This window comes from Odontesthes bonariensis, chromosome 14, assembly GCF_027942865.1.
Source record: "Odontesthes bonariensis isolate fOdoBon6 chromosome 14, fOdoBon6.hap1, whole genome shotgun sequence".
Classification (NCBI taxonomy): Eukaryota; Metazoa; Chordata; class Actinopteri; order Atheriniformes; family Atherinopsidae; genus Odontesthes; species Odontesthes bonariensis.
In genome coordinates, this window is record NC_134519.1 from 6,475,172 (window position 1) to 6,593,841 (window position 118,670).

Below are 118,670 nucleotides of genomic sequence, written 5' to 3' on the forward strand. Positions count from 1 at the left end.
ATTTCAGCAGAAACTCAACATCTAACTTGAGGAAACATGTAGCGCTAAGTTTCCTAAACTCGTTTTTCCCCCATGGATAGGTGAATGTTTGTTTTTTAGGTTACATATGGGTTACATATGTTTTAAACATTTCCTAAGTCTCTCTTATTTTTTATTAAAGTTCTTGAATTTACCTGGATTATTTTAATTTAAGCTAATTTGTAATTAATTCATTCATTTTTATTTATTTTATCAATTGGATGAACTCTAATTTGCCTAAAGATGATTATTTAGTAAGTTTGTCTGTCTGATTGAATGCTTGTGTTAACAAATAAATCAGACGTTACTCAACAGTTACTCAGTACTTGAGTAGTTTTTTCACCGAGCACTTTTTTACTCAAGTAATTATTTGGATGACTTTTATTATTCTAAAGTAACAGTACTTTTACTTGAGTACTATTTTTGGCTGCTCTACCCAGCTCTGCTGAGCTGGTTCAGACTCGTACAAAGACGGGAGCAGGTTACAGGCAGAGGAGTGTGAAGAGAAGGCGAACAGCAGTCAGCCAGGACGAGCAGATCATAACGAGCCCCACACTGACATCATGGTCCCAGAGTGATAATAAAGACGAGTGAAATGACTTGTTAAATATCACTAATGAAGCATTTCCCCGCATATCGCAGCCAACTCTAATAACAAATTGGGCCTCGTGGGGATTCATTCAAACTCCAGCAGCGGTGCCGCTGTGTCCCAGACACAAAAGCTTCAGTTCAATCAGTGCAGACACGTGTCAGAGCAGGAGGTTTTACATTAATAATGAGTGAGCAAGAGACCACCACTCATCAGTTTCTAGGTCAAAGTGATCCTTAAAAATGTAACTCTGGAGAAGAAGCGTCACATTTCAGCAGGATAAAAAGGTTTCGCCACTGAAAGGTCCAACATTGGTGTTTCACCTCAGCTGGAAGAGGTTTGATCATCCTGAGCTTCTGTTAACACGTCCGAAACCCCCAAAAAACGACAGACAAGGTAAATCTAAGCTGTTTCTGTCTTTGAACATCAGTGATATAACCTGAGGAGACAAAGCCCAGCAGCAAACTTTCCACAACTGAGCGTCTTCCAGCATGTGGTTAGCCTCATGAATACTGGTTTTGATGGGATGCTGTAATGAAAAGCTGCTTACTTCTGATGAACTAACACTTTAGTAGTTTGGGAATAAGAGCGCTGCAGCCTGTTGCTGACAGATGATTATAACTGTACAGCTACAACGCTGGAAAAGCCTCCTAAAATATCCACACCCTGTGAGGTGTGTGTTCAGCTGAAAGGAAAAGGACAACATTACATCACTATGTTTGTGGTATTGCGTTACTCGCTGACTGAAGTCTGCAGTGCATCTGCCTCAGGAAGCACGGCGCAGCAGGAAGGTTTCAGCTTTGTTTCAGTTGGAAAAGGGTGGATTATCGCTGCCTCAAGAAGAAGAATTTAAGAATCTCTGGATGAGGGGAGAAGGGAGCAGGAGACTCACAGCGCATATTTAGTTTATTTCCCAGGTTCCCAGAGTTTCTAAAAGTAGAATGGGAGGCAGAGCCTTCAGTTATCAGGCCCCTCTCTGTGGAACCAGCTGCCAGTTTGGGAGGCAGAGCCTTCAGTTATCAGGCCCCTCTCTGTGGAACCAGCTGCCAGTTTGGGAGGCAGAGCCTTCAGTTGTCAGGCCCCACTCTGAGGAACCAGCTGCCAGTTTGGGAGGCAGAGCCTTCAGTTATCAGGCCCCTCTCTGTGGAACAAGCTGCCAGTTTGGGAGGCAGAGCCTTCAGTTATCAGGCCCCACTCTGTGGAACCAGCTGCCAGTTTGGGAGGCAGAGCCTTCAGTTATCAGGCCCCTCTCTGTGGAACCAGCTGCCAGTTTGGGAGGCACAGCATTCAGTTATCAGGCCCCTCTCTGTGGAACCAGCTGCCAGTTTGGGAGGCAGAGCCTTCAGTTATAAGGCCCCTCTCTGTGGAACCAGCTGCCAGTTTGGGAGGCAGAGCCTTCAGTTATCAGGCCCCTCTCTGTGGAACCAGCTGCCAGTTTGGGAGGCAGAGCCTTCAGTTATCAGGCCCCTCTCTGTGGAACCAGCTGCCAGTTTGGGAGGCAGAGCCTTCAGTTGTCAGGCCCCACTCTGAGGAACCAGCTGCCAGTTTGGGAGGCAGAGCCTTCAGTTATCAGGCCCCTCTCTGTGGAACCAGCTGCCAGTTTGGGAGGCAGAGCCTTCAGTTATCAGGCCCCTCTCTGTGGAACCAGCTGCCAGTTTGGGAGGCAGAGCCTTCAGTTATCAGGCCCCTCTCTGTGGAACCAGCTGCCAGTTTGGGAGGCAGAGCCTTCAGTTGTCAGGCCCCACTCTGAGGAACCAGCTGCCAGTTTGGGAGGCAGAGCCTTCAGTTATCAGGCCCCTCTCTGTGGAACAAGCTGCCAGTTTGGGAGGCAGAGCCTTCAGTTATCAGGCCCCACTCTGTGGAACAAGCTGCCAGTTTGGGAGGCAGAGCCTTCAGTTATCAGGCCCCTCTCTGTGGAACCAGCTGCCAGTTTGGGAGGCACAGCATTCAGTTATCAGGCCCCTCTCTGTGGAACCAGCTGCCAGTTTGGGAGGCAGAGCCTTCAGTTACCAGGCCCCTCTCTGTGGAACCAGCTGCCAGTTTGGGAGGCAGAGCCTTCAGTTATCAGGCCCCTCTCTGTGGAACCAGCTGCCAGTTTGGGAGGCAGAGCCTTCAGTTATCAGGCCCCTCTCTGTGGAACCAGCTGCCAGTTTGGGAGGCAGAGCCTTCAGTTATCAGGCCCCTCTCTGTGGAACCAGCTGCCAGTTTGGGAGGCAGAGCCTTCAGTTATCAGGCCCCTCTCTGTGGAACCAGCTGCCAGTTTGGGAGGCAGAGCCTTCAGTTATCAGGCCCCTCTCTGTGGAACCAGCTGCCAGTTTGGGAGGCAGAGTCTTCAGTTATCAGGCCCCTCTCTGTGGAATAAGCTGCCAGTAAATGTTCAGGAAGCAGACACCCTTTCCACTTTTAAGACCAGGCTTAAAACTTTCCTTTCTGATAAAGCTTATAGTTAGGGATGGCTCCGGTGATCCTGAAACATCCCATAGTTAAGCTGCTATAGGCCCAGCCTGCTGGGGGGCCTCATCTGTCACACCTTTCCTCACTTTACTCTCTTTTCCCCGTTTAATTTCTCAAATGATGTTATATACATGTGACATTATTGTGGTCATTAACTCGTGTTTCCCTGTTCCAACAGGTATCCTTTGAATGGTGTTACAGGGTTTTTACCCTCTTTTCTGTCCTCTCAAACCCCAGCTGGTGGAGGTGGATGGCCACCCTTCCTGGTTCTGGTTCTGCCAGAGGTTTCTTCCTGTTCAAAGGGAGTCGTTCCTCTCCACAGTCGCCTCAGGCACGCTCAGGACGGGAGATTGGACTGAAGACGAGTTTCAGTGCAATCTTTTGGTTTCCTTAGCTGGGAAATTGTTTTTGAATTGGCTCTATTTGAATGAATTGGATTATTTTATAAACAATTATGATTACAATGAATTGAATTCCAATTGGCTTGAATTGGACTTTATTATTTAAGTGCCTTGAGATGACATTTGCTGTATTTGGTGCTATATAAATAAAAATGAATTGAATTTAACTGAATATGTTTTACATGTATTAGAACATCAGTAAATCCTCATATTCATACCTCAATTTAAAGATGGTTCATTTCAGGACAAGCTGAGTTTTTATGCAGCGTGCTGTAGAACCACAAACATCCAAATCTGCTGGATGGTGCAGGCCACACAGTACAAATATAGAAGGATGGATGATAAAAGAAGAGCGAGGCTGTCGGGTCCTGATGGAAACCTCAAGGCGCTGCCGCTGTAAGAGCTGCAGGGAGGAAGAGGAGGAGGAGGAGGAGTCCTGACCTCCGAGCTTTCTGAGGTGACAACAGAGAGGGAAGCGGAGGCCCAGGAGACCCGAGTGGAGATTCAAGGAGAGATGAATACACTTCAAAGTGTGTGTGGACCGATGTCCTCTGGGCACAAACAGGAGCCTCTGCGATCAAAGTCTGGCAGAGTTTCTGATTCTGAGCAAAAGAAAACAGAAAACACAAAAGTGCAACAGCAGCCAAAACAAAGCAGCAGGCCACGGGGCGAAACTCAGTCGACTGATTTTCTTTCCTTCAGCAGCCACAGTTTACAGGGGAAAAAAAGAAAAGAGGACCAACGGCAGAAGCTTTCTGTAAGATAATCAGTGTCTGTTCACCAGCAGCTGCATCACTTTCAGGTGTGTTCATGCAAATAAGCTCCGAGCCGCTGTGTGAACGCAGAAATGTTCAACTTTTTAAAGGCTTCTCGTTGGTAAAAGTGATTCGTGCTGAGTTTAGAAAAAGAGTTTCAACGATAATGTTTGTGTTAAAAGACTGGAATGATGGAAAAAAGGATAAATATGGGGGAAAAAAAGTAATATATTAGAAAATAAACATATGAATCGATCAATCTGGAAACAAAAAGAGAAAAAACAAGTAAAAGAGACAATCGATTTTTCATTGAATTTCACATTTATATGTTAATTTATTTATGAATGTTTTTGTTTTTATTAATTATCTATTTGTCTGTTTCTGTATTTGTGTCGTTTACCTTCAGTGTTTGTTCTGAACCAATCAGGTTTGAGTCACAGTCTAGTTCCGCCCCCTAGTTCTCTGGACCAATCAGGTTTGAGTCACAGTCTGGTTCCGCCCCCTAGTTCTCTGAACCAATCAGGTTTGAGTCACAGTCTAGTTCCGCCCCCTAGTTCTCTGGACCAATCAGGTTTGAGTCACAGTCTGGTTCCGCTCCTTAGTTCTCTGAACCAATCAGGTTTGAGTCACAGCCTGGTTCCGCTCCTTAGTTCTCTGAACCAATCAGGTTTGAGTCACAGCCTGGTTCCGCTCCTTAGTTCTCTGAACCAATCAGGTTTGAGTCACAGCCTGGTTCCGCTCCTTAGTTCTCTGAACCAATCAGGTTTGAGTCACAGTCTGGTTCCGCCCCCCCCCCCCCCCTTGTTCTCTGAACCAATCAGGTTTGAGTCACAGTCTAGTTCCGCCCCCTAGTTCTCTGGACCAATCAGGTTTGAGTCACAGTCTGGTTCCGCTCCTTAGTTCTCTGAACCAATCAGGTTTGAGTCACAGCCTGGTTCCGCTCCTTAGTTCTCTGGACCAATCAGGTTTGAGTCACAGTCTAGTTCCGCCCCCTAGTTCTCTGGACCAACCAGGTTTGAGTCACAGTCTAGTTCTGCCCCCTAGTTCTCTGAACCAATCAGGTTTGAGTCACAGTCTGGTTCCGCCCCCTAGTTCTATGAACCAATCAGGTTTGAGTCACAGTCTGGTTCCGCTCCTTAGTTCTATGAACCAATCAGGTTTGAGTCACAGTCTGGTTCCGCTCCTTAGTTCTATGAACCAATCAGGTTTGAGTCACAGTCTGGTTCCGCTCCTTAGTTCTATGAACCAATCAGGTTTGAGTCACAGTCTGGTTCCGCTCCTTAGTTCTATGAACCAATCAGGTTTGAGTCACAGTCTGGTTCCACCCCCTAGTTCTATGAACCAATCAGGTTTGAGTCACAGTCTGGTTCCGCTCCTTAGTTCTATGAACCAATCAGGTTTGAGTCACAGTCTGGTTCCGCCCCCTAGTTCTCTGAACCAATCAGGTTTGAGTCACAGTCTGGTTCCGCCCCCCTTGTTCTCTGAACCAATCAGGTTTGAGTCACAGCCTGGGTCTGCTCCTTAGTGCTCTGGACCAATCAGGTTTGAGTCACAGTCTGGTTCCGCCCCCCCTTGTTCTCTGAACCAATCAGGTTTGAGTCACAGCCTAGTTCCGCCCCCCTTGTTCTCTGAACCAATCAGGTTTGAGTCACAGCCTGGGTCCGCTCCTTAGTGCTCTGGACCAATCAGGTTTAAGTCGCATGTCCTTATATTTATCCAGATGAGTGGGTTAATGTGAGTGGATGAAAATAATCAGGCACTGTACTTCCTGTGTAATATAAAATCTGGTGACGCAGCAGATTTTGCGACCCAAACAGGAATTAAACCGTGTCTTCTCCAGAAAAATGCCAAACTTTTCCATTTTCAGAAATGGTCGTCATCAATTAATTCAAACGCAGAACCTTACCTTTAGTGTCAGGACTTTGGGAGCTTTTGTTGCTCTTGTTTTATTCTTTCATGTGAAACAACACTGGAAACAAACACATAAATTCAGCTGGACGTCAGGATTTTACACTGAAACTAAAAACGGCTCCACTGTTGCTTAAAGTTTGCTGTACTTTCGGAGTTGAAAATATTTTTTTTTCTCAAGGAACGTATCAGTCGGGAAATTCGAAGACATCTAAACTTCCAAGTAATAGTGAAAGCTTTGTTATGCTAAGGAAGTTGATGGAGTTCTCATTATCTCCATAGCTTCAAACGTGTTCCTGTTTCCTGAGGGTCGGATCGTAGATGTTTCTATCCGAACCTTTAACACTTATTGGTGTCTCCTCAAACTGAAGGACGGCTCAGGTTTCTTATATGAGTGGGGGCACCTCAGGGTCGTCCACAAACCCCTCAGAGAGCCGATCCGTGGCAGCAGGTGGACCCACTCTGGGTGTTTCCAGTGGTCCCTCTCTGGTGCCGTCCCGTGGCACGATGTTGGCGATGTCGATGGATCTGCGTTTGCTGGGATCGACTTCCAGCCTCTCAGGAACATCATTTTTCCTGTTGAGTGAAAAGATGGGCGAGGGTCAGATTAAACATCTTTACGCTGCAGCCTTTTTAACTCTTGTTGTCAAAATGTAAACATTTCTTAAAATCCAGGTGCTCTGTCATCCTGTGATTGAGCTGCTTTATATCATAAAACTGCACAGATATGAGCTTAATTACAGCTGCTAGATGCTGACGGGAGTTTAAAAAACACAAGCCTATAAATGCATAAATAGTAGGGCTGAGCAATTTTATCGATACTGCGATATATATCGATATTTCGTTACCTGATAAAGCATTGATTTATCAGCCGCGAGTATGGATTTTTTTATTTATTTATTTTAAATTTAATTGTTGTTTTTTTTAAGCAAACTTTATTGAAAAGTCAGATGTTACAATTCGTGAAAACACAGATCATTAAGGTAATACAATACAATGCCAGGTCACATTATCCAAAACAGTGATAAATTAGTTCATAAAAATGTTGTATAAAGTGCACAGCTCTCACGTTTGTGACGTGTTCGTTTGTTGCTGTTTGTCTGGCAGTGTTTTCCTTCCAGTTCAAAGGTTGGACCACCAGTCCAATCAGCGACGATTCATGTCAAATTACACTGTCCCTTTTTTAACCCCCAGAAAATTATGTAAGTGTATCGAATCGTATCGAACTGTATCGTTGGCTGAATATCGTGTATTGAATCATATCGAAACGTATCGAAACGTATCATTGGCTGAATATCGTGTATCGAATTGTATCGAAACGTATCGACTCGTATCGAATCATATCGAATCGTATCGAAACGTATCGACTCGTATCGAATCATATCGAATCGTATCGAATCATATCGACTCGTATCGAATCATATCGAATCATGTCGAATCATATCAAATCGTATCGAATCGAATCGTATCGAATCATATCGAATCGTATTGTTAGCTGAATATCGTGTATTGAATCGTATCGAAACGTATCGAATCATATCAAATCGTATCATTAGCTGAATATCGTGTATTGAATCGTGTCTAAACGTATCGACTCGTATCGAATTATATCGACTCGTATCGAATCATATCGAATCATATCGAATCGTATCGAATCATATCGAATCGTATTGTTGGCTGAATATTGTGTATCATATCGTATCATGAGATTAGTGTATCGCTACAGCCCTAATAAATAGGCAGTTTAATCTGTAACAATAAATACTTTCAAGTCAAATCTCCATTTCTAAGTAACTAGTAGTAAAATGCATTACTTAACTTGTATATTAGAAATGTCATGATGAAAATGTGAACTGTGCTGTAATTCACTACAGCAATAGCACAAGTATATCACAAGCTGTCTGCCAATTAAGCCTCCTTCTGTAACTGTTGTACGCTATCTGTTAATAAAGTGGGAACTGCAGGCGAGAGAAAATGGATGAAATGTGCTGATTTTCCACGAAGAGTGCGGATATTATAATGTAATCTCCGCCCAGCAGCTGACAATAAACAGCAGCAGGACACAGGAGGAAAAGTCCTTCATTACTCTGCATTCTGCACTTGGTTATTGAGAAGGGAATAAAGCAGCCAGAGGACATGCTGTACAGAGTTGCTGCATGAAAATTACCAGCGCTCCAAGCGGGGAAGTAATTTGGATAATTTTCCTCCTGATAGAAAAGAAGGCTGGCGTCTATTTTTGGAATAAAAGTTTCATAAATGTAACAGGATTATCAAACCGCAGTTTAAGTGATTCTGCATCTTCTATTAACCCTGTTAACGTTCTGATGTCTCGCTGCTGTGACTCGATAAAACTCAGCCCCCCTTTCTATGTACCTACACGTAATGCACTGATGGAAAGCTACAGCAGATGTACGGGAATTCAGAATACAATCATCACTGCAGACACGGTAAACACTCCAACTCCTACAGCTCCAATAAAAAGAGTTCTGTTACATCAGCAAAGGTCCAGTGAACTCGTTAGTCCACAACAAGTCTTACATCCATAAATACACGTCGTCCGCTGCTGAAAACTTTGAACGCCAGACCGTGCCGTCAGACCGTGCCTCGAATTCAAATCATTCAAGCTTTAAATTTACTTTGGGTATGCCGTTTTAGGCGTCTTTAGGTGGTTTTTAGCCGAAATGAGCTGTTCTTGAAGCATTATGTGTCTTTATGGACCACTTTACATCATTCATATCTAGGGCTGGGCAACGATTAAAATGTTTAATCTAATTACACACATGATTTCCCGGATTAATCGCATTTGTATGCAAAATCCAAAAATGAATTCAAAAGTAGTGTATAGCTTTTAGCATTTAGCTTTATTTTAAATGTGCTGCCATATGAATGAAAGTGCCATAACATTTGTTGTGCAAACACACTTTTAACATCAGCATCTTTCTGTAGTTTTTATGTAGAAGCCTCGCTCCACTGTCTGTTTCCTTGAATGACTTGCTGCTATCAGTTGTGTGTTTTGCCTTTAAGTGATATTTTAGACTGGAACTACTACGCTGAGAAGACAATTCAACTTGGCAGTGTTTACAGATGACTTTGGTTCTGTCGACTCCGCCGTCTGGAAGAACTTTAAAATGAAAATGGCCGAGTAAAAGTTCCGTACCCTTCTCCATGTTTGGTGGATCCGCCGATTACTTTCTTTTCCTGTTCCACAGCAGAGAGCAACAGACTTTTACAAAATAAAAGCCTGTGAGCAACAGACTTTTACAAAATAAAAGCCTGTGAGCAACAGACTTTTACAATAATAAAATAAATAATAAAACCTGCGTTAATGCACGATAAAATATCTATCGGCGTTAAATAATTAACGAGTTAAGGCGATAATAACGAGTTAACTCGCCCAGCCCTATTCAAATCTCAAGAACTTTAGCTTTCCAACGGTATATAACATGTGTAGGTCAATAGAAAAGGGATTTGGCGTGAAATATGACCATTAATGGGTTGAAGCAACAAGTGACGATAACTCCTTCAGCTAAGGACTGCGGTCAAGGTCCTGGAAAAACTGAGGTCATTGACACCAACTGGTCTGAACAGAAGCTTCAGTTTCAACCTGATTAACTGAGCCATCTTTGACATAAATTTACAGGTTTTCTCTTTTAAGGAACCCTATTTTACAATTAGAGCGAATAACATTAGCTAATTTATCAAGCACTTACTGGTCAGAATGGATCTTCAAATGAGGAACAAAGTTGGAAGTTATGCTAGATGCTTAACACTCAAGTCATTCAAGTCATCGTGTCTCAAGTCAAGTGCCGAGTCTTTAAATTCCAAGTCCGAGTCGAGTCTCAAGTGTTTTGTTTTTTGTCAAGTCGAGTCACAAGTCATCAAAACAGCGACTCGAGTCGACTTGAGTCCAAGTCACAGTGACTCGAGTCCCCATCTCTACAACAAAGTCAATTCAGTTTGGTTGAACAACTAAAGTCTCGGTTTGTGGAAGTAACCAAAAAAAAAACAAGCTTTGGAGGTGTAGTTGATCCGTTACATTCAGTTCTGTTTCTTAAAGTTAAAATGATTTCTTACGCTTCAGTTGTAATTAGCACCAGAGCTTTAACTGTAAATCCCCTGATATTCCACAATAAAACTATTTGTCAAATGTAAACTCCAGGTTACAAACATCCCATGAATCCCAGCACAAGCTGTGCACTGAACACGTATGAAACTCTTGGGAATATCGGCAGAAGTCCAACTATGACTAAGCTTTTAGCAGGATTGAGCCCCTGCAGGGTTATCACTCTCACTTCGGTAATGGGGCCGTAATCGAGTTGCCTCGACAACATCAGCAGGTTCTGTTCTGTGTCCGCGGGTTTGTGAGGTGATGTCACAGGTCTGATCTTAATCCCATCAGCTCATGCTCAGATAAGAACCAGACAGAACGAGTCACGTGGAGGCGGTTGATGTCATGTTCTGCTTGTCTGGATGGAGAGTCTGATGTTGAGATACCGAGTTCCTTCCTGATGAGGACTTTTATATTTTTGTCGAAAGCAAAGATAAAAAAAAAATATGATTTAAAGATCCGCGTGCCTCAAGAAGCTCTAATGGGCGACTTCCAAACGTAAATGGAGAAATTACAGATAATCGCTTTAACACTCGGAATAGAAACACTATTTATACACATGATTTCAGAATAGACTGTAGACACAGGTGATTGTAATCACCATTTAGCCTAAAAGCAGTATCCTACAGAGCAAAGATGTTCAGAGGATCTCCATTTTGTCCACAAATGTGTGAGAAAATCATTGAACTGCTTAAAAACAATGTTCTTTAAAGGAAACATTGGAAGGGATCTGCATATTTCTCCCTCTACAGAGCAGAATATCATTAAAGCTTTCAGGGAATCTGGAGGAGTTTCAGTATTTAAAGGACAAGGGAGCGAGCCTAAGCTGGACCCCCGTGACCTCTGACCCCTCAGACGGCGCTGCATCAAGAACCCTCATTCATCAGCAGCTGATGGAAGCACACGGACAAGGGATTACTGTGGGAAACCTTTGTCCAGCACTATACTGAAAAAAATCCAAGTCTTACCAAATACATTTGTCTCATTTCTAATCCAAATATCTCATTACACTTAATATAAGACACAACTGCCTAACAAGCACCATTTCAGCCAGATATAGGGACTTGTTGGAAGACAATACATCTGGAATATCTTGTTAATTGAAAAAGTCTTGAAAACAAATTGTTTTGAGTCGGATTTCATTTGAAACAAGCTTTTTTTTTTTTTTTTTTACATTTGAAGAGGTTTTTAAGTTAATTTCAAGATCACTTTTATCTCAAAAGTCCTAAATATCACATCTTATTTCAAGAAATCCATTGGCAGATTTTTTTTTTTGCTTATTTCAAGCAAAAACGTCTTGTATTTGTTGTTTTTCTTACTTATTTTTGGAGGGGCATTTTTTCCAGTGTACGATCCAGAGTTCCATTCACAGACTTTACTGTGCAGAGAAGAAGCCTGATGTTAGCCTGATGTTAGCCTGGTCCAGAGGCGGCGTCCACTTCTCTGGGCTCGGAGGCGTCTGGGATGGAGCGTCACACGGTGGAAACGTGCGCTGTGGTCAGAGCGTTCAGTGTTCCAGATCTTTGTTGGACGAAATGGCGCAAAGAGCCAAAGGAGCATCCAGCCTGCTGTCAGCAGCCAGTCCCTGCAGCCAGGCTCTGGGATGGGATGGGGTTGGATCAGGGCCCGAATCAGCAAAGCTCATTTCCACTTCTGTGATGGTAGCATTGATGCAGAAAAGCTCACTGAGATTTTACAGCAACATGTGCTGCCTTCAGGACCACATCTGTTCCAGGGACGTCTGTGCATTGTTCAAGCAGATCACGGAAAAGCACATTCTTCACTCGTTCCAAAGGCCGAGGAAGAGGAGGGTACAGGTGCTGGACCAACAGGGAATGATGGAGAACGTTGAAATGAAAAATTTGATGTTGGAAAAATCGGGACAAAATAACACCTGAAACTCTTCATCATTTAAAGTCCTTAACACCCGAAAGTTTTAAAGGGATAGTTCGCCTCTTTTGACATGAAGCTGTATGACATCCCATATCAGCAACATCATTTCTGAACATCTTCTTACCCCCTGCTGCGTCCTGTGAGCAGAGTTCCAGCCTCGTTTTGGCGTTGGCAAAGATAGTCCGGCTAGTTGGCTGGGGTTTAAAAAATAAAGTGTTTTGCTTCTCAAAACAACATGCGTTCAACAGAGTAATACATTTGCATCACAAAATCGTTCATCCAGAAAAAAGTCAGACTTCACAATCTCTTGGCCCTATTTTCTCTCCTTTCGTATCACTGCCGCCTGCCGACAGCCGCGCCTGTTACGGTGTTTGCTGCTCGGTCTGCACAGCAGGCAGTGATACGAAGGGAGAGAAAATAAGGCCAAGGGATTGTGAGGTCTGACTTTTTCTGGAGAACGATTTTGTGATGCAAATGTATTACTCTGTTGAACGCATATTATTTTGAGAAGCAAAACGCTTTATTTTTTAAACCCCAGCCAACTAGCCGGACTACCTTCATCAGCACCAAAACTCGGCTGGAACTCTGCTCACAGGACACAGCAGGGTGTAAGAAGATGTTCATAAATGATGTTGTTGATATGGGATGTCATACAGCTTCATCTCAAAAGAGGCGAACTATCCCTTTAAGTGTTTTGAGAAGGAATGTTACCATTACAAAGTGATGAAAGCTTTACTGACCCAACCTTTTTGGAACGTGTTGCCGGCCTGACATGTAAAGATTGATGTATTTTACCAGGTAAAAGAAAGTTAACGAGATAAAAACTTGAGAAGTCTCGAGCTCACGAGTTCAAGTAAAAGCTGGAATCACTACAACAATGACAAATGTGAAGGAATGTTCATAACATCCCTTAAACTGACACGGTATCGGATCTAAATTCAGTTAAAGGTTATTAATGATGTGGACTGGATGGGAGTCGGCAGGTCTAAGTTTAGCTCCAGGTAAACCTAATGGTCAGCACTTCCCTATAAGAGATGGATGGAGTCATTAGTGCCGGGCTCCTCAGCTAATGCCCTTTCTGGTTCAGGGGTCCAAAACGGCCCCCTGTAACATGTGACCCGAGGCAAAGACCCACCTGGTCGTTACATTTCCCAGGTAATGAGGAGCGTTCGACACCTTATTATCAGACTGAGCAATAATGAGCGCCTCAGAGGGATAACGGCGCATGTTGCCATGTTCATGAAGTCTTTTATTGGGAAAGAGGAGGGGTCAAAGGTTAGAGGACTCACACAGGTATTCTTTTGTGAACAAAGATAAACAACAACGTCCTCAGGGACATGATCACCGAGCAGTGATGCCGGTAACGCGTTAATTAGTAACGTGTTACTGTGGTCGGACTACTTTTTTCAGTAACGAGTAGTCTAACGCAACTACTATTTCAAAACTAGTAGTCAGATTGAAGTTACTTATCTAAAACATTGTGCGTTACTATTTCTGCATTTCAGGGGAACATATATTTGGCTTTTGTCAACATATATTCACGATTATTACAACCATACATTTGTATTGAAATAATTTGGGATAATTTCGTTTTCTTATGAGTTATATCAGTGTCAGCGACGGGAGCGGGGTTCGCCTGAAGTCACTCGTTATTTTACATCTACCTACCCAGTAAAAGTGATCTGTCCCACTAAAATGTTAAACACCAGCGATATCATTTGTTACATTTTACTCACTTTCCCTAATCATTTTAAATAAATACACCAATCTAAACCATCATCAGTGCCTGTCACAGACGATAGTTGATAGGTTTAGCTATTCGTGATAACTTTATAACATATACGTTTCAGGCAGTGCTATGGAGAGGGCTAGCTAGCTGTTTATCTTACCTGGTCGCAATTGATGACTCAAAGATGACTTGTTAACGTCTTTGTACTGTATTACATCCTCTATGATATCTGAATGAGTGTACGGGTGTTTATCTATGTATACTTCGTCAGGTGTAGCTTTGGGTAATCCAGTAACAGCTGCAGTTGTAGGCGACTAGCATACAAACATTTCTGCAAAGCGACGGGTCTGACGATCAATCAGGTTTGTTTAAACTTTAATTGGTCAACGGGTGGATAAATGTGACATTTTTCGGTCAAAAACTTGACTGTCATACTGGCTTGGGCCCATAATTATCAGCAGGTTACGTGTTATGACCGTCCGTTTGTCTGCATCGCTGCAAGTGAATGACTGATGTTTTGTAAAACCACTCCTTGCTGCTCTAATGCGGGACAACTACATGTTCAATATAACTTAAGTGTTACCGTAATTCATAGATAGATGCAATCAGAGTTAAATGCATGGAGTCAAGAATGTCTATTTTATTTTATTTTTTAAAGAAGTGTTTATGTTAAATTGAGTCAAGAAACGCTACTTTATTTTTTATAAGAAGTATTTAAGTTAGATTTAATGAAGTCAAAAAAGCATTTAATTTGTAATAAGTATTTCAGTTAAATGAAGTGAAGAAAGAGTATTTTGATTTTTTTATACTGTTTTTGTTTCATAAAACCACTTCTTGCTGCTCTAATGTTAGACAATTACAGGTTCAAGGGATGTTCAATATAGATATTATGTATTACTTTTTTACGTAAGAGGTTTTTTTTATATTTTAAGTAAAATCAAGAAAGACTGTCTTATTTTTTTTTATTTAAAAAACATGTAAGCCTATTTCAAGAAAAAGTTTGCAAATGCCAGTGTCATTTTTGATGTTCCGGTTAAAATACATGTCAATAAAGTGAGAATTGGCAGAACTGGTAGTCATTTTCATGTTATAGGGGCGGGGGATCAGCCTCTGCTGAAAGTAACTAAAAGTAATCTAACTTAGTTACTTTTGAAAGCAAGTAGTCAGTAACTTAACTAAGTTACTTTTTAAAGAAGTAATCAGTAGTTGGATTACTGTTTCAAAGTAACTATGGCAACACTGTCACCGAGTCTGTTTGTTAGACTCAACTTTCTGTTGGCCTTAAGAGGCATCACCCTTAAAGATGCCCAATGTGCAGTTTCTAATGTGAAAAATGTCTGAAACCCAACAAAAACCCAAACACTTCTGATATCAGGTGAACTGTTTCGAGTCAAAGTGCTGATTCTCACGTTTTGAATGTAGGAATATGAAGCTTTTCTGCGTATCGCGTGTCCGTGGGGTGAAACTGTGGGCAGTTTGATCGTTTGCTTAGTCATCCGAAGAGCTCAGTTCAGCCTCTGGGAGACACTGTCCAACATTTTTCTCTTTCCCAACATTTAATCAATAAAAAAATCTGCAGATGATTTCAGCCCTGAGACTGACGAGGCAGATAGAGCCTTCACTGCTGTCACAACTCACCAAAAATAACAGAAACATTTCAGGATGGAAACATAATGATGATAAAACTCTCAGTTTGTGCTCTGTGAACAGATCAGGGTGTACGGTCTTTAAGCTTGTTTGGGGTCTCTGATACCTTCACTATGTACAGCCTCATAGCTAAAAATCTTTTATATGTTATACCATCATATTTAAATCGATAAAACTCATTATATCTGTTCAGATAGACAGAAAACATGCTTTTCTGTGAAATTCAGCGTGAATTTTAAAATTTTGTATTTCAATGAGAGGTAAAACATTCGGTAAAAGTTGCGAATGGGTGTATTTTACAGTGAGAGATGATATTTCACCTGCCAAAAACAAGTAGTCCTCAAAGGGGAAGTTCTTGTTTTGTTTTTTTTAAACCGGGACCTTATTTCTGGCATAAAATACGTTCATCTACTCACCGATAACAGTATGGTGAAAGTCGGCGTCCTTCGGAAGATATTTAGATCACTGGAGATCGGCGTATATCCGTATGACGGGAGAGAACAGGGCAGAGACAATACAGCCTCTGAATAAGGCATTATCTGTCTTTATTTCACAGATACTTTAAGACCAATGAATGAATGAAGGCGTACTGTTGCACTGTTAGCTCAGAGCTGCCGTGTTGTTGTTATGCAAGACTGGATGAGGCCATGTAGCCTCTTAACAAAGACTCATTTTATCCTGTTAGAAACACTCGTCGCAGTGAAGCTAAACTTCTACGTGCAGTTACTTTCATGTCAGTTGGCACGAAGCATGAAGAAAAAAGTCCAAACGATTATATTGTCTTCATAACCTGTTGTCAGACTGTTGCTTGTTTTCAGAAATGTTGGATCAGCTTGGTATGAACCAAGTAATTTAACCCTTTCAGTGTTCTACTCTACCAATATTTCAGTGAGTGTTCTTTAGCTAACAGAACATTTATGGAAGCTCATCTATCCAAGCTTATCCAAAGCAATCTCTCACACACAGTTTAGGCATTTAATGCTCAAGAAATTATACTTTTGCCATAAAGTGTCACTCCAACCATTTGTTCCATTTCTGGGAAAAGCACAGATTCTGATCTGTATTGCTCAAAGAAAACAAAACCAAACAAACAACCCCGCTCTCTTTTTTTCCTCTGTGCAGACATTAGGGAGTTAATCATGTCACAATGGACTTAAAATGTATGTATGTAATTGATTTACTGGTTAATAATTCATGGAAAATGATTAGTTTGGAGCTACTCCGTGTGTTTGGATAAGAATGCACAGCTTCTTATATAACAGATTTCACTTTGCACTTGACTTTGACCCTTCTGAATCCAGCTGGGACGTACTCCCTGTAGGTTTTAGATAACGTGAGATATTTCATCATCTCACAGATCAATTCACACTCCCCTCTGCTTTGTCTCATAAGAAAAAAAATCCATTTTGAACCCGACTGTGACCTTCAGATCTCTTTCCATCCATGTTCGACTCAGGACACGGAGTCTTTGGGAAAGCTTGGGGGTCAGAGGCGGCTCCTAATCATGTCCAAGCGCTGTAATAACTCAGCATCCAGGCAGCACCTTGGCGTGGCGTGGGAGCAGCTTAGCATTTTTATCCGGCCTTTAATTTCAGGGTGCAGGATTGAGCTGCGGATCTTTATTGTTCCTGATGGGGGCAGCTGAAGGACAGGAAGCGACTCTCAGTCATAAAATGATGATGATGATGATGATGATAGTGTGGTGATGAGAGCAGCTCCAGGCTTCAGCAGGGTGGAGGTAAAGCTGCTGATCTCAGAGCCAACAAAGCTACACCTCAGTGAGAGCCACAGACTGATGTAGCCGCCATGATGACGATTGTTGGTCGTGCACATTTTGAGGTTGTACGTAAAGGCCTTGGAACAATAAATTGGATTTTGGGAATGCCACTTCACCGAGAATTTGATTGTTGAAGCGCAACACTTGCTGGTTGGGTTTTGGGAGGAAATTCAAGGTTAGAAATAAAAACCCAGACATCCTTCTCCTTGGGGACACCATCCAGCTCCTCCTGGGGGATCCAGAGGCGTTCCCAGGCCAGAAGGGACATATAATCCCATATAATCCCTCCTGGACATACCAGAAAAGCCTCCAAAGCGAGGTGATCGGGATCTCTAAGGCTGAGCCTAGCCACCTTCTGAAGGAGGATTGGACCCACAACCTCGTTCTTTGGGTCAACACCCAGATCTGTGACCGTAGGTGAGGGTTGGAACAACCATGGAGCAGCAAACTGAAAGCTTCTCTTTCCGGTTAAGCTCCCTCATTACTGCTGACGGAGCCCCAATCCGTGTGTCCATCTCGGTATGCTTCTCCGTCGCTATCCGTCAATCCGACTCCGTGGTCACTAAACCTTTCGAAGTTCTCCGTCAGGATGTCGGATATGCAATGCAGTTCACCTCCCGATCAGTAGGCGGCGCTACGTTAGACGACCCAACCTGGCGACGTCTATGGTGAAAGTGGTTGACTGATTGTTCACCTTCCGGCTCCGTTCCACTCCTCACAGTGAACGATGGCGACCGACAGAGAAAGACTGTTGTTGGAGTTGGAGCTTGTTGATGTTGAAATGCAAATAATTTTGACCAAATGTTGACCGGCACACAGTAAACTCTTTCAGAAATGGCGGCGTTGTTGTTCTGAGAGGAAGGAGCTAAACCGGGAAAGTGATTCAGGAAATTATGTTGTTAGCCGACCAATCACAACCCTCGTGGTCTCCGCGAGTCTCCGTCGCCTCGACGGATAGATAGATGGGAATGTTGGCCGACGAACGCACCGGAGAACGTCTCCGGGAGGGTCTCCGTCGATGTAGAACAACATTTCCAGTGATTTCAGAGTTGTAGGTGTGTTGGCCACACCTGCAGCCACTCAGTCGGTGACCCCCACACACCAACACTTTTTCACTCTGAGTTTCCTTATACACACTTACTGCAGCACGAATATATGGGTTGTTTATTTTCATTTGACAATACTGAAATCCATTAGATCTAATTGTAGCGCGCACATTTAGTTAGCTTTTGTATATTTGATTTAGTCAAATACTTAATTTGTTGTGCTTTCTTTTGCTGGTGCTGTGGGGGGAGTACCTTGGACGCTGGCTGGCTGACTGATTGGGTGATACCATCTGGAGTTCCATGGGGGAAGACTATGGAGTCTTCATTCTAATTTTTGCATCAGTTCTCTTTGCTTTTGCGATTTGCTTATTTTGTTAACTTTGTTTAGTTATTAGTCATTTAAGTTCATTCTTAAGCTAACTGTGTTTAGTTCCTTTTTTTAGTTCAATTTGTGTAGATGTTTCTCTTCCCTCTTCCTCAGTGTGTCCACATGGTCTGATCAGCCAGTATTTAAGTCCCCTTTGTTTGTTGTGTGTCGGGTCAGTTTTGTTTGTTTTGAGCAGTTAGTTTGATGTTGTGTTATGTTAAAACCTTGATTTTTGGCCTTGAGTTTAGTTTCTTCATTTGACCTCTTTTAAGGGCCCTGCAACGATTGTTTGAAGTTTGTTATTTTTTGGAGAATAAACCCATTTTTCTTGAAAATTATTCCTGTGTCCTCATGCTTGACCGGCTGGTGTTACGACAAATTGGCGTCCAAACAGCGGCATCAGGAGGAAGTTCGCAGCTCAGGTTTCTGATCTCAGCAGCATGACTCCGTGCACTTATCATGCACAACAGGAGCAGTAAATAAGCTGTGTGGCACTGTTTTTATCTAAAAAACATTCTCACTCTATTTTACTGGAAACAATCTTTCTGCTGTTGATATCAGTGGGTCATATTTAGCCATAAAAAAAAATCTCCCATGAGCAGCTGTTTGGTGGTTTGAGTGTTTTCCTGAAGCTGAGATCCGTTTTACTGCCGTGAGAGCAGCTTCCTTTAAGTGTGACACTGCAGCTGCGGTCAAGGTCATCAGCGTCATTAGCAGAGAGCGGCTTCATCCACACGGCCGATAGCGTGAACCGTGCACGGGGTTTAATACACAACAAGCATCTGTAATTAAGACTACAGGGACTTGATAAGTGGAGGCATTTAAAGATGTGTGTGCTCAGCTCGAGGCCAAACACAGACCTGATCAGCTCATCCAAACACAGAGAGAAGTCAGCTCTTTAAGGCTCATTAATGTCACAAACATCTTAATCCACTGCTCAAACAGCAAATATATAACACTGTTATATAAATCCACTACATATCCTTTAGTGGATTTACGGGTTTAGGTCAGATCTGCGTGGACACAAACTAAATCCACTGACAAGCAAGTTAATGGGTTTCAATCACCAATAATCTTTAAAAGACCCACATGGATCTGATGCTGCTTTTCTATGACATGGTAAGGTTTGGTTTGGTCCGGTTGGATATTCACACACACACACACACACACACACACACACACACACACATATGAATATTAGGGCTGGGCAACGATTAAAATGTTTAATCTAATTAATGACATGATTTCCCTGATTAATCACGATTAATCGCATTTGTACGCAGAATCCAAAAATCCAAAAGTAGTGTATAGCTTTTAGCATTTAGTTTTATTTTAAATGTGCTGCCATATGAATGAAAGTGCCATAACATTTGTTGTGCAAACACACTTTTAACATCAGCATCTTTCTGTAGTTTTTATGTAGAAGCCTCGCTCCACTGTCTGTTTCCTTGAATGACTTGCTGCTATCAGTTGTGTGTTTTGCCTTTAAGTGATATTTTAGACTGGAACTACTACGCTGAGAAGACAATTCAACTTGGCAGTGTTTACAGATGACTTTGGTTCTGTCGACTCCGCCGTCTGGAAGAACTTTAAAATGAAAATGGCCGAGTAAAAGTTCCGTACCCTTCTCCATGTTTGGTGGATCCGCCGATTACTTTCTTTCCCGGTTCCACAGCAGACAGCAGCAGACTTTTACAAAATAAAATAAATAATAAAACCTGCGTTAATGCGCGATAAAATATTTATCAGCGTTAAATAATTAACGAGTTAACGCCATAATAACGAGTTGACTCGCCCAGCCCTAATAAATATATATAAATATTTATTTTCCTTTGTCAGGATTTGTGATTTTTCTGTTTTATTTTGTGACTTTGGGTCAGATTTCCTCGTCTTGTTTTTTTCTGTTTTGTTTGACTCGGTTTTTAGTTTTTTTTATAATTATTTCTTTGAATTGAGATTTATTCTCTGTTTGTATTCGTCTGTCCTTCGTGTGCCTCTTTGTTTCTTCTCTGTTTGACTTGCCTTAGTTGTTGTGCTTTTGTTTTACGTTAATCTGATGTAGTCTCAGTCTTTAAGTTTCAGTCCTGGTCCCAGTTTAGTTTCTCGTCTTCACCAGCAGCTGTAACCAGTTCCTTTGGTTTGGTTTCCTCAGCTCTCCTTCACACCTGTCTTTAGCTAGCTGGGATTAGCTGCTGTCCCTTCTGTATATAAACCCCACAGTTTATCTCAGTCTTTGTCTCATCCTCATGTTTCTGGTCTCATCGGGACTCAGTGTTTCTCTTGATTCCCCTTCCTGTCTGCACATCACGGCCACCTCTGTATCGTCAGCTCTGCAGCTGCTGCTCAGAAATCTCTACCTGTTAATGACCTCCGGCGCGCTGCTGCGCCCGCTTTGATGCGCTTTGCGTGGACGTGTGGCGGCTTTTGTCGCTTTGATTTCACCTTCAGCCTAAAAGAGAACAGAGGAGGAGAATCAGTTTAGGAGTGTTATCTGCAAACTGCTTCCACTCTTTGATTCCTGAGCTGTTTATTGACGGGTGATGGATAGCAGCGTCTCTTTATAGAAGCTATAAAGAGTTCCTTCAGTAAACCTCAGACAACTTTGGGTTTTTCATCATGTATTCTATTCATTCTGATGTTTCCACCTGCAGGAGACAGAAGTGGTGATACACCCTACATCTGTTCATGTTTTTGCTTCTTGTTGTTAAGCTGTGCTTAATGTTCCAGTTAATACCCAGGTCCGTTTGCTGGACCTTAACAGGGAACATTGTGGAAAAACCCACAGAAAACATGGATCATCACAGATCGTTACAAGAGGAGCTATTATAACTAGGGCTGGGCAACGATTAAAGTGTTTAAAGAGAGAAATCAACCCGGCGCTCAGGTGTATCACGAACAGTCCAAAGTGGTGCTCTTGGGGTAGGGAAATCCACGATATGAAAAGAAATAAGTCCCAGGCACTCAAAAGTAGAAAAGGAAGAAGGTATAAATAAAAAGCCTTTAATGACTTTGGCTAATCATAATAAAATACCAACATGTTTCAACCACCACCGTGGTCTTCATCAGGGCAAAGCAGAAGTCACAGACTGAACAACGGTAAAGACAATTAAACCCCACACCTGGATCAGGTGTATAATTAGTGTGCCACCAATAACAATTGGAAGAGTAAGGCGCACCTGTCATAGAGGAGGGAGGGAGGGGGAGGGGGAGGGGGGGCATAGATCACAATACAATAATTGTTGTATAAGTACCAGCATGACAAAAACAATAAACTCTTTAGATATACAAAATAGCAAATGGGCAGATAATAACATCAGAAAAACCTACAGACAAAATATCATAAAAAACATTTAAACTCGATATCTTCATTAAGGCCTGGATACCTAAGCGCATCTAACTGGTGGATCCAAAACGTCTCACGTTGGTTGAGCCTGCGGATCCGGTCGCCGCCTCTATCTAAGGGCCTGATGTGCTCCAAAGCCTCAATTTTTAGCAAGGAGTCGTTCTTATTGTGCGCTTGTAGGAAATGTTGGGCCATCTGGTAGTCAGCATTAATAGTGCGTATCGCATATTTATGCTCAGCAAGTCGATCACGTAGGCGTCTTTTGGTGCGTCCTACATAGAACACACCTGGGCACGGACAGGACAGACGATAAATAACAAACGTGGTGTTACAATTTATAAAATCTTTTATTCTCTATTCCTTATTGGTTTTAAAATCAGTAAATGCTTTTGAAGGAATAAGATGAGCACAATGAGGGCAATTATAACAACGGTAGACTCCCAACGGTCTCTTGAGCCAACTCTCCTTTTTAACAGGAGGAAGATGGGTGTGTACGAGTCTGTCGCGCAGTGTCGGAGCTCTTTTGTAAGAGACTAACGGGGGTTCAGGAAAGATCTGTTGCAGATCAGGGTCCGAGTTAATAATGGCCCAATTATTCCTGATGATCCGTGTAACCTGTTTGGCCTCTGAGCTGTATTGTGTAACAAAAAAGGGTCGAGATAGTTTATTTCTATTAAGGCCCTTTTTAATCAGAGTGTCTGAGCGCTTCAGAGCCTGCGCTCTTAACCGGGCTTGCGCCACCGTATCAGGCTTGTAGGCTCTCTTCCTAAAGCGGTCAGTCATGTCATTGGCCTGTCTTTCAAACTCCGCCTCATCATTGCAGATGCGGCGTAAACGCTGGAACTGACCAAAAGGGATGTTATCAATAAGGTGCTGTGGGTGAAAGGAATCGGCTCTAAGAATGGTGTTGCGAGATGTCTTTTTCCTAAAGATGGTGGTGTGCAGATTACCTTCTTGGTCAATAGAAATAGTGAGGTCTAAAAAATCAATTTTGTTTTGCGAGTACTCAAGGGACAGTTTAATATTAGGATTAATAGAATTAAGATATTGGTGAAATCCCTTAACTTGAGTCTCGGTGCCATTAAACACAAATAAAAGGTCATCAATAAAGCGACCATACCATGTTAAGCAATGATAGAAAGGATTGGTAGAGTTAAAGACATGAAGTTTTTCCCACAGTCCCAAATATAAACACGCGTAGTTGGGTGAAAAGCAACAACCCATGGGAACACCTATTTTTTGTTTGTATAGCTCATCAGTAAACACAAAAACATTATTGTAAATAATAAACTCAGTAAGGTCCACAATAAAGTCTGAAGGTAGTCTAATGTCCTTTCTTTCAGCCAAAAAATGTTTTAATGCATGTAAACCCTCTTCATGGTCGATATTAGTATAAAGGGACTCAACATCCATAGTGATGAGATATTGAGACCTCACATTCCCAAGCCTAGATAGGATGTTCAACACATCCACAGTGTCCTCAATAAATGACAGTAAAGTCCTGACAAAAGGTGTAATCATAAAGTCCACAAACTTAGATGCCAGTTCAGTAAGGGTACCATTGCCCGAAATAATAGGTCGCCCCGGAGGGTTGTCAAAAGGAGGCTTATGCACCTTGGGAAGTAAATAAAATGTAGCTAAAGAAGGGAATTCAATAGTCATATATTTACGTTCGTTTTGAGTTATCCATCCTTCGTTCTCAGCATGGGACAACATATTATGAAAGGTCACAGTCAATGTAGGCAAGGGATTAGTATGTAGTCTTTCATAATGTCTTGTTTGCAATTGGCGTGTTGCCTCAACAATATACATCTCTTTAGATAAAACCACCACCGCCCCACCCTTGTCAGCAGGGCGTATGATGATATCGTCCATGTTAGAGAGCTCTGTGAGAGCGTTGCGTTCATTCGAAGTCAAATTAAGTTTTTGGGTAGGTCTTGACTGTGTACCAAATACATGTTGTATCTCATAATCCACTTTTCTACAAAATGCAACGAGAGAGGGATTCGACACCACTGGAGTAAAGTAGGATTTGGGTTTGAACAAAGTGTCAGTCCTAGGAATGTTAGAAGGAGTAGAATAATCAGGTGTGCTGCTAATGTCACCATTTATAGTAGCAGGGAGACATGTATGTCCAGATTTGTGATAGAATACTTTAAGGTGTAAATTACGATAAAAGCGGAATAAATCCACTTTCGTGTTGAACAAGTTGGAGTTATAGGTGGGTGCAAACGACAAACCTTTGGACAATACAGTCAGTTGGTCATTGGAAAGGGGTACACCTGAGAGGTTGATCACAGAGGAAATCTCTTCCTCGGCTGCTGTCTCAGTGTTGGTGGCCGAGTGCGCTCCTCTCCCCCTACGGCCCCGGCGCGTTTTCTTTGATCCTTCCGATTGGTCTAAAGTCGCGGCCACTCCTCCTCCACAAAATGGTCGGATTCAGAGCCCAAGGAGCGGCCCTCATCGTCACTAGAAGTTAAGTTGAAGGATACCTTAGGTTGGCGGGGGCGTGGTTGACGCTCCGAATAATGATGCGTCTGTCGGTGGAATCTGGATGTACGCTGTTGGTTCCAACGATACACATTTTTAGACTCTTGATAGTAGTCTCGAGTTTACTCATCTCCTCTTCTAAGGTTTTCTGAAAGGGAATCTGATGTTCAGATGGTGCGGGTAGTGCAGATTCGATTTCATTGATACGGGACTGTATAAGATCCCTGTTTTTCTTGCCATCCTGAATCAGTAGCAACATCAAATCCCTTGAGCATTTATTGAGCACCGCCTCCCATTGTGATTTGAATTCAGCGTCTTCAATGTGGGTAGAGGGAAATTTATGTAGGCGAAGTCCACGAGGAATGAGTCCTTCTCTCCAATAATCCGAAAGTGACACTACATGTAGCATGTAGCATGATAAAGCTCTCCTTGCTGCAGTGTTTCCATCAGAAAACACTCTCCATCTGATTTTTACATGAAATCAGCTCATAAAATGGGAGAAAATGTCACTTTCACTGTCACATGTTTTATGCTTTCAGGTAGTTGGACTTAAAAATGTTCACGGTCTTTATAAGCGTCTTACAGAAAGCTGACACGTACCTCTGAAAAGGAAGTCCGAGGAAATATTAAGCTTAAGCGATTAAGATCTATCCTGTGGATGTCTTCAGCTCATTTAATGGAAATAAAACTAATAAAACTAAAGATATTTAACATCAATTAACCTCAAATCCAGCTTCTGCGTCACCCGTCGGCCTCTTAAAGTTTCCCCGTACCTGGCTCAGGTGTGAGCAGAGTGTGAGTGTGCGTACCCGGGGCATCGTCAGGACCAGATGTCCGGTGGTTTGGGACCTCAGGGCCGCCGAGCTGTCGGGCTTCACTTCAGCCGGCAGGACGAGCTGAAATATCTGCAGAGTGAATAATTCAAAACTTTAATTAACAAGATTAATGCGCTGATCTGGTCCCGATGCCGTCCCAGTGTGTCAAATGACTTTAATCATTAAGCGGGTCTTTTTATAGATACACTTTCCAGAAAGGACCTGGGAGAGGGACCAGAATAGCTCCGAATGAGAGCAGCAGCAATCAATCATCAGAGCGAAATCCTGTGAAAACTAAAAGGAACCATGCGGAGGACAAATTGGGCATAAAATTAGACTTGTTCTCATTTTTCAATTTACTTTTATTTCCAACTGAATGGGGGGATTTAATAGAAGCGACGCAGGGAGGAGGGAAAACTCTGATGTGGCCGGAGTGATCTACACTCGTCCCCTGAATGAGCTCATATTAAAAAGGGATTTTTAAAGCCTTTAGTTGATCTATCGCTGCATAAATCAGCCCAATTGTGCAATTGGCCAGAGCTGCAGGCATCAAACAACCATCCATAAATACTGTAAGTGGAGCCGTGGCATTCAGAACTCAGCAAAAAGTCCCAAAACTGCAGGGCTCAGTGTTGATAAAGTTTACTGGAGGTGTTGTATAAAAACTATCCAGGTCAGGACTTCTTCTTCTAAAACAGAGCTCCTTCTAAGTGTTTGTCGGAGTTAGTTGGAGCCAAAAAAAGAGGCTGGAGAGAGTCAAAAATCCAATGCAGTCGAGTTTATTCAGGAAAAAGGGAACAAACCTGAGCAAACACACTTTTAACATCAGCATCTTTCTGTAGTTTTTATGTAGAAGCCTCGCTCCACTGTCTGTTTCCTTGAATGACTTGCTGCTATCAGTTGTGTGTTTTGCCTTTAAGGGATATTTTAGACTGGAACTACTACGCTGAGAAGACAATTCAACTTGGCTGTAAATGCAGGAGTTTAAAAAAAAAAATGTATTTTGAAATACGTGCTTTTATTTTGAAACCAGTACAACAGGAAGTAGCGCCGTTAGCTCCGTGAGCTTCACACAGAGACCGAGGAGCACCTGTAACAGTGATGTTACCTGCTAGTTTATTTTTATTTTATTACTCCATGCTTCGTATTGTTTGCTGTAATTGTGTGAATCTGCCAATTACTTTTTTATTTTTTTATTTATTTTAGTATTATTATTGTTTTAGATTATATACCTGTTCTATGTATTTTAATTTATTCTCGTATTTTATTCTTTTAATTTTTTGTTTTTATTTTTCTGTACAGCATTTTGGTCAACTGAGGTTGTTGTAAAGTGCTTTATAAATAAAATTGGATTGGATACTTTCTTTTCCGGTTCCGCAGCAGACAGTAACAGACTTTTACAAAATAAAAGCCTGTGAGCAACAGACTTTTACAATAATAAAACTTGCGTTAATGCGCAATAAAATATTTATCTGCGTTAAATAATCAACAACTTAACGCGATAATAATGAGTTAACTCGCCCAGCCCTAGTTCTTGTGCATTAGAGTATGTTTTATAACCAGCTTAATGTAGTGCATCTTCACAATACATGCAAGTTATTTCAATTTACTTCATAATAACAACTAAATGAATGGCTTACAGCAGAATGTTGTGGACTGCACGGTACCTACTTACTTCAGCATAATATAGAGTACACATTATAATGAGATATTTTGTAAGGAGGAAGGAAACAATATATTACAGCTCTTCTACAATTATACAGCTGCTAAATCCGGCTTAAAGGTCGGCTGTGGTGTGTTTGTGGGAGATTAAAATGCTCCCCACATTATGATAACACATACCAGTCTATTCTGCAGCAGGCATCGTGCACGTCGCATATAAACACCTGACGCCAGATAAATACATGCTCATTATTTGCTGACACCGTATTTACCAGCCGATTGTGTCGGCATCCCCCCCGACAGCTGCCGTTCCCGATGAGAGACGACCTCCCAGCAGATGTGATAAACTGCCATAACAACGTCAGAAAACTGCGGTGATGATTCTGCAGATTCTGACGGCCTTTATATGCTCTAAATCTAATGCGCTCCTCAACTCAGCAACAAGCTGCATCCTCGTGAACTCCCAGCAGCCACTCGTCATACGAATCAATCCATACGGTTCACAAATCATCACAGGAGGAGGCGGGGAGCAAAAACATGGAGGTGCAAACACAACAACAACAATTGTCTTTGGTTTCTAAATTGTCTTCCCATTTGTCTCGGTACCTAACTTACCGCACTTACTCTAGCACTAGTTATGCTCTTAGCTGTTTGGTTTTGGAAGGAAATGCACTTCTGATTTCTTGTGTCCTGAAGTTCTTTGGCCTACCGATGTGGAACACACTTATTGTAAGTCGCTTTGGATAAAAACGTCTGAGAAATGACCGTAATGTAATGTAATGTAATGAAAAAAATGAAAGCCTGATGAACAGATTGTGGCAGTTTTTCACAGACTGAGCTCATCTCCTTCGTCTCCATCAGAGAAAGCCTTTATTCACACACTTGTAACACATTTTCCTGACCAACGGTCTCCTGTGGTCGTATAAATGTCGTCCGTCACCCTCTGAAGGATGGTGGGAGTCATGTGACGTTTCTCTGGAGAGACGTTTGACAGTCGGGCTCGCAAAGCATGCAACGCTGTCATCTGCTTTTCACATCCTGTCACCTTCCAACAGCCACAGAGTTCCCGAAGTTCAGGAAAACACAGACAAACATCTGTCGGTGTCATTCTGTAACAAGGATTGTTGAATATTTCTTTATTAAGCAGGGAGGGTGATGGTGCTTTGACATCGTGTGACGTTAAGTAGGAGCTGCTTCTGAGGCAGCCTGGAGAAAGATCTTCGACTTCAGCTGCATCGACGCGTCACAGTGGGAAAACAGAGCTGCCCTGTACAGGCTTTTCTGCACGGTCAGTGTTTCTGCTTCAGGCATCAGAGGCCAGCAAATCCCTGCAGTAAGCACAAGTGTCACACAGACTCCCCTATTTGAATTAAATATGATACTTAGTCATTCGTGTTTTTGGGGTTTGAAGCCAAAGGTCTGAGGGCGACACATCAAACACAGCTGGAACAAATCACAATCTTTAAAATAGTGCCAGGATTCATAGCTGTAGCTTGGGAGGGGCGATCCAAATGAAGGACGACTGAAGGAGGCAGCAAAGACGGGCGGTGGAGAATAACTCCGGCTTTCTTCCAAAATTTAAGGCAGAAATGCCCAAATACAAACCAAACTAAATGACGACGTAGATCCACAGACAGCAACGATCTGGCACATGCCCGAGGTGACCGGAGAGCTATAAATACCGGGAGGGTTGATGAGTCGAGTGACAACAGGTGAGAATGAGACCAGAGGCAAGGCCAAGACCACTGAGGACATCTAGGGGTGAGGAAAAGAAACAAGGCTACAACAGAATATATGGCGGCTATTTTAGGGAGTTAGTCTATGTGGACCTACCCGAACCAGGGTTTGAATCCCATTCCTACTTATCTTTACCTCTTCTATTTCTACCCCTAACCGAACCAGGGTTAGTATCCCCACCCCGCTATGACTGGTGTGCAGTTGATGAGAGGCTGGGGTAGCTTGTAGCATTAAGGGAGTGACTCTGGGACACCAGTGATCATTGTCTAGCCTCCTGGAGGTGTCGTGGGCCCAACTAGAGGAAACACTGATGAAAGGTTCCCACCTGATGACCCCAATGACATGTTGGTCAGCACTGCTCACTGGTCTATATCAGGGAGTATAGGGTCTGGTCCATTTTTTCTTTAGCACAAGTTTCTTGTGTTTACCTTGAAACTTGTTGTCGTTCACCGTGACCCTGAGTGAAGCCGGTAACGCATGGCAGAATCCATTTGAGTGGTTTGCCGTTAAAGTCTTAGAATAAAAATATTTTACATCCTTTAAAGAGATTCCCTTTTTTGCGTCGGGTAGCCTCCATAACCTGCCAGCCGGAGACGTTGGAAATCTGACAATCAAAGCCCGGGGTAGCCTCGATGTGGCAGGACCAGGCATGCGGTGAGCACGCTCCAGCTCTACACATCCCGATTTTGTTTATACATCCAGAATCTGAGGGATCCACCTCTCTATAAACTTTAACACATCACCACCCTCTGCCTTTTCACATGTGCCCGGGATCCTGAGACTTTCTCGCTGTCTTCGGTTTTCATAATCCTGTAACGCTCAGTCAGCTCGTTGACCGTGTCAGTTAGCCCGATGGTTTTTCTGTCTCGGACGGGATCTTCTCCACCGCCATTATCCTTCCATCGGCCTCTACAACCCGGCCCCGATTTCCTCAACACTTGTGCCCTCCTCACATTTACTATCCTCTGGACATCTTCATGGCAAAAATATACAAACACAAAACCAAGCAGTCTTGGGGTCTGCTGGTAGTCGGCTCAATAATATAACTGGCAAAAATACAAGAATTTAATGCAACGGCCTTCAATGGGAAAACGGTTATTCTGGTGGAATATGGTAAAAATGTCAAATATCACTACTTTTCTTTCTACTGTAATGGCCCTGTTATTACAAAATTAGGTTTTATTGGAAGCCAATGCTGCATTTTTGACCACGAAGATGACCACAGGGAGTATCTGGCACTACAGTCCCTAATCTTCCACATATCCAAGACTCCAAACACCACCAACGACTCATCCAAAAGAGATCGTCTTAGTTTGGCATTTCAGAGAGGAGCTGCTGCAAAAGTGTTCCAAAGACATTCCCCAGAGTTAATACTCAGTAATACCTTAATTAAGTGGTCAAGAATAATGTCATGCAGTTATAAAGCAGTAGGATGTGCCGGAGCTGCAGCAGAGCATGGCCGTTCAGCTGCTCGCATCACCGAAAGTCCCAATACAACAGGAGTACAGCTAAAAACACCAAAACCCAAACAAAGGCACCAGGAAATAACTAAACCACAGCAAAGACTAAGAAAGCAAAAGATAGAAAACAAAGAAACACTAAAAAAATGTGCAGTGGGTCAGAACCCTCCTTTCGGGCTCTGGGGATGACCCACAAATGCATCAATCACATCAAAACAGCTATAAAATAAAGAAATCAATACATAAATGAATACAGAAATTTAATTAGAGTAAATAATACTGTTGTTCTGGCCATCCCCACCCTGGTTGGTCCCTGTGTGGCCTTCCTGATTCTGGGTCTGATCCAGTGCTCTGGTGTCTCGGGCCGGACTCTTTTATTCCCATTTAAATTCTCTTTTTCATTCTTTATTATTTTATACTTTTGTTGGGTTTTTTTTTCTGTCGGTTGTGGTAAAAGTAGTGAAGGTTGCTACTTTTTCCTTTATTATTATCATTATTAGTTTTATTTACATTATTATTATTATTTCTAATCTAATTATTATGATTTATTATTGTTGTTCATTTATTCAGGGTATTTTATTCTGATAAACAGACAAAGATTGACGGAGTGAGTCTAAGTTTGTGCTGCTGCCCTTTAAGAAGCAAAAAAAATACATTATTAATGCATTTGTTGTAAAGTTCAAAGCGTGTAGCCAAAACCGTGGTGACGAACGTCACATTATGTGTTACTTCATCCAAAAAGTCATCAACTGATCCGAGTGTGAGAAGCTCTGAGGCGTACCTTTCCTTTGACGCTGACTCTGGTGTACGTCGGCTGGACGTCTACGTCTATCAGGGAGGTGTCCATGTGTCTGTGAGGAGAGGCAGCGGAGTTTCACAGAGTGTTCCCAACTTGAGTTTTTACCAGCATTTCCATCAGGTAGATTTGATGCTGCGTCGGTAGCCGAATCGATTTGATTTGTTGTAAACAATCACAACACAAGAAGGTCAGCTTTGGAGGCACTGAGCATTGTTGTTATGAAGTGCTTCAAGCGGCTGGTCTTAGTACACATCAAGAAAAACATTCCTCCCTCCCTGGACCAACACCAGTTTGCCTACGGGTCAACTGAGGACGACATTTTCCTGGCGCTTCACACCGCCCTGCCTTACCTGGAGTGGTGAAAAAGCTGCAAGCCATTAAAATGAACAACCTTGGTGTAGCTGCCATCAGTGGCAGTTGTGCATTTTCTTTATTTTTTAGTCAATTTCATAGTTTGAAATGGATAAGTTAAAGCAAGGTCAAATAATTCAGGTTTATTAACATCTAAGTGTAATATATATTGTTGTTTTGAAATGCATATTTCAGGGTTGCGTGAGTGTTCATGGTGGAACCAATGTTTAAGTTGTTGTTGGGTTTGGATTGATTTTTCAGTTGCACACCACACTCAGTAGAGGGCAGCATGTGTTTCGTGCCCTAAGGTGTAAAGAAGACGTACTCTGTGAGGCGTTTGTTGACCCCTTCGGGTTGGTGTGTTATGTATTCATGTGTAAGTAGAATGTTTGTGGTGAAAGACGTTGAGTTTCTGTAAGTGAAGCGTCTTAAAGGTGATACAGAATGTGTTTGATATTTTTTGCTAATGACACCACTGATGGTGAATGTTCATTGTTAAGTGATATTCTTTTATTCTCTGTGAGAATGATTTTTGTGTGAAATGTATTATTTTGTGTTTTTTGTATAGTTCTCACGGCATCGTTGGTGAGAAGCATCTGATTAAATGCCAGTAAATATCAAGAACGCCTTGTGTCCGTTTATCCCCTTGGAGGGAGTCACACTTGGACTGAACACACACCTGTGCAACTGGGTCTCGGACTTTCTTACCAGCAGACCACAGACGGTGCGCACTGGTAACCACACCTCCATCACCCTTATCACTGGAGCTCCTTAGGGCTGTGTGCTTGGCCTCTCCCTGATTCTAATATCATCATTAGGTTTGCAGAAGACCCAATCGTGTTAGGTCTGATCAAAGAGGATGAGAAACTGGAGCCGGGACAGAACGTTTGGATAAGCCAGACCCGATTGATGCTGTATGACCTTTGAATGGTCAACATTGTGATTTATGGCACCAGTAGATTTGCCGAAAACATATGACATGCCAATATGGTGCCAGTATGTTTCCTTATAGAAACCATGTGGTGAAAATGAATAGAATCTTTGTTCGATGTCTTACATCTGATGCATGCGAGCTGTACTGTTTTGAAGAATATTCTCCACTAAAGACTCTTGCTTCCAGTCTCGTTGATTTCAGCCTCACCTATTTGGACTTTTAGTCATGTTGGCATCAGGATGGCTGCCCAGAAAACCCTCCTAACAAACCAAGAACACAACAAAAGACAAAGAAGCTGATCCTGGATTCAGGAGACGGAAGCACGGGAGCCCCCATCCCATCAACATCGGTAGTGAGAGGGTGGGGGGTGGTCCGGAGCTTCTGATTTCTTAGGGTCTACATCAGCTAAAGACGTGCCATAAACTATTAACACATCACAACCTGTCTTAGGAGCAGGTTTTACCCGACAGCCATCACTCACTCCCCCAACAAATCCGCTGAACTGGTCACCTGCCACTCTCACCACCGCATTACACGTCCACTGTTTCTGTCAACATGTCCACTACTACAGTATTCATCATGATCTATTCTGGTCACTGGAATTCCTGCTACTTTCTGTCTACCCCCTCATGACCTCAGCGGAATAACATAACATGTATATTTATATTCCTGTGCTATACTTTATATTTTATATATTGGATCCTATGTATATATACTTTTCCAAGCTACGAGCACCTCATTCAGAATGTATTTTGTCTGTGTTTGTGTGTCTTTATACTTACTTTAAGTCATTTATGTGCATTTGCTGGCTTGTTCAAAACATTGTACTTTTACATTGACAATAAAGGCCTATCTATCTACCTATTTACATGACTTATACTGATAAATGGAAAATACACAGCTACATATAGCATTCATACATATATGCAGTGGGTAGAATCGCACACAACTCAAGCCATTTTTAACATAATATTTTAGAAATGAAAGTGCTGAGAGTTTTCTGCTCACACTTCCTACCTGTAAACCGCCAGGTCCAAAACAATTGTGTTGTTTTCTTCATCTTCAGTTAGAGAGAAATCCAGCCTGATGATACACAGAAAGAAAAAGTCCAAACTTTAACAACAACTTCCAGGCACTGGACAACAAGTCCTCCAAACAAAACAGCCAAATATGTCTGTTCATGCCCTTTATTATTGGTTGGGTTAGAGCAATAACACCAAAACTAAAGGATAAAGGATGAGGAGGAAATATATTCTTTTGACAATGACACTGTTACATAATGTGTCCCTATGATATTATGGAAAAAAATGACCTCCTCTATTTGAAAGTCTGAAGTTACAATCAGCTCAAAACTGAGGAAAAACTCAACCCTGGCATTTTGTTTTGGACCTCGTATATCTAGAAAGGTTTCAGTCAGTGAACCGTTCAGATTTTCAGGGGAAACTCAAGTCACTTTACAAAGTGATCTCTCCAACTTTCTCCATAAATCCCAACTTCAGCTTCAGATGATGGTGTATTCACTGTACCTCAGAAGTGGGAAGTTTAAACTACAATTTAATCACAAATAACACATGGGAGCCTGATGGATCGTTATGAATTCACAGACAAATATTCGTCTTCAGCAACTGTTCATCCTCCCACTGAATCAGACCGGAGACTTCTGTCTGTCCTGTTTCTGGTGAAATTAGACATGTTTACGGGGTCTACAGTGGGTTTCATATGTTTTATCTGCATTTAAACCGTGAGATGCTGCAATTCAAGGTCTGTTGGGCCAAGTTCTTTTTATTTTATGGTGCGTGGTCTGAGTTTTCGGGTTATTTTCTTCAATAATGCACTCCAAGATTTATGAAGAACCACAGATCTGAAAAGAAAATTAATGTTATATTAACGTACTGTCTCCCTGTCGAACTCTGCGTTACATTAACAATCTCTTCTGCCCTCAGCATACTAATACTTTGTACATATATTTTTATTATTTTACATTTTATTACTTTATTTTATTATAATTATATTTTTTGTTTTATTGCACCAAACAGACCAGGCCAAATTCCACATGATGTGAAAATTACTTAGCAATAAAATCTTTTCTGATTCTGATTCTTATTCTGAAAAAGGTGGGCAGAATGGATTCCATTGGCTCCTTTTACGCCCTAAAATGATCCATTTGAACAAAGGTGTAAATTACTGGATTAAAAAGGAGCTGCTGTGCTGTTTCTGAGTTATTTTGATCAAAGCACGTTGCAGATATTTCATTTAGACCTTTAAAAAGGGCAGAATACGCCTCCTTTAACTTAATTACAGGTTGTTAGTGTCTGTATGAGCCAATGAGTGTGGGGTAATTTAACAGGAGGACAGTCTCCTGCAGAGGTATACGTCTGTATTTTACATACAGACTATAAAAATGGCTTTTTAGTGCCACAAAACATCCAACAATAAACCCAGAAAAAAGACACCACAAAGCTAATTTTGATATTATAGAAACTCAACAAAAATAAGCAGATTCGATCTGATGAGCGATTCAAATCCAGGAATTGATATTTACTAGGTTACTCTGCTTCTGGAGGTGAGGAAACTGGTGGTAACAGTAATGAGTAATCAGATTTGTTCTCGGCTAACGTCCTTCTCAGCTAACAAGCCTACTGATTACCATTAAAATGCTAACATGAAGCTAATTTGCTTTCACAGTGAACACACTGTGCAGTATTTTCTTTTTTCTTTTGTTGGAAATGGGCCTAAACTTTCATAATTTTTCGCAGTTTGCTCCCGTTTGTTTAAATCCATACTTTTGTTTCTTTTTTACTAAGAATGTATATTTAAAATACTTTCAAAAAGCCCGATAAAGAGATGTTGTTTGGTTTGGGTAAAGCTTGTGATATTTTTGTTTGACCTTTTTGATGCTCATTGAAAGTAGCTTTAAAGGTGGTGAGAACACTGTCAACCAAGTTGTAAAGAAATACATTTTATCTCAAATGTTTTAGAAACTGTGTCATTTCTGGGCTCATACTTGGGCTCGTTGACGTTCATTACTCGTCCGTCCGTCGTGATCAGCGTCCTCGGGGCTTTGGGCTTCTTCTCTTTCTCCCTGCAGAGAATCAGGACGGCATTAGTGGGGTAAAGACTCTGCTGTGGAAGTGTTTCTAAAGATGACAGCACTTAAGTTATGGGAAGCCACCTCCCCTCCGAGAGAATCCATAAAGACTGGAAATAATATACGACATGAGGGCTTTCAATAAAATATGCATGTTATGAGGTTACTTTACCTCTTGGCTCTTGATAGCTTGTTTTCTTGTGGTTTACACCAAACAGATCCACTCAATTAGAAAACCTCGGTCATGATTCATGGCCAGAGCTGACGAAGATAATGGATTTAAAATGCAGGACTTGGGTTAGAAGCAACAGAGATTCTACTGAAATAACAAAAGGTGCTGCGAGGAAACCCAAGGATTTGAACAGAAAACTAACAAACAAAAGATAAAGAAATAACAGGGCTGACTGACTAATGGGTGGAAAGTGAAGGAAACAACGACAACCCACAATGGACCGACTGCCAGAGTAGCAACGAGAAGATCTGGCACTGAACGTAGAAAACCAAGGAGTATATGTGGTAGAATGGGTGATCAGGGAACGGATGGAGGACATTTGGGGATGGTGACAGGTAGGGATACATTGATACCGATACCAGTATCAGTATCAATGTATCCCCAGTGACAGGTAGCAGCGTAAAAAACCAAGCTGAGAAACTGACCAGAACAAAGACTAAAAGCTAAACAGAATCCACAAGAACTTAAACAGATACTGACGAACTGCACAAAGGGAGTCAAACTCAGGCAAAGAACAAACGCAAACCAAGGCTGACTAAAAAAAAAACATGAAAACGACCTCAGCCCTGTTTATGTCACGCTCCATGGTTTTTGTGTACTGGGATTCTGTCTGTTGGTTTCCTTCGTCTTCCACTGGTTTGGTTATTTCTTCGTGCCTCGGTTTATCCTCTGTCCTGTGTTCTCTGTATTCTCTGTGTTTTAAGCATTTTGTTTAAACTTCCTTTCTTGCATTCTGTGCTCAGTGTTCAGATTGGAGTGTCTCTTGTCCATAACCCTAAATGTTGCCTTGGTCCTTTCCACACCCGTCTCTAGTCAATGAGCCCCACAGTATTTATGCTCCTTTGTTAATCTCCGTCCTTGTTCGATCATCAGCTGCTTTCACCGGTTGGTCCTCTCTGTTTCTCTTCCTCTCTTATCTGGTTATTTCTTGGTTATTTCTTGGTTTCTCTTAATAAAGACTTCAGTGCCTCCGGACTACAGTTTCCTACATTTGGGTCCTTCACAACCGTTCTCCACCGACAGGGTAACTGTTTACAACACATCCTCGCTTTGCACTGCTTCTGTGTTTTGTCTCGGTTTTTGTTCCGTAATATTTCAGGTGTCGCTGTTCATCTGAGGTTGTTTTTACCTCATTTTAAGACCGGGTAGAGACCAGATGTGTCCTGATATGTAAGACCGTAGAACTGACTGTATTACAGTTGGGTTTTTGTCTTGTATCCATGTCTTGTCATTTCCTGTTTTATTTTGAAAAGTAACTCTCTTGTTTCAGGTCACTTGCCCTTCCTCATGTGTCTTATAGTCTGCGTCTCCCTTTGTCTCGTGCCTGAGTGTTTCGTTCTGTCGTTCACCGAAGTCTGCCACAGTCACAGCAAACCTTGCCTTGCCTTGCTAGTTCGAATACTAAGCCACGATCCTTTGCCTCCTTGCGAGTGATTTTTTGTTGATTTTTTTGTTGTAAATTACATAAACTAGTCTTAAGTTTTCATAGCCGTTTTTGATAGCCTCCTTTAGGAGTGATTTTTGTTAAAGATAACGTTTCAAAGATTTTGTAGAGCCTCCGGTTTTTTAGGAGTGCATTTAGTTGTTTTTCCTCCTTAGGGAGTGATTTTTGGTTTTATAGTTCATAGTTAATTGCCCTCCTCTTAGCAGAGTGAGGGCAATTGTTTTTTACTCTTTTCTTTATTAGGTTTTATATTATATATAGAATAACATTTTCATAGCTTATTATTTCATCACTGCGTACTGGTGGTTGGAAATATATATATATAATAAAATCTGCCCAATTGGATACTCTGCATCTGAGTCCTCCTTCAAGCCTAGGTCTGACAAAAAAGATGCATTTATTGTAAATGGAGCTGTAAGCACGTACATGTGGTCATACAGTTTGCTAAATATGAAATGCTTTAACTTTAACCAGGTTTTACAAAGTGCTTTATGAGCTCTGAGGAGTTCAGGTTCTTCTGCGTGGACACGCGTGTAGAGGCCGGGCTTCAAATGACCAAGCTTCCATTGCTATTTGACATTATTCTAATTCAGCCAAAGTTATTTACCGATTTAATCATAAATCAGAACATTAATATTGAAAAAGTAATGTTTTTTATGGAGATGTTTTTAAGCTGGAGCCACATCAGAGTTAAAGGGTTTACTGCACTGTTGTTACTATCAGCGGCACAACCACTTCACTTCCATCCATCCATTAGAGCCGCGGAGCAGCAGACGAGTGTTTAGCGCTCTGCGGAGGGTCGGCCATCATGACCTCAGCGATCGTAGATCAGCCACGAAGAGGAAGAGTGTGACAGCGTGCTCTAAGATCCTTCAATCTGCTTAACTGCAGGATGTTAAGCTAATATTTTTATTAGAGGGGTGGGCTGCACGGACTGAGAATGAGTTTTAGTGATGGGGAGCTGGCTGAGCTGGGTTAAAAGCTTAATGACCACCATGTTCGTCCCTGTTAGGGCCGTGTAGAGTCCAGCACGCCATGGCGTCTCCAGATTTACAGTTAAAGCAGGAGAATTAATGGTATCTCCATCTTAAACATGGGATTTTTCTCATTTTTTTACCATGACGACATAAACTGCTACAGTAAAGTAACAATTCTAATGTTTTTGATCCACAAAATCTGAGGTAAATACAACCTCAGATGGCCCAACAGAGCACCTAAGACCATTTTTGTCCGGCTGAATGTGTACATTTAAACCCACTGTATGATCTGAGAGTGTTAGTCCGTATTTGAGAAGCTTGATTTCAGTCAGACTAACATGTTTACATGCATTTTAAAAGTCTGCTTTATAAGGCTGTTGATAAGGTCACAGAGTGGCTCACTCTATAAGTTGCTCTCCTCTAAGGGATGTGACAGGTCGTCCATCAGTCAGCTGAGTCATGGAGACATCAGTGTGACGGCTCCTCTGCTGATTGGAGTGGAGTTCAGAGCTGAGGACGATCTGTTCAGACAGCGTTCAGTTAGCAACTTAACCCTCTCTGGATGCATCTACAGCCTGTGCAGAGCGCAGCTTTGCTGCGTGTTCCTGTGACACAGAACCGTGTAGTACAGTTTCAAATAGCAATCACATACTACTGGAAAAATTGCATTGGCTAAGCTAATCCTTTGAAATGGTTCAGTCCATTAAACAAAAAAGGGGACACTGGAAAAAATCTAAGTCTTACCAAGTATATTTGTCTCATTTCTAGTCAAAATATCTCATTACACTTAATATAAGACACAACTGCCTAACAAGCACCATTTCAGCCAGATATAGGGACTTGTTTGAAGACAATACATCTGGAATATCTTGTTAAAAGAAAAAGTCTTGAAAACAAATTGTTTTGAGTCACATATCATATGAAACAAGCTTTTTTTGACATTTGAAGAGGTTTTTAAGCTAATTTCAAGATCACTTTTATCTCAAAAGTCCCAAATATCACATCTTATTTCAAGAAATCTTGACAAGCCGATTTTCACTAGTTCCATTGGCAGATTTTTTTGCTTATTTCAAGCAAAAACGTCTTGTATTTGTTGTTTTTCCTACTTATTTCTGGAGGGGCATTTTTTTCAGTGAACTGTATTAAACTTGAACTTGACAGTTTATCAATACAAAGAAAACACATTTTACTGAAATTATGATCAATCTAATGGGAAATTAAGCTAAATTTTCTTTTAAAAGATGGAAATTTTATGTATTTTCACGATTATTTCACGTTTAAATTATATTTCTGTAATCTTATTTTTAATATTTCCCCATATTTAGGATTCCTTTTAATACCCAGTAGTATGATGACACTTTTATCTTATTTTATCTTTTTTGTTTTGTTGTATTTTATTGCTTTCACTGTTCTTTTATTGTTTTTATTTGTTTTTACTTATTCTTCTCTTTATTCATTACCTGCTGTAAAGCACTTTGGTACACCGTAATGACTGTCTGTAAAGGGCTGTATAAATAAAATACATTTACATTAACATATTTAAATAAAACTGAGAAAAATAATAAAATAGCACAGGCAAAAATCTGGAAATATTACACATTTTGTTAAAATGTAGTTATCTTCTTCACTTAAGAAAGAAATGAGCCAAAAATGCTCGATAAATGAAAGGCTGTTTACTTAGTAATGAACCTTTCTGTGGTCAGGGTTAATAAATTAAAGGAAAGCCTGTGTTTCTGGCTTCTTTTCTTGGATTTTTGCCCAGTCAGAAGTCAAATATTGGAACGCCATCCTCCCCTATGAGGCTAAAACATTTAATATCATATTCAAAATGAATGTTTTCATATCAGCATTCCCCAACACACACGCTATCTCATGCAGACAACCCTTTTATTAAAATCTCTGCCTCCATCCCATCCACCCACTTGATTAACTGCACCCATTCATCAGCCTGTCAGATTCCCAGACCTCAGAGCCTCGCTGTGTGTTTGCGGTTCGGATCCACGGGCGAACGGTCGGATCCTCTCGGAGGAACGGGGAGAACCGTCTCCTCTTTGACCTTATCACGGATTCCACCTTAAGAGCAGGAAATTCATCTTCCCTGACATTCCGGTGACGGCACGACTGCATGCATTAAGTCAGCGCGCTCTGACAGCTGACCATAAAAAGGAGAACGCCACGGTTTAATGCTCGGGCAGCATCCGGGCCCTCGGATGTTTCCGTGATGTGGTTCAGAAAGCATTCCATCACCTGTTGGCCTCCAATCCATCAATGCAAACCCACCTCTTATCAGCAGAGAGGTTTTTCTTTATTGTGTTTCCGTCATTTCTTTCCAAGACCCCACAGCAACTAAGGCGGGAGGAGATAATTTCAGACTCTTTTTTTTGGCAGATCCTCAGCAGAAGACGGAGGGCTGATTAACCCACTGTGACAGAAACACTATGCACACAGTCAGATTAAAGACCCTGAAATACCTCCAGGCCCCTGGAAGTAGTTTCCAGCTGGGAGGGGGGCAGGGGTGGAGCAGTGATTTTAAATGTGGGGGTGTTCCAGGGGGGGCACATGAGCGCCACATCAAGCCCACAGACACGACGCTGAAGTTGGCATCCGATTCGGGAATTAAATGGATGGGCATAAAGGGCCATTTCACTGCATTTTGATCGCCCTAAACTAGGTCCTGTATGGAAACTACAATAGTTAAACTGCTCAAATCTGCATGGAATTATTCTAAAGAGGCTGTAGATTTATTAAAACCTTGTTTGGGATTTGTGAAACCTTTTTCTGATTTATAAAAATGCAGAACAGGGTCATTTTTTTGTATTCTCATCACCCTAAACTAGGTCCTGTATGGAAACTACAATAGTTAGACTGCTCAAATCTGGATGGAATTATTCTAAAGAGGGTACAGGGTCTTTAAAACACATTGTATGTTGGTGAATTACGAGGGTGGGCAAACCGTTAATATAATACATCCATGGGGCAAACGGGTTTACCTTTGGAAAATGTGGGGGGGGTGAAATCATCTTGCTGTAAAAGTGGGGGTGTTGAAACACCCCCATCCCCCACGGGTGCGACGCCCATGGAGGGCGGTTAAGTCATGTGAGAGCCGGGTGTTCATCTTACGCAGCTCGGCTTTACTGTGGCTGGAGGTGTTATGGAACGCCATGAGTCAACGGCGTGTCCTCGGGTCAGCAGAGGGTGAACACGCACTGAAGAAGCTTTTCATGGAGCAGAAAAACGAGCCACTCGGTCACGCAGCACTTTACAAATAAGCTGCGAACAGTCGATGAATCCTGGACCCGAGGCTGTTTGTTACGGTCAGTGCGGGAGGTTTTTTATGATTCATGAGCTTTATGATTTCAGAGGAGAGTGAAAAGGGAAGAACAGAATCAGAACATAAGAGAAACAATCTGGTGTTAAAATGAGGTGAATCCAACCTCGTATGACATGTTACACTGTGTCATGTTAAACTGAGACGAAATATGTTCACAATGAGTTACTCAAATACTTGTCTTGAATACGGAAAAATCCAATAAACAGAATGTTGAAAAAAAAAAAAGAAAGTGGGAAACAACCATGCAGAGATGGGACCAAGTCACACATGTGCAAGTCCCAAGTAATTTTTTCTTAGGCAAGGCAAGTCAAGTCCTGTAATAGGTCAAGTCACCTTATTATTGCAGTTTTACCTGCAGAATCTGATCTTAATAAAGTGAAAACACAAAGATATAAGTAACTGTCAGTAAACATCATTGGCCAATGTGTCCAACCTGTCCACCCCGTTTCATATCAAGCTAACGTTAGCTAACTACCGACTAGGCTAACAGGATAACATTAGCTAATTTGACAAGCACTTACTGGTCAGAATGGATCTTCAAATGACGAACAAAGTTGGAAGTCATTCAAGTTATCATGTCTCAAGTCAAGTGCCGAGTCTTTAACTTCCAAGTCCGAGTCGAGTCTGAAGTCTTTTATTTTTTGTCAAGTCACAAGTCATCAAAACAGCGACTCGAGTCGACTCGAGTCCAAGTCACAGTGACTCGAGTCCCCATCTTTGCAACCATGACTTTTAATTTTCATCATCTGAAGTGACGCCGTGGCTCAGAAAGAGTTCTGAGATGTTTTTTTCTGATAAACATTTTACCCTCGACCCTCTCATCTGTTCCAGTTGTGTTGAAAAAAGCTCAAAAACAGTTAAAAACTGGTAATGTCCTGACTGTCCAAACTGGTAACAGTTTGTCCTGCGAGCAGAGCTGTGATGGTTTAATATTCAGATGCTGTCGGGGGTTCTCTGGAATCACGGAGCCCACTTCCACTGTCAGATCGCCCTTGGACAGAAAATGAATCCCACACTGACCCTGAAGCCTCGGAGGACCCGGGGTGAGTGTGGGAGGCCTTTAATGGGTTGATTATCACTCTTCAGATCTATTACATGTCGGTTTTATTTGTGTGCTCTTCAATCACAGTTGCACTCCCGGCTTCGTGACACCCAAATTATAGAACAGAAGAGTATATATACGGCACAAAGTGAAAATAACAGCGACACAGCTGCAGACAAGGTGCTTTAGTGACAACAACCAGAAAAACAGCCTTCAACCAAGGACACAGCAGCTCAGACTTAAATACCTGCTCATCACTGCCAGCGGTTACTTATTCCAACCACTCATCTTATTCTAAACTTATTTATTTTAATGACTAAATGAGTTGAAAACAGGATATTTCTTCACATGTTACAGAGCAAAGTCCAGTTAATGAGTCGAACCAAAGTTGCATCTATAGTTGGAGGAAATCATTCAGTTTTTAATGCATCGAGATGCCGATTCATTTCACAATGTTAAAAATAGATTTTCTAAACATTAACTAATAAGGTGGAGGTAAAGCAGAAGTGAAGCGCCTCGACGGTTCACACAAGTCAGTTAATTTCAGTTTTATGCATAAAGCGCCAAATAAACAGCAAACGTCATCTCAGGGCACAGATACAGTCCAATTCAAGCCAATTCTTTGTAATACAATAAAACTAGGGCTGGGCAACGATTAAAATGTTTAATCTAATTAATCACATGATTTCCCTGATTAATCACGATTAATCGCATTTGTACGCAAAATCCAAACATTTCAAAAGTAGTGTATAGCTTTTGGCATTTAGTTTTATTTTAAATGTGCTGCCATATGAATGAAAGTGCCATAACATTTGTTGTGCAAACACACTTTTAACATCAGCATCTTTCTGTAGTTTTTATGTAGAAGCCTCGCTCCACTGTCTGTTTCCTTGAATGACTTGCTGCTATCAGTTGTGTGTTTTGCCTTTAAGTGATATTTTAGACTGGAACTACTACGCTGAGAAGACAATTCAACTTGGCTGTAAATGCAGGAGTTTTTTTTCAATTTATTTTGAAATACGTACTTTTATGTTGAAAGAAGTAAAACAGGAAGTAGCGCCGGTTAGCTCCGTTAGCTTCACACAGAGACCGAGGAGCACCTGTAGCGGTGATGTCTAACTTTAAAATGGCAGAGTAAAAGTTCCGTACCCTTCTCCATGTTTGGTGGATCCGCCGATTACTTTCTTTTCCGGTTCCGCAGAAGACAGCAACAGACTTTTACAAAATAAAAGCCTGTGCGCAACAGACTTTTACAAAATAAAAGCCTGTGAGCAACAGACTTTTACAAAATAAAAGCCTGTGAGCAACAAACTTTTATAATAATAAAACCTGCGTTAATGCGCGATAAAATATTCATCTGCGTTAAACAATTAACAAGTTAACGCGATAACAACGAGTTAACTCGCCCAGCCCTAAATAATATCAAACTCATTTAATGCCAATTAGAAAAAAGCTGCCCAGCTAAAGGAAATCAACAGATTGGATTAAAGATGTGAGAAATCAGTCCCGCTTTGCCTTAAAAGTTAGCACATAGAAGCACTTTGGCTTCTCTGAAGCTGAACTGGGATGTTTTGGAAACACAACAAACGAGCAACGTCAAAGCTTCGACTCAGCTCAGAAAGGGAGAAGCAAATTACAAACTACAGCAGCTTTTATTGCTGATTATTTGTGTCCTTGTCTTGAAACCAGGGCTTTTGTGCGATGTTGCACACTTCAGAGCCAAGATGCAGCGTCCCGTCTTAAATGCGTCTTACTGACACACTCGACAGCAATAAGGAAGTCGTGGGTTAGGATGCCTCTAACATGTGACGCCATGCCGCCACAGGATCTAACGTCACATCATCATACATTTGTATCACAGATGATAGAATCTTAGTTTTCCATCAGAATGTGCCGACATCTATTAATTTACTCTAAATGTGCTGCTGCAGGCACACTTTACTTTTCCTGTTAGTTCTGTTTCAGTGGTGAGAAACAATTCAACCTCTCAGTTAACCGACCGCATCTCCTCCATTTGTTTTATTAATGAAGATATGAGAAGTGAATTATTATTCATGATGCAATGTCACCAAAATATGGAGAAGAGAAAGAGAAAAAGATTGTTTTGTGCTCGGCAGAGATTCCCACCACTGGTTACGTCCTATAGCTTTGGGCCCATCCATGTGTTTGAAGCGATGCTAACTCTGTCGATAAGCTGGGCACCAAAACGAGGACAGTATTTGATTTTTGAACATTACGTTAAATTGTTGGTCTCTCGTGAGCTATCAGAGGAAAACAAACAGCCTCCCAAAAGGAAATCAGGTATATTTAAAACAATGTCAGACAGAGGCTTCACACAATGATAATTCTGTTTAATCCGTCAGTAGTTGGGTTTTCACTGTCGTTTTATCTAAAACTTTTGAATATTTCACTTTTAAATGGGCTTCCTGCTTATTTATGAGATCTCCAGCGTCAGCAGGAAGATCTACAGTCATTGATGAGGTGAAAACTGATCAGTTCTCTGGAGACGAAAAACTTAATTAACACCCAGGAAAGAGGGTCACCTCAAAGGTGAGCGCTAATTAGGGGGACGGTAGGAAAAATAATTACACTCACAACTGACCAGCGCTGCTATTTGATTGGTTCAGAGACTTAACAGGATTACTGTTGTGATCCATGTTCAAAGAGAAGAAGGCGGAGCAAAATGCTGCCCAGAGTTGTCTCAAAGTTGAACAAACCAAGGGCGCCGAAGAATTGGAAATCCAAGAACTCAAAGCAGCAGGACACAAAAACCAAGGCGTGAAGACCAAGAACCGATACACCAAACTCTTTTTTATAAATGTTTCAGTAAAGCACTGCAACTATTTATTGTTTTACTGGAGCTATAAAAAGAAATGAGGGGTGCATTAAGACTTTTGCAGAAGAACTGAAGCTTTTAAATGTTAGACTCTTCGCCTCTTTCTGCTTCACTTTCCATCTTATTCAAAACTTTCTGCCTGTTGACGTCTAATTGAACGGTTTTTACTTCCCTCCACTCCAACTAAACTTTAATTGTTACATATATAATCTCGTTTGGATTATTTAATGGCTTTAAAGGGATAGTTCGCCTCTTTTGACATGAAGCTGTATGACATATATTAGCAACATCATTTATGAACATCTTCTTACCCCCTGCTGCGTCCTGTGAGCAGAGTTCCAGCCTCGTTTTGGTGTTGATGAAGGTAGTCCGGCTAGTTGGCTAGGGCTTAAAAAATAAAGCGTTTTGCTTTAAAGTCCCTCTTAATTTGTACTTGTTGGACAGCGGTATAAGGGTGGTGAGGACCTGGACGTGTGGTGGAATTGGGTTTGATCGGCGTGTTTCTCTCTGGCTCTAGCAAGCTGCATATTTGCAGCAGCACAGTCCTTGGCAATCTTAATCTCGATGTCAGCCATTCGTCTGTCTCCACATGGGTATCTACACGGTCTCGGAACACACGCTCTCTTCCAAGAGCCTGACGCGCTAAGGCATCCAAAAGTAGCAAAAGAGCCGCTTGTATACAGAGTCAAATTAACCTTCAATTAGTGCATAATTTAAGTCAAACAGAATAATGTCAGCATAATTATGGGGTATAATGTATATATTTATTTATGTTTGCTTCAAAGTAATTAAATATACAATCCATTAGTCAAGCAAACTTGATTTGAATAACAGCGACAGACTATTTTAGGAAACTCCTAGGACAGCTCTGGATCACTCGTAAATTCTGTTCGTACCTGAAAGAAAGCGTAAAATACGAAAATATTGGTGAATGTGCAAATTCTCTTAAATCACTCGTACGCACGATTTAAGAACAAATCTGTGCGTACGAACGGTTGTTGCATGAGGTCCAATGTTCATGCACGATATTGCTAGTATGGGATGTCATACAGCTTCATGTCAAAAGAGGCGAACTATCCCTTTAAAGCTGTGAGTCTGCTCATCACTGACGTCACAGTCTAAATCTGACAGTCTGATTTCCGTCACTGCCTCTTCACCAGCCGTTACTTTCATGAGTCACAAACAGAATCCTCTCGGGCGTCTGACCCTGCTGACGCCACCAGAACACTTTGCTCATTAAGCTCCTCATTAACCCGACAGGTGAACCTGGACCTTCTCAGAGAGCCAACGCAGCTTCAGCTGACCTGCAGAAGTCATGTTCACATCTTCATGCCATCCTCCACTAAAAGAATAAAGTGATTGATGAGGTGATTAAAGGGCGTTTTATAAACAGGTGTGCATGCTGAGGTCAGAAGTCTGCATCCAAAGAAACAGTGAGTTCATACATAAAGTATAAAACCTGAGGCCATGTTTTTATTATTTAATCAAGCTGCAGACAGATAGCATCTTCCTCACTCCTGTGGAGCACTAAGATTAATGCGGTTTTACTCCATAAATTGTGAGAAACTACAGAAACACACCTGAACTTTCCTCTTTTTGTGTTGAAGCCATTCATTTCTCTGCAAAAGACAGTTTTAACCCGGCCCGAGCAACCCAAGATGGATGCGATGCCAATAAAAAAACAAAACAAACAAAAAAAACCACTAAACTGTGATTCATCGATATTTTCACCAAATGTAGACATTTTTAAATCCAGGTTAAAAACATTTCTGTTCTCATGTGTCTATGCATGAAATCTGCACGCTATCTTTTAATTTATCTAGACTGTTGCTTGTTTTTAAATGAATTTAAATTCATTTATTTGTTTCTCTTTATATTCTTTTATGTATTTTTAATGCTTCTTCCACTCCCCGCTGCAATGCTTTTATTTTATGTGAAGCACTTTGAATAGTTTTGTACATGAAATGTGCTATATAAATAAATTTGACTTGATTTGATATTTAGAAGCAGATTCACAAAGAAGTCTTGAAAAGAAAGTACAACCTCTTTCAGTTCTAAGGTTTTATCTGTCGGGAAATTACTTTAAAACAATCATCTGGTCCTCAGATGAACAACACATGATGTATTTCTGTGTCAAAACTAAGTGAACCCTTACTGATCCACAGGAAGTAAGAGGGGGAAGTAGCAGCCAGGTGCTGCTGATCAATGCTCCCATTAAGGGAAACCTCTTTTTTTTTTACAGGACTATAACCAGAACACCTTTTTAAAGCATCTCGTATAACTGAGGAAAGATTAGAAAATAAAGATTTATGCAACATAATCAGTTGTTCATCATCAGCAAACTGAGCAGCTGCACTGTTCCCTCCTAAAAAGCATTTTTCACATCATTCTTCCCTCAGTTTCCTGCGTGTTCTCATACATTTTGCTGCTGTTGGTGTCAGCAGTGACGGGTTCAGGGTTTCTGCTCACAGGAGATGATAGCTGGTGTTACAGCGACATCTAGTGGCTGATATGCAAACTGCAGTCTAACCTCTCAGTGTTGACGCTGGTGATCACAGAAGAAACTTCTTTTCTATCAAAGTATCTTTATAGTAGTATTTTATGGTGCTTTAAAATCCTGTGTTTGACTGTTAAGGTCACGACGAGCTTGATCTCCAGGAGAAGGATTACACTGGAAAAAATCAAAGTCTTACCAAGTATATTTGTCTCATTTCTAGTCAAAATATCTCATTACACTTAATATCAGACACAACTGCCTAACAACAAGCACTATTTCAGCCAGATATAGGGACTTGTTTGAAGACAATACATCTGGAATATCTTGTTAAATGAAAAAGTCTTGAAAACAAATTGTTTTGAGTCACATATCATATGAAACAAGCTTTTTAACAAGGTTTTTAAGCTAATTTCAACATCACTTTTATCTCAAAAGTCCCAAATATCACATCTTATTTCAAGAAATCTTGACAAGTCGATTTTCACTAGTTCCATTGGCAGACGTTTTTGCTTATTTCAAGCAAAAACGTCTTTTATTTGTTGTTTTTCTTACTTTTTTTAGAGGGGCATTTTTTCCAGTGCAGTTTTCCCCAGTTTTTGTTCTTTTTTAGCCAAAATGTTCAATAATTCTCTGGTATGTGCAACTTATATGCACATATTAGGTAGTTTTTTGTATTTTCTGAGCTAATAACCTCAACATCTTTGGGTTGTTTGACAGAAAAAAGACAAAAATGTTGCTTCTAATCATTTCTAACATTGTTAACCACTGATTTGTGAATTCTTAAAAGAAAATAGCAGCTTCAGATAACTCCCACTGTAGCAACACAGGCTTGCTGGTGAAGGCCATAAGATGGAGGACTCCACTAAGCTCACGTGGAGCTAATTTCACGAGTTAATTGAACGTTGAGGGCACTTACTTCTCCTTTGACCTCTTCTTCTCCTCCAGGTAGCGGTGAGCCTCCAGACGGGACTCAGGGGTGAAAGAACACGGCGTGTGCCAGAACTTTCGCTCCCGTTCCTCCTCATCCAACTCCAGGTTCCTCGTGTTCTGATCCGGCTCCTGGTTCTCCTGGTTCTCCTGGTTCTCCTGGTTCTCCTGGTTCTCCTGGTTCTCCTGGTTCTCCTGGTTCTCCGGCTCCGGACTGCGGAGGAAGATTCAGAGACCTCAGACAGAGACTGTGATGATAACTGACAATGGAGTTCACCCTATCCTTCTTACCCCCCCACCCATAGGGCTACAGGTTCCCAAACACACTCAATTTATTTAAGCAACCAAATGAAAACTAGAAAAATAAAAGAAGACAACCAGGAAAAAAAAAGGTAAATAAATACATACAAACTTGAAATAATAGAAACATTTTTTAAAGTTCCACCAATGCAAAAGGTCATGTATATGTTTAAGTCTTCTCATTATCAAGGGGTTCTTGTAACGAGTCATAATAATCAAGAAAGGGCCCCCATACCTTTAGAAATGATTGGGAGGATCCTTTAAGTGTGTACTTGATTTTTTTCTAACTTTAAGAAGTACATGATATTTCTTATGTATATGGACATTGTATACTTGGAGCTATCTACAGCTCGTGTACATGGAGCACAGGAGACTACTATTGAAATGTGGAATTCTCTTTCTATGAAGCTTAAGAATGTGTTGGACTGAAGGTCACTGAAATTGTATTGTGTTTTTCGACCATGTCCCTGAGGTAGGGGGTGGGTGGGTGGGAGGGAGGGTTTATTTATATGATTTCAGATTAAGTTTAAGTTGTTGATTATTTTCATGTATGTCATTATTGTTTTCTGTTTATTTGATCTTGGTGATTACCTTATTTACTACTTGCTAATGTACTTGCTTTTCATTTTATGACATGTTCTCATTTTCTTTTCTCCTTTTTGTATAAAAATTTCTTGAATAAAGAAAAATTTGATCACAAAAGAAAAAGAAGTACATGATATCTTTGACCCGGTGAGAAAAGGATGGAGGTGTGTGTTGCTCCCATTTGAAAAGAATCAAGTGTCTCGCAAACAGTGTAAGTGAAAGCTATGACAACACAAGCTTTAGTCGGTAGGGCAGCTCGAGATTCCTCAGATGTTACACCAAAGAGGGCACGAATCCGGTCGGGATCTAATCGGGTTCCAAATATCTCAATGAGAGCTATAAAATACTTATATTTATATATATATATATATATAAGGTTCGGACATAGCCAGAACATGTGCATTAAATCTGCAGGTTGACCCCTACATCGGGGGCATAATGGGTCACGGTTCGGATAGATCTTCGCCAACCTGGCCTTGGTAAAGTGAACTCTGTGTACGACTTTCAGTTGGATTAGGCCGACTTTAGCAGATGTAGATGATGTATGTATCAGATTCAAGACGAAAACTACTCCAAGGTCAGAATCCCAGGCCTTCCTTAAGTTTTCCGTCGAGTGTTGGTCATTTTTCTGAATGAGGTCGTAGATCTGGGCGATCGGTCCTCTACTGTCTGATTTCAGTTCTAGAATATTTTGAATCTTTTTGGCCTTTTCCTCCCGGGGATTGAAGCAGAAAAATTCCCCATACGAGATATAAAAGTGTGAGAAACACAGGGTTGAAGATAAAAAGGGTCTTTCAAGTGTAATCTTAATGAAATGGTAACCATTCTAATGCGCAGAAATGCAACATTTTCAGATGTATGTCATCATCAAAGCACATTTCGATCACAATTCAAAGAAGACTAACTTTAAGGAAACCCAATAGCAGACAAGCCAAACCAAAGATCCATCCGTCCGTTATCTTCTGCTTATTCGAGGTGATAAAGGCAACAGGTCCAGGAGAGGAACCCAGACATCTCCAGCTCCTCCTGGAGCATCCCGAGGCGTTCCCAGGCCAGATGGGATATTTTTTAGATTTAGATTCAACTATATTGTCAAAGAGCAAGTACAGGTACAAGCCAATGAAATGCAGTTAGCATCCAACCAAAAGTGCAAAGGTGTGCATTTTATATATACAGAATAAATAATATGTACATAATATACACAGAATATATACAGACTAAATATATACACTATATATACTATGTAAATTAGTAACTGAAGATTAATAAATTAGATAATTAAATATAAATAGTGCATAGACAGTGCAAAACAGAGTGAAATGAAAAAGAACAGTGCAAACCAGAACTAGTGCAAACCAAAAGTTGTGCAAATGGCAGTGGAGTGCAAGATGGTGCTATTGGGTGAATGGAGTAGAGTTCTGCCTGGAGTTCTGCCTGGAATGTGCCTGGAATGTTCCTGGAATGTGCCTGGAATGTGTCTGGAATGTGCCTGGAAAGCCACCAAAGGGAGGCGACCTTGTCTGTGGTCACATGAGTCATATTTCCCTTCTGACACTTTAAGAGTCGGTGCTTTACAGGCCGCCATATTTAAGGGTATGAACACATGACCTATAACACGAGATACTCATTGCGCGGCTCTTCAAGCTTTAATTGGCGGCTCGCACTCGCATAGTAGCTTATAACAATATGGTAACAATACAATACATTTTTTCAAATAACATACAGCGAATACTGCACAGTATTAAGTATTTTTATTAAGTTTGCGTTTTTGTAGTATTAAGTATTTTCATTAAGTATTAATTAAGGCTTAATGGTGTTTCCTAAAGGGGGCACACTGTTAAACCTGGCAACGCAGCCCGCTTAAACCACACCTGACCGCAGAGCACGCTAGCTGCTTTAGCCAGCGCCAGATGCAGGCACAATGGATCGGTTTTTAATTAAAAAAGGGCAAAAACCAGCACAGAAACCATGCTCATCCTGAATGTCTCACTATGATTACAACAACAAAATACAAATACAACATGAAGAAAGTCGAGGACATGCACGCCAGCTTCAGCTCATCCCAGTATTAAAGTACATGTGGTCTGAATTGAAAATCTACTGGCTGTGTTGTTTCTTTTTTTGTGGGATGTTTTATATGTAGAAATGCATATTTGCAAAAGGGGACTTAGTGTGTTGTGGTAAAAGTGGCTCTAACCTTGATTTTGCTGCCAATGTGGCTCTTGTGAAAAAAATAGTGAGTATCACTGCTCTATATGATCGTATCAGCTGGAGGACTCGTTTAATATAGATGGAATTAGGTAGTTTCTCATCATTCATTTGAACCTTTCTGTCACTTGTTTTTAAGATTTTCCTTCAGCCAAATTAAATTCTTCTCTTCTTTACAGTCACTGCTGACAGCTCGACAGTATTTTAATAAACCCAATCGATCTGCACATAGATTAACAGAGACGACAGACCGAACTACAGCCGAACTGAGCAGAATTGTCCCTTTAAGCAGAATTAACAATACAAATATTTACTGGTTCCCTCTTTAACCATTTCCTTGTTTCATTAGTTTCACTGATTGTACTTGTAACATGTGTCCACATCTGTTCTTCTCTGATTTACGGTAACTGGAGTGGTGTAAGGAGCTTGAATTAATGAAACACAGTCGTCATGTTCGGACTCACGCTGTGTTGTTGATGTCGGTGTACCAGCGCCCATCGAAGCCCGGTTTCCTCTCCTTCTCATTTCCCGTTGCCCTACTCGGAGCCTCCTCCTTCTCCTTGGCTCTCCCCCTCAGGTATTCCCTCTCCTGCTCGCCGACTCGCCTCCTCACCTCCTCCAGGCCCTGCGAGGCTTGAATTCGCTCCGACCGACTGATCTCCGTCCCGTCCAGCGACTGAGGACGCAGGGGAACAGCAGGGACACCAAAACACTGAGGACCAACTACTCAGAGGGATTTAAGCTTCAAACCGACTTCTGGCCCATTTTGATCCAAAAATAAAGAGGAAAGTGCATTTGTAAAGTTGCTAGGACAATCCATTTTGGACAGTAAAACACCTTTTCCCACAGTCTCAATATCCAGCAGAATTCCAAAGGAGTGAATGAACAGCATTAGACAAGCACGTCACCAGACACTTTTTTACCAGGGCACGTGCCCCTGTAAACATGCGTTGTGCCCCTGTTAATATTCCCACATACATCCTTCAGACTACTACGACTGATATGTGCCAAGGAAGAATCAAGGCATGATTTTCCCTCTTTCAACCACATAACCTACTTTAGCCAATGCTGCACAGGTTTACCAAAGAGTGAAGTGAAGAGGTTGTATTCGCAGGCGTTGGGTGCTTCTGTGCATGTTCAGCGAATGGACCGTGTGTGATGCGTAGCGCGCAATTTGGAAGGCAAGATACTGCAGCCCGAACATCATATTTAGCAGATAGTAGCCCACACATTCTGCCAATCGAAGCGTAGTAGGCTGTATGAACCATTACACATTGATGGGTTGCCGTCATCGTGGTCATGGACATAAGGAATTTCTTCAGAAGCAACAAGGAGAACTGAGAATAAAGTGGAGGGAGGTGAGAGATTTGTTTTGTGTCAACGCCCATGACTACCTGTAGCCCACTGTCATTTCTTACACCAAATAAACAGCGTCTGGTTCAATGGCAGATGAAAAACGTGAGACAATATCCTTTTCTGCCTATTATAGCCTATTTACTAAACTAGCATTATAAATGGGTAAAATGTGGGTAGGCTAGTTTTAAAGGCTGCTCAATCAGGGGAATAACTTATCAGAACATATCAGGGACTCTTAATTTAATTCTGACTTTTTATTTTGCAATATTCCCTCTTGTGGAAGTATTTATTGACTGTGCTACAGTAAGATTAAAACATGTTCAGTACCTGAACTGAAATATTGTTCATTATTTTGTATCTGTTGGAAGTTGTAACACTGTGTATTGCTTCTTGTAAAAGGCTGACGTGATTATGTTTGATGAGCTACAGAAGGAGGAATTAAGCTAATTGGTTGAACTCAAAAGTGTTTTTATTTGCTTAGATAGCCTTTAGCTCTGTTAAACCTGTTGAGGTTCGTACATATTTGAATAAATGTTCTTATGCATCCAGTACAGGCTCATTTTTTTGTATACAGTAAGGCAGTGTTGGTGGTGGGGTTTTGGGGGGCCCGGGCCCCTGTACATGGCATTAGAATAACGACTCCCCGATGAACCTGCAGGAGGATTGGGTGAGGTTACCTGGAGCTGAGGCAGTGCTGCCACCACAAACTGCCTGTAGCCCTCAAACTGAGTGCAGGGGTTCCCCACCAGAAACAGCTCTCTCAGGTGGATGTTGTGTTTCAGGGACTCCACGCTGCTCAGACGGCCCACGAAGTTCACCGTCAGGTCCAACTTCTGGAGGCTCTCGCAGCCTGAAGGCAGGAAGCAAACGTCAACGTTACACCGTGAAACTGGACTAAAAGATAGAAGAGTAGATCCATAATGACTTTGGTGTTTGTTGTTGCGTTTAGTTTTGGTCCTTTTTCTTTTTTTCTTCCCACCTGTTTCCACCTCAGCCCGGATAAAAACTCCTCGATATTTACCGCCATTGTTGCTCCTTGTTGATCTTTGCCCTGACAAACCCAGCCTGTCAACTGTGCTTTTGTTTTTTTTTGTTTTTTTAGACTTTTCCTTTCCTAACAGTAATTGTTACCTCAGTAAGAGTGAGGCTGAGAAAGTTGTCACCAAATATGACGACATTCCTAAAACCTCAAACTAATCTGTTAATTTGAACAGTTTCTGAGAGACTGAAACGGCTTAGAAATTACTATTCAATCATGGAGAATACGAGGGTGTGTCACACTGTGTTGCATGCTGGGACGGGAGGGCTCTCCCGTTACCCCAAACAACCGCCTGGTTAGTTTATCTTTTATTTGTCTAAAAACAGTCAAATCTCGTTGAAAAGGGAAGAAATTAGGAAAGAAAATGAGACAGAAGATGGACGGATTAATTTAAATGCGTAACTAAATGCAAGATTTGCAAATAAATAAGCTGTTTTTGTGCCAAAATCTGATCGTCCAATAGAAGCTTTTTCCCGCTTTTTCGCTTTTTTCATTCAATAGTGGGTCATATGCTGTGAGTTTTATAAGTCCCTATACTACAGATCAACTCCAGTAGCTTCTGCCAACTGTCCTCACTATGCTTTTGTCTGCTTTGGTCATTCAACTTTTCAACTGAGCTTAGTCTTCAATCTATGAGCATAAATGTGCAAGAAAGTGTTGAGAAGGAGGAGCAAAACAGTTGTAGATACTCTCAGTGAGCTAAAAATTAAACTGAAAATACAGATAATATGCAGCTGGATCTCATGACAAATCAAGAAACCTGGTTAGTTGGTCCAAAGCACGAAATGATGCACCTTCAAAACAAGGGTTCAGGAAGTATACAATTCCTGTTTTCCTTTCTCTGTTCCTGACCCATATGCAGCTTAAGCTTCAGGCCCAGAGTAGATTAGGGAAATTAAGTCAGCTGACGTGTAAAACATCTTTGCTGTGCAACTAAAAGTTGATCGATTTTACGAGCTTTTGGGAACATTAAACATGAGATAAAAGGTTTGAAATAAAATGCTGGGAATACTCAACCAGTCAGAAATGTTCCACCACATCAGGATCATCTCAAAAGTACCATCTCCCTACCAGGACTGATTTTGAGGTAAAACACTGGCCCCACAACACTGTTTATCTTGTGATTCCTGCCATGTAACGGATGATCCTCGCTCCTGCAAAAGGTTCCTATTGCTGAGATGCAGCTTTAAAATCACTGTGCACTGCTGATGTTAAATCAAAACAAGGTGGCGCCACTTGGTGGTTGGAGGAGGAATCTCAAAAGGTAACACGAACAGCTTGAAACTAAAGCATAATATTCTTCCAACAAACGCTCCTACGCCAACCAAAACACAACTATTTCAGTTCCGTGCACTAACCTTCAAGGTTTTCAATGACTTCAATGTTGTTCAAGGTCAGATTCAAATACTCCAGCTCCTTCAGACGGCCAAGATTTTCTACAAGAGGAAACAAAACCCAAACGCATCAGTGGAAACTGTGGAACCCTCTGAAACATAAAGATTTTACAGGGACTTTTCAAACCCATTCACTTCTGTGTAAAGGTTATTTTTGTGTCCACATAACTGTTGTTTAGCTTTTATAATATTTCAACAAATTATAATACACAGTAATCCCTCTACGGTGGAAAAAAACAACTCAAAAATGTGAATCTAGCACTTTTAAAGCACAAATGCAACCCAAAGTGCTTCAGAAAAAAACAAAAAAACAAAGAAGACAAAGAATAATAAAAAAAAAACTTAAAAGATTAGCAATTATTTGGTCTGTAGAACATTTAAGAGTGTGGTGTCCCAGTTTGAATCTTATTTAATCTGTAAATCAGCAGCGTTTGTTTCTTGGGTCGCATCTCACCAATCCTAGGGATGAGGTTGTTTTGCAGGTAAAGGATCTTCAGGTCCCGGCACCACCTGTCAATGTGTTCGATCCTCTCGATGTCCTGCTGATGCAGAGAAACTTCCTCCAGGGAGAAGATCTCACAATCGTTGTGTTCAGCCCGCCGGCGGACCATGTCCTCCGTGACTGGACGCACAAAACAATACAGAATATGTGTGCCGATTACACGAAAACAGAGGCGATTATTGAATACAACAGAGTCCAAAGTGTGAACTCCAGACTGTTCCAGGAGACACTTCATGAAAGATTAGAGTAAACATCATCCAATTAAACGCAAAAACGGCACAGTCTTGGTTTTACTACATCTCAGTGGTGGATTTGACACAGTCGACAACAACACATTGCTCCACAGAATGGAAACTGTTTGTAATCCAATTTAAAAGACAGATAGCATTTTGTGTCTATAGGTATATATGTGTCCTGAATCCAAACCTTTTTTGATTCAAAATGCAGCTTTGGACTAAAAAGTGACACATTTTCATCCCAGAGATGATGACTTAAATTCACAGTCAAAAGTTTACTATCAACAGCTTGATTTGTTGTTTAAAGGCAGATTATTTCAAAATAGCAAAGAAATGGGGTTCCACAGGGTTGTGTGAAGGTGTGGATGTGTTAATGTATGTGTTAGATTAAAAAAAGCTCCAAATAATCTGTCGATTGTGTTTTATTTCTGCGTGATGCTCTGCTGTGGTTTTCATTGAACGTCCTACATACAGCATGTGGAGTTCCTCAGGGTTCAGTTCTGGAGCCTCTTTTATTCAACATTTACATGGTCCTGCTGGCTCAGATTATGCAGAGCTACAAAATATGCTACAACAGTTATGCAGACGACAAGCAGATCTACATCAGCGTATCGCCGGGGTATTTCAATCCCTTAAAAAAACACTCATTAAGTGCCTCAAACAATTAAATAACTGGATGATTCAGAATTTCCTTCAGTTTAACAAAAACAAAACAAGGGTTACTGTCTTTGGAGCCAAAGACTAACTGTAATGTTAAAACCCACAATCTAAGCCAGAAATCAGGGTGTTATCATGGACCTGAACTTCAACAGCCATATCAAGTCAGTTATCAGGTCAGCCTACTATCATTTAGAAAAGCTGCTCCATGCATTTATCTTCAGCAGACTTGATGCAGCTCATCCAGAACGCTGCTGCTGGAGTTTTAACCCGGACTAAGAGATCTGAACACATCACAGCAGCTTTAAAATCTTTACTCTGGCTTCCAGTCAGTCACAGAATAGATTTTAAAAGCCTGCTGATGGATTATAATCTGTGATGTGTTCAGAGAATATAAACCCAGCAGAGCTCTTAGATCCAAGGACTCAGGTCAGCTGGTCCAGTCCAGAGTCCAGACTAAACATGGAGAAGCAGCATTTAGCTGTTATGCTGCAAACAAGTGGAACAAACTGCCAGTGGAGATTAAACTTTCACCAAATGGAGACATTTTTAAATCCAGGTTAAAAACATTTCTTTTCTCACGTGTCTATGCATGAAATCTGCACGATATCTTTTAATTTATCTGGACTGTAGCGTGTTTTTAAATTCATTTAAATTCATTTAAATGATTTTATTTGTTTCTGTTTATATTCTTTTATGTATTTTAATGCTTCTTCCACTTCCTGCTGCAATGCTTTTATTTTATGTAAAGCACTTTGAATTGTTTGTACATAAAATGTGCTATATAAATCAATTTGATTTGATTTGATTTGATTTGATTTGATGATTGTAAACAGTGTATTTCCTGATTCAGAACACTGCCTTTAAGATTTTCTGGTACATTATGAACCCTCAAGAACAGCTGCTTTCTGTCCCCCGAGTTAGAACTAAACATGGAGAAGCTGCTTTCAGTTTTTAATGGACCATATATGTGGAACAAGCTGATAACTGCATATCTGTGTCAGTAATTCTTCTTTTAAATCAAACCTGAAGACTTTCCTGTTCACCGCATTTAATTAACTGATTTAGTTGCACTGAAGAACTTTTTATTGGACACCGGAGCTCCACTCCGTCTCTTCACCCTTTTTTTTTTACTGTAAAATTTGTTTTAGTGTTCCTATATCCAATATAAACAACTCCGTATCACTTCGTTGTTGAATTAAGCTATGCAAATAAATTTACCTTAATCCTTAGTTTACATGAAGAAAACAGCCACATAACGGTTGTTGATACAACAAGAATCGCGGAAATTTACCGATTAATTCAATTAAAACTGAATAGAGTGCAAAGTCACTCTGTATTCAAAATGTTATCACGAAGAGTGTGTAATTTTCACTAAGCATACGTTAACTAACGGTGTTTAAAGTGGAACAAAAACGTATTTAAATGTCTAATAAGTAACTTCCGGTTTCCAAACTGCTGCGTACCGTTCTAAAAAGGACGCGAGAAAGCTTAAAAATCTTTAAATCTATGAATTCATATCATTAACAACAGGGGTACAGAGTAAAACTGTTAAATATTAAGCGCTATAGCTTAATATTTCCAGTCTAATTTGTGCTAACTTACTGTAAACCATGTTTTCCGTTCTCTGTTGTCAGCCGTTGCTGTGGAAACGAAGCTCCTGCTGCGTCGAGGACTGTAGGGGGGGAAAAAAATCGCTGTTGTTCCTGAATTGACCCTATTCAGGAAAATAACTGCCATATTGTGTGGTAAATGTTCCTAATAACAACTGAATTAACTTGAAACTAGATATATCACTTTAAACTAAATGTAAATATGGACAGATTTAGATAAGATGTGAATTAAATGTACTCGGCAGGTGCTGAATAGACCATGAGGGAAATGTAGTCAAGTCAAATTTATTTGTAGCACATTTCATGTACAAAACAATTCAAAGTGCTTTACATAAAATAAAAGCATTGCAGCAGGGAGTGGAAGAAGCATTAAAAATACATAAAAGAATATAAAGAGAAACAAATAAAATAATTTAAATGAATTTAAAGACAAGCAACAGTCCAGATAAATTAAAAGATATCGTGCAGATTTCATGCATAGACACATGAGAAAAGAAATGTTTTTAACCTGGATTTAAAAATGTCAACATTAGTTTAAAAGTTTAATCTCCACTGGCAGTTTGTTCCACTTGTTTACAGCATAACAGCTAGCGCACAAGACTGGAATTGTACAATTAAAAGTGAATCTTATCAAACTGACCTAATGGTGTAAGAGAACATATTCTACCGTTTAATTTAGAACATTTGTCCTATTTACTGATTTAAATTAATGCAACAGAAACAGAAAAACATGAAATACAGAGTTACAAATTTAGAAATTATTGGTGCGAGCCAACAATTTCCTTCCTAGTCTAGTAGAGGAGTTCAAATTATTATTTATTTTATTTTATTTTATTCTATTCTATTTGCTTGTTTTTACTTTAATTGTTTTCATATCTTTTACTGTATGCTGCTGCAACAAAACAATTTCCCAAATTGGGATGAATAAAGTCTCTATCTATCTATCTATCTATCTATCTATCTATCTATCTATCTATCTATCTATCTATCTATCTATCTATCTATCTATCTATCTATCTATCTATATAGCCGCCTGCCACGCCTGTCACGGTGTTTGCTGCTCGGTCTGCACGGTCTGCACAGCAGGCAGTGATACGAAGGGAGAGAAAGTAGTGCCAAGCGATTGTGAGGTCTGACTTTTTCCTGGAGAACGATTTTGTGATGCAAATGTATTACTCTTTTGAACGCATATTGTTTTGAGAAGCAAGACGCTTTATTTTTTAAACCCCAGCCAACTAGCCGGACTACCTTCATCAACGCCAAAATGAAGCTGGAACTCTGCTCACAGGACGCAGCAGGGGGTAAGAAGATGTTCAGAAATGATGTTGCTGATATGGGATGTCATACAGCTTTGTAATGGCAATTGTTTGTCAAATCAAACATCCTAGAAGTTGAAACAAGCCACCACTGAACTGGGGTTGGGTTTTGTATGCAGGCAAAAAAGAAGTCCATTGTCCAAAACCTGAATATTGGCTGTGTTCGAAACCGCATACTTCTCCTACTACTCCTACAAACTTTTTTAAATTCCCGAATGCATACTAGATTAGCCGAAATGTTGGGTATGCATCATGAGGTTACTACTCATACTCAAACTACCCAAGATGCAACGTAACGTGACGTCGCCGACCGTCATTTCCTGTCAAAACGGCAGTTTCAAGCTAGCTACAACGAGGGTAGGTTCACTTCCTGTTTTCAAAACAAAAGCACCAATTGTATCGTAATGGCTTCCCCTATGATAAAAGGCAACGGGTATTTTATTTTGTGAAAAAAACCGGAAGTGCGTTGCTCACTGCGGCTAGCTTTAGTAGCGCCGAATTCGAGTGAACAAAATTGTAAATAGCCGGTATTTTGTCAGGTTTTCAACACGTTGGGGATCTAAACGACTACTTTCTCACCTGAAAATGTTTGAAATGTTGCTAAAGTTTACAGAGTTTAGAGCTTAAGCGAAATCAGCTTCAGGCTCGGGCAGGAGCGAAATGCATTGTGGGTAAACGCTCTGCATACTGTCTGATCGATGAGTATGCAGTATGGAAGTATGTAGTATGTGGTTTCGAACACAGCCATTGTGTTTTGACGGTTTATTTTCCAGTTGGCAAGCAAATAATACAGGTACAACTTTCCTTTGTCCTCTGCTGCTTCTCCTGCTCTGGTAAAAAAAAACATAGGCCCCACCCCCAATCCATCCTGGTCCTATACCAGTTCCAGTTTCCTGCCTAACTTAAAACAAAGAAACAAAAAACAAACAATTATTAACCTACAAATAAATTCTGTAAATAACCCCCCAAAATATAAAGTAAGCCAAGAATAAATTTGAACAAAATTCAAAGTAAAGAAAAATACGGAATAAATAGCTCCAACACGGCTTCATGTCAAAAGAGGCGAACTATCCCTTTAATATTAAAACAAACTGTCGTGTTTACGAGGCGCACTTAAAAGCAGGACCATGTGATTCTATCAGATATCTTATTATGAAGGTGGTTTACGGAAACCCCATGACGTCACACCAAAGAGGGTCAGCCGCTGCATCCGTCCGCGGTTCCCCCGGAAACGAGCCGCCACTCGGTTTTAAAAGGACCCTGGACGGCGTCCCCTCCTCTCTGAAGCACAAACTTTGTGTTTTTTGTGGTTGTTTCCGCCATTTTTTTTAATTTTGGGGTCAGAATGACGAGTTACACGGCTTTCCACTCTCAGCTGACGTCCATCATGGAGGCGTTGAGCAAAGCGGCGGTGGCGGAGATCTGCGAGCTGATGGCCGGCAGCCAAGCCGCGCTGCAGCTGGAGATCAGCCGCAGCCACAAGGAGAACCAGGCGCTGCGGAGGAAGCTGGAGCTCATAGAGTCCATCATCGGCCGAGGAGACCGCGGGATGCTGGACTACTTCCGGCCGCTGGAGGAGGGCGGTGGGGGTCTGGTGGGTTTAACTGCCGGTGAGTTTCTATCTGTCTACAGACTGCTAAACACTTTAAAACAGGCCTGAAAACCTTTCTTTTTACCCAATGTTTTTAATGATCGACCTTTTTAAATGCTCTATCCTGTATTTATTTCGTTTTTGCATTTAAAGGACTCACTACTTTTTATTTGTGTATTTTATTTGCATTTTACTGTCCCTGCTTTTGAAGCTAATATTTGTCTTTTATCCCACTGTAGCACTTTGAGATTTTATTGTAAATGTAAAGTGCGTTATAAATAAAATGTGTTATTATTATTATCATCTGTATGACATGCTAATATCAGGGACACAGATGATGGATAATCTGACGAGTAGAGTCTCGGATAACTTCGTTTTTATCCACGTTAGCACCAAACTTCATTAGAAAACTCAGAATAATTCGCTTTATTACTCATAGAGACATGTTTCTGATCGGTTTATCTGTTCAATATATGTTCTTGTGGTTAATATTAAATTCGGCATATTTCACAAATGCCAAAAAATTCAACAGCTTATGTAAAAGATGAAGAAACAAGTGATGAACCCACTTAAGCAGCAGGTTTCCCATCTGTGTTTTTGACCCAGAATGCACCTTACAGTCCGGACTGCGCTCCAATCAGCTAAAAGCCTCGAACCTCAGAGGACTTGGACGGGTTCCTGTGCCGGAGGCGACCACAGAGGTGAGAACAACATCTGTGGTCGCATCATCTCTGAATCAGAGTGGAAATGCTGCCGTTTTTCAGCCTCCCAAAACCAGAAGTCTTCACATTTCTATGAGCCATTATCACCGCGTTGATGCTAAGTTATTTTAGACCGTGAACACAAAGAAATTACCCGTCTTTGTCTGGATCTGCGAAGGTTTCCATAAAGTTTGAAATAAAGTAGAAACACTTGAACTCAACAGCTACTGCAGGCGACCATCAAGGTGACATGTTTCAGCCGTCTCTTGTTCAAGGACGCTGAGAAAAGCTGTGGCTCACCAGTTAGATGACTGGACCGTTTAACAGTCAAGTTTAAAGGGACAGTTCGCCTCTTTTGACATGAAGCTGTATGACATCCCATATCAGCAACATCATTTATGAACATCTTCTTACCCCCTGCTGCGTCCTGTGAGCAGAGTTCCAGCCTCGTTTTGGCATTGATGAAGGTAGTCCGGCTAGTTGGCTGGGGTTTAAAAAATAAAGCGTTTTGCTTCTCAAAACAATATGCGTTCAACAGAGTAATACATTTGCATCACAAAATGGTTCTCCAGGAAAAAGTCAGACCTCTCAATCGCTTGGCACTACTTTCTCTCCCTTCGTATCACTGCCTGCTGTGTAGCCCGTGCAGACCGAGCACCAAACACCGTAACAGGCGCGGGTTGGCAGGCGCCATTGAATGATTTTGTGAGACAAATGTATTACTCTTTTGAACGCATATTGTTTTGAGAAGCAAGACGCTTTATTTTTTAAACCCCAGCCAACTAGCCGGACTACCTTCATCAACGCCAAAACGAGGCTGGAACTCTGCTCACAGGACGCAGCAGGGGGTAAGAAGATGTTCAGAAATGATGTTGCTGATATGGGATGTCATACAGCTTCATGTCAAAAGAGGCGAACTATCCCTTTAAACTGAGAACGGAAACGGTTGCTCATGTGAACACAAACGGTATATTTCCAGCCCTATTCTGCTGGCATTATGACACAGTGATGCGGGACTGATCCGCCTTTTTTTTGACGTGTGAAAGAAGCTTCCTGCAGTTGACCTTAAAACACTTGAGTTTCACATTTAGTTTGAGAATGCCCAACATGGGTGACTTCTTTGTTTCATGGTCAGACTTAAAAATAAACTTTTGTTTCTTATATTTAGAATAGAATAGAAAAACACTTTATTCATCCCCCAATGGGGAAAATTCAAATTAAGCTCAAGTAGCTCAAAAAATTATTATTATTTACAATGATTGTATATTAACAACATTAAAAATCATACCAATTCTAATAAAAATACTTCTACTAACTAATAATAATAATAATAATAATAATAAATGACTAAATAAAAAAATTAATCAATCAATTTGAGTAGAACTCAGCAGTCACTGTTAAAAAGCCTTCTGGCTGTGGGGACAAAGGACCTCCTGAACCTCTCAGTCCTGCCAGGATGCTGTGGAGAGGATGTTTATTATTCTCCTAAACAGAATACAATTTCCTCCTCATCCGTTGCTCCACCACAGCAACGTTTACCATTTATTTACCACATTTGCTACGAGAACTAAAAAATTGAGTGTTTAAAATGGGCTCTAACTGTCACATTTGGATTCTGTGCGTTGGAGCGCGAACGAGTTTGAAAACGGTCGTAAAGTGTTGCCTCGTGTTGATTCCTGTCAGGATCCTCTGGCTGCAGAGGAGGCGATCAGGATCGATCAGGACGTTGTTGTGATCAAAGAGGACGTGAAGGACGAACTCGACGCAGACGAGCTGCTTCTGAACGAGGACGGTAAGACGGGCAACAGGAAGACTTGCATTACAGTTGTTCAACAACAACAAAGAAAACGATGGCAGCAGCTTTCACACCAACAGTCGCCTCATTTAGTTTAAATTCCCGGTTTAAATAAAACTCATTCGGAATTTACAGATCGCTGCTTTGGGTTTCGGACCGGGTCCTCCACAGCTGCACTGAAAGTTTCCAGAACACAGAAAGATGTCTCGGAGGGAATTCTGTCGGAAAACTTATTAAGAAAAACCCTGTAAGCCTCAATGTAACATATAGGGAAAATAGATTAGGGAAACGTGCCACTTTATTTCAGTCTGATGTGTTTGACTGTGATCAACAACAGGACAAAAAGTCATGGGCTGTGTTCCAAACCGCATACTTCTCCTACTTCTCCTACTACTCCTACTAACTTTTTGAGTTAGTATGCGAGTTTGAGTAAGCGAGAAGTTCCCGGATGCATACTAGATTCTCCGAAATGTTGGGTATGCATCATGAGGTTACTACTCATACTCAAACTACCCAAGATGCAACGTAACGTGACGTCGCCGATCGTCATTTCCTGTCAAAACGGCAGTTTCAAGCTAGCTACAACGAGGGTAGGTTCACTTCCTGTTTTCAAAACAAAAGCACCAATTGTATCGTAATGGCCTTCCCTATGATAAAAGGCAACGGGTATTTTATTTTGTGAAAATAACCGGAAGTGCGTTGCTCACTGCGGCTAGCTTTAGTAGCGCCGAATTCGTGGGAACAACATTGTAAACAGCCGGTATTTTGTCAGGTTTTCAACACGTTGGGGATCTAAACGACTACTTTCTCACCTGAAAATGTTTCAAATGTTGCTAAAGTTTACAGAGTTTAGAGCTTAAGGGAAATCAGCTTCAGGCCGGCTGATTTCGGCTCGGGCAGGAGCGAAATGCATTGTGGGTAAACGCTCTGCATACTGTCTGATCGATGAGTATGTAGTATGGAAGTATGTAGTATGCGGTTTCGAACACAGCCATGATGTCCTGGAAACATATGAAGAAATGAGGGCTGGTTCAGGACTTCTGCACGTTGCCGTTAGTTACATTCAAAGCTGGTCTGAACTTTGAACTCGCCGTTTTTTTTGTTATCAAACTAAAACTGAGTTTGAGATTGTTTGCTGATGTTCGTGTCTTCAGAAACGGAGGCGGTGCTGTCAGAAGCAGCTGACGGTGAGGAGGGGCCCTCCGGGATGAAGACCTCCCCCTCGGCTGGCGTGTCGCGGGCCTGGGACCAGAACAGTAACAGGCTGTCAGAGTCCCACAGTGCGCCGGGGTCTCCGGCCCCCACGGGGGCCGCTGAAAGCAGCTCTCCAGACGCTGTTTTGGACTTGGTGTCAGAGTTGGACTGCGACGCTCCATCTGCGACCCAGACGAGCAAACAGTTCCTGCTCGGGTGCAGAGGAGGTCCGACCTCGCTGAACCGAGGCTCGGCCCGAGTCAACTCCGTCGCCTACGACGCAGAGCTGGATCTGAGCCCCTCTTGGACCAATCAGAGCGCGCCCAGTCTGGCGTCCGTCCACCATCAGTCGTACCTGAAACCGGACCAGCGGACAGCGCTTCTGGCCCTGCGTGGGTCCAGATTTGACCCTGTGAGCAGGTACTGCAGGGACGGGCGCTTCTCCTGCAGCTACTGCTGCAAATCCTTCACGTCCTCGCGCAGTCTGGAGACGCACATGCGCGTGCACACGGGCGAGCGGCCGTACAGCTGCGCGCAGTGCGGGAAGCGCTTCACGCAGTCGGGTCACCTGAAGACGCACCAGAGCGTCCACACCGGCGAGCGGCCGTTCGGCTGCGAGCACTGCGGGAAAAGATTCGCCGGGAAGCAGAACCTGCGGATCCACCAGCAGAAACACCACAGGGCCCAGTGGAACGCCGCCCCGCTTTAATCCGGCAGGAGGAGGAACCAGAACCTCACCGCTGGTACTAAACTGATCATTTGGGTCTTTTTCTTTCAAGATCCTTGTTTTTTTTTGTACTTCTATAACCGATCAATACCTCTGATTGATGAATTCAACCATATGAAGCGACGTGTTTGTTGATACTGAATCAGAGCGGTACCACAGCCTGACCCAATCCAGTTCATACACAAGTTTTAATGTGGTTCTATTGGGTTTGGGATCAGGCTGCCGGATTAAAACTCTTATAAGAAGCATGTGGATTATTCTTGATTTATCTGAATTGATCTTGATGGATCAATATTTGACTTCATACAGATTCACTGCTGGGAAATAAAATGTCATTCCATCATGGATAAGTCTGTTCTTTTACCTCTTAGATTGCAACAAAAAGGGTAAACAGCGATGAGAAATGGTCAAAATCTTGACTTGATGAGTCGAAATAAAAAATAAGACCAAAGAATAAGTTTGGTATTTGGTCATTTTATATTGGTTAACATTGACAAACTGAGCAAAAAAACTGATCCAGCCCTCCTTATGAAAATGCTGCTTCAGCACGATCCTGTTTCTCTTTTTTATTATATTTTCCGTATGTTTTTAGGACTTTGACTCGTTCTGCATCCTTTAAGGAAATTTAACAGTTTATAAATCAAAACGTTCAGCTTGTTCTGGAGATTTATGCTATGACTTTTGGTATTCATAACTTTAATATTTTTTTAAAATGTCAAGCTTTTTATACAAACTTTCCCATCATAGAAATGAATGTAAAAGGTTTAAACTCCTTCAAAAAGTTTCTACTCTTTGAAACCTAACTACTTCAGCATACTTTCAGCTGGAGACACAATTTAAACTTTAAATGATTCACGAGACATTCAGCTATTACTGAATGATGCAGCTTTTTAAAATATTCTGCCAATTTTTAAATATGACAGTTTAAAATTGAGTACATTTTTTAGCAATTTCTTTGGACATTTGGACTTTTCTCATTTAATTAGTCAAGAGACATTTTAGTCAGTTATGAGGAAAATATTTGCTCAAAACATCTAAAAACATACTGTATTTACATTTATGCAAGCACGTATTTCCTGTTTTCATGTTAATATATAAAAAAAGAAATGACAGAATATTTAATCGCTGCTTTGAATTTGTCTTTTCGTTAATTTACACATAAGTTTGTCATTCATAATTCATCTACACAGAAATTACTTAGTTTATTTTATTATTACCTCATTTGAAAGTAATTATTCCAACCATTTTTTTTCGGTTTTGATATCTTTCAGATTGAATTAAAACTATATATATATATATATGTCGTTTAAAAAATTACATAATCGTCATTTTGATATATTTATTTATTTTTTCTTTTCTATTTATCTATCAGTTTAAAGTATTCAATCCTGTTTTATATGGAAGTTTTTCTGTTCCATCAGTTTGAATATGAATTTCTAATGTTGAATTTTTACAGCATCAAAATCAGACTTTGAATTTGAAAAACGAACAGTGTAAAAAAAATTAAAAATCCATTTCTAAAAACAAAAATCAGTGTAAAAAATGTCAACATCTAAAAAAATTCAGTGGAAAAATATTCAACTTCAAAATTCAAAATTTAATATTAAAAATTCATATTCAAACTCTGATGGCACAGAAAAAAATCCACAGTTTTAGTAATAAACTCTTATTTTGAAATATGAATAGTGTTTCGGAAGTGACGTCAGATGAAAAAAAAAAGAACCGTTGGTTTTCTGAGTTAATTTACACCTAAGTTTGTAATTCGTAATTCACCTACACAGAAATTAATTAGTTTATTTTATTATTACTTTATTTTAAAGTAATTATTCAATGCATTTTTTTCGGTTTTGATATCTTTCAGATTGAATTAAAACTAATTTAATATAACATAATATATGTCGTTTTAAAAATGACTTAATCGTCATTTTGATATTATTTATGTATTTTTTATTTACTGTTTATCTATCAGTTTAAATTATTAAATCCGTTTTTAGTTGTTTTTCTGCCCCTTTTCCACAAAAATAAACTCTTATTTTGAAATATGAAGAGTGTTTCGGAAGTGACGTCAGATAAAAGAAAAAGAACCGTTGTTTTTCTGAGTTTCCGAGGCCGCTTCGGTCCATCAAAGGAGGGATTTCGGTTCGGTCTCGGTTCCTTTGGAGTAGCGGGATGTCGGCTTTAAGCAACGCGGCTCTCCACGAGCAGCTGTCCATCATCATGGGGGCGCTGACCAAAGCGGCGGTGCTGGAGATCTGCGAGGTGGTGGACGAAGGCTACGCCGTGCTGCAGCTGGAGATCTCCCGCAGCCACAAGGAGACCGAGGACCTGAAGAAGAAGCTGCAGCTCATCGAGTCTATCGTGGTCCGCGGCGGCGGCGGCGGCGGCGGCGGGCAGGCGGCCGTGGCCGGGGCGGGGGTCACGGAAGTCGCGCAGACCGCCGAGAGAGCCCGGGAGTCGGAAACACCGCAGCAGCAGCGGGACGGTGACCGAGGAGGAGCCGCCGCTGCCGCCGGAGGAGACCGAGGAGGTGTCGGGGCTGATCGGGAGGAGGTAAGCACACCGCCGCCGGCCTCTGGTCATCCTCGCCACCGTTAAATAGTTAACCGTTTAGTTTCATATCAGTTAAATACAACTCAAAGCTGCAACTGAGACCGTTGTATTTAGAAACAACATCTAAACAATCAGTGAGTTTATCGATCCTCATCATCGGAAACTGAGTAATTACCATGGAGACCGTTTCTGATGAGGCCTGGATCATCAGTAGATGGATCATCTGAAGGTCCAGATGCATCCCTCAGGTCTTTGCTTTCAGTTCAACTTTCCTGTATAACCAGAACAAGAACTGCCGAAGTTATACCTGTTGGACTCTTCCAGGGATGCACCCATGTCACCGATGATCACCAACAGGACGAAAAAGTCACGATGTCCTGGAAATATATGAAGAAATGAGGGCTGGTTCAGGACTTCTGCATGTTGCCGTTAGTTACATGCAAAGCTGGTCTGAACTTTGAACTCGTCGTTTTTTTTTGTTATTAAATTAAAACTAGGGCTGGGCGAGTTAACCCGTAATTATCGCGTCAACTCGTTCATTATTTAACGCCGATAAATATTTTATCGCGCATTAGTGCAGGTTTTATTATTTATTTCATTATTGTAAAAGGCTTTCATTTTGTAGTAGTCTGTTGCTCACAGGCTTTTATTTTGTAAAAGTCTGTTGCTCACAGGCTTTTATTTTGTAAAAGTCTGTCGCTCACAGGCTTTTATTTTGTAAAAGTCTGTCGCTCACAGGCTTTTATTTTGTAAAAGTCTGTCGCTCACAGGCTTTTATTTTGTAAAAGTCTGTTGCTGTGGAACCGGAAAAGAAAGTAATCGGCGGATCCACCAAACATGGAGAAGGGTACGGAACTTTTCCCGCTTGTGAGTTCGAGGTATAGTCGTTGAGAGTAGGCCACGTCGTTGGTGAACCTCAGGGTCGCATCTCTGCTTTTTGAGGATGATTCTGGTTCTGTTGGCTTCTTAAAGCCTAGACTTTCAGCTTCACTACGGCGGTCCACAGCTATTGCCACTTTTCCACCGAACATTTTTGTACCGGTACAGCTCTACACGGTCCCACTCTACCTTGATTGGGAGCTTTTCCACCGCGGGTTGAAGGTGGGACCCGTTACGATTTTTAGCACCGGCTAGTACCTGCTTCAGAGGTTGGTCTAGTCGGTACTAGCCGATACTAAAACGTCACGTGATCAGTGCTGTCCACTGATTGGTCAGGTGAAATTACGTCATACACGTGAGAAGCTCGGGGAGCTTTAAATAATCACCCGCCATGTATGAAAACACACCTGCGAGAGCAACAGAGAGTAAACAGAACTACGAATATGGAAGACCAGAGAAGGAAAGCCAACCCATGGACAGTGAGCGAGGTGCAGGTATTGCCAAAGTTTCCTTTCTTTTTCAAGTGTATTTCGTCTCGCCTCTTCTTCTCTTCGCCTGAAACCGACGTCACGTTAGTGGTGAACGGGCCGACTCCGCCCACTTCCAGGTCACGGGTTGGGTGGAAAAGGAAATGGTACTGGTGCCGTGTCGTGTGGTGTCACGCTATATCGAACCGAGTAGAGTAGGGCTAGCTTGGCGGTGGAAAAGGGGCATTAATGTGAAGCGGCCGGGATGAGAATCAGCTCCTCCAAACCTGAGGCCACGGTCCTCTTCCGGAAAAAGGTGGAAGGCTCTCAGATGTGTAGGTGCTTCATCAGCAGTAATGAGGGCGCTGCTATGGTCTGTTGTGGTGAAAAGGAGGCAGAGGAAGAAGGAGAAGAAGACAATGGATGAGAGTCTTCATTTTCATTATCCCGAGAAACCAGAAGCACTTTGAGAGATGAAGGGACGATTAATCAGAGCTTCTATGAGAAGGCGGGTGTGACGGAGGCTCCGTGATCCCGTTAATATTTGAAGTTATTCCGGTTACAATCATTTCCTCCTTTTAAATAATCATCCCTTTAAAAGTTTTGTCCAATCAGGAATCAGAACACCCGCGACTTACTTTATCTGAGTTTTGACGTCTTTCACGATTGTTTTCGACATTTAATCCTTTTCACCTGATGTTGTTACTCTGCAGCTTCCAGATGTGGTGCTGATCAAAGACGAAGACTCTGACAGCGACAACACCGAAGAGGAAGGTGAGTGTCAGCAGCCAGAGCAGGTTTTCTCATAAATTTCTAACTTTTAACTAAAAAAAAGAGGTTGCGGCTTTTCTAAAGAAATAATTTTGTTATAATACATTTTTCAAAAAGTGAAAACAAAGAAATTACCCGTCTTTGTCTGGATCTGCGAAGGTTTCTATAAAGTTTGAAATAAAGTAGAAACACTTGAACTCAACAGCTACTGCAGGCGACCATCAAGGCGACGTGTCAGCCGTCTCTTGTTCAAGGACGCTGAGAAAAGCTGTGGCTCACCAGTTAGATGACTGGACCGTTTAACAGTCAAGTTTAAAGGGATAGTTCGCCTCTTTTGACATGAAGCTGTATGACATCCCATATCAGCAACATCATTTATGAACATCTTCTTACCCCCTGCTGCGTCCTGTGAGCAGAGTTCCAGCCTCGTTTTGGTGTTGATGAAGGTAGTCCGGCTAGTTGGCTGGGGTTTAAAAAATAAAGCGTTTTGCTTCTCAAAATAATATGCGTTCAAAAGAGTAATACATTTGCATCACAAAATCGTTCTCCAGGAAAAAGTCAGACCTGACAATCCCTTGGCCCTATTTTCTCTCTCTTCGTATCACTGCCTGCTGTGCAGACCGAAGTGCAGACCGAGCAGCAAACACCGTAACAGACGCGGCTGTCGGCAGGCGGCAGCAGGCAGTGATACGAAGGGAGAGAAAATAGGGCCAAGCGATTGTGAGGTCTGACTTTTTCCTGGAGAACGATTTTGTGATGCAAATGTATTACTCTGTTGAACGCATATTGTTTTGAGAAGCAAAAGGCTTTATTTTTTAAACCCCAGCCAACTAGCCGGACTACCTTCATCAACACCAAAACGAGGCTGGAACTCTGCTCACAGGACGCAGCAGGGGGTAAGAAGATGTTCATAAATGATGTTGCTGATATGGGATGTCATACAGCTTCATGTCAAAAGAGACGAACTATCCCTTTAAGTTTTTTTTTGTTTTTTTTAAAGGTTCTGTGGTTTAAAAGCAACTTTTTAGCTTTAAATCTACTTGGAAAAAAAACACTGAAAGTACAACTACGGTCTTTCCTGTCAGGTAACGGGTCGGCTGCTGATGGAGGGGTGTCGGTCGTCAGCGAAGGCGTCACGTCGGCGCCAATCAGCCGGCGAAGGAGGAGGCCGAGTCGTAGAAGCGAAGACCCCGAGAAGTCGGCGTCCTCCGAGGAGCTGGCGCTGAAACGGACCAGACCGGTTTCGGGGACGCAGAGGAAAGCGTCGGCCTACACGCTGGACTCTCCGCGCAGCGAGCCGGGCTGCTCCGGTCAGCTCGTCAAGGCCGGCGACTCCATGTGTTCGTACTCCTCAGAGATGGACCCGGACGTCCACCTGGTTCCTCCGAGCTCCAGCAGGCAGGTGTATTTCACCAGCAGCACGATGATGGAGGCCAAGTCCCCGTCCAGCAGAGCGGACCTGGATCTGAACGTCGACCTGGCCTGGAACAAACACGCCAACGGCCCCGTGAGTTTCGCATTCCAGCAGAACGAGAGCGTGGACGGCGACGCCTTCGGACTGAAGCTGATCAGCATCTCTGGCTCCGCCTCCGCGGACTGCCAGCTCTCCAACAGCCGAAGCTCCACGTTCGAGTACGAAGACGACGGCGACGTGATGAACTTCGGCCTCTACGGCGAGCAGCCGGGCCGGTCCGAGCTGCCCGACGGGCAGCCGAGTCGCGGCTCGCTCAGGAAGCGCTTCGTCTGCGCCGTCTGCAGCAAGACCTACGCCAGCAGCCAGAACCTGGAGGTCCACATGAGGATCCACACGGGCGACCGGCCGTTCTCCTGCGAGCAGTGCGGCAAGAAGTTCACGCAGTCGGCGCACCTGAAGTCGCACCTGAGCGTTCACACGGGCGAGCGGCCGTTCGTCTGCACCGTCTGCTCCAAGAGCTTCATCGTCAATTACAGCCTCAAGTTGCACATGAAGAAGTATCACCCCAACACCTGCAACACCTGAGAGGAAGCGGGTCCCTCCACAGTGACTTTTAACCCTTTTAGGCCGGGAAAGAATTGCCGCATTTCTACCTTTAAAGCCGGGGGCGCTGTTGCGTTATTCTACCATTAAAGGTGCTGTCGGCAACTTTTTTTTAGTCATATTAGCTTGAACTGTCATGGAATTCTGGAAGTAGAATATTAAATAGGCTGTTTAGGAAAAATCCCGAATTCTGTAGCTCCCTTTAAAGCCTGTAATCGTGCTTGCAAAAATCGAGCGCTCCCGGCTGTTTTTAACCAATCACGTTAGGGTGGAGGAACCCTACCTTTCAATCACAGCTTGTGCACACGCTGCTATCGAGCCCGACCCCCCTCCCCCCATTCACGCGCACGAAAGTTCTCCCGGTCAGAGACCAGATCGATATCGGCTTCTTAGCGAAAATGGCGCAGCAGCCGAAAAACCCAAATCTTCCCGTTCCACCTTTGCCAACTCACCTGCACAACCTCGTCCACAGAGGGGGAGGGGTTTGGGGGGCGGTTTGGAGCTTGTTAGAGGTTGGGGGAGGGACCTGAAAGTTGTATCAGTTCGAATTTTCCGACTTTAGACTCGGAATTTTGAAAACCTGCCGACGGCAGCTTCAAAGCCGGGAAAGCGTACACGTCTTTTTTCCTGTATGTAGAAAACATGGCTGTTATTCCACATAATCTGCCCACAACACTTGCAGACTGCTGTCACTAAGAAACCTGGCATAGCAGCCAAACGGTGCGAATACTCGTGCGAGTGTTGCCGCGATCCTCCCGAGCAGGTCATCAAACTGGGTCCTGGTGAGCCTGAAATACCGCTGGAAGCGGCCGCCATCCAGACGCAACTCCTGGAGAAGGCGGTGATGTCACTGACCCAGACACGACTCCATTTCAGCTGTCGTCCAGAATCTCAACGCTGATAGGCTGTCTGACGCGAATATTTCGCCAAAGTTGGATTTTCTGAACTAGCACGAATTCGCATCTTTTCACTCGAGCGGCGGCATTCGCCTCATCACGCCGCCGGCTCGAATCCGCGTCTATTCACGTCATTTATCTATTTGTCTATTTGCATTGACTTTGTATGTAATCACGTTGCGCGAACGATTCCGGTGTGAACGCGCCGTTATGCTGATTTCAAACAGGCTTCCAGCAGCATTTGTTGAAGCATTAAAAACGTTGTTTAAGCGGTGACATTTTCTGATTATGTGCGTTGTCTCAGATATCGATGTGGAGTTCAAGAAGGTGCTGGTTAACCTCATCCCAGCACTTCTGTCACCTGAAAATCTGTTGGTAAAAGAAATTGGAGGAGTAAAACTCACCTGCAGAGACCTGCTGCACTACTTCAAAGTGAGTTTACGTTATATACTCGGTACGCTGAGTTTGTAAGAATCACACCTTTCTGCTACATCAGGGGTCGGCAAGCCGCAGCTTTCATCCTTATGCTGCAGCGCCGCGTGGCTTGGGAAAATTTAAAAAGTATCCAACTGAAGTGTATTTTATTTGTGTTTTTGTTGTTTTTACTCTTTTTTTATTGTAGTTCTAAATTGGAAGATTATTGTGATCTTGAAATATTAAAATATTTCTGTCTGACGGATTTCCTGCGAGAGTTCTGTCATACCGAGTCCAGCGCTGAGATTAGGGGTGGGACGATGTGCTCTGGTCACGATTCAATGTCTATCACGATTCTTGATGATTGCGATTGGATATGATCAGTAATTGCAATTTTCTTCCTCCTTAAAAAAACAAACAAGTTGAATCATACACTTCTAGAATGAATGTTGTTCCCATAAACGATGCACATCAGTCTGTGTCAGTCAGTCCAGCAGCTGACATTTATTTCAACTGAGACAAAAAGAGGCATTTTTTAAAGTTTAGTTACAAAATGAATTGAAATGTCCACACAGCACAAATGTGGGCTAGTTTTAACATAACTTAATGTAATGAATTGATGAAGTTTTTCTGGACACGGATATGACGTAATATAATCGATTCAGGGGAGAAAAATCTATTTTTAAAATCATCCCATAAAAAAAATCGCGATACGTACATGGATGGATTTTTTTTTTTTTTTTTCGCCCACCCCTAGCTGAGATACTTCATTTGTTGCCAGAAATAAAGACTTCATTTAACTTGAGATTACTCCGGCTTGTTCTTGAGCTTCCAATTAAAGAATCGATCTAATATGTATATATATATATATATATATTTTTTTTTTTTGTCGCTCAATATATGAGTCACACTCGCAGAAAGCCGTTATATGCCCGCTAAAACGCTACCCCAGGTAGGCCAAGTATGGAGAAATGTAAGAAAATAAAAGTATCTGAAGAAAATTGGTGCAAAACAACCCTTAAAGGAAAAAAAGACGTGTACACTTTCCCGGCCTTAATGGTAGAATAACGCAACAGCGCCCCCGGCTTTAAAGTGATACTCCGGAGTAGATTCAACCTGGGGTCATTTGAACCGTGATATCCAGCCAAGTAGCCCACCTGCAGTTTTTTCGATATTGGCTGAACATCAGCTGAGTTACTGAGTTATCCCGAATAGCTTCGTACAAGGGTTAATGGATCCTGGTCCGTATCTCCAAAATTACCACACTAAAATCACATGCCATGACACCAAACTTCTACAGCAGTACAAATATGGTCTGTACTCACCAAACGATGCATTTGGAATTTTGTACATAGTCCAGGAGTTTATTATTATCAACACAAGCCTGATAGCTTCTCTGCTGCTAAAGCTGCGTCGACGTCACTTCCTTGATCTGGGAGCTTCAAAGTAAGATGAGGGTTGATCTACTACTGTAGACAACAAAGTATATGCTATATTCTACATGTTTTTTTATGAATTTTTATGTTGTAGAGTTGTGAAGTTATTTTATCAATGGAGAAATTGAGCAGCCTTGCTTTGTTGTCTACAGTAGTAGATCAACCCTCATCTTACTTTGAAGCTCCCAGAAGTGACGTCGACGCAGCTTTAGCTGCAGAGAAGCTATCAGGCTTGTGTTGATAATAATAAACTCCTGGACTATTTTCAAACTTCCAAATGCATCGTTTTGTGAGTACAGACCATATTTGTACTACTGTAGAAGTTTGGTGTCATGGCATGTGATTTTAGTGTGGTAATTTTGGAGATACTGCCAGGATCCATTAGCGCTTGTACTAAGCTCTTCGGGATAACTCAGTAACTCAGCTGATGTTCAGCCAATATCGAAAAAACTGCGAGTGGGCTACTTGGCTGGATGTCACGGTTCAAATGACCCCAGGTTGAATCTACTCCGGAGTATCACTTTAAGGTAGAAATGCGGCAATGCTTTCCCGGCCTAAATGGGTTAATGGACCTTTCCCAATGTTTCAACTGTGAGCTGCACAAACTGATCCCCTAATATATTTTAATACGTTTTAAAAATCAACTAAAAAAAAAATGGCTGCTTTTCTTTTCTCACCTCCTTAAACTGTAGCTTATTGAGTTTGTGTGTGTTCAAAGATGTCATTTATGTATGTAGCAACCTTTTTAAAAGACCAAATAATTCATAGAAACACCCACCAGATTAAAGCTTCTGACCTCTGCTGGTGGAAATGTACAGATTAAAAACCATTTCACAGAAAGAGATGAACGGCTCTGTAAAAATAAAGCGTGTACAGTATTAAAAAAACAAAAAAAACCAGGCAGTTTTAGTTTTTGGTCAATAACATTTCTTCAGAAGTAGTTTTGCATCACTTGTTTCCTTTTTTTTAAACTTATTTTTGTTTTTCTTGAATCTACATCAATAAAAAAAATATTTAGAAGGAAAACTCAGTGTTGAGGAGAACATTTCAAACTATGTGAAATATTAAACTTTAATTTGCATCAACTGAAGACCAGAACACAGACTCCTGATCCCTCATTTCTTTCCATTTTCCCTCCAAGCAGCCAGACTTACTTATAATCTTTTAAAGCGGTCTTGAGAAATAGTTCTCCAGGCTTTCTGGAGGTCTTTCAGGGATTTTTTTGGGGGGGACTTTGGCTGCTTTTTCGCTTATTTTAAGTCCAGTACTTGTACCATTGTCAGACAAATGTGTTTTGTTTTTTTAAGTCTCTTAAAAATGTCATACGAATAATTCAAGAATTAAAAAAAACTAACTCAAGGGATGAACCAGCGTTATGTTTGCACATAACAGACAATATATACAGCAATATGCACATTTTAAATTGTATCTTTAGGCATTTTGTAATTAGCTAAATTAATAAATAGGACATAATTCCAGCAAAGACCTGTTTTGAAAACAGGAAGTGAACCTACCCTCGTTGTAGCTAGCTTGAAACTGCCGTTTTGACAATAAAATAAAGTTGTATTTAAAAAAAAAAACACACCAACAATGTTAGCATGCCTCAATTATCAAGCCTACTCTTCAACACAACTGCGAACAAGACTTTCTTCTTTAACTTGAAAGCTACAATTACCAACACAAGTTTATGTCTATGTCACACAACTATGAAATGATTAAAGCGTCATTTTAATTTAAGTTTAAATTGCTAATTTAAAGTAAACCCGTTAGCAAGCATGTTAATGAGCGTCATTCGGCTAGCTCTAATGTTAGCTAACAGGTGCTACGGTATTGCCCATATTTCTGCTAGTAATACCCCCAAATACCGCCAATAACACTTTCTAACAACACGCTGACAAAAAATCCGAATACAGTGTTATGTCAAAAACATTTGCTTTGCCAAGGAAAGCTGAATAAATGTAAATGATTCCCACAGAATTTATTAGTTATCCAATAACTAATAAAAAACTAACTTCTTCAGTTGTTCTCTTTCATCAGTTTCACAGTTTCTCCATCAGAATCGAAAGAGAATCTTATAAATTAATTAATTCATATAGTTCTGGAACTTCTTGTGAGGATCACAGGAATCCCAATCAAACTGATGGAAAGGTAACCCAGAATATGATCCTGAAGCAAAGCAACTCTTCCAGCCACAGATGGGTTTAAACAAACATCTCTGAATCAAAGCAGTTACTTGTTGCAGCCGTGTGTTGCCACCATGAGGGATGCTGGTGGGGTGACAGCCTCACTCCCATTTTCACAGAAACACAATTCATGATCAGGATGAATCCACAATTTATTATTTACAGAAAAACATCCAGAATCAGGACATTTAGTTTCTGGGTTAAGACTAAAAGTAAGTGAAATCTGTGATAAAGGAAGGTCTGCTGATTTCTCTGTTTGGCTCCATGAAGTGGAAGAGAAACAACAACATACAGATACATCAACATGAGTATTCAACTGATATTTAGAGCTCGGAGAAGTTTAGATTTTCATGTGGAGAAATATTTCTGTGAATCAAACTCATCATTAGCAGTGATATCCTCCATGGCTGCACAGACACAGGAAAAAGCAGCAAATAAACAGCAGAACAGCAGAGACATCCCAGCAACCAGCTGACAGCAACAAGCTGACTACATACATTTATTTCATTTTACACAACTCTGCTGAGTCTCCAGAGCCCAAAATCCAAAATCCAACACAAAGCGGCTGAGTGAAAGTGGTCTGGACTCTGTGGAGGAGAGTCATGATTTCAGAGACGCTGTAGAAGGACAGAATACCTGCTCTGTGATCCAGGTACACTCCCACTCTGGAGGACTGGGGACCTGAGATGGAGGTTTCCATGTTGTTGTACCAAAATTCAAAACTGTTTTGGTAACATCTCAATGCCCAAGTTTTGTCATTACGACCAAATCCACATTCATCCCCACTTCCTGCTCTCCTGATGTTCTTGTATGTTACTGCTACAATAACTCCTCCCACTCTCATCTCCACCTCCCAGTAACAACGTCCAGTCAGACTCTCTCTGCTCAGGACCTGAGAATATTCAGTGAATCTGTCTGGATGACTAGAATAAGACAGTTCTTGTTTCATTCCCGTCACTTTTCTGTTCCCCTCTGACAGTAACAGCCACGTGTGTGCTGTGTTTGGATCCAGTGTGATTTCACATGTATATTTTAAGAATCCAGCTCTGCTCTCTGGTTCTGGTTGTGACAGTAAAACATCCACTTCAGTGACTCTCAGTGAGATGTTGGTCCATTCCTCTCTCAGGATGTCCTGTAGTTTATCTCTGAGCTCTGACACAGCTGCTCTCACATCCTCAAAGTGCCTCAGAGGACGGATCTTGATGCTGGGTGAGTGTGTAGACTCCCTGAGTGCTGCCACTGAGGTGTAGTTGAGCAGAAACTGGCTGTGATCCTCTGTGTGTGAGAGCTGCTGCAGCTCAGCATCTTTCCTCTTCAGCTCAGTGATCTCCTGCTCCAGCTTCTCCTGAAGCTCTTTGACTCGACTCCCTTCAGCTTCCTGCTGGGATCTGATCTGCTGCTTCACATCAGAGCTTCTTTTCTGGAGGAGACGGATCAGCTCAGTGAAGATCTTCTGGCTGTCCTCCACTGTTTTATCAGCAGACTGATGGATGGCCTCCAGCTCCTGCTGAAGCAGCTTCACATCTTTCTCTGCGTCCTGGATTCTCTGCTGGATCTGCTGCCGACTCCCCTCCATCTCTCTCTGCCTCTCAGTCCTTTCTACTGCAGCTGACACTGTGTCGTGGCCTTTATGTTCATCCACAGAGCAGAGATAACAGATGGACTTCTGATCGGTACGGCAGAACATTTTCATCACCTCATCGTGAACAGAGCAGATGTTCTCCTGGAGGTTCTCGGAGGGCTCCACCAGCTTGTGTTTCCTTAATGGAGCCACATCATAATGAGGCTGAAGGTGATTCTCACAGTAAGAGGCCGGACAGGATAAACAGGACTTGATGGCTTTCAGTTTTCTCCCAGAGCAGAAATCACAGGCCACATCTTCAGCTCCAGGATAGCAGTGATCAGCAGGAGCAGCTTGGAGTCCAGTCTTCTTCAGCTGCTCCACTAAATCAGCTAACATGGTGTTTTTCCCCAGGACAGGCCTCGGTATGAAGGTTTCCCTGCACTGAGGGCAGCTGTGGGTTCCCTTCTGATCCTCTCCATCCCAGTGGGTTTTAATACACTTCATGCAGTAGCTGTGTCCACAGGGAATAGTCACCGGCTCCTTCAGTACATCCAGACAGATCGAACAAGAAATTGTTTCCCGGTTCAGCTGAACTCCTTTCTGCGCCATTTCGCCTCTCAGCAACAATTATGAAAGTGAGTTTCACTTCCTCAAAGCTGAAACTCCTCTGAGCGCTGATCTACAAATCATGTGTCGGTGCAGAGGACGGAGCCTGTCAGTTCATCACATGTTGGTTACCTCCTTCATCAAACTGCAGATCTGAAGGGGAGGGAACAAGGAAATATGTGCGCAGAGTGGAGCTGCTGTGTTTGAGAGCAGGAAGTGTGTTGAACCTGTAGTGTCTGATACTTATCAGCTGTGCGAAGAGTTCAGGAAACAGTGTGTCTCAAGATAAGAGACACAGATAGTCAAACATAAAACATTTTGAGAAGAACACACTCTTCGGTTAATGCGTCCAAGGAAGGCTCACCAGTATACCTTATCTTATGGCGAGGTGCCCGTAGACGGGAACATGCAGCATCAACAGGGTTACCAAATATGGGACATTTTTTACCTTACTTAACTGGAGAAGCACCCACAGTGCGAGAGAGATTGCATTGGACTTTGGAGCTTTGAAGATCTCTCTAGATTTGATGCATCAACCTGTAATTCTGATACGGACCTGGTTGGCAATGAAAGGTTTCTGTTTTCGACCAAATCTGCGTCAGCAAAGTTCTTCCTGTACCATCTACACATCGGCAGTTTGAAGGCGACCATCCCTCACACACCACAAACCTTTATTTACACTAGTATTAAAATAAAAAAGAGTGGGAAATCAAAGGTAAAACTATAATATAATATAGTATATAATATTTAATATTTATAATAAAACGAGGACACAAAAGATACAATGTACGTATCTCCAGTTCATAGGAACATAAAATAACAGCATATTTTCATGGATAACTGAATTGATTTTCTAAAGTCCAGCCAAATATCTCCCCGTGGTTTAATAAGCCCAACGTATTTAACTTTCAAGACATCTAGAAGACATCAACCAGCAAATATCAAATGGTTCCTTTCAATACAGAGGAACAGCAGTTCCACTTCGAAATGACAGAAATCCTCCCGACATCATGAAGACTGAGACAAGAACATTGTCTGAGTTCTTATTATGGGTGTCAATGCTGAAGGCATCAAGGCACACATATTACTATTGTGCATACTTATTACTCTCCCGTTTCTGTCACGACTTTGTCCACGTAACTAGCCCTGTACGGTTGGTCCGACCGGGATATAAAGCATATCCCCACGTGTCCACCGATAGGGACTAGTGTGCTATGACTTTTCTCTCTAATTACTCAAACAGATTCATATATAATGGGACAAAAGTAGCCTTATTTGGAGGCCTCATAACTCAGGCATAGTTCATCATAGAGACATCATTCAAAATTTAAACAGGCCAGGAAAGACTCAACTTTAATTGAATTAAGTGGTTTGTTGATATATTTTATAGCTTTGACACAATAGCAGTTTAAGTTTTAAGAAAAATCAGGACTTCTCTCACTCTGCTGTCCTGGGGCTTCACACTCTATTTTGACAAGCTTGAAATTAATACCAAAATAACTCAAACAAACCTCTCTCACGTCCAACATGTCTGCTGCCCCTAGACAAATTATTCTTCAAAATGTAGGTATTTTTGTCCTCTTTCACCCAATGTCCCTGTCATTGTGCTTGGCCTCACGGTTTTCTCTCGAATGACCTCTGAGAGCAGAGTAAGTGTATGACATGAAACATGAACTCTCGTACAGCTTTTGGACTTCAGAAGAGGTAAAAAACCTGCAGAGTTGAGCTGCCTGAAAACTGAAGCAGATCCCTAACCTGCAAACCTTCTGTCAAGAAGAGTCAAATATTAGCTCTTAACTCACATGTAGATATTACTGATTAAAGGTTGCATAAGACTGCATCAGACATGTCTGATCATAATCTATCTATCAAGATCTGTATAGTGACTGGCGTCTTCAGGTTGAGCCTGATAGAAACCCTCTTTGTCACTTTGTCACTGTGTATAAAAGAAGCTGCATCTTAAGATGGAGTTCCTGTGGTGTTTTGTCCACTCTTGTTCACATGGAAAATACAAACGAATTAAAACAGCAGAATGACTTATTTTCCAGCCTTTTTCAGTTGGCAGGAAACAACAAAAACCTTCACAGCGAACATCCGTTCAGAAGAGAGAAAACCCAGGTGAGCAGATGAGTGTGATCAGTGATTTCTGTGTTGCTCATATAACATTTCATGTTGGGCGGCAGTCTGAGGTGCTGATAAAGTCTTTATTTTAGGATCATGCTGATATGCAGCTAAGTCTATATACATCCTGGTTGGTTGGTGAGGGCATTCAAATGGAGGAGGCAGGATTAGATTTACCTCTGATGACTGCCTCTGATGTGCTTAGTTATTAGGTGGGGAAAAGAATCATTTTTATCTGGACAAAGGGATGAATGTGAGTGAAAAAAGTGGCTTAAATATATTCACCTCTAATAATGGGACTTTACTCTGACAACATCACGGTCCATCTGATGCCAAAAAAAACCTGAACTCTAACCGACCGCAGGGATTTCAGTATATTTATAATGGAGGAGCGGGAGATCCTTTCAGAACTTCTATCTTTGATCAGTATCTGAAGCAGAAGATGTTTCGCAGCTCAGATGGTTGAGGTTTGAAATGTAACCTGTGTGGGGACAGAAAAAGGTGTAGAAGACAAAAAGTGGAGGTTCCAGGTGGTGATAGAAGATAAACAGCTGTACTCTGAGAAACATCTTTGCTAACGACTGTTTCTTTCAACTGAGGCTTCAGACAGATCACAAACTGACCTAAAGACTCCTGCATGATAATCACATCCATGCAGCCAAAGACCTGAATAAGTTGCACTGATTTGAAAGACAAAAGGACGGGAATGTTACTATCCATCCCCCATGTTTTCAGACATTAACTCAAGCCCAAACTTGGACAAACTCCTTCACCACAGCAATGACTCTACATCCTCACGAGGAACATTCAAAACAACCATTTCTAACAATCTAACAATTTTTATCTAAACTATAAATAATTTGAGGGATTTTAATCTCATTCTCAACAGTGACAGTTAAGGAGTGTCATCAGATGAATTAAATCAGCTCAGTAATGAAAACACAGTTTAAACTATATACAGTCTGTGGTTTAAACAAGCCTCAGTGAAAATAAATACAATTATTATGGGTACCAATTCCAAAGATATCAAGGCACACATATTATTATTGTGCATACTTATTATTCTCCCGTTTCCGTCACGAATTTCGGCATGGAACTAGTCCCGCACGGTTGGTCCAACCGGGATAAAAAGCATATCCCCACGTGTCCACCGATAGGGACTAGTGTGCTATGACATTTCTCTCTCATTACTCAAACAGATTCTTGGAAAATTGGGAAATTATTTAATTTCCCTCTGGGATAAATAAAGTATTTTTGAATTGAATTGAATTGAATTGAATTGAATTGAAATGAATTTTGGCCCATTGGAAATGCATTAAAATTCATATGTAATGGGAAAAAAGTAGCCTTATTTGGAGGCCTCATAACTCAGCCATAATTCATCATAGAGATATCATTCAAAGTTTAAACAGGCAAGGAAAGACTCAACTTTAATTGAATTAAGTGTTTTGTTGATATATTTTATAGCTTTGACATAATGGCAGTTTAAGTTTAGGAAAAATCAGGACTCCTCTCATTCTGCTGTCCTGGGGGCTCACACTCTATTTTGACAAGCTCGAAATTAATACAAAAATAACTCAAACAAACTTCTCTCACATCCAAAATGTCTGCTGCACCTAGACAAATTATACTTCAAAATGTAGGTATTTTTGTCTTCTTTCACCCAATGTCACCGTCATTGTGCTTGGCCTCACAGTTTTCTCTCAAATGACCTCTGAGCGGAGAGAAAGACCACTCGGGCTACCATTGACGACCATTATAGCCAGGTCACCTCATCTCCTTATCAAATCAATGTGAAGGCTGTTTTTAAAACTGGCAATAAAAAAATACCGTACATAGGAGCAGAATAAAACTTACACCAGTGGTTTCTGCCGTCCCTTCTGGGCTCATAATTCAAGAACTTTTTTTAATATGACTCATAGTTTTCGAACAGCGACTGTTCATATCAGTATTGAACCCCTGTCAGTTGGAGCCATATCGTGTGCGCTCCTCTCCTCTTACCCACTCAGCTGTCTGCACAGCAACTGATCACACAGCTGATTCTCCTTCTGAGGGCACAGCCAAGATGGCTGACCTGTTATAACAGGTTTATGCCAGCCACTGTGTTAAGTCTGCTCCCAATATAATATGACTATAACATGACAGCCTCTGTCTCTCAGGGGGCAGTAGCTCCATTGGCACCCATCAAAATTTCTTCAGAAATGTTCTAGTTCTTTCTGTCACTACGCAGTTCTTGACCATCTGCAGGTATGTTTGTTTATGTTTATGTATTTGGCAGACACTTTTATCCAATGCAACTAACAGGTAGGGTAAGAGGGTCTTTCCTAAGGACCCAAACTGGAGGTATTACCTTTCATGCAGGGGATTTGAGCCCAGGTCACCTACAATAAAGATGGCAATCTTACCACTGCACAATCCAGTCCCTGTAGGTATACAAGTGGCTCTGGTTGGGGAGGGACTGAATGGCTCATAACATTGTGTGAGTTACACCATCTTCTTGAAGTATCTCCCACAGGAGAACAATACATAATGACATGATTTTTCCATTTCTGCTGATACTGTGTTCCTCTTGCACCCACAAGCTATCTTCAATGAGTTTGTAATCCTCTCTTTATATTGACTGATGCGTTTCAGCAAGAAGTAAAAATCAATACCTCGTTGATATTTCAATCAACACTGGGGCACCAGATTCTTTAGGAAGAGTCAAGCAAGTTATCATAGATCAAAGGAAATTAATCTAACAATGGTGGTAATCAAGGAGTCAGACTTTGGAAAAAAGCATCAAGTTGAAAATAAATTTGATGAACTATGATCTCCGGGATAAGTGAACTATAGCCCACTTGTCAACTAAAGCTTAATACTGCCAACCATCTTGGGACACCAGTCAATGCCATGAGCAAATATGAGAGGAAAAGTTTTATCCTCCGATTTGTGCCGTACCTTTGTTTGGTCAACACAGAACTGACAAGCAATCTTTGTTATTCCCAAACTCTCATTAAATAACATCAAATATTCATAAAGATCATATTTAACTATATATTTATAGAGCTGATTCTTTCTATATAAATATGTGTTTTATTGTAATCATGTTGAACCATGTTAGTTTATAGTGTCCCTTCTGTTTGTTCTCATGAGTCATCTACAAATAGTTCCTCAATGTTAAAGAATAAATGTCAGAACAATAAAGTGGTATTTCTTATAAAAATTTTAATTTGTAGTCACATTAAACATGATAACTGATCTCATGATTTATTCTGATCTTGGAAATGACAGTTTCTGAACACCTCAGATCAGAATTCCTCATTTGTTGGTTGATTTTGAAAACAGCAACAACATTTGATCTCTGAAACAAATCAAAGTAAATAAAACTACAGAATTATTTTCACATTTACAAAGTGATGAGATCTGAAAATAATCTGTGATAAAGGAAGGTCTGCTGATTTCTCTGTTTGGCTCCATGAAGTGGAAGAGAAACAACAACATACAGACACATCAACACAAGGATCCAACTGATATTTAGAGCTCAGAGAAGTTTAGATTTTCATGTGGAGAAATATTTATGTGAATCAAACTCATCATTAGCAGTGATATCCTCCATGGCTGCACAAACACAGGTAAAAACCGCAAATAAACAGCAGAACAGCAGAGACATCACAGCAACCAGCTGTCAGCAACAAGCTGACTAAATACATTTATTTCACTTTACACAACTCAGCTGTGGCTCCAGAGCCCCAAATCCAAAGTCCAACACAGAGCGGCTGAGTGAATGTGGTCTGGACTCTGTGGAGGAGAGTCATGGTTCCAGAGATGCTGTAGAAGGACAGAACACCTGCTCTGTGATCCAGGTACACTCCCACTCTGGAGGACCGAGGACCTGAAATGGAGGTTTCCATATTGTTGTACCAAAATAAATAACCTTTTGGGAAACATTTTAAAGCCCAAGATTTGTCATTACGACCAAATCCACATTCATCCCCTGCTCTGCTGATGTTCTTGTATGCGACTGCTACATATACTGCTCCTCCCCCTCTCATCTCCACCTCCCAGTAACAACGTCCAGTCAGACTCTCTCTGCTCAGGACCTGAAACCGATCTCTGAATCTCTCTGGATGACTAGAACAAGACTGAGGTTCATTCATAAATGTCACTTTTCTGTTCCCCTCTGACAGCAACAGCTGTGTGTTTGCTGTATTTGGATCCAGTGTGATTTCACATGAATATTTTAAGAATCCAGCTCTGCTCTTTGGTTCTGGTTCTGACAGTAAAACATCCACAACAGTGACTCTCAGTGAGGTGTTTTTCCATTCGTCTCTCAGGATGTCCTGTAGTTTATCTCTGAGCTCTGACACAGCTGCTGTCACATCCTCAAAGTGCCTCAGAGGACGGATCTTGATGCTGGGTGAGTGTGTAGACCCCCTGAGTGCTGACACTGAGGGGTAGTTGAGCAGAAACTGGCTGTGATCCTCTGTGTGTGAGAGCTGCTTCAGCTCAGCATCTTTCCTCTTCAGCTCAGTGATCTCCTGCTCCAGCTTCTTCTGAAGCACTTTGACTCGACTCCCTTCAGCTTCCTGCTGGGATCTGATCTGCTGCTTCACATCAGAGCTTCTTTTCTGGAGGAGACGGATCAGCTCAGTGAAGATCTTCTCACTGTCCTCCACTGTTTTATCAGCAGACTGATGGATGGCCTCCAGCTGCTGCTGAAGCAGCTTCACATCTTTCTCTCTGTCCTGGATTCTCTGCTGGATCTGCTGCCGACTCCCCTCCAGCTCTCTCTGCCTCTCAGTCCTTTCTGCTGCAGCTGACACTGTGTCGTGGCCTTTATGTTCATCCACAGGGCAGAGATAACAGATGGACTTCTGATCAGTACGGCAGAACATCTTCATCACCTCATCGTGAACAGAGCAGATGTTCTCCTGGAGGTTCTTGGAGGGCTCGACTAGCTTGTGTTTCTTGAATGGAGCCACATCATAATGAGGCTGAAGGTGATTCTTACAGTAAGAGGCCAGACAGGATAAACAGGACTTGATGGCTTTCAGTTTTCTTCCAGAGCAGAAATCACAGGCCACATCTTCAGCTCCAGCATAGCAGTGATCAGCAGGAGCAGCTTGGAGTCCAGTCTTCTTCAGCTGCTCCACAAAGTCCACTAACATGGTGCTTTTCTCCAGAATAGGTCTTGGTGTGAAAGTTTTCATGCATTGAGGGCAGCTGTGGATTCCCTTCTGATCCTCTCCATTCCAGTGGGTTTTAATACAGTTCATGCAGTAGCTGTGTCCACAGGGAATAGTCACCGGCTCCTTCAGTACATCCAGACAGATCGAACAAGAGAAGCTTTCCAGGTCCAGTTTAACCCTTTTCTTTGCCATTTCCTCCATTTGGCAGAGCAGTGTGTGACTCTCAGAGCAGAAACACCGTCTGTGCTGTGATACAAAACAAATTCCACCTCCTTTTATTGCAGCTGATCTGCTGATCTTCACTTAAGAGCTCCTCCTCTGTCACACAATGGTTTCACACATCCTCCCACCTTCAGATCAGTTTGGGGAGGGAACATGGAAGTTTCCTTCACTGAAAGGGACAGTGCTGGTTTCACCTCAATCCTGCAGTTAAATCAGGATTGTTCAAGGTTTTCCAGAAAAATTCTTATTTGTTTTCTGTTGAGGGGAAAGATTAATTCATTAACCTTCCACTGAAAGTTGAACATGAAGAAAATCTGTTTTTTTTTTAATATATTAACCTCTACTAAAGTGACTCTACTTTGACAACATCACGGTCCATCTGATGCCAAAAAAAACCTGAACTCTAAACCACCTCAGGGATTTCAGTATATTTATAATGGAGGAGCGGGAGATCCTTTCAGAACTTCTATATTTGATCAGTATCTGAAGCAGAAGATGTTTCACAGCTCAGATGGTTGAGGTTTGAAATGTAACCTGTGTGGGGACAGACAAAAGTGGAGAAGACAAAAAGTGGAGGTTCCAGGTGGTGATAGAAGATAAACAGCTGTACTCTTAGAAACATCTCTGCTAACGATTGTTTCTTTCAACTGAGGCTTCAGACAGATCACAAACTGACCTAAAGACTCCTGCATGATAATCACATACATGCAGCCAAAGACCTGAATAAGTTAAGCTGATTTGAAAGACAAAAGGACGCTGATGTCCCCATCCATCCTCCATGATTTCAGACATTAACTCAACCCCAAACTTGGATAAACTCCGTCACCACAGCAATGACTCTACATCCTCACGAGGAACATTGAAAACAACCATTTCTAACAATTTCTATCTAAACTATAAATAATTTGAGGGATTTTAATCTCATTCTCAACAGTGACAGTTAAGAGTGTCATCAGATGAATGAGATCAGCTCAGTAATGAAAACACAGTTTAAATTATATACAGTCTGTGGTTTTCACAAGCCTCAGTGAAAATAAACACAATTATCATGGGTGCCAATGCCAAAGGCATCAAGGCACACATATTACTATTGTGCATACTTATTATTCTCCGGTTTCCGTCATGAATTTTTCCAAGGAACTAGTCCCTCACAGTTGTTCCGACAGGGATACGTTTTGCTTTGATAATTCATAACCGTTTTGGTAACAATATAATGCCCAAGATTTATCATTTCCCCCAAATCTACTATTACTTCCTGCTCTGCTGATGTTCTTGTATGCGACTGCTACATCAGCTCCTCCCCCTCTCATCTCCACCTCACAGTAACAACGTCCAGTCAGACTCTCTCTGCTCAGGACCTGAAACCATTTAGTGAATCTGTCTGGATGACTAGAGTAAGACTGAGGTTGTGTCATTAATGTCACTTTTCTGTTCCCCTCTGACAGTAACAGACATGTGTTTGCTGTGTTTGGATCCAGTGTGAGTTTACATGAATATTTAAAGAATCCAGCTATGCTCTTCGGTTCTGACGGTAAAACAGAGTTCACTCAGCAGAGTGAGAGGAGTTCTGATTTTTCCAAAAACTTAAACTGCCGTTGTATCAAAGCAGTAATATATCAACAAACCCTTTAGTCCAGTTAATGTTGAGTCTTTCCTGGCCTGTTTAAACTTTGAATGATATCTCTATGATAAAGTATGTCTGAGTTATGAGGCCTTCAAATAAGGCTACTTTTGTCCCATTACATATGGATTTTAGTGCATTTCCAATGGGCCAAAATTCCAAGTTTTTCCTGATTTTCTGGGAATATCTTCAAGTAATGAGAGAGAAAAGTCATAGCACACTATTCCCTATCAGTGGACACGTGGGGATATGCTTTTCAAGCATTTAAGTTTTAATAAAAACTCAGGACTCCTCTCACTCTGCTGTCCTGGGGTCGCAGACTCTATCTTGACAAGCTCGGAATGACTACCAATATAACTCAAACAAACTTCTCTCACGTCCAAAATGTCTGCTGCAACTAGACAAATTATACTTCAAAATATAGGTATTTTTGTTCTCTTTTACCCAATGTCACCGTCATTGTGCTTGGCCTCACGGTTTTCTCTCAAATGACCCCTGAGCGCAGAGAAAGACCACTCGGGCTGCCATTGACTGCCATTATAGCGAGGTCGCCTCATCTCCTTATCAAATCAATGTGAAAGCTGGTTTTAAAACTAACATAAAAAATATACCGTACATAGGAGCACAATAAAGATTACACCATTGGCTTCTGCCATCCCTTCTGGCGCTCACAGTTCAAGAAGTTTTTAAATATGACTCATAGTTTTCGAACAGCGACTGTTTATTCGAGGCACACATATCAGTATTGAACACCAAGGTCTCCCTGTCAGTTGGAGCCATATTGTGTGCGCTCCTCTCCTCTTACCCACTCAGCTGTCTGCACAGCAACTGATCACACAGCTGATTCTCCTTCTGAGGGCACAGCCAAGATGGCTGACCTGTTATAACAGGTTTATGACAGCCACTGTGTTAAGTCTGCTCCCAATATAATATGACCATAACATGACTGTCTCTCAGCGTGCAGTAGCTCCATTGGTACCCATCAAAATTTCTTCTGAAAATTTCTAGTTTATTATGTCAATGCTGTTTTTTCTTATGAGTCATTTACAAACAGTTCCTCACTTTTAAAGAATAAATGTCAGAACAATAAAGTGGTATTTCTTATAAAAACTTTAATTTGCTCTCACATTAAACATGATAACTGATCTCCTGATCCTGGAAATGACAGTTACTGAACACCTCATAACAGACTTCCTCATTTCTTGGTTGATTTAGAAAACAGCAAAAACATTTGATCACTGAAACAAATCAAAGTAAGTAAAACTACAGAATTATTTTCACATTTACAAAGTAATGAGACCTGAAAATAATCTGTGATAAAGGAAGGTCTGCTGGTTTCTCTGTTTGGCTCCATGAAGTGGAAGAGAAACAACAACATAAAAATACATCAACACAAGGATCCAACTGATATTTAGAGCTCAGAGAAGTTTGGATTTTCATGTGGAGAAATATTTCTGTGAATCAAACTCATCATTAGCAGTGATATCCTCCATGGCTGCACAAACACAGGTAAAAAACGCAAATAAACAGCAGAACATCAGAGACATCACAGCAACCAGCTGTCAGCAATGAACTCACTAAACACATTTATTTCACTTTACACAAACTCAGCTGTGGCTCCAGAGCCCCAAATCCAAACTCCCGGATAGAGAGGCTGAGTGAATGTGGTCTGGACTCTGTGGAGGAGAGTCATGGTTCCAGAGACGCTGTAGAAGGACAGAATACCTGCTCTGTGATCCAGGTACACTCCCACTCTGGAGGACTGGGGACCTGAGATGTAGGTTTCCATGTTGTTGTACCAAAATAAATAACCTTTTTGGAAACATTTTAAAGCCCAAGATTTGTCATTACGACCAAATACACATTCATCCCCTGCTCTGCTGATATTCTTGTATGCGACTGCTACATAAACTGCTCCTCTCCCTCTCCTCTCCAACTCCCAGTAACAACGTCCAGTCAGACTCTCTCTACTCAGGACCTGAAACCGATCTCTGAATCTCTCTGGATGACTAGAATAAGACTGAGGTTGATTCATAAATGTCACTTTTCTGTTCCCCTCTGACAGCAACAGACGTGTGTTTGTTGTGTTTGGATCCAGTGTGATTTTACAAGAATATTTTAAGAAGTAAGCTCTGCTCTCTGGTTCTGGTTCTGGTTCTGGTTCTGGTTCTGGTTCTGGTTCTGGTTCTGGTTCTAGTTCTGGTTCTGGTTGTGACAGTAAAACATCCACATCAGTGACTCTCAGTGAGGTGTTTTTCCATTCCTCTCTCAGGATGTCCTGTAGTTTATCTCTGAGCTCTGACACAGCTGCTGTCACATCCTCAAAGTGCCTCAGAGGACGGATCTTGATGCTGGGTGAGTGTGTAGACCCCCTGAGTGCTGACACTGAGGGGTAGTTGAGCAGAAACTGGCTGTGATCCTCTGTGTGTGAGAGCTGCTTCAGCTCAGCATCTTTCCTCTTCAGCTCAGTGATCTCCTGATCCAGCTTCTCCTGAAGCTCTTTGACTCGACTCCCTTCAGCTTCCTGCTGGGATCTGATCTGCTGCTTCACATCAGAGCTTCTTTTCTGGAGGAGACGGATCAGCTCAGTGAAGATCTTCTGGCTGTCCTCCACTGTTTTATCAGCAGACTGATCGATGGCCTCCACCTCCTGCTGAAGCAGCTTCACATCTTTCTCTGCGTCCTGGATTCTCTGCTGGATCTGCTGCCGACTCCCCTCCAGCTCTCTCTGCCTCTCAGTCCTTTCTGCTGCAGCTGACACTGTGTCGTGGCCTTTATGTTCATCCACAGGGCAGAGATAACAGATGGACTTCTGATCGGTACGGCAGAACATCTTCATCACCTCATCGTGAACAGAGCAGATGTTCTCCTGGAGCTTCTTGGAGGGCTCCACCAGCTTGTGTTTCTTGAATGGAGCCACATCATAATGAGGCTGAAGGTGTTTCTTACAGTAAGAGGCCAGACAGGATAAACAGGACTTGATGGCTTTCAGTTTTCTCCCAGAGCAGAAATCACAGGCCACATCTTCAGCTCCAGCATAGCAGTGATCAGCAGGAGCAGCTTGGAGTCCAGTCTTCTTCAGCTGCTCCACTATATCAGCTAACATGGTGCTTTTCTCCAGAATAGGTCTTGGTGTGAAAGTTTTCATGCATTGAGGGCAGCTGTGGATTCCCTTCTGATCCTCTCCATCCCAGTGGGTTTTAATACAGTTCATGCAGTAGCTGTGTCCACAGGGAATAGTCACCGGCTCCTTCAGTACATCCAGACAGATCGAACAAGAGTAGTTTTCCAGGTCCAGTTTAACCCTTTTCTTTGCCATTTCCTCCATTTGGCATAGCAGTTTGTGACTCTCAGAGCAGAAACACCGTCTGTGCTGTGATACAAAACAAATTCCACCTCCTTTTATTGCAGCTGATCTGCTGATCTTCACTTAAGAGCTCCTCCTCTGTCACACAATGGTTTCACACATCCTCCCACCTTCAGATCAGTTTGGGGAGGGAACATGGAAGTTTCCTTCACTGAAAGGGACAGTGCTGGTTTCACCTCAATCCTGCAGTTAAATCAGGATTGTTCAACGGTTTGTTGAATTGTTCTTATTTGTTTTCTGTTGAAGGGAAAGATTAATTCATTAACCTTCCACTGAAAGTTGAACATGAAGAAAATCTGTTTTCTCTGCATCTATCAGACCAACATTGTTAGATAAGTTTATCAGGCAGCTGTACAGGAAATGTAAATGTTTTTGAATATTTTAATGCTTTTCATTTATATTTATATAATCAAAGACAGATCACAAACTGACCTATAGACTCCTGCATGATAATCACATCCATGCAGCCAAAGACCTGAATAAGTTAAGCTGATTTGAAAGACAAAAGGACGGGAATGATACCATCCATCCTCCATGATTTCAGACATTAACTCAACCCCAAACTTGGACAAACTCCGTCACCACAACAATGACTCTACATCTTCACGAGTAACATTAAAAATAACAATTTCTAACAATTTAACTATTTCTATCAAAACTATAAATAATTTGAGGGATTTTAATCTCATTCTCAACAGTGACAGTTAAGGAGTGTCATCAGATGAATTAAATCAGCTCAGTAATGAAAACACAGTTTAAACTATATACAGTCTGTGGTTTACATAAGCCTCAGTGAAAATAGATACAATTATTATGGGTGCCAATGCTAAAAGCATCAAGGCACATATTATTATTGTGCATACATATTATTCTCCCGTTTCCGTCACGAATTTCGGCAAGGAACTAGTCCCGCACGGTTGGTCCAACCGGGATAAAAAGGATATCCCCACGTGTCCACCGATAGGGACTAGTGTGCTATGACTTATCTCTCTCATTACTCAAACAGATTCTTGGAAAATTGGGAAATGAATTTTGGCCCATTGGAAATGCATTAAAATTCATATGTAATGGGATAAAAGTAGCCTTATTTGGAGGCCTCATAACTCAGCCATAATTCATCATGGAGATATCATTTAAAGTTTAAACAGGCAAGGAAAGACTCAACTTTAATTGAATTAAGTGGTTTGTTGATATATTTAATAGCTTTGACATAATGGCAGTTTAAGTTTTAGGAAAAATCAGGACTCCTCTCACTCTGCTGTCCTGGGGTCTCACACTCTATTTTGACAAGCTCGAAATTAATACAAAAATAACTCAAACAAACTTCTCCCACATCCAAAATGTCTGCTGCACCTAGACAAATTATACTTCAAAATGTAGGTATTTCTGTCCTCTTTCACCCAATGTCACTGTCATTGTGCTTGGCCTCACAGTTTTCTCTCTCATGACCTCTGAGCGGAGAGAAAGACCACTCGGGCTGCAATTGACTGCCATTATAGCCAGGTCACCTCATCTCCTTATCAAATCAATCTGAAGGCTGTTTTTAAAACTGGCAATAAAAAAATACCGTACATAGGAGCAGAATAAAACTTACACCAGTTGCTTCTGACGTCCCTTCTGGGCTCACAATTCAATAATTTTTTTAATATGACTCACAGTTTTCGAACAGCGACGGTTTGTTCGAGGCACGCATATCAGTATTGAACCCCATGTTCTCCCTGTCAGTTGGAGCCATATTGTGTGCGCTCCTCTCCTCTTACCCACTCAGCTGTCTGCACAGCAACTGATCACACAGCGGATTCTCCTTCTAAGAGCACAGCCAAGATGGCTGACCTGTTTTAACAGGTCTATGCCAGCCACTGTGTTATGTCTGCTCACAATACAATATGACTATAACATGACAGCCTCTGTCTCTCAGCGGGCAGTAGCTCCATTGGCACCCATCAAAATTTCTTCAGAAATGTTCTAGTTCTTTCTGTCACTACCCAGTTTGTGACCATCTGCAGGTATGTTTGTGTTTGTTTATGTATTTGGCAGACACTTTTATCCAACGCAACTTACAGGTAGGGTAAGGGGGGTCTTTCCTAAGGACCCCAACTGGAGGTATTACCTTTCATGCAGGGGATTTGAGCCCAGGTCACCTACAATGAAGGTGGCAATCTTACCACTGCACAATCCAGTCCCTGTAGGTATACAAGTGGCTCTGGTTGGGGAGGGACTGAATGGCTCATAACATTGTGTGAGTTACACCATCTTCTTGAAGTATCTCCCACAGGAGAACACAACATAATGACATGTTTTTTCCATGTCTGCTGATACTGTGTTCCTCTTGCACCCACAAGCTATCTTCAATGAGTTTGTAATCCTCTCTTTATATTGACTGATGCGTTTCAGCCAGAAGAGAAAATCAATACCTCGTTGATATTTCTATCAACACTGGGGAACCAGATTATTTAGGAAGAGTCAAGCAAGTTATCATAGATCAAAGGAAATTAATCTAACAATGGTGGTAATCAAGGAGTCAGACATTGGAAAAAAGCATCAAGTTGAAAATAAATTTGATGAACTATGGTCTCCGGGATAATTGAACTATAGCCCACTTGTCAACTAAAGCTTAAAGGCTGATTCATACTCGGCGCAAACGCGCAACTGTTCTGGCTCGAGAACCATTAATGACGTCATCGAAAGCGCCAGCCCCTTCACAGTTCCTTCAGCTCATAAGCGCAGTTTGCGCCGAGAATGCGTCACATTTGCAGTTCTCTCCAGACCAGCGAGCGTCACTGTTGAGGAAACAAGCTGAAAAGCATACGAAGAAAGCATACACAATGCCACCTGTGGTGTCACGTCAGCAGAGGCTGGCACATCTGATGCGGAATGAATTTACTCTGGGTGTAGAACTGTATATGTATCTCAGAGCTAAGCGGCTGCGGCAAAAACAGAAGAGAAGGTGGAATGTTCGTCCTTTGCAACAAGACGAACTTTGTCAAACGTTGTCCCAGTGTAAGTTCATAGACGTGTCGTACAGATGTTTGTAGAGGCGCATCCTCTCGGTCACCGCGGTCTCTCTAGTGTTCATTTTTTCTTTTTCTTGGTCAGCTGTTTCCGGTTGAGCGCGCGTGAAGTCAGAAAAAAAGTTGTGTGCGCGCCCTTGCGCCGCGCGAGGATTTTCTAGCTTGCGAAGGGGGGCGTGGCGGAATTTTGGGACACGTGACCGTTTGCGCCATTTGCGACCAGCTAGTATGAGCGAGGTTGCGCCGAGTATGAATCAGCCTTAATACTGCCAACCATCTTGGGACACCAGTCAATGCCATGAGCAAATATTAGAGGAAAAGTTTTATCCTCAGATTTGTGCCGTACCTTTGTTTGGTCAACACAGAACTGACAAGCAATCTTTGTTATTCCCAAACTCTCATTAAATAACATCAAACATTCATGAAGATCATATATAACTATATATTTATAGAGCTGATTCTTTCTATATAAATATGTGTTTTATTGTAATCATGTTGAACCATGTTGGTTGTTAGTGTTCGTTCAGTTTGTTCTTATGAGTCATCTACAAATAGTTCCTGACTGTTAAAGAATAAATGTCAGAACAATAAAGTGGTATTTCTCAAAAAACTTTAATTTGTTATCAGAGCAGCAAATAAACAACAGAACAGCAGCGCAGAGACATCACAGCAATGAACTCTCAGCAACAAACTGACTAAATACATTTATTTCCCTTAACACAACTCAGCTGTGGCTCCAGAGCCCAAAATCCAAAGTCCAGCACAGAGCGGCTGAGTGAATGTGGTCTGGACTCTGTGGAGGAGAGTCATGGTTCCAGAGACGCTGTAGAAGGACAGAACACCTGCTCTGTGATCCAGGTACACTCCGACTCTGGAGGACCGAGGACCTGAGATGGAGGTTTTCATTCTGTTGTACCAAAATTCATAACCGTTTTGGTAACAATATAATGCCCAAGATTTGTCATTAAGTCCAAATCTACATCTACTTCCTGCTCTGCTGATGTTCTTGTATGAGACTGCTACATAAACTGCTCCTCCCCCTCTCATCTCCACCTCCCAGTAACAACGTCCAGTCAGACTCTCTCTGCTCAGGACCTGAAACCATTTAGTGAATCTGTCTGGATGATCAGAATAAGACTGAGGTTGTGTCATTAATGTCACTTTTCTGTTCCCCTCTGACAGTAACAGACATGTGTTTGCTGTGTTTGGATCCAGTGTGATTACAGATGAATATTTTAACAAGTCAGCTCTGCTCTTTGGTTCTAGTTCTGATTCAGATTCAGATTCAGATTCAGATTCAGATTCAGATTCAGATTCAAATTCAGGTTCTGGTTCTGATTCTGATTCTGATTCTGATTCTGAATCTGATTCTGATTCTGATTCTGATTCTGGTTCAGGTTCAGGTTCAGGTTCAGGTTCAGGTTCAGGTTCAGGTTCAGGTTCTGGTTTTGGTTCTAACAGTAAAACATCCACAACAGTGACTCTCAGTGTGATGTTTTTCCATTCCTCTCTCAGGATGTCCTGTAGCTTATCTCTGAGCTCTGACACAGCTGCTGTCACATCCTCAAAGTGCCTCAGAGGACGGATCTTGATGCTGGGTGAGTGTGTAGACCCCCTGAGTGCTGACACTGAGGGGTAGTTGAGCAGAAACTGGCTGTGATCCTCTGTGTGTGAGAGCTGCTGCAGCTCAGCATCTTTCCTCTTCAGCTCAGTGATCTCCTGCTCCAGCTTCTTCTGAAGCTCTTTGACTCGACTCCCTTCAGCTTCCTGCTGGGATCTGATCTGCTGCTTCACATCAGAGCTTCTTTTCTGGAGGAGACGGATCAGCTCAGTGAAGATCTTCTCACTGTCCTCCACTGTTTTATCAGCAGACTGATGGATGGCCTCCACCTCCTGCTGAAGCAGCTTCACATCTTTCTCTGCGTCCTGGATTCTCTGCTGGATCTGCTGCCGACTCCCCTCCAGCTCTCTCTGCCTCTCAGTCCTTTCTACTGCAGCTGACACTGTGTCGTGGCCTTTATGTTCATCCACAGGGCAGAGATAACAGATGGACTTCTGATCGGTACGGCAAAACATCTTCATCACCTCATCGTGAACAGAGCAGATGTTCTCCTGGAGCTTCTTGGAGGGCTCCACCAGCTTGTGTTTCCTTAATGGAGCCACATCATAATGAGGCTGAAGGTGTTTCTTACAGTAAGAGGCCAGACAGGATAAACAGGACTTGATGGCTTTCAGTTTTCTCCCAGAGCAGAAATCACAGGCCACATCTTCAGCTCCAGCATAGCAGTGATCAGCAGGAGCAGCTTGGAGTCCAGTCTTCTTCAGCTGCTCCACTAAATCAGCTAACATGGTGCTTTTCTCCAGAATAGGTCTTGGTGTGAAAGTTTTCATGCATTGAGGGCAGCTGTGGATTCCCTTCTGATCCTCTCCATTCCAGTGAGTTTTAATACAGTTCATGCAGTAGCTGTGTCCACAGGGAATAGTCACCGGCTCCTTCAGCACATCCAGACAGATCGAACAAGAGAAGCTTTCCAGGTCCAGTTTAACCCTTTTCTTTGCCATTTCCTCCATTTGGCAGAGCAGTGTGTGACTCTCAGAGCAGAAACACCGTCTGTGCTGTGATACAAAACAAATTCCACCTCCTTTTATTGCTGCTGATCTTCACTTAAGAGCTCCTCCTCTGTCACACAATGGTTTCACACATCCTCCCACCTTCAGATCAGTTTGGGGAGGGAACATGGAAGTTTCCTTCACTGAAAGGGACAGTGCTGGTTTCACCTCAATCCTGCAGTTAAATCAGGATTGTTCAAGGGTTTGTTGAATTGTTCTTATTTGGGAAAGATTAATTCATTAACCTTCCACTGAAAGTTGAACATGAAGAAAATCTGTTTTTTTAATATATTAACCTCTACTAAAGTGACTCTAATTTGACAACATCACGGTCCATCTGATGCCAAAAAAAAGCTGAACTCTAAACCACCTCAGGGATTTCAGTATATTTATAATAGAGGAGTGGGAGATCCTTTCAGAACTTCTATCTTTGATCAGTATCTGAAGCAGAAGATTTTTCACAGCTCAGATGGTTAAGGTTTGAAATGTAACCTGTGTGGGGACAGACAAAAGTGTAGAAGACAAAAAGTGGAGGTTCCAGGTGGTGATAGAAGATAAACAGCTGTACTCTGAGAAACATCTCTGCTAACGACTATTTCTTTCAACTGAGGCTTCAGACAGATTACAGACTGACCTAAAGACTCCTGCATGATAATCACATCCATGCAGCCAGACCTGAATCAGTTTCAGTGATTTGAAAGACAAAAGAGCGGGAATGTTACCATCCATCCCCCATGTTTTCAGACATTAACTCAAGCCCAAACTTGAACAAACTCCGTCACCACAGCAATGACTCTAAATCCTCACGAGGAACATTAAAAACAATAATTTCTATCTAAACTATAAATAATTTGAGGGATTTTAATCTCATTCTCAACAGTGACAGTTAAGGAGTGTCATTAGATGAATGAGATCAGCTCAGTCATGAAAACACAGTTGAAATTTTTTACAGTGTGTGGTTTAAACAAGCCTCAGTGAAAATAAAGACAATTATTATGGTTGCCAATTCCAAAGGGATCAAGGCACACATATTACTATTGTGCATACTTATTATTCTCCGGTTTCCGTCACGAATTTCGGCATGGAACTAGTCCCGCACGGTTGGACCAACCGGGATAAAAAGCATATCCCCACGTGTCCACCGATAGGGACTAGTGTGCTATGACATTTCTCTCTCATTACTCAAACAGATTCCCGGAAAATTGGGAAATGAATTTTGCCCATTGGAAATGCATTAAAATTCATATGTAATGGGACAAAAGTAGCCTTATTTGGAGGCCTCATAAATCAGCCATAATTCATTAGAGATATCATTCAGAGTTTAAACAGGCAAAGTAAGACTCAACTTTAATTGAATTAAGTGGTTTGTTGATATATTTTATAGCTTTGACATAATGGCAGTTTAAGTTTTAGGAAAAATCAGGACTCCTCTCACTCTGCTGTCCTGGGGGCTCACACTCTATCTTGACAAGCTCGAAATTAATACCAAAATAACTCAAACAAACTTCTCTCACATCCAAAATGTCTGCTGCACCTAGACGAATTATACTTCAAAATGTAGGTATTTTTGTCCTCTTTCACCCAATGTCACCATCATTGTGCTTGGCCTCACAGTTTTCTCTCAAATGACCTCTGAGCGGAGAGAAAGACCACTTGGGCTGCCATTGACGGCCATTATAACCAGGTCACCTCATCTCCTTATCAAATCAATGTGAAGGCTGTTTTTAAAACTGGCAATAAAAAAATACCGTACACAGGAGCAGAATAAAACTTACACCAGTGGTTTCTGACGTCCCTTCTGGCGCTCAGGATTCAAGCATTTTTTTAATATGACTCATAGTTTTCGAACAGCGACGGTTTGTTCGACGCACACATATCAGTATTGAACACCAAGGTCTCCCTGTCAGTTGGAGCCATATTGTGTGTGCTCCTCTCCTCTTACCCACTCAGCTGTCTGCACAGCAACTGATCACACAGCTGATTCTCCTTCTGAGGGCACAGCCAAGATGGCTGACCTGTTTTAACAGGTCTATGACAGCCACTGTTACGTCTGCTCCCATTACAATATGACCATAACATGACAGCCTCTGTCTCTCAGCGGGCAGTAGCTCCATTGGCACCCATCAGAATTTTTTTAGTTTTTCATAATATTTTGGCATCATGTGGTATGAAAACCGGAAAGTCAGAAATAAACTGAAATGATAAAGACAGTTTTGTGCCAGTTCACAGCTTTTCTGAATTAGTTCAAGTTCAGTTCATACATGCTCAAAGTGAACAGTTCACGTGCAAAGTTCAGTTTATTTTACTTTTTTCATGAGATATTCAAATAAATACGTTTTTTCACACTACGAGCTAGAAATCACTATACGTTCTTTGAAACTGCTCATCGTAGACATTTGCTCATGACACTGCAATTGTGGGTTTCTTACCAGGTGATGAAACTTGCAGCAGTACAGACAAGGTAGACCAGTTGGCTGTGTCATTTGCGTTTGGGGATGGCAGGGGGTCTTTTTTCCCTTTCCTCCCTCGAGGGCGTGCATGTATGCATTCACACTGGATGGATGTTTTAACACAATGTGCCGTTTCAAATTCGAGAAGGACGTTGTTGATGTCCTAACTTGTTTTTGCTGCGCAGGTGGACATATCTTACACAGAAAGGTAAGATTTTTGCCATCGGGGTATTGGTTTGCAAGAGTGTAAAATTGTTTTAAATGTTCATAAGGAGAATCGGTGTCTGTATCCGTGCCATCACTTCCACCAGCCTTTTTTTTTTAATTGCAGCGCTTTCTCTCACTCTCGTCATTGGTCTCTCTCTCTCTTGCTCGCTCGCTCGCTCCTCCAGCCCTCCGCGCTCTCATCGTTGCCTGCTATGTGGCGTTGTTATGCCTACCCCGCTCTGCTGCAATTCATCACGGGTAAAGTTGTGCGGAAGCCAGTGTGTTATTCAACTATTCTCAGCCGGACACTACGTTGCCCGCAATGCATTGCGCACACAATGTCAAAACCATTTCTGTCTGGTGATACATGATTTAAGCGGCACCAGCGAGAATACAGGAGGGAGGAACTTTCTCTCGTTGCGTTTCAAAAGAGAAAACAGATGTCACTCAGTTTTCAATGGATAACACATTCCAACTTTCATTAACAGTGATGTCTGCCGTTCATGACACATAATGTGAACTCATTCTCGTTCAAGTTCTTTATTAAAAAATGTGTTGCGTTCAGTTCAACGTTCACGAAAAAATGAGCGTGTTCAATGAACGCATTCTTTTGAACTCGTTCACTCACAACACTGGATAAAGAATATTCACAAGAGCTTGAATAAGGTCAACTGGACTTCTTCTTGGATCTTGAAGACGTTTCACCTCTCATCCAAAAGTCTTCTTTAGTCTGAACTAGATGGATCAGCTTATACACAGAGGGTCGTTACAGTCACATGTGTCACTGAACACCCACCAATGTGCATGTCCTTAGAGTCTTTATCACCTCCGAAATGTCTACCTGAGTGAGTTTTGGTCACAGAATCCAAGGTGAGAATGATTGTCAAACTGCTTGGGGAGGAGAGACAATGCTGCATTGTAGGTGCTGGAAAGGTGAAACCTGAGACCACCTCCTCTGTTCAACAATGTTTTTTCCAGTTTTACATAGATGGCTTCTTTGATTCCTCTCTCAAACTACCTGTCTTCTCTGTCCAGAATGTGGACATTACTGTCCTCAAAAGAGTGTCCCTTCTCCTTGAGATGAAGGTGCACTGCTGAGTCTTGACCTGAAGAGGGGGCTCTCCTGTGTTGTGCCATGCGCTGGTGGAGCTGTTGTTTGGTCTCTCCTATAAAGAGGTCTGCACAGTCTTTGCTGCACTGCATACACAACACCACCCAGTTTGTGTTTGGGTGTTTAATCCTTTGGGTGAAACAGTCTCTGTCTGAGGGTGTTCTTGGGTTTACTGAAATTAGTTGTATGAACTCAGGTCAATGAGGCCTACAAGCCATGAATAGTTAAAAAAGAGACTTTAGGTAATATTTATGTGTTACGGATTTAAAATAAACTAAGATGTTCGAGTCAAAGTGGCCAGAACACAGGCAGAGTTCAGTGTAAATGAACAGAGCAGGAGCTTTAACATCCTCTGCATCCCTGTGAGCAGGATGAAGGCGCCCTCTTGTGTTAGTTTTCAGATTTCAGCTTTGAACCTGCAGGGAGACATGAGAAAGCTTCACTGAGGCTTTGGCAGCTTCAGCAACATGAGGAAAGAGAAGTTTAAATATGTGTAACATAACACTGTGTCAGTGTGTTCACAGGACTCACAACCTGTAACACTGATGCTGCTTTCAGGGAACTTCTTCCTGTTCATGTTTTTTTTTGTAAACTTTGACTTTTTCAATAAGTGACAGACCAAACAGCACAGTTACTTCTCCATCTGCGGCCTCCAAACACGACTGAAACTGAGGAGTCAGCTGGAAACTCCACCTTACTGTGACCTGCTCCACCCAAACTCGTACCTGTGACGATCCTTAAACAATACGTGGAACAGAACAACGAGGGTTCATCAGTTCTCAGCCCCACAACAATAACTTTACATTATTCTGGATGAAATCATCCTGTCTTCATCATATTCTCATTAATGATCAGAGCTGAGTCAGATTTCTTTGAAAAGTCCATCACTGACAGCAGCAGAAAGTGACCAAATATACTGAACGTAATTACAATGTTTCACTGACCTGACATTTACTTTAGTATTTTTATCTTCTGCTACTTTATACTTCTACTCCACCACATTCAGAATCAGATAAACAAATATGATGTAAGATCACACACATCACCTTTAATCATTCCATAACTCACAAGTATTTCAAAGTGTCATTCCAACCATAGGCGCCGTCTGCGTGGGTGCTTCGGAGCCCGTGCACCCACGGGGATTAATGAGCACCCACGGAAAAATCCGAGCATTGAAGTGACACAATCAACCATTATATAGTATAGCTCGTCAGGTGTCTGAAAGCTGCGCGTAGGCGCAATTGCGTTTTCCAACCGGCGGGGAATTTTTCTTGGTCGGGGCAAAACCGGGCTTTCCAAAGCCATGTCATCTGCTGCTGCTGTAGTGTTTTCCCAAAATTCACCGAATCCTTCCCGAATAGCCTTCAGATCGCCTCTCAGTGTGTCAATCATTTCTCTTGCGCTCTGTGTGTGTAGCTGGCATTTTGGAGAGCGGCGTTGACCAAGTACCCCTGACTGCAGACCGCAGATCGGGGCGGAGATCAATGTTGAGGGGGCGGAACATTGAGGGGGCGGAGCTCAACGTTGAGGGGGCGGAGCTCAATGACTCCTTTGCGGGTGCCATCTGGTGGCGGAGACCATGCAGCACATTCACAAACAGCAAGCAGCACCGAGTTGCCTAAAATAAGGAATCAATTATAACTGTATATAAAACAATTATAATAATATATATTAGATATATAATTATATATATGAAACAATTATATATATTAGATAGATAATTATATATATATATAAGCACACAGTTTGACCAATCAACTATCTGCAGACTGAGATCAGCTGATTATCTGAGTCAAGACTGTCGTACTGTTGCCTGTTTGGGACGAAAACCTGCAGCTGGTGATGGAAATTGAATCATTTTGAACCATTGTCTCATAAAGTGGTTCACTACCCGAAGCTTCATTCAATTCCCTTGGGTTACATATACTGGCAGTAGCGATTGTTGCACCAAATAAAGCAAATATGATACATCTCTTCTGTATATAATAACACAATAATTTAAAAACAATGTGAAAAATTTTGGTTTGTCATTCATATTTTCTTTGGGAGTGTGCTTGGTGTAATAAAGAGGGTGCTTGTGTTACTTCACGTGTTTTTATTCAAGAAAAGTAGTTTTTGCACAGTAGAAGGGCTCAAACGGTTTCTTTTTTTTTTTAAACAATTTCTCTAGCGAGTTTGAAGCATGCTTCGAAGCTTCGGTGTTATTTATTTTAAAAAAAAAACGAGTGTAGGGGCATAGTACTATAAATTATTTTATGAGACACACATCTCTCTTTTTTTAAATAAAAAATTGACAGTTCTCGTTTATTTTCGAAAACCGGAAGTTACCACATGCTGTTGAAAGTTAGCGCTGAGTTTCTCAGTCGTCTCCGTGGTGTAAGATAATAACTAAGCTAATAACTAAGAACACAGTGTATCGTCACAGAGAGCATAGCATATTTTAAAATGAAAAAAATGTTACTTTCTTCCTTGTCTGTCACAAATATTGCAAAATAGCACATTAAAAAACGAATCTACTTCTTCTCCTCCACACAGTCTTCTTCTGCGGTTCAATGTGTTGTTCTATGTTGAGCATCAACGTTGAGCACCGCCACCAGATGGCACCCGCAAAGGAGTCATTGAGCTCCGCCCCCTCAACGTTCCGCCCCCTCAACGTTGATCTCCGCCCCGATCTGCGGTCTGCAGTCAGGGGCTACTCGCGTTGACCGCCTCCACGCGAGAGAAGAAAGTGAGCATTACATGAGCCGCAAAGAAAAAAAAGTTCCAAACTTCTGCAAGTGCACGAGCAGGCCACTGGCTTTACCCACTGCATCACCTTTTTCATTTGCGCTCAAGTCCTCTAGAAAGTCCATCAAAGCACTGTAGTTTGCAGCAATGGATTGTAAAGAGGCCGCCTTCACAGTCCAGCGAGTGGGGCAGAGAGGTCTCAGCGATGGTGCGTCTGTACCCTGAAACTCCTTGAACCAAGCGAGTTGTTTTGGTGAATTTCTGATCAGTGTGATCAACTCGCGGATGAGGGACATGAAGTTTCTACATGCAGGGATGCTTTGGGCGACGTCATGTACCATTAAATTCAGCAAATGTGCGGTGCAATGCACATACTGCGCCCGGGGCTCCTGCTCCAGCTCGTGCATTTTAAGAAGACGTACTATGTATGACCAATAAAGAAGTATAAGAATCTGAGTGGATGCGGTCTCCGAGTCGTGAGTATAAGTTTCAGTACTAGTTTCAGTTTGTATAAATATATTTTCAGTTCAATTCAGTGCATGTTGTGATTAGGGGAGAGCGGAGTTGGTTGTCACACGGGTAGGTTGTCACAGTCATCATATCTCAGCCACTAGAGGGCGGTGATCAAAACTTTTGACACAGATCTGTTCAGAATTTGGGTCAAAGGTCACCTACATTGATAGTGGAGGTGGAAGGAGCATCACTTTGAGGTGAGACAACTTTAAGTGTTTTTCACATGTAAAACCAACTTTGAGGACTCCATTGTTTTTCTTATAAGTCATGACACTATAAGTTGATGTCAGAATGAATATTGCCATTTGAAAGTGTAAAGGGAAAGCTACAATTTGGTTAGTTTTTTTCAGAACTAGGGTAATACATGTGGACGCTAGCCTCCAAAATAGCTAAAAATGTCTGTTGGGGTAGGTTGTCACATGTGACAACCAACCCCATTGTTTGTCTGTGCATGTATGCTGTTATAAAGGTAGTTCTCTTATTCTTTTTAGACAGAGGAATGGGTAGAAAGTACGTCAGGAAGACAGTTCAAGGCCAGACACTGCCTGATGTCATGCTTAGGGTAGTCAGGGAGGTGAAGCTGGAGAGCAAATCCATACGAGGGACAGCTGAGAAGTACAACATTAATTACCGTACACTGGCAAGATATTGCAAGAAAATCAGTCCTGAGGAAATTGAGGGAGATTGTATCCAGCCATCCTTTCCAGTAGGGTATGTGAAGAATAGGAGAGTTTTCACAGAGGGACAGGAGAGTCAGTTGGAAAACTATATCCTGACAGCATCCGACATATATCTCGGTCTGTCGCCCATTGAAGTTTGCAAATTGGCCTACACTTTTGCAACAGCCAACAATATATGCAAACCATCCAATTGGGCAGAAATTGAGATGGCCGGTGCAGACTGGTTCAGTGGATTTCTGAAAAGGCACCATATGGATGAGACGGGAATAACGACAGTCCACAAGCCAAATAAAGTGGTTGCCAGGCGAGGGTACAAGCAGGTTGGTTCGCTGACCTCAGGAGAAAGAGGAACGCTTGTGACCCTTTCTTGTGCAGTCTCTGCAATAGGACTTCTATCCCTCCTTTCTTCATTTTCCCAAGGGTCAACTTCCACCAACATTTCTTGAGTGATGCCCCCACAGGGAGCATGGGTGCTGCAAATCCATCCGGATGGATGAGGGAATGTCATTTTCTGGAATTTCTGCAGCACTTTGTCTCCCACACACGATGCACCAAGGAAAGGCCCTGCCTCTCACTGCTAGACAACCATAGCTTCATCTCTCTGTTGATGGCCTGAGTTATGCCAAGGCTAATGGCATCGTCATGCTCTCGTTCCACCCTCACTGCTCCCATCGCATGCAGCCCCTAGACGTGTCTGTCTATGGGCCCCTGAAAAGTTACGTCAACAAAGCATGTTCTGCCTGGATGCTCAATAATCCAGGGAAGACGATGACCATTTATGACATTCCGAAAATTGTGGCTACCGCCTTATCCCATGCAGCAACCAGTGAGAACATCCAGGCTGGGTTTAAAGCAAGTGGAATCTATCCCTTTGACAGAGAAATGTTCACTGAAAGAGCCTTTGCACCTTCTTTTACCACAGATCAGCCTCATGACCCCAACCTGAATGCCAGAGAGGCAGGAGAGCCAGGTGCAGAGGAGAGAGTGGGAGAAGAGCCAGGTGCATAGGAGAGAGTGGGAGAAGAGCCAGGTGCAGAGGAGAGAGTGGGAGAAGAGCCAGGTGCATAGGAGAGAGTGGGAGAAGAGCCAGGTGCAGAGGAGAGAGTGGGAGAAGAGCCAGGTGCAGAGGAGAGAGTGGGAGAAGAGCCAGGTGCAGAGGAGAGAGTGGGAGAAGAGCCAGGTGCAGAGGAGAGAACCAGAGAGGAGGCAGGTGCAGAGGAGAGAACCAGAGAGGAGGCAGGTGCAGAGGAGAGAACCAGAGAGGAGGCAGGTGCAGAGGAGAGAACCAGAGAGGAGGCAGGTGCAGAGGAGAGAACCAGAGAGGAGGCAGGTGCAGAGGAGAGAACCAGAGAGGAGGCAGGTGCAGAGCCCAGTACAAGCACAGCTCAAGTTGTTTTCAGCCCTGAGGAGCTGAGGCCTTTTACAAAGGCTCCAGCTCGGAAGCAGACCACGAAGAGGAGAACAAGAGAAAGCTCTATACTTACTGACACGCCTGTGAAACAACGCATCGAGGCTGAGAAGAACGCCACAAGGAAAAAGTCCTCTCAAACAGACAAGAAGAAGTCCTCCAAGAAAAGAAAACACCAAGAGCCTGACACTTCCTCAGATGAAGACGAGTGTTTTTGCCTAGTGTGTGTTGAACCATTTTCAAACAGCAGGCCCAAGGAGATTTGGTTACGGTGTGTGAAGTGCAAGGGGTGGGCCCACAAGGACTGCACCCCTGGTCTGCCAATTTTTGTGTGTCAGAATTGTGATTCTGACGTGGACAGTGATTAGTGACAAGCTATTTGGTGGCGTGAATAGTGATAAGTTGTTTAATTGTGCTTTTTAAGCTCATTGTTTCTAACTGGTTAACTCATTGTTATGAATTACATTGCATAGTTGTTAGTTCTGGCATGGTTATGAATTTTATTGTAGGCCTATAGTTTGTCCTGTGCACTGTATGTTTGCATGTTTCAATGATTGAGGATCCAGTTGGCCTAGTGTTTTACATGTATGACCTTATGAATTAACATTTATGAATTTATGATTTTTTTTAATGAATGCACATTTACATTTTACAATCTAAAAGGGAAGCAATGGAAATTATAAGGTTTTTTTTTACTCATGAGGATATGTTAGATTTTGTATTTCACATCTATGATTTTTACATTTGCATTTTAAAATTTAAAAGGAGGATCAATGAAATGAAGTGAAAAATGGATTTTTAAATTTTAATTGATGATTTATACACATGGGATTAGTTTAGTTTAGTAGATGTAGTTTAGTTTTATATTTAATTGAAAATAATAAAAAAAATACATAATTTAAAATATGTCCTCATTTTTTTTCCCCCCCATTACAATAACACAGGGACAACCAACCCCATTGGATGTGACAACCTACCCCGCTATGGGGTTGGTTGTCACATCTGCGCAAGGTGCCTTTAACAATCCATATCTTTTTAAGAGACATGATTATTCTGGATCTAAGACTATCCAAATAGACCTGACACAAAAGCCAATAACTATGGACAGAGAGGGTGTCCTTATACCATATACCAATTTAGCAGAAATTAAATTTAAGTAAAAAGTGTGACAACCAACCATCGGTTTTTAAGTCGCTTTGTAGAAAAGCGTTTGCCAACTGTAATGTAGGCCTAATTCCATTATCAATTTCAATTCAAATATAGGCTTTTTTATTGTAAAATATTGATGTGACATCCGCAGGGAAAATAAATAGGATACATTTATTACACATACAAATAAAGTGACCAACTCATGAAACGGTTATATTATTAGAAAGCAAGGTTTTATGCAAACGGGTCTGTCTGTGGGTCGCGACCCCCAGTTGGGAACCACGAGCACCCACCGGCATAAACATAAGTCGGCGCCCCTGATTCCAACTAATTTATTCTATTTTTTATATTCAAGTATGTTTCCATATGAATATTTTTGTAGTTTGAGTAAAATCAAAAGTAAATCTACAGTTTCTCCCTGAAACCAAATCTCTGTGGTTCTGATTCTGTAACTTATGTCCAAGAATTCTTCTTCCACTTCTAACTGTGAGTACAAATTACATCTCCTGTAATGACCGACATCATATCATATTGTTACATTTAGGTTTGATTAGGTTTTGTTTTCTAACTTTCTTCCAACATCTCAGAAAACATTCAGAAACACGTTTGAAGCGTTTGTGAGCAAACAGGTGAAACCAGAATATGATCCTGAACCAAAGCAACTCTTCCAGCCACAGATGGGTTTAAACAAACATCTCTGAATCAAAGCAGTTACTTGTTGCAGCCGTGTGTTGCCACCATGAGGGATGCTGGTGGGGTGACAGCCTCACTCCCATTTTCACAGAAACACAATTCATGATCAGGATAAATCCACAATTTATTATTTTCAGAAAAACATCCAGAATCAGAACATTTAGTTTCTGGGTTAACAAGTAGATCATTACTGAGAGTTTTCAAAATAGCAACAACATTTGATCTCTGAAACAAATCAAAGTAAGTTTAACTACAGAATTATTTTCACATTTCCAAACTGAAAAGAGTCTTTGATAAAGGAAGGTCTGCTGATTCCTCTGTTTGGCTCCATGAAGTGGAAGAGAAACAACAACATATAGATACATCAACACAAGGATCCAACTGATGTTTAGAGCTCAGAGAAGTTTAGATTTTCATGTGGAGAAATATTTCTGTGAATCAAACTCATCATCAGCAGTGATATCCTCCATGGCTGCACAGACACAGGAAAAAGCAGCAAATAAACAGCAGAACAGCAGAACAGCAGAGACATCACAGCAATGAACTGACTAAATACATTTATTTCACTTTACACAAACTCTGCTGAGGATCCAGAGTCCCAAAATCTAACTCCAGCATAGAGCGGCTGGGTGAATGTGGTCTGGACTCTGTGGAGGAGAGTCATGGTTTCAGAGACGCTGTAGAAGGACAGAATACCTGCTCTGTGATCCAGGTACACTCCGACTCTGGAGGACTGGGGACCTGAGATGGTGGTTTTCATCTTTTTGTACCAAAATGTATAACTGTTTTGGTAACAATATAATGCCCAAGATTTGTCATTAAATATAAATCTATATTCATCCCCTGCTCTGCTGATGTTCTTGTATGCGACTGCTACAAAAACTCCTCCCCTTTTCATTTCCATCTCCCAGTAACAACGTCCAGTCAGACTCTCTCTGCTCAGGACCTGAAACCATCCAGTGAATATTTCTGGATGAGTAGAATAAGACTGAAGTCCATCCATTACCGTCACTTTTCTGTTCCCCTCTGACAGTAACAGCCGTGTGTTTGCTGTATTTGGATCCAGTGTTATTTGACATGAATATTTCAAGAAGTCAGCTCTGCTCTTTGGTGCTGGTTCTGACAGTAAAACATCCACTTCAGGTTCAGATTCAGATTCAGATTCAGATTCTGGTTCTGGTTCTGGTTCTGGTTCTGGTTCTGACAGTAAAACATCCCCTTCAGTGACTCTCAGTGAGATGTTGGTCCCTTCCTCTCTCAGGATGTCCTGTAGTTTATCTCTGAGCTCTGACACAGCTGCTGTCACATCCTCAAAGTGCCTCAGAGGACGGATCTGAATGCTGGATGAGTGTGTAGCCCCCCTGAGTGCTGCCACTGAGGGGCAGCTGTGCAGAAACTGGCTGTGATCCTCTGTGTGTGAGAGCTGCTTCAGCTCAGCATCTTTCCTCTTCAGCTCAGTGATCTCCTGCTCCAGCTTCTCCTGAAGCTCTTTGACTCGACTCCCTTCAGCTTCCTGCTGGGATCTGATCTGCTGCTTCACATCAGAGCTTCTTTTCTGGAGGAGACGGATAAGCTCAGTGAAGATCTTCTGGCTGTGCTCCTCTGTTTTATCAGCAGACCGATCGATGGCCTCCACCTCCTGCTGAAGCAGCTTCACATCTTTCTCTGCGTCCTGGATTCTCTGCTGGATCTGTTGCCGACTCCCCTCCAGCTCTCTCTGCCTCTCAGTCCTTTCTGCTGCAGCTGACACTGTGTCGTGGCCTTTATGTTCCTCCACAGAGCAGAGATAACAGATGGACTTCTGATCGGTACGGCAGAACATCTTCATCACCTCATCGTGATCAGAGCAGATGTTCTCCTGGAGCTTCTTGGAGGGCTCCACCAGTTTGTGTTTCTTGAATGTAGATGAATCATAATGAGGCTGAAGGTGTTTCTCACAGTAAGAGGCCAGACAGGATAAACAGGACTTGATGGCTTTCAGTTTTCTTCCAGAGCAGAAATCACAGGCCACATCTTCAGGTCCAGCATAGCAGTGATCAGCAGGAGCAGCTTGGAGTCCAGTCTTCTTCAGCTGCTCCACTAAATCAGCTAACATGGTGTTTTTTACCAGGACAGGCCTCGGTGTGAAAGTTTTCCTGCACTGAGGGCAGCTGTGGATTCCCTTTGGATCCTCTCCATCCCAGTGGACTTTAATACAGTTGATGCAGTAGCTGTGTCCACAGGGAATAGTCACCGGATCCTTCAGTACATCCAGACAGATCGAACAAGAGACGATATCTTGGTTCAGCTGATCCCCTGTCTGAGCCATTTCTCCTCTCAGCTACAGTGACTGAGTGAGTTTTAGTTCCTCAAAGCTGAAACTACTCTTAGCTCTGATCTACGAATCACGTGTTTTTACAGAGAATGTAGTCTGTCAGGTTTCATATTACATAATGTTGGTTTTACCAATCATCAACCTGCAGATCAGAAGGGGAGGGAACAAGGAAAGGTGAGAACAAAGTGAAGTTATTTTTGAGAGCAAGGAAGAAGGAGTGTTAACAAGTTTTTCCACATTCCAAAAGAACACGTAGCTCGGTGAATTAAAGTTTGTTTCCTCTTCTTTTTATGAGGTGTAAGTAAAATCCCCATTTTTATCCAGGGTTTGGTGGTGTTTTAATATTTACATGTAATAGTTTTAAAACAGATGAGCAACCAAAGTGAAATAGAAAATTTCTGAAGAATTTTTGATGGGTGCCAATGGAGCTACTGCCTGCTGAGAGACAGAGGCTGTCATGTTATAGTCATATTGTATTAGGAGCAAACATGACACAGTGGCTGGCATAAACCTTTTATAAGAGGTCAGCCATCTTGGCTGTGCCCTCAGAAGGAGTATCAGCTGTGTGACCTTGGTCTTAAATACTGATATGTGTGCCTCGAACAAACTGTCTCTGTTCGCAAACTATGAGTCATATTTAAAAATTCTTAAATCGTGAGCGCCAGAAGGGATAGCAAAAGCCACTGGTGTAATTTGTATTCTGCTCCTATGTACGGTATTTTTTTATTTTTAAAAACAGCCTTCACATTGATTTGATAAGGAGATGAGGTGACCTGGCTTTGATGGCCGTCAATTGCAGCCCGATTGGTCGCTCCCTATACTCAGAGGTCATTTCAGAAAAATCTGTGAGGCCAAGCACAATGACGGGGACATTGGGTGAAAGAGGACAAAAATACCTACATTTTGAAGTATAATTTGTCTAGGTGCAGCAGATATTTTTGATGTGAGAAAAGTTTGTTTGAGTTATTTTTGTATTGATTTCGAGCTTGTCAAAATAAAGTGTGAGACCCCAGGACAGCTGAGTGAGAGGAGTCCTTTGTTTTCCTAAATCGTAAACTGCCATCATGTCAAAGCAATAAATTATATCAACAAACCCTTTAGTTCAGTTAATGTTGAGTCTTTCCTGGGTCGTTTAAACTTTGAATTATGTCTCTATGATGAAGTATGTCTGAGTCATGAGGCCTTCAAATAAGGCTATTTTTGTCCCATTACATATGGATTTTAGTGCATATCCAAAAGGCCAAAATTCCCAGTTTTTCCTGATTTTTTGGGAACCTGTTTGAGTAATGAGAGAGAAACGTCATAGCACACTATTCCCTATCGGTGGACACGTGGGGATATGCTTTTCATGCATTTAAGTTTTAGGAAAAATCAGGACTCCTCTCACTCTGCTGTCCTGGGGTCTCACACTCTATCTTGACAAGCTCGAAATTAATACAAAAATAACTCAAACAAACTTCTCTCACATCCAAAATGTCTGCTGCACCTAGACAAATTATACTTCAAAATGTAGGTATTTTTGTCCTCTTTCACCCAATGTCACCGTCATTGTGCTTGGCCTCACAGTTTTCTCTCAAATGACCTCTGAGCGGAGAGAACGACCACTCGGGCTGCCATTGACTGCCATTATAGCCAGGTCACCTCATCTCCTTATCAAATCAATGTGAAGGCTGTTTTTAAAACTGGCAATAAAAAACTACCGTACATAGGAGCAGAATAAAACTTACACCAGTGGTTTCTGCCGTCCCTTCTGGGCTCATAATTCAAGAATGTTTTTAATATGACTCATAGTTTTTGAGCAACTGTTTGTTCGAAGCACACACAGACGTCCCAAGTCTCCCTGAAGTTCCGGGAGACTCCCTGATATTAAAACTCACGGATGCCCGCGAGTCGGATAAAATATCACGGATTTTAGACTATGCGAGGGAGTGTTTTTTTTTTTTCAATGCGAGTGAGAGCGTGCAGGCAACACAATAACTCGTGCACCATGCGCGTTTCGACTGCGCAGGCACGAGAGAGAGAGGGGTGTGGGGAGAGGTGTTCAACGAGCGCTCAGGGCGACTGCTGGTCAGAAGGCGCGCTTATTGGTTTAGTCAGCAAAATAAGCCAATAACGTTCGGTGTGGGAGGGCTTCGATTAACTCTCTGACAGTCACCTAAGTTACCACTCAAAACTGTGCATCCTGCGAAATGGCAGAGGGTGAATCCTCGAGTAAAAAACGAAAATATAAGACTCATTTTACAGCAGAATATACTAAAGTGTATCCATGTCTAGTGAAGGTGAAGAATGATGACACTGTGGCGAGTTGCATGCAATAGTGACTTCAGTATTGCCCACAGCGGACTTAATGACTGTAAAACATGTGGAAGTAGGCTAAGTTGAACGCGCCATCATCTGCATTTTATTTCTTTTGGTTAAATGCTGTTATAAAATAAAGCAAAACGTATCAAAGACTTATTTGAAGTATCAATACACATTTAGTTACTAAATTGTGTAGCCTATATCTAACTATCCAGCTACAGTATCTAACTATCTATATCCAGCCTGTCTAAGCCTTTTAAAAAATCCCCAATTTAATATGTTGATAAATAGGCAAAATAAATTAAGCGTAAATTAATTAAAGAAAATATGTAGAAATGATAAGCCTAATTATTATATTACTGTATATTAATTACCGTTAGTGAATAAACAGTTGGTGAAAAGTTGCTGGCCCTAAATGTGTGTGTGGGGGGGGTTTCGATAAGCATCTCCCTGAAATGAGTTTTGTGAACTTGGGATGTCTGCACACATATCAGTATTGAACACCATGGTCTCCCTGTCAGTTGGAGCCATATTGTGTGCGCTCCTCTCCTCTTACCCACTCAGCTGTCTGCACAGCAACTGATCACACAGCTGATTCTCCTTCTGAGGGCACAGCCAAGATGGCTGACCTGTCATAACAGGTTTATGCCAGCCACTGTGTTATGTCTGCTCCCAATACAATATGACAATAAAAATGACAGCCTCTGTCTCTCAGCGGGCAGTAGCTCAATTGGCACCCATCAAAATTTCGTCAGAAATGTTCTAGTTCTTTCTGTCACTGCCCAGTTCTTGACCATCTGCAGGTTTGTTTGTTTATGTTTATGTATTTGGCAGACACTTTTATCCAAAGCAACTTACAGGTAGGGTAAGGGGGTCTTTCCTAAGGACCCCAACTGGAGGTATTACCTTTCATGCAGGGGATTTGAGCCCAGGTCACCTACAATGAAGGTGGCAATCTTACCACTGCACAATCCAGTCCCTGTAGGTATACAAGTGGCTCTGGTTGGGGAGGGACTGAATGATGATAATAATCAAGAAGTCAGACATTGGAAAAAAGCATCAAGTTGAAAATAAATTTGATGAACTATGATCTCCGGGATAAGTTAACTATAGCCCACTTTTCAAGATTTGTGCCAAACCTTTGTTTGGTCAACACAGAACTGACAAGCAATCTTTGTTATTCCCAAACTCAAATTAAATAACATCCCACATTCATAAAGATCATAATTATATATTTTTAGAGCTGATTCTGTTGGGGTCTGGGAGTGTGGTGGTTCTTTTTCCTTCCACCAGGTGATAGTCAGGAGCACGGTGGCTGAGGCTGGCATCTGACGAGGCACACCTGCAGTAACTTACCATCATCAAGGAGGAGCATTTAAGGAGATCGCTGTCAGTCCTTCGGCGCCTGATTGTTGCCATAAGTGGTACTTCAAGCCTGTGTATTATCTTTCCACGAACCTGTCGAGATTCCTTGTAAAACTAACTAGTTGTGTTTTTGGCTTCCAAGATTTTCCAGTTTCCTGAAACCAAGCTCGGACCATTGTATCCTGTACACATACCTGAAGACTCTCCCAAGACCTGGACCTTATTACTACTGGCAGCCGTGCTCTCCTTACTGCTCCCGATCGAACCCAGTCCGCTCTCCACCGTGCTCCGGAATACCCATCTGGATTCAAACCCTCCACCTTCAGAAACCCCTCAGTGTTTATCTGCCCCCCCAAGTGGAACCGCATCTAAGAAACTGTAAGTCTCCAATCATCTGCATCCTGCTCAGAAAACCGTATCCAGACTCACCTGTGCATCTGTTTCAGTCCCAGTTATTCCTGCAACCACTGTGGTGCCAACCCCTGACTGACTTCACTTTCTGGAAAGGTCCACTCCATCAACGACATTTTCCTCACATTGAAAATAAAACACTTCAAACTATCTGGACTCTTGAGAGTTTTCTGCATTTGGGTCTGATAACCAGAGAAAACCATGACAGATTCTTTCTATATAAATATGTGTTTTATTGTAATAATGTTGAACCATGTTGGTTTATAGTGTTCCTTCAGTTTGTTCTTATGAGTCATCTACAAATAGTTCCTCACTGTTAAAGAATAAATGTCGGAACAATGAAGTGGTATTTCTCAAAAAACTTTAATTTGTTATCAGAGCAGCAAATAAACAACAGAACAGCAGCGCAGAGACATCACAGCAATGAACTCTCAGCAACAAACTGACTAAATACAGTTATTTCATTTTACACAACTCAGCTGTGGCTCCAGAGCCCAAAATCCAAAGTCCAGCACAGAGTGGCTGAGTGAATGTGGTCTGGACTCTGTGGAGGAGAGTCATGGTTTCAGAGACGCTGTAGAAGGACAGAACACCTGCTCTGTGATCCAGGTACACTCCAACTCTGGAGGCCCGAGGACCTGAGATGGAGGTTTTCATTTTGTTGTACCAAAATTCATAACCGTTTTGGTAACAATATAATGCCCAAGATTTGTCATTTCCCCCAAATCTACATTTACTTCCTGCTCTGCTGATGTTCTTGTATGCGACTGCTACATCAGCTCCTCCCCCTCTCATCTCCACCTCAGTTACATCGTCCAGTCAGACTCTCTCTGCTCAGGACCTGAAACCATTTAGTGAATCTGTCTGGATGACTAGAGTAAGACTGAGGTTGTGTCATTAATGTCACTTTTCTGTTCCCCTCTGACAGTAACAGATATGTGTTTGCTGTGTTTGGATCCAGTGTGATTTCACATGAATATTTAAAGAATCCAGCTCTGCTCTTCGGTTCTGATGGTAAAACAGAGTTCACTCAGCAGAGTGAGAGGAGTCCTGATTTTCCCAAAAACTTAAACTGCCATTGTGTAAAAGCAATAACATATATCAACAAACCCTTTAGTTCAGTTAATGTTGGGTCTTTCCTGGCCTGTTTAAACTTTGAATGATATCTCTATGATAAAGTATGTCTGAGTTATGAGGCCTTCAAATAAGGCTACTTTTGTCCCATTACATATGGATTTTAGTGCATTTCCAATGGGCCAAAAGTTTTTCCTGATTTTCTGGGAATATCTTCAAGTAATGAGAGAGAACAGTCATAGCACACTATTCCCTATCAGTGGACACGTGGGGATATGCTTTTCAAGCATTTAAGTTTTAATAAAAACTCAGGACTCCTCTCACTCTGCTGTCCTGGGGTCTCACACTCTATCTTGACAAGCTCGGAATGACTACCAGTATAACTCAAACATACTTCTCACACGTCCAAAATGTCTGCTGCAACTAGACAAATTATACTTCAAAATATAGGTATTTTTGTCCTCTTTCACCCAATGTCACCGTCATTGTGCTTGGCCTCACGGTTTTCTCTCAAATGACCCCTGAACGCAGAGAGCGACCACTCGGGCTGCCATTGACTGCCATTATGGCCAGGTCACCTCATCTCCTTATCAAATCAATGTGAAGGCTGTTTTTAAAACTAACATAAAAAAATACCCCACAGAGGAGCACAATAAAAATTACACCAGTGGCTTCTTCCGTCCCTTCTGGCGCTCACAGTTCAAGAATTTTTTTAATATGACTCATAGTTTTTTAACAGTGACTGTTTGTTCGAGGCACACATATCAGTATTGAACACCAAGGTCTCCCTGTCAGTTGGAGCCATATTGTGTGCGCTCCTCTCCTCTTACCCACTCAGCTGTCTGCACAGCAACTGATCACACAGCTGATTCTCCTTCTGAGGGCACAGCCAAGATGGCTGACCTGTTATAACAGGTCTATGCCAGCCACTGTGTTAAGTCTGCTCCCAATACAATATGACTATAACATGACAGCCTCTGTCTCTCAGCGTGCAGTAGCTCCATTGGTACCCATCAACATTTCTTCCGAAAATTTCTAGTTTATAATGTCAATGCTGTTTTTTCTTATGAGTCATCTACAAACAGTTCCTCACTTTTAAAGAATAAATGTCAGAACAATAAAGTGGTATTTCTTATAAAAACTTTAATTTGCTCTCACATTAAACATGATAACTGATCTCCTGATCCTGGAAATGACAGTTACTGAACACCTCATAACAGACTTCTTCATTTCTTTGTTGATTTAGAAAACAGCAAAAACATTTGATCACTGAAACAAATCAAAGTAAGTAAAACTACAGAACTATTTTCACATTTACAAAGTAATGAGATCTGAAAATAATCTGTGATATAGGAAGGTCTGCTGGTTTCTCTGTTTGGCTACATGAAGTGGAAGAGAAACAACAACATAGTTTTTTGCTTGCTGGGAGAGGCAAGATGGCGGTCGTGAGGCTTGCCACAGTACGAGCAGTGTTCCTGTCTGTCATGTTAGTGTCTGCGTTACTAGTCTGTGAAGTGTCGTGCTTAATCCAGTACACGCGATCGGAGCTCCTAAACCTCAGATCCAGCCCTCACAGCGATCTGGGTCCATCTACGTCCCTGCTGGAGCAGAAATTACGGGTATTAAACATCTCAAGCCACTCAACACCACGGCTGCCGACCAAAAATATGCCGCCGTTCAGGCACCCTCGCCAGGTTCAGGAGACGCCCTTACCGACCACCGCTCCCTGCCCTTCTGCTGTCAAACGTAAGATCGCTCCAGCACAAAATGGATGAACTCCAACTTATGATTCAAACCAACAAAGACTACAGTGACTGCTCTGCCATCTGCCTGACAGAGACCTGGCTGGATCCATCTGTACCTAACCAAGCGGTAACACCTCCAGGTTTCACATTACACCGTGCCGATAGATCACCCAAACTATCGCACAAGTCTAAAGGCGGTGGCATTTGCATTATGATCAATGAACGCTGGTGTACAAATTCAACAGAACTCACACATGTATGCTCCCCTCACCTGGAATACCTCACTGTCAAATGCAGACCATCATTCCTCCCACGGGAGTTTGCATCAGTAATTAGGATCTGTGTGTACATCCCACCTGAGGCTAATGCAATCACCACCATAGCCGAGTTGGCCAACTATGTCTCCTCGGTGGAAAATTCACACCCAGACACAGCAGTCATCGTCCTCGGTGACTTTAACCAGACTAATTTATCATCCGAGCTCCCCGGCTACCATCAGCAGGTAACCTGCCCTAGCAGAGGGACCAACACGCTGGACCATTGCTACACCACCATCAAAGAGGCTTACCGTGCTTTCCCGAGGGCTCCGCTGGGTAGGTCCGACCACGCAATACTGCTGCTAATTCCACAATACAGACAAAAAGTTAAATCCTCCAAGTCACCAACAAAACTCGTCCAGTGCTGGTCCCCCGAAGCCATCGAAAAACTTCGTGGCTGTTTCGCGTGCACCGACTGGGAAGTTTTC

General features: G+C 41.9%; 8 protein-coding genes across 9 annotated transcripts; 2 read left to right on the forward strand and 6 right to left on the reverse strand.

Annotated features, from left to right (window-relative positions):
- Positions 1 to 6,136: 6,136 nt before the first annotated feature.
- Positions 6,137 to 58,610, reverse strand: dnaaf11 (dynein axonemal assembly factor 11). Of its 2 annotated transcripts, XM_075482154.1 has the most exons (13): positions 58,540 to 58,610; positions 55,994 to 56,161; positions 55,504 to 55,581; positions 53,784 to 53,956; positions 52,215 to 52,426; positions 48,823 to 48,871; positions 48,647 to 48,786; positions 35,288 to 35,365; positions 33,301 to 33,366; positions 30,981 to 31,050; positions 25,335 to 25,430; positions 21,050 to 21,141; positions 6,137 to 6,701 (listed from the first exon to the last, which is right to left on the reverse strand). In XM_075482154.1, exons 1-13 carry the CDS (start codon positions 58,547 to 58,549, stop codon positions 6,512 to 6,514), a joined length of 1,422 nt encoding a protein of 473 aa, XP_075338269.1. In that variant the 5' UTR covers positions 58,550 to 58,610; the 3' UTR covers positions 6,137 to 6,511. The 2 variants fall into 2 exon arrangements, with proteins under 2 accessions (XP_075338269.1, XP_075338268.1); XM_075482153.1 differs by having other exon boundaries at positions 48,647 to 48,871.
- A 2,425-nt stretch (positions 58,611 to 61,035) lies between these two features.
- On the forward strand, positions 61,036 to 66,206 carry LOC142398195 (uncharacterized). Its single transcript, XM_075482155.1, has 4 exons — positions 61,036 to 61,473; positions 62,061 to 62,155; positions 63,839 to 63,947; positions 65,105 to 66,206. The coding sequence occupies exons 1-4, from the start codon at positions 61,209 to 61,211 to the stop codon at positions 65,851 to 65,853; spliced, it is 1,218 nt and encodes a 405-aa protein (XP_075338270.1). The 5' UTR covers positions 61,036 to 61,208; the 3' UTR covers positions 65,854 to 66,206.
- A 1,729-nt stretch (positions 66,207 to 67,935) lies between these two features.
- LOC142398622 (uncharacterized) lies at positions 67,936 to 73,299 on the forward strand. Its single transcript, XM_075482698.1, has 3 exons — positions 67,936 to 68,421; positions 70,481 to 70,541; positions 71,624 to 73,299. The coding sequence occupies exons 1-3, from the start codon at positions 68,041 to 68,043 to the stop codon at positions 72,535 to 72,537; spliced, it is 1,356 nt and encodes a 451-aa protein (XP_075338813.1). The 5' UTR covers positions 67,936 to 68,040; the 3' UTR covers positions 72,538 to 73,299.
- Positions 73,300 to 77,023: 3,724 nt separating this feature from the next.
- Positions 77,024 to 79,684, reverse strand: LOC142398196 (tripartite motif-containing protein 16-like). Its single transcript, XM_075482156.1, has one exon. The coding sequence runs from the start codon at positions 79,655 to 79,657 to the stop codon at positions 77,984 to 77,986; it is 1,674 nt and encodes a 557-aa protein (XP_075338271.1). The 5' UTR covers positions 79,658 to 79,684; the 3' UTR covers positions 77,024 to 77,983.
- A 5,496-nt stretch (positions 79,685 to 85,180) lies between these two features.
- LOC142398197 (tripartite motif-containing protein 16-like) lies at positions 85,181 to 87,138 on the reverse strand. The gene has a single exon (XM_075482158.1). It carries the CDS (start codon positions 87,136 to 87,138, stop codon positions 85,468 to 85,470), a length of 1,671 nt encoding a protein of 556 aa, XP_075338273.1. The 3' UTR covers positions 85,181 to 85,467.
- Positions 87,139 to 90,386: 3,248 nt separating this feature from the next.
- Positions 90,387 to 92,108, reverse strand: LOC142398840 (E3 ubiquitin/ISG15 ligase TRIM25-like). Its single transcript, XM_075483055.1, has one exon. The coding sequence runs from the start codon at positions 92,106 to 92,108 to the stop codon at positions 90,387 to 90,389; it is 1,722 nt and encodes a 573-aa protein (XP_075339170.1).
- Positions 92,109 to 95,881: 3,773 nt separating this feature from the next.
- On the reverse strand, positions 95,882 to 97,729 carry LOC142398199 (tripartite motif-containing protein 16-like). Its single transcript, XM_075482160.1, has 2 exons — positions 96,618 to 97,729; positions 95,882 to 96,431 (listed from the first exon to the last, which is right to left on the reverse strand). Exons 1-2 carry the CDS (start codon positions 97,727 to 97,729, stop codon positions 95,882 to 95,884), a joined length of 1,662 nt encoding a protein of 553 aa, XP_075338275.1.
- Positions 97,730 to 108,839: 11,110 nt separating this feature from the next.
- Positions 108,840 to 111,023, reverse strand: LOC142398198 (tripartite motif-containing protein 16-like). The gene has a single exon (XM_075482159.1). The coding sequence runs from the start codon at positions 111,021 to 111,023 to the stop codon at positions 109,284 to 109,286; it is 1,740 nt and encodes a 579-aa protein (XP_075338274.1). The 3' UTR covers positions 108,840 to 109,283.
- Between the last annotated feature and the right edge of the window lie 7,647 nt (positions 111,024 to 118,670).

Coding starts and splice junctions, on each gene's coding strand:
- LOC142398622 (XM_075482698.1), top strand. CDS start 68,041: ATGTCGGCTTTAAGCAACGCGGCTCTCCACGAGCAGCTGTCCATCATC. Junction 68,422..70,480: donor TCGGGGCTGATCGGGAGGAG/GTAAGCACACCG, acceptor GTTACTCTGCAG/CTTCCAGATGTGGTGCTGAT. Junction 70,542..71,623: donor CGACAACACCGAAGAGGAAG/GTGAGTGTCAGC, acceptor CTTTCCTGTCAG/GTAACGGGTCGGCTGCTGAT.
- dnaaf11 (XM_075482153.1), bottom strand. Junction 25,431..30,980: donor GAGTCAGCGTCAAAGGAAAG/GTACGCCTCAGA, acceptor TTCACTCTGCAG/ATATTTCAGCTCGTCCTGCC. Junction 6,702..21,049: donor GCGCCGGAGGTCATTAACAG/GTAGAGATTTCT, acceptor TTCACTCAACAG/GAAAAATGATGTTCCTGAGA.
- LOC142398199 (XM_075482160.1), bottom strand. CDS start 97,729: ATGGCAAAGAAAAGGGTTAAACTGGACCTGGAAAGCTTCTCTTGTTCG. Junction 96,432..96,617: donor GATGTTTTACTGTTAGAACC/AAAACCAGAACC, acceptor TGAATCAGAACT/AGAACCAAAGAGCAGAGCTG.
- LOC142398840 (XM_075483055.1), bottom strand. CDS start 92,108: ATGGCAAAGAAAAGGGTTAAACTGGACCTGGAAAACTACTCTTGTTCG.
- LOC142398198 (XM_075482159.1), bottom strand. CDS start 111,023: ATGGCTCAGACAGGGGATCAGCTGAACCAAGATATCGTCTCTTGTTCG.
- LOC142398195 (XM_075482155.1), top strand. CDS start 61,209: ATGACGAGTTACACGGCTTTCCACTCTCAGCTGACGTCCATCATGGAG. Junction 62,156..63,838: donor TGCCGGAGGCGACCACAGAG/GTGAGAACAACA, acceptor GATTCCTGTCAG/GATCCTCTGGCTGCAGAGGA. Junction 63,948..65,104: donor GCTGCTTCTGAACGAGGACG/GTAAGACGGGCA, acceptor TCGTGTCTTCAG/AAACGGAGGCGGTGCTGTCA.
- LOC142398197 (XM_075482158.1), bottom strand. CDS start 87,138: ATGGCAAAGAAAAGGGTTAAACTGGACCTGGAAAGCTTCTCTTGTTCG.
- LOC142398196 (XM_075482156.1), bottom strand. CDS start 79,657: ATGGCGCAGAAAGGAGTTCAGCTGAACCGGGAAACAATTTCTTGTTCG.